This window comes from Astatotilapia calliptera, chromosome 20 (genome assembly GCF_900246225.1).
Source record: "Astatotilapia calliptera chromosome 20, fAstCal1.2, whole genome shotgun sequence".
NCBI classification, from domain to species: Eukaryota; Metazoa; Chordata; class Actinopteri; order Cichliformes; family Cichlidae; genus Astatotilapia; species Astatotilapia calliptera.
The window spans coordinates 8,750,933-8,866,650 of record NC_039321.1 but is presented as its reverse complement, the minus strand read 5'-3'; the positions used below and the strand labels follow the sequence as shown (position 1 = coordinate 8,866,650).

The window sequence follows — 115,718 nt, the reverse complement described above, 5'->3', positions numbered from 1 at the left end:
GACTCCCATCTGTCTATTACTTCAAGTGGAACACTGTGGGCGGTGTTCCAATCACATACATAAAGCTGCAGGAGTGTGGGGCATTTTGTAAGCCAAATATGCATCCCAGCTAATAAACATTTAAGGAAATAAACTCAGCAAAAAACATGTTCAACGGACACTAATGCATGCAAATGGTTAAAAAAAAAAAGGACGTTTTATGTAATGCTAGATCTGAGAAATGGCTTAAACACCGTGTTTTACTCTTTCATTTAGGCATTAATATGTAGCTCCTTCAGATGCAGCAGCACTGCGAGGACGAGCCACGGGTCCACTGCAAACGTGGACTGACTGATACGGTGAGAGCTGCTATCTGTTTCAGCACTCCCAAAACCAGCAGACAATAAGAGGCAGCAGAGGAGGTAATAAGAAGCATGTGCTACCATCTCATCCATCATCTGCTTTCACAGCAACACACACATGCACGCACATTTGTATGTCTTTACACTCCTCACAATCATGCACTTTATGCTCCCCGGTACAACTAATCTGCCTTGGAAGCACATGGAAACGCATGTGCCTGTGCAGGCGCACACACATTTTAGGATACTTATTTGATCCATTGTAATGTGTTTCTGGTGACTATTTTAATGTGTTCTATTATTAGCTGTGGGGGAGGCCACAGGAAAACGTTTAGTGGCAAATTTCTGAATGCACACCAGTGAAGAGCTCTGAGGAAAGTCACCTAATCGAGAAACACTACGAGGGATATCACATAAATAAAGATGTGATTATTCATATGGATCTAATGTACAGCATAGCCATAAATGGATCTGGTGTAGTTTTTTTCCCATCCCACATTAAAACCCAAATCACAATAACTTTGAAGTGGATCTGCAATGGCTTTCCTTATTTCGTGTCATGTACAGTATATACTGCATCACAGCCGGTGTGAGAAGGAATGAGAGGGATAAAGACAAGTCAGGAAAAACAAATGTACTAAGAAAAAAGATCAGTAAATTAAATAAGCAAGTTAGTGTAACATATGTATAAATGAGAGGCAGTGAAAAGAAAAAAGAGCCCTAAGATCGTGGTGCAGCTGAGCTGGTCAGAGTCAGAGTGTGACTGCGGGGAGGAGGGAACTTCTACAGCCAAACTCACTGGGCCCAGGTGTAGCTCATAAGGCTAATTACCCTCCCATTAGCTCCTGCAAGACAAAGCACAGCACAATACAGAACAGACAGACTCAGTACTGTGATCACCTAGGGGTCGTCCAACTGTTCTAAAAGTTGATGCTCATATTAAACTTGGCCAAAGTTTTTAATATTGAGGTCAGCATATGTGAAAATAAACTCACGCTTCAGACTGCCTTAAACGCTGAGTTTTTCGGTTTCTTTTCTACTCTTGGTCTATATGAAGTCAGAGTGGCTGTTCCTAACATGGTAACCTGAGGCGCAAATATTTGGTGGTGAGCACAGTAGGCTGAACCGCTTATTCTTCAAACCTTTTGTTTGTGAAGAGCAACCAATTAGAAAGGAGCTGGCTTTAAAGAAGTGGAGATAAACTTCTCTAGTAAAGTATAGAGCTGGAAATGGAAATCGGTATAATAGATATGTCCAGTTTAACTTTAATGTGGAAGTATTTAATCATTAAATTGTTCTTGTAATCTTTATATGATCTTCTCATTGAGAGCAAGACCTATTCTGCAAAAGAACAGAGTTCAACAGAGGAACCTGAAATAAAATGGCAACATTAGGTCAGTCATAGATGTAAACAAGCCCAAAAACAATTCAGGTGGTCATATTCTTCATGTACTTCTTTCATTTGCTAACCTTAGGGGTCTCCACTAGTGATGTGCGATACCACTGATTTCCTTTCCGATCCAGTAATACTCAGGATATTCATGTATCGCAAACCACGTCTCGGCTGTTTGTGGATGTAAAACACGTCCGCACATAACTCCATTTACGATCAGCCATTGTTGTGAGTGTGCACGCCAAGGGGCTGCGACACATTTATACAGCCATATTTCGCACATGACTATGAAAGGTGGAAGAGGAAGTAGTTCCTTCCAATTGTAGACAATCTGAAGGATATAGGTTATTTCCACTGTGTTCCTGTTAATGATAAACTACAAATTTACCCTAAATTACTAAAATATCGATATTTTAATGCGAGAATCGATTCTAGAACATAAATGACTGGTATCGGAGAAATCGATATTTCAGTATCGATCCGCACATCACTAGTCTCCACGGCAATCTCACTCCATCTTTAGCATCCCCTTCCATCACACCAACCCTATAGAAAGAATTACACTGATCTAATGTCTAAATTCATTCTGTTTACACAATGCAAAGTAATTGTCAGAGTATTTACTCATGTGGTATTAAGAAGTAACAATTCTACAATAGTAGTAGCATGTAGTGCCTTTGTTGCTATTAGGCACAGCACAGGATATATCCATAATATAGTACACATGATTAATGGCACAGTGGTTTTCTCATCTTGAAACACCTTTTTTAAATCTTGAAATTGCAAGCCAGTTGCTTCACAGTAAAAGTATAAAAAGTAAAAACTCTCTTCTTAAAAGATTTGCTCAAAGTTTTCCTTTGTTGGCTCCTTGTTTGAAGAACAATTAAATTTCTACCTTACTGTAAAAGTTCACAGTGTTTAAGATGCCTTTGCTATGCCGGACAGCCATTATCCAAGACGGGGATGTCAAAGTCATTTTACATCGTGGGCCACATACAGCCCACTTCAATCTTATGTGGCCCAGATCAGTGAAACTCCCATTTTTCTCAGTGTGCAGAAATGTAACTACACACTTAATCAATGAGATACTTTAATATAAAAAAAAAAAAGCACAATTTCAATAACAAATCTGTTTTTCTACATAAAGAAATGCTGTAAATTAGAGAAATCTATTAGCACGACTCATTGGGCTTAAACTGTAAGAAGTCAATTTGTAAAATGACAGGACTATCATTTAATTACATTGGTTTAGTATGAATGGCCATTGGGCAGCAAAAGCTATAACACTGAAAATACAATTAAAAGTCCGGAATTTATGTCCTCCTTTCCAAAGTCGTCCAACGAGCCAATTGGGGTCTTCGGCGGGCCAATTCTGTCCCCAGGCTTTATGTTTGATGCCTCTGATCTAAGAAAAATCTTTATTTTATTAAAGATATAATTTTTTTCCCCCTCATTTCTTTCTTTATTTCTAGTAAAATACTTTAGATACATACAAGTTGTACATAAACTGTCAAGAAACTCAACGTACAAGTTTCCTTTTGGAAACGAAAACAGGTAAAAATTAATAATTACAAGGCAAAAAACAAAAATCATGAAATGTCTGCACTGCACTGAAAGTGTGCATGTGCTTGGCATCAGTTTTCACAAGGCTGACAGTCATAGATCCTGTCTTTCTCTCAGAGAAAACACAAATTTGAAATATTTTTTGCTGAATGTTCCAGGAATTAGCCAGATGTCCATCCTTTAATGAGCCAAAGTCACTGCAATAAATGCAATTTACTGATAATGAATGATTGGACCTGTGATGTTACCACCAGCATGAAACAAAACAAAACCCTGTAATCTTAAGAAGCACCCACTGAATCCAAATCCTTGTGTTGACCCGGTGAAGGGGTGTAATGGTGGAAAGCTGTAGAGGCCTCTTTAATGTCTGTCATGCTGACAGCAAGCAGGTGTACAGTGTCCACACTAGTTAGAGCACCAAGCTGATTTAATTTTCTCTATTTACATATTGAAATCAAGAGGCAACAATCACTAATAGCACTGCTGTGTGTAGTTTGTATGGTGAAAGTAAATCCTGAAGCGGTACTTGAATGCTTTCTGAACCAGTGGCAACATGTTTGTGCATCAGAATAGCTGCCAAATTCAATACTCCAGTACTTTTGGTGATTACTCTAGGCAGCGTGGCTAAGTACAAGCTTGAGAGAGCGTTGTATCCTTAGCTACACAAATGCAGACCCAGAGCCTTGCAAAGTAAGCTGCATCTCCTACAAAGACTAATCTGTGACCAAACAGAGGCTTAGAAAATCAGTCAATATCAAATGAAGAGGCTCATTTAAAGAACCATTGTGATAAAATATAAAACTTTTCTTTTAACCTATTTTCACACCAGCCTTTTTTTTTTTAATTTTACAAGCCTTTTTTAAATAAAACTATATCATATACAATCATTTATGCCCAACGTTAAGCCAAGTTGTGCGCATGGATTTTCCCGCTCGATCTCTGTGAGCTCGTTCCTCCTCAGTCTCATCAAAGTGTGCAGACACCTGCCATTTCAAACAGGCCGGGCTCCAAGTTTGACCCACGTTATGCACCAATCGTCCACGGGGCAGAAGTGGACGGGTCATCGGCTTCCTTTATTCCCGATGCAGATGGCTCCTCATTCGTTCAGGGACAAGATGATGTCATCCTCAAGGTCAGAGTTGTCAGAGCTGTCTGTTTGTGTGATAGACAAATACAGATTTAGAAATGGGGAAAGTGAGATTTTGTGCTGAATAGGTCATTGGGTGAAGGATGAAACTGCTAAAACGGCAAAAACAAAGCAGCTTTGGAATAATGTTAAGGAGCTTTAAGTCCACTCTGATTTTTCTTCTGTGCGTCTCAATGTCTGAAATAAACCAAGACAGCATTTTTTTTTTTAAATTCCACTGGGGAGAAAAAAAAAAAAAAAAAAAAAAAAAAAAAAAAGGATGACCAGACAGGCATGAAAACAGAAATTTGACCAAACAGTTGTGCTGCATCATTTACATGACATCAGAGCTGTATTTATTAAAAGATGCTTCTAGGTTACATTCCAATAATTCTCATCTATCTAATAGAGGTGGGAATCACCATACATCCCACGATACGATATTATCACAATACTTAACGCACGATACGATATTATTGCAATTTTTAAAAATATTTTGCGATATTCAGATTCTGTACATAAAGGTAAACTTTATCAATATTTATTTTATCTAATATCAAAGTCTCACACTCAGTCTCTCATTTCAGTCAGTTTTATTGCTGACAAACTGAACGGTTTGTATTACAGTCTAGTCCAGCTTAACTGAATGCAACCATCTGGTACAATTATAGCTATTCTGAACTATGAAATTTATGAAAACTATGCAGCCCATTCAGCAACTGAAGAATTTGAAAGTAAATTAAAACAAAATATAATTTTACATTAAATAAAAAAGTTTTAAACTTAATTAAAATAAAACATGTCTTAAATTAAAATAAGTAAACTGTCATGTTTATTGCTGCCCAAAAAAAAAAAAAAAAAAAAAAAAAAAAGTTAAACCCATTTGGACAGTGAAGGAATGTCAGGATTCTTGCTCAGAAAAAGGATCAACATGCTCTCAAGTCAGAGCATGTTCCAGTCCACAAAAACTTTTTTTGTAACAAAATATCGATTTCTGCTGTCCCTGTATCGATACATTATTAGCAAACAAAATATCACGATACTACACAGTATCGATTTTTTCCCCCACCCCTACTATCTAACCCAGTTGTTTATACAAAGGCACACATTTAGTTTGTTAATGTTATAATTACAAAAATGTGCATGTGAAACTAATCAATATAATGCTGATCATGTGATTGTACTCACAGGCAGGTGTGCTGATTAATGGACAAGCATAATTTATGTGCTTTCTCATATTACACTTTCTAGTGTTTAATACACTTAAAGGCCAATTTGTTACATACACCTACTCAACTGCAAATTAAATGTTCATTTAGACACATTGTCAAGTTATCTTGACAATGTGCCAAAGTTGCCAAATTTGAAACGGAGCATCAGAATGAGGCAAAAAGGTGATTTTAATGGACTTTGAATGTAGCATAGTTGTGGCATGAGTGACTTATTGTAAATATATTTCAGAAATTGTATTTTACTGGTATTTTCCTCACAAAGAGGAAAAATATTCAGCTGCAGTTAACCCTAAAAATCTGGGTGAAAATGCCATGTTGGTGCCAAAGGTCAGAGGACTACTGTGTGCTCAGATAGTAGAGTCAGAATGTGAGCTAAACAACATGAAAACATGGATAATATCCATCCTGACTTCAGTGGTGTAACTGTATGGAGGATATTTTCTTGGGCCCTTTAGTACAGAGTCTTAAACTTCACAGCCTACCTCAGTATTTTTCCTCACGAGCACCAAATGACAAAACAGTTGACTCAAGGTGCTTTATAGTGTTAAGTAAAGGCCCAACAATAACACAGAAATCGTCAACAATCAGACAACACCATATGAGCAAGCACTTGGGGACCATGGGAAGGTAAAATTCCTTTTTAAAATCAGGAAGAAACCTCCAGCTCAAGGAAGGGCAGCCATCTGCTGCCTCTATCTTGGTCCTCTATCTTGGGGACAGTGTACCCATCTTATGATGCCTGCTTCCAGCATGATAACACGCCATGTCTCAAAACTAAAATCATCTTAACTCGATTCTTGAACATGACAATGAATGCATTGTACTCAAATAGCCTCTGCATCCACAAGGTCTCATGCCAAATTAGTGCCTCCCTGATACAGTTTGCAGTCGACAAATGCAACTGCATGATGATGTGTCCACACGGACCAGAATGTTTCCAGTCCATTCCTGAAATTATGTCATGAAGAACTAAGGCAGTACGAGCAAAGTGTACCTAATAAAGTGTCCATGTTCTGTCTATAACTGTCACCTTCACTCTTCAGGAGGAAAAAACAAACAACACCCCTGCTGACCAACAGCTCAGAAAATAGGCTGTACAAACTACCACTCCCCCAATATAACCCAGTCTTTGATAGGTGGCCAAGTTTCAGAACATAGTGGCAGCAGGTAGTTTGGCACACCAACAGATGTCCCTCCTGTTTATAGACTTAATCAATTTAAAATACACTGTAGTTAAAAGAAAAAAGAAAAATGTACTGGCATCACAAATATTTTCTCCATTCATGTTGACTGGAGCAACTGAAATGTTACTATTCAAATGAAAAAACAAAACAAAAAAACTTCATGCTGCTATAGCTGGACGTGTTTTTTTCTGTTTCTATAAGCAGACAGGTTTGGAGTCAATGAAATGAAGAAAATTGCTATAGCCTGAAGAACAAGGTAAACTGTAGACCCTCTGCTCACCATTATCGCCATCCAGATCGACATCATCATTATCAGAGTCATCCTCGTCATTATCGTCGTCATCCTCATCATCATCGTCATCATCGTCGTCGTCATCTGCAGCATCAACATCCTCTTCGAGGAGACGCGCTACTTCTTCATCGGAAGGAGAGAATTCATCGTTACCGTCATCTTCCTCTTCGTCATCTTCATCCTCTCCGCCGTTTTCATTCTCCAGCTCGGCGATGAGGGGATCAGTGTCAACATCGTCGTCTGAATCCTCATCGTCGTCATCATCTTCCTCTTGATCGTCATCCTCCTGCAACACAAACAGAGAAGGTCAGTTGTTAGAAATTTTAGTGTTGCGTAAAGGAACCAAAGAGGTTGCATCCAAAGCAAAACAAACAACAAAAAATAAATAGTACCTGATCCTCCTCGTCTTCCTCCTCTTCCTCTGCCAGTCTCTGCCGACCAACTTCATACAGTCTGCACACTGTGTCAGTGTTGACTGAGTCTTGGTTCTATGGGAGGGGGGGGACAAAACAGCATTTTCATGTATTTTTGGAAAAATGGTCGCAATCATTGTTAAAAATGTAATGAAAAGGAATTTACCTCAATCACGGCTAGGTAGCAGTCTTTTGTATCTGTGCAAAGGTCAAATATATTCCTCTTTACATCAATAGTGGCTGAGAAGAGGGGGGGGAAAAAAAAAAAAAAAACACGTTTAACAAAAGTATTACAGTGGGTTTAAAAATATATACGTTCATCAATATAGAATATAAAAAGTGACAGTGATTATTATTAAATGAATAAAACTATAAGGATCAATTTGAAATTTGAGCTAGTTAAATGTAGGAACCCTCACCAATGGGTTTATAGTCTGTGGCATTGAAAGTCCTGAATGATGAACCAAATGGACTTTTCATCTGCATTTCCATCATGTCGTCTTCATCATCAGCTTGCAGCATTGCTACAAAAAACAAAAGCCACAGGGAGAGATGGAGAGTAAATAAAAGGAACCCAGCAAGCTGGTTAGCTTTGGTTCTGGCTCCTCAGTGGTTGAAACGCTCGCTGTACAGACAAAGCCAGTACTGCACGCCCATGGCTCTTCCTGTGAGGTGGCATGAACCAGCTGGTTCTTTCTGTTGCCAGTCCAACACTGAGCTTTCAGTCCATATGGCTCTGACTGACTCTATGGTATCAAGTAGTTTGCGCGTGAGCATGCACACACACACACACACACACACACACACACACACACACACTCTACACGCTGCAGGCTCTATTCACACCTTTCACCAAATACACACGTGCTCACTTTACCTCACACTTACCAACCTTCTACCTAAACACACCTTTCACACACTTGTACTGACTGTGAAGTGAGTTGCAGGCTTGATGCCAAATGTGCTACATTACCCATCACGCAGTGAATTCTGTATTTACCTCCATAGATGACAGTGCCGCTGTTGTTGAAGACTATTCTGCACTGGTCCAGAGCAGGAACCGTGTGGAGGAGGTGGAAAGTGCGCAGATCCCACTAAAAGTCTCAGTTAAAGACCACGATACACTCAATTGTATAGAAACAAGAACAATAAATAACCATTCCCAAGACAACCCTAACCCTAATGGAATAAATATTTTATGCTCAGCAGTGAAACGATTCCCAATAGCAGTCACAGTAATTATATTTACAGTGAAAGTCCACTGCTGACAACTATTCCTTGACCTGTAATTATGCATTCACTTTATCTCTCCATTGAAATAGTTCATTAAGAAAGGGTAGCATTTTTGGTTTTCCATCAAACTCATCAAAACAAGAATTTTACCAAATAAATATTTAAATATCCTCATCCTTAAAAACATTCCCCTCACTGTTAGAGAACAATAGTGAGAGGTATAAAATGGTCTAAAGATCAAAATGACAAATTTACTGTAAAAGTTTTAAAACTGCAGTTGTACCAACCCAACAATGAAAGGATACAATTTCTGTGTTGATGATGACTTCAAGGCCGTTTGGATGAAACACTCCACTGATGTTCATGTTGAACTTGTCAAACTTGTGGATGGCCTGAGCCGTGCGCACATCCCACAGCACACCGTCATTCAGCACCAGGTCGTCCGTTGGGTTGAAGGTGGCGCAGTTTCTCTTGTAGTTGTTAGCCAGGTCTGGGTTGTTTAGAGTTAGAGTAACCTGACCAGTCTGGATATCATATATCTGGTGAAGAGAAGTAATGAGAATGAACATTTACCCTCTTGCTGGATGCTTTGTTTTTATGCATTATGGAAAACATACGTACACGTGCTACGTGCTCTTTTGTCCCGATGACATGATCTTGTGAAAGCTTGCTGAACTCCACATAATGGTCGCCCAGAAACGAATGCCTAAAGAAATAGAGAGCATGATTAACATTTAAGCGAAAAACAAAGTCAGCAGAGCACTTTAGTCTCATACTGTTGAGAATCTCTGGGTTAATATTGCATTGGTTAAACTATTCGGATGAATAAAGCCACATGCTTGTTTTCCAGAAAGACTACAGCCCAGAGGCCATTATTGTGCATAGTTAAATCACACTCCCTTTGGCGGCTCCTTTGACAGATTAAAGCTGCTATACCACTGGGCAAAGATCACCACATACATAGAAGCAGTATGATCTCGACAGACTTAATCAGAAGTCACGTGGCAGCAGTTTCTAATAATTTCATACTCCAAATATTTCAATTATGCATTTTACTTAATGGAATGTGTTTTATGTGCACTTCAAAGTAGCTGGGTAAATATGACTTCAGAGTTTTGTGAATGCATTGCTTACTTCATGATGAACACCGATTTCATGCCCCACAGTGCAGACAGCGGGTAACTCCAAGAGGCCGACGTTAAGAGCAGAGAACCATCCTAAAAAGACACGACGAGATCCTCTTTCAGACACGTTTTCAAACAATACAGTTCTAGAAAAAGCAATTTTCAACAGCCTTGATGTAAAAAAATTATAACTGCATCCCATTCTCCTTTCTAAAAATTTTATTATTATTTTTTTTAAATACATAATACTTGAAAATGCAAATGCGTTTACTTTCAACACTTAAACACTTGACAGGATGTCTTCTTTAAACATTTAGTCTCACTGTATGAGTGGTAGAGGTTTTGAAGATTTGTCATCACTCTTGTTTAAGGCATCTACACGCTGAGATTTTGTAAGTTTACTGCAAGGCACACTGTCTGACACAGATCTAATCAACCTTGGGTACAACACGAGTATGATGCATGTGGATTGTAAGATGCTGACGCATGGCTGCAATCCCTCAGCAGTTTCTTTCTTTGCTCTGTCCTCCGTGTTGCAGTCACAATAACAGCTGGAGGACACATCATACAAACAAGCCTCCTGCTGACTTTTTTTTAAAGAAACCTAAACATTGTGTTTTGCACGAACATCTTTATTTTTTTTTTAACCTAATTTTGATTCTGAGAAAAATACGATCCACATATGAGGACATTCCCTTTAAATTTTGATAGAACAGTGGCAGTATAACGCAAGTCAGGGGTGGGCAACTCCAGGCCTCGAGGGCCGGTGTCCTGCAGGTTTTAGATCTCACCCTGGGTCAACACACCTGAATTAAATTATTAGTTCATTACCAGGCTTCTGGAAAACTACAAGACATGTTGAGGAGGTAATTTAGCCATTTGAATCAGCTGTGTTGGATCAAGGACACATCTAAAACCTGCAGGACACCGGCCCTCGAGGCCTAGAGTTGCCCACCCCTGTCGTAAGTGGATATCAGGCGCTTGTAGAGCAAAATTTACTATTTTAGTCTAGAAAACCCAAAATGTGATGTCCACATATGTGGACGCCAGGTCCTAGTAGGTTAAACATAATAACATGACACATGTTTCAAGCCCATAATAAATAGCACGCAATTTAATCATAATATGATGATCAGTGTGGATTTTAAATTGTATATATATATTTTTTAATTTATTTACTTGTGGTTCTCTCTACTAACCCGTGATGGCTCCAGGTGAGTGATAGCTGAACTGTGACAGCTGTAGCTGGCTTCCTCCTGGCCTGTAAACACATTGTAGAGTTTGAGCTGCCCCGTACACGTTCCGAGCATCAGGAAACGCTCACGGGCTGAAAAGGCACAACACATGAATCCACTTTCATCCTCGTCTGCCTCCCTGAACACAGAGATGGGACGGAACCTGGACAAAGAAAATATGAGGAATTACATCAGTGGTTGTGAGGGGGCTGACCGATTAACTCGCACTTGAGCCTCAGAAACAGAAAATGAAACAAAGATATTTACCTGCTAAAAATAAGATGCCTGTCAAAGCATCCTCCATCTACACCTCCATATTTTGGATATACGACTCTCCTCGTGTGTCGGGATGTGAAGTTGGTGGGTGCTTGGCGTCTCTGTTTGGGCTCAGGGCACTGATGGGGGGTGAAGAGGGAAAACGGTGGACAGGTTGCGACAGGGTTTTTACAGCGTGCATGCTGTTCCCTCAGGTACTCTGTAATAATGCTGTCTAATGCAGGAGGAGACGGCAGATGCCTGTCAAACTGTTTCTTCATAGCTGGGCTCTGGCTGAAGGCCCCATGGTCAGACTTCTGCCGCAGCACCCGAGGTCTTTTACAACTTACTGTACTGCACCCTGTTTGCCGCTCACGTGAGAAAACAATTCGCCCAATCAGTGGTGAGCCACTGTTACAGTGAGGGACAGATGTTGATGGGAAAGCAGAAGCAGCAGCAGCAGGCATTCCACTGGGCTGTGAAGTTGATGGACGTGTCTGAGGGTGGCTGGATCCTGGAGTGGATGAATGAGAGGGGTTGCTTCCAAGTCTTGATCCAACACCGTTGGCCAGCCGAGGTGTGCGAGGCAGAGTAGCAACAGGAGAGGCAGGAGGGGGAGGGGCAACAGGTGGGTAGGTAGAAGAAGAATGCGAAGAGTGAGACAAACATGCCATCGGGAGATCTGCCTCCTTGGTGAGTGTGGTGGCAGTATCATGCAGGCCTTTGGCCACAAGATGGTTCCTAATAAGCAGCAACAGCTCTTTTTCAGGGAAGGTGATCCTGGACTGAGCAACCACACTGGCCCTTTGCAACCATGCCAGAGACACATCTGTACCAATCAGCAACGGTTTCCCAGAGATTCTTTCGATCAGCTCTGCAGCAAACTTGCAGAACTTGACATGTTCGCTGCGTTTGTCCTGGAGCACAGGCTCCTTCATGAGCTGCTGGATGTGTCCACTGCTGAACAACGGCAGCTTGCTGATGATTTGTCTGACAGAGCTGGAGCGAGACAGACCCACCAGAGCTTTACAGGCCAGAGCTCGGATCTGATCTGCATCTGTAATGGGCATCTTCACTGTCAGCAGGGATAGCAGAACCTAGAGGACAAACACAAAGTGTAAGTTATAAACAAGGGCTGAGGGCATAAGCGAAAGTGTCTTGATCAGGAAAGCTCCGAACTGAGGAGAATAAAACAATGGTGTCTAAGCAGAGGGCATAAGCAGCAGCAGACTAAAACTGTAAATGTTAATGTAGGTTATTCAGTGCTTTAGCTGATCTCGTTATCATAGTGCTTTAGTAAAAGTGCTTTTATTGTCATATTTTATGCTTCCTTACATCCTTCCCCAAACTGGAAATCATTCCTCATTTTCTTTTAAGGATTGTTCAATACCTTAAATGCACAAAGAGAGAAGAAGCTTCTGAAGAGGTTTAAAGGGAATCACATTTACAACTTTATATCTCTTCCTTACATTATACCCTCACTGTAGCGCAGCCATAGACCAGGAGAAGAAACATAATGGAAATCCTACTAAAAAGAGAAAACTACCGTCCCACTATTCTTTGCTGAGGAACACCTCATCCAGCTGGCTTTGCTGAACTTGAATTCTGTCTGTGAAGTCAAGGTGACTTTGACAAAATATGTTTGTACAAAAAAGATGTGCTGCTAGCCGCTAGTGCTTCCCCTCAGCCTCCTAACAGATGCATTTATGGTTTAAATGTGAAAATTGAACATCGCCTCATTTTTGGGTTATCGTGCTGGCAGCCTATCCATGGGTGTAACCCGGATTGATCTATGCTATCTTGCCCTATGGTAGCTGGGATAGGCTCCAGCTCCCCCGCGACACTGAATTGGATAAGTGGAAGAAAACAGATGCAGGTTGTGATTTTATACACCATCATTTACATGAGACGATGCCAAATCCTGGACAACCTCAATAGATTTAGCTGCAAACTTAAGCTAAGTTTACAAGAAAACACCACATCTTTCTTGCAGTCTTTGAATTCAAATGTTACAATATTTAGGTAGTTCTGTCTGTAATGTTTCAGCTGCACTGGTACAGGTTTCAGAAGATCCTTAGTGTGTAAGTCAGTGGAGTACATCAGTATATAAATGTGGGTGGTTGTGGGTTTAAGAAGTTCACCCTTTAAGTGTTACCCATTATAAAAGCTATCAAATAAATCGGTTTCATTTACCACTCCAGCTCCTGTCAGTATATAAGATATACTTTGATCTGCCAGAAGGCCATTTTTGTTAGTGCTTTAAAAAAAAATAAATAAAAAAAAAGCCAATATTATCTTTCTAACATTAAAACCACCCATTTTTTTTGTGTGCTGTGTGTTAATTCTACCTTGATGCCATTGTTCGACTGCACTACATTCCACATCTTAGTGAGCACACTTTCGTTTGCTTTGGTCTGCTGTGGAAGGCGACGACGGGGAGTTCCTGCAATGAACTTGCCAATGCTGGACATGCGTTTATCTGGAGCGCAAACGCAGTTGATGACAACCTGCAGTGCTGACTTCTGAATTTCTGCATCATTCACAAATACCTCTCCTTCCGCGACTGCCAGAACTATACTCATCCCTGAGAGAACAAAACAAAACAAAAAGATGAAATTAAAAACCTTGTAAAGGAATACCTGGAGTTACGCCATATCTCAAAAGGACTGGGCAAAGGTTCCACAAAATAAACAAATAAAAACAGAGCTGCTCCATGTTATTGCATTCAGTGGGTAGTGATAATAAATTTTGATTTTATTGTACAAGAAATTCTCTAATGGCTCTGTGAACAGATGGCCATATAAAAAGCTGTTTGAATGTGTCACCATTTAGTGAATACCACTGATATACAAGTAAAATGAGACTTTTTAATATTAAAAGATAATAATGTAATTGTATTTGATCTTTGATAGATGAATGTCAACTAAAATGGAACAACTTACCAACAGTGGAAACTGTGGATCCTCCCTCATCAAGCACAGCAACAGCCTCGGATAACAGCAGCTGAGTCTTGGGAACAACTGTGAGGATACTCAGGATGTCAAGGGCATAGCGCACAGTGTCACTCCTACAAAGAAAGAACAATAACCATCACTTTGAGTGCACTGATAAAACCTACTGTCTAGAATATGTATGAAAAAATATGTATGAAAGGCATTTTAACAATGACTGCTATGTCAATACCTGCCATAGTAGGTCCTCCAGTCACAGGCAATGGATATAAGCTGCAGGAGGAGCTGAACACATGACAGCTTGTGAAAGACCTCTGCTGGTTCCCAATAGAGTCGCGGTGGACCGTGCTCGATCAGAAACTCCATCATTTCCACAACCTGCTCACGGCTATAGCTGACAGCCTGAAGAATGAGACACCATCACTACAGATTACTTCATCAAAACACATATGCATTACTAAATACAACATAAAATACTTCAAAATGTTTAACAGATAAAAAGTCTTCTGCTTACCTTGTAGTACGGTTGTGAGTGAATGGGGGCACCGCCCTCTGTGCGCTGAAGGGATTGCTTCACCTGCTCCACCTTGATTGCCAAATGGGCCTCAAAGTACCTGCGCAGCGCCATGCAGGTGTGCTTGGCTGTCTGCCTGCTGGAGAAAATCTCATCATCACTCAGCAGCGCCCCCTGATCTTCGGGATTCAGGATCTCCAGTGTGCTAATCTGAAAGCAGTCAGTTCATAGCATAGGAAAGTACACAATTAGGATCTTCTACATTTGAAGAAAGGCAGTCAATGCTGTACCCACATTATGTTATTTTCTATAAATAACACATTTGCTTTTACACATTAAAGCGAGGACTGCTGGTTTGTCTCACCAGATTGACGAGACGTCGGAGGCCGTCCTGCCTGTCGAAAAGCTCCAAGACTGCACGGAAGGAAAAGGAGATGGAGAAGAACATGGTGGCGTGGCAACAGCCAGATGCATGTGAACATTCCAGCAGCCACAGCGTGTAGCCAACTACATCTGACAGGATGGAGTGAGGCAACATGCACACCTTGAGAAGAGATAAAGACATGAACATAAACATGAACTGCTACTAGTATTAAACCTAAGTGTAGCTTCTAATCAAAAAATTATATTTGACTGACGGCACAGAATTATGTCATCTTCTACAGATCACTAACATAGTATCATTATGTTAGTCATCTCATTTCAAATTTTTAACAAGTGACTTCATCTTAGTCCACAAAATAAACCTAAAGCAAAATAAGGATACAATAGCCATTGCTGTATATTACTGTGACTCTCCGTACCCTTTCCATGGCATCCTGGTTATAGGCAAGGTAGTAGAGGCACAGTGACACTCCAGTAGCTGCCATTGAAGGCCTGGGGATTTCCAGCAACTTCTGAACTCCTCCATGAGCAACAAACTCCGCAGCAAACTTCTTGTGCAACAGCAGCGAAGCCAGATACTGTGAGGATGAGAAGAAAACAGGAGACTTTTGAGCACCTTGTTGCGCTTCAGGCACCGTGAAAGGTCGACTACATGAAACTTTGCTTACCTTGAGAGCCTCGAAGGTGAGCTGCACATCATTGGTCTGTTTTAAATCCATGTAATGCATCAGCAACTCCCGAGCTCCCTTCTGCATGAACACTGCCAGCAGCTGCAGGTAGGAGAGAGTGGGACAGAATGTACTTTAAAAATTTGTCAATGCCTGGTCTGCCTGCTAGGTTTTTTTTTTTTTTTTTAATTCTTAGATGAACCTGAAATGTATAAGGTCACACCTAAAAAAAAACAACTAAAAAACAACAACACATTTTTAACATAATCAGAAGAGAAGTTTAAAAAAAAAAAAAATTATGAAAGACTGACATCTGCTGGTAAACATGTGCCAACACACAAACGCAGTCAAACACATGAACTACAAATGATTAAAACTCATATTACAAGGGCTGCATTAAAACAATATTATTTAAAACTTGTATAATCCTCAACAGTCTACAAAGAACACTAGTCTAAAATGCCCGATGTTCACTATCATATTACTCCTTAAATTAAAAAAATTAATTGAATTTGGACATTGAAGTCGTTTAAACTAACAGATTATAAAAATATCAATCCATATCAATTATTCAGCTGATCTTTGCAAGTTTAAGCACTCTATAGGCTGATAAAAGTGGACCAACCTCCTGATATTCCCCCAGAGGTGTGAGATACTGCAGGATTAACCTCTGCTCAATCTCTGGGGTCAAAGGGTACAGATGATAGTTGTTACCAATCACCCAGGGGCTCATCTCAGTCCAGCTGCTGTTGGAAAGCTCACTGAAGTTCCTCTCTGGCTCTGGCAAAGAGAAATTTAGCTTCTGTTTTGAGGTCCTGCCACTTTCCCTCTCAGCTCTTCTTTTTAGGTAACTGCTGCCATCAGACATTCCTTGATTTGCCAAAGATCCCGGAGCAGACATGGGTTTCATCATGGTTTTCACAGCCGAGTTGGCACGGCTGCTGGTCTTGTGAGGGGAGTTAAGACGGAACGAAAGCTCGTTTTCAGGCTCCATAGTTGAGAAGGAAATTTCACCATCTTCCGGCTGTCCCGTCCCCTCCTTTTCGGCTCCATTTTTCCCAGGTGTGAATGGCTTCTCTTCAAAGCCTCCGTCAACCGTCTCCTCATCCAGAGGTAACAAAGGCTCGCTCAGTGTCTTCCTGGGGCTGGGCCGCTTGATATCCCTTTTGTTCTCAGCATCTTTATTCTGAAGCTCACGCAACCGATGCAGCATCAAAGGCACCTGTCAAAAGTAAAGAAGAAAAAGCAAGCTGCTTTACACCACCTACTGGTTCTGATCAAACTGCTGGAAAACATTTTTAAATCACCTGTTGTATTTACTTGTCTCATCATTGCATGCCATTACCCTGTTAATGCAACCTGATACATAAGAGAGTAGAAACCTCCACTGACCAAAACAGAGTTCTCCTCTCTGTAGTTTGCTGCAATGTCTTGATTCTCCATGGCACCTGCCAGCAAGCCTGTGGCATAGATTCTGAGGGGCTGCTCGGCCTCCTGAGCCCACTTAAAGAGTCTTTCAACTATGCCCTCCTAAGAAGAGCAAACACAGGAGTGATGAAGCACATGCAGACACAGAGTACCAAATTTCATCAAAAGGTGGCTCTTATTTTTCTTTGCTCAAATAAGAATGCATGACTTTCAAAAAAAAAAAATTCACATGATTTGTACAGATGTAATTTAACTTTTTAACCTGACCAAGGATCCGCACACCAAGGACGTCACTAGTTTTGTACTTTTTTCCCCCCCCCCATAGTGAATGTGGATTCCCTTTTTAAAATAAAGCTTTAAGGTCTTGTGTTTTGAGAAGCAGTATGACATTTATCTTCATGGGTCAAATAATACAGCGCTGCAGTTAAATTTTAACTTGTAGACTGGACTGTGACACAACAAACAAAACTGACTTCTTTAGACAGTGTTTTTAAAAGTGATGGAGTGCTCTGTCAGTCAGTATCACCGCCTCAAAGAAATGAATCTTACTTTGTGACCAAACAGACCAGAAGTAAAAACTACCTGATGTTTGAAACTCAAAAACATCAAAGCATAGTGAAAGAGACATCGCCATTTGGGCCTTCTTTGATTTTTCAGGTTCTGGTTGCAAATTTGCATTGTGAAATGTTTACAGGGAAGTGGAAGGGCAGCAGTCCGTTATCTGATGCTTACAAGATGATCTATGATGCAACAAGTCATAGATCGAAAGCAGCCAAGCAAATAAACAGAGCAGTTCAAAAGAAGAAAGAGCTTTTGGTTTGTTTTGGAATGGCTTAAATAAGCACGCTGAGAGGAAGTGATATTGCCTGATGAGCGCTGTTCAGTCAACGACAGTTGTTTGTGTGTGTGGTGGTGCAAGTCCCACAAGCAGCTACAGGAAACATCTGAGGGTGGCTGTTACTGCTGAAGGAGGTTTAAAGAGATCTTAATTTCAGTTGCAGCCTGTACTGTTATTTATTGCTCAATTTGTTTAATATACTACAGTCACGGTGTTTCTTAAATTGGGACTTGATGAATTTAATCAAATAAAATCAAATAAACACAATAAAATCAAAAGGAAACCACATCTTTTTGTTGGAGTCAATTTACATACCTTTAAACGCTGAAAACACCTGATTAAGACACACATCTTCAAAACTCCAAAAATGTGTTACAGGCTATAACAATAGTTGAAATATTGTGTCTTCCATTTTCTTCCAACCAGAAAACTTGAAGACTAAATCTCACAGTTATCTCATAATGAAGTCAGGAGTAACATACTTTTTCTTGAAACACCACAGCTGTCTCCAATCCAGGCATGATGTTTTGAAGCAGGCGACAAGCTGCGGCATTAAGGGAAAATTCTCTGCTGGTCATCACGTAGCTGTTCACAAGCTACAAAGGGAAATAAAGATTAATTATCTTCTGAGTGAGCTGCTAAAAATGCCCATTATTTTAAAGGTAACGTTCTCAAATCCATCCAATAATCTTACTGCGTTCATAAAGTCATCATTCTTGAACAGGATCTTGAGGAGGTGCCCTAACATGCATTCTGGATCAGCTCTCCCTAATGGCAAAAAGGAAAATGTGAAAACATAAATTACACTTAAAATCAGCAGTAGACTTGCAATTCTATGGTCGCCGTGTTTGTCATACCAGGATGTCGATCATCAAAAGGGTCAGGATCTGCTTTGTGGTACTCCTCTGTCTCCTTCTCAACAAGCTCTGAGATTCTGAAAATTACAGCGCATGAGCACGTTTAACTCTTTTTAACTAACCCTCAAATCATCCTAATTACACTGCATAAAACAGTCCTTTGTGAGGCCAGCTGCTCTTTCTTTGCCATTTCTATCCGTTACAATGGTTGAGATTTCTATTAAACATGGCCAAAGTTTTAAATAAGAGGTCACCATGTAAGTATTCCCTGTGAGTTCTTTCTGCTCTGGGATTTGTATGATGTCAGTGCAATTGACAATATGATGACCTCATGCACACTGCTCTGGGTGTGTGCAATCCTTACTTCTGAAGAAATAAGCTGGCCTAAAGGGAGGATGCGCTTAAACAGTGAGGGTGGCACAAAGTACCAGTATACAATAAATAAGTATTATTTTGTGTCAATCATTCAAAACTAATTCAGTACAACTACACTTGAACTTTGTTGTTTTTTTTAAGAAAATTACAACTTCATGTGAAAAAAGGAGCTTGAATCAAAAATCTAGATACCAAAAACCAAAAAAGTCTAACCATTTAGCCAAAAGCAACAAATAAACAGTTAAAAAGGATAACATTAAGAATAAAGTGAAAGTATAAGGTTTGTTGAACTAGTAAAAAGCTAGCTCAAAGTAAAAATAAATGACTGCAGCTACATGTGGGATAAACAACAGAAGTCTGAGAATGAAGACTAAATTGAGTAAGTATCAGGAGGTAATGGGAAATTACACACAGTCAGTTCTGCCTCTGCATGCTAGTACAAATGTACACAATTTGCCACACTGACTCTTCAATACCACAATGAGGACTTAAAACCTTATCTGAAGTATTTTGAATTAGAATTTAATTTGAGACATCACAGGTGGTTTCAACAAAGGCCTCTGGGATCATTACAAAGGCTGGGTGCCACCAACATAAACAATATGCAAAGCTTACTTGGTGAGGATGTTGACCAGGTCCTGCGTGTTGCCCTGTTGCTCTCTCTCCCATTGTTCAAGTAGAGAAGTCAGCTCTGCCTTGGAGTCCACACTGGCAGATGCCGATGCCATAGCACAGCCTGTTAGCACAGCACAAAAATGCACTTAACATCATGTCTGGATTAGCCTCTTAAGAAGCCACGTGTCATGCTACTTATGTCAGTTTTAACATTTTTCCGACAGCCCAGAAAAAACACAATTTTAGACTTAAAAAGATACGGAAAGAACCTTCTTTTAATCACCTTGTTATTTTTAAAATTCAAAGCTTCCTCAAATTTTGTGGTACCAGCTTCTCAAATCTGAATATTTGATAGTTTTAACAATTTTCTGTCACAAGAAATAGAAAATGTCTTGTTTTGTTTCACCAGCAGTCAAAAGCAAACAAGTGATAAATACACTTCATTTTGCTCACCAGAAGAAAGAAAAAATAAAGGGCATATATTTCTCCATTTCACAAACTTCATATACACAAAAAACTATTGAATGTACCTAGAATGACAATTGTTGGTGAGAGCCTTGCAGTTTTTCTGAAAACATAATATGACATTGGCTGGAGGTTTTACAAGTCAGTTTTTGCACCAACCAGTTATGACAACTTTTCAACAAAATATAAGTTCAAGGCATAAATTTAAAGCTGGACGTCTCTCTCTCGCTCTCTCTCTTTTTTTTTTTTAAAACAATTCTAATAAGATTGAAAATCAATATTTTTATGACTCTTTATTCTTCTGCACAGTCTGAACTCTCTTATGCAAGCTTTCCTGTAATTTCTTTAATTGCAAGTCTTCAGGAATATTCTCCAGGCTTCTTTAAAGACATTCAAAGCTCATCTTTGGACGCTGGATGTCTTTTGTTTGCTTCTCTATCAAAACTGATCAGGAAGGCTACATACTGCTTCAGTGATATTGAGGTCCAGGCTCTGTGTAAGCCAACCGATGACTGATAGGGAGAAAGAACAAAACAAAACAACAACAGAAAAACCAACACACACAGGAACACTATCCAGGGGCCCGTTCTTTGTACGTCGCTTACTACATCCAAGATCAAATGACACATCCAAGATCAAATCATCGCGCTAACCGTGAGCTCGCTAATCCGGTTCCCCGAACACACCTGCTGTTGACGATTACTACAGCTGGACGCAGGAATGTGACATCACTGGGTGTCGTAAAAGGGGCTACGCATCGATAGTAGAAACATTGATCGGCAACCCGCTGATTGGTCGGCGAAAATGTCGAAGGGGCGTGCTCGGTATTTTCCGGCAGCAGAGCAAGAACTCTTGATTGAGGGATTTCAGGAGTTTCAGAGTTTAATTAAAACGCAAGAGAACACTGCAAAGGCTGCAAAAGCAAGGAGAGAGGGCTGGCAGAAAGTTGCTGACAAATCAAACTCGTAGGTAATTTAATAATAATAATAATAATAATAATAATGGATTGGATTTATATAGCGCTTTCCAAGGCACCCAAAGCGCTTTACGATACCACTATTCATTCACTCCCACATTCACACACTGGTGGAGGCAGCTACGGTTGTAGCCAGGCTGCCATATCGCGCCATCGGCCCCTCTGGCCAACACCAGTAGGCGGTAGGGTAGATCTATCATATGACACTATATTGTCCAATATCATATGGCATTATATTATATTATATTATAATATGTTATATTATATCCCCTTTCACATTAGAGCCACAACAGGACCCACAAGAACATGGGAACAAGTAAAAGTGGAATACAGGAGTATTCTACAGAATGGTAATATTTATCTCTTAGATTGCTTTGCGTCTCTTGGCAAGGTAATACTGGCCTGTAATACTCTGTTAGTTTGTTCATAACAGCAACCAAGAAAAGGGCAGAGGAAAAAAAGACAGGTGGTGGTCCTGCACCCCCTCGTCAACAAGTTGGTTAATAAGTAAATAATACCCTCACGGGAATATCGATATCTCTCTATGAGCACACTGTCGCGCTGAGCTAAAGGATCCTGTCTGTCCCGCAATATACGCTGAATTCTGAGGACTCTCCTTATCAATCTTGCAACTTCCGCAATGGGTTGGTCGCGTATACGGACAGGACATGGCTGCGACAGGCTTCCCAAATCCACCTTCGCTTTTATAGCCGTGGTCTCTCATCTTGATTACACGAAGTAATTTACAATTACTACTCTGAAATATGAATTACATCTGTAATAATCACATACATGTAATAGAATGTTAATAGTACATTTCCCTTTTTTAGGAAATGACCTGTATGTATCTGTGTGAAATCAATAAAAGGATCAGGTGCTGCATTATCTTTAGTTACATTGATAATATTTATTTATGGTGAAACAGTGGAAAAATATCGCTGTTGCTTTCGTATAAATGAAGCGGACATACCTGCGTGGCCGCGATCTAATCCTGTTTACATAAAGTAAACCTGCTCCCGAGCAGTTGCTATGTTGCTATGACAGCAAGTCCCGGATGAGCTTCGGGGAACCGACTGATCCAGGATCACGCGAAATCGTCAACAATCTAATCCGGCTAACCTACTTAGCGAGGTACGAAGAACAGGCCCCAGGTATGCTTTTACTGCATTGTTATGCTGAAAAATGAAGCCACTGCCTCACAGGTGCTTTCCAGATTGCATTGCATAGTGGATCATAATCCGAGTAGTTTTTCTGATTTCATAATACAATTAATTTTGATCTCCAACACCACTGACTGAAATGCAGTCTCAAACCATGACAGAGCCTCCACCGTGTTTTACAGATGACTGTAGACACTCACTGTTGTACCCCTCTCCTGACCTCCTCTATAAATACTGATGATGATTTGAACCTTAAATTTCAAATTTAGGGTGCTTCCCACCTGCAGTGTTTAGTCAATTTAGATCTCACACTGGTTTGTTTGTGCAGTAATTGCACATGGGTGCAGGCCGAAACAAAACCACCTACTCCAAAAGGTCTCAGTGCGGTTCCAGATGAACTCTAGAGTGGTTTGTTTAAAGTGTGAACCTGATCCGATCCTAACTACCAGGTGTATGTTGTAAGTAGAGCTGGGCGATAGAACGATAACGATATGTATCGCGATATAACTTTTTCTCGATAGAAAAATTAAACTAGACCTCGCCGCTCTTGTCCTCTTAAAAAAAAAAAAAAAAAGACAAAGAAAAAAAAGAACAGCCAATCCAAATTACGTAGCGCAGAGCTAAACCAATCACCGCCGCAGCGTTACGTCACGTGACTTGTTACGTACAGCACAAGTGCCAAGCCGCACATGTGTATTTGTTTGGGAAGCAGCCAGCCACCCTACCGCCCGGGTAATTAAGGAAAAGAGTGAGCCGACTAGAGAAATCAACCGAGCGTGACCGAAGGTTACCGAAGAGAAAACAGATGATGGTTCCAATGCCGGAGAGATTGTCGAACGGAAGAGCCATAGAAGTTCCGTAGTGTGAAGGTATTTCGGCTATTTCAAGTCTGACAAAAAACAGAGTAGCGTGCGCTGTAAATTGTGCCGAAAGCAAGTCTGGAAATACAATAAACTGGTGCATGCGCTATGTCCACACGTACCGGTATTTTTGAAAACGCAGATTTTTCTATGCGTTTGTACCTTTCGTCTACACGTAAACGGCGTTTTTGGTCACTGAAAACGAAGATTTTTAAAAACTCCGTTTTTGCATTTATGTGTGGACTAGAAAAACGGAGAAAACGCAGCGTCAAAGGTGTGCGCATTTTTTGACGTCACACTGTGCGCCACGTTATTGTTTCGGTGAAATGAATTTCTACAATACTGTTACTGTTAATTCTACTCTCTGCAGTGTTTAAATGCTTACATATACACACAGTTACTGTCCCTCCACACATACGACTCTGTTCTGCTTCTATGCCCCAGCTTTGTTTACTTTTTCCCACCGAGGCTTCTAGACTTCTGATTGGCCAACATTTCTGCACGGTTAGGAATCTAGCTCCACCTGCTGCTTTGGCATGTTCATAGCAGCGTTTTCCTTCATTTCCCCCTTTATGTGTGGACGGGATTATTTTTTAAAACGAAAACAGAAAATCTCAGTTTTCAAAAATACCCGTGTACGTGTGGACGTAGCCTCAGTCTCTGACTGGAAGCGCTAATTCGTCATTCGGCTTTTGTCAGACTAAAGTAACTGTTAAAACTGTTTGAAAAGCTAAGCTATACAAGGAGAGATTGAGAATTTCCTTTTAGTTCTCACTTTATTTGATATTGACAAACGTTAGTCAATTTTGTCTGTTCTTCTGTAAAACAAACTAAGATTTATTTTTAGAATTAATATTTTGTTTCTAAGTGGAATTGACAATTTAGTCTGTTTTGTTTGTTCTATTTTGAAACTTAAACGCTTTAGCGGCTGCCTTTTCTGTAGTTTGCAATATTTGCCTTTATTTATCTAAAAAAAGTCTCATGTTCCTTAAGTACATCTACCCTGTTGAACTTATTATGGGAAATAAATATTTAAATAAAAACAAGCTGCTGATTATTTCACATTTTACTTGTGAGCAACGGCACATTTAAATCTTACAAATATAGTTATTTGGCTTATATCGTGATAGATATCGTTATCGCCTGAAATGAAAAAAACATATCGTGATATGAAAAAATCTTATATCGCCCAGCTCTAGTTGTAAGTCTGCGTTACAGAACTTCTCGTAGTTATGTATACTTTGTTTTCTGAATGCAGCAAGATACTACAGCTGTGCAATGCTCTGTGGGGGTTAGCAACTAGCCATGAAATGAACGCAAATTCTCCATGTTCTCCAATAGCCCAGAATACAACACCTTCTTCCTGCTTTACTTTTGTTGCCCCTCCCCAGACACATCTGGCCAATGAGCAGCCTGAAAATTCGCATGTGGATTGTTGTGATGCATTTTGGTTTGCTTGCTGTGTGAACCCCCCCCAAAAAAATAAAAATATCAGATAACCAAATCACAGGGAAAGCTACAACTTATCAAGACCAGAAAAAACAACCTATGGTTGTGAAAATGCCCTTCGATTCATAAGACCTGTTGCCACTGATTTTCAGTCCAGTTCTTGTGTATTTTCGCATATCTCAGCCATGTCTTCCCATTTTCCTTAAGCAGAGCTTCTTGAGAGCCACCTTTCTACTCAGACCATTTCTGAAGTATCAGCGAACAGCAGATGCATCGAGCCATCCAGTTTATCCAAGTCTTTGCTTAATCCCCCCCACATTTCTTCAAGGAATGACTTTCAGATATTGTTCGTTTGATGCAAATACTTTTAAACCTCCCACTTCTTTTCTCCTCCAATTGTACTTTTTTGTTGTTGTAATTTTTCTCTCTTAAGGATACGAGATACAAGTTTTCCACTAACAGTCATTTCCTTTTTGGTACAAAAATACTATTTTATGCCTGCCACACTTATCTTTGGTGATCAAAAATTTGACCAAAGACAATGCAACAAATGACAACAGGTTTCCAGTAATAAAGTGGCTAAAGACACAAATTAAAATTGGTTCTTTGTTTAGTAGGGTTTTTTGTTTTGCTTAAATGACTTATAGGTCAGAAGTAGTACAACAAAATTGCAATTTAAGGGATTACGTAGGCAAAATAACATGGTACAAACTTGCGTTGGGGGACCTTAGAGTTTTGGTGCAATTAGGCATTTACCTCATCTGCCCAGTTAATAATTTAGGATCACTGAAAGAATTTATTTATTTGTGCACTTTTTACAGCTTAGCCCACACTCGTGTGCTGCCACTATCCGTAGCTAATAATCGTTTAAAAATAAAAACAACACCACGGCATTATTAAAGGGGAGCATACGAGAACTTCGGTTGGCTTAGTCTGAAGGTTGTTTGGCTCCAGTCGGGAGAACAAAGCACGCTGACTCGCTCCGTTGCTTTTTCACAGCTGAGCGTGCAGCTGCAGCAGTCCTCCAGGGACTGCCGCAACTGTCAAATTTCTGTTTAAGTCAGTGTTTGCTAAAAATATTTTCTGTTCTTTTTGAAACACATTTAAACTCAAATGCTTTCCTTGTTTTCCTACACGCACTTCACCTTAACTGAAACAGACAGCAGCAAACTCACATCTACTGCCTGTTGCGATGTTTGGCTAGCTGTTAAACAAGGAAGCTAATGTACTTAGCACACTAAAGTAGCCACTCTTCTCTTCCAGTACTACAGCTTGCAGTAAGGACGAACTGTCCAGAAATGCAAAACCTGTCATTTTAGATTACGACAACACCTTCCTGCACATGTAACACAGCACTAAGGAAGAAGCTAGACGTGAACCTGGATAGTTAGCTAGCATGCTAACTTTACCTTGTTGTTCCGCTCAGTTCTTGCTCGTTTTTCTCAATTTCACAACGACTCGCATCCACTTGTATTAGTCCAGACTTAAATAGCCGATAACTGCTTATCAATGCATCGATCACTGACTCACAGCCTCAGCTTAATTTGCTTGATTGCAGCTTTGTGTTGGCGGTTTATTATCATTATGGCGAACACGTTCTGCGCGTCATTTTACCAGCGACCGGCGACTAGTAATGACGAAATCAACCACGCAGCAAAACATTACGAAATATTTTTAATCAGAGCTTCATTTTTCAAAACAAATATTACACAATCATACATATTTAAAAAAAAAAAAAAAAAAAAAAAAAAAAAAACATACTTCGGCAACCTGAAATTGATTGTGTTAAAAATATATATTTCTAAATTAACAATGACCCTGCTTTAAGAAATACAAATACACGGTATCATAAATTTGATTTTATTGATAATGGGGGGGAAAAAAATCACTACTATCATGTTGCAAAGAAAATGCAAAAGGATTCAGTTAATATAAACAGTCATATAACATATCATTAGAGTTTACACTGTGAATACATTAAAATTGCATGTAAAACAAAAACATAACAATCGCTATCCCTTACCTTTGACATTACATGCAACACGAAAAATAGACAAGCCTTTTCAGTTCCACTAATATGTGAGATGATACATTCAATGCCTCCTTTAACTCCCTCATTACATCAAACTTTGATAATGTCATCTTTGCCCATATGTCACACAGCTCCCTTTTAAATCACCAAAATAGAACCATAAGTATGTAAATATGATCTCCTTTTTAGTGGTTTAATTAGTAAGAGTAAAAGGCTCTGATATGCCCAGCTATTGTGTTTACATTACAGTGCAGCAACAGGTGGCAGGGTAGTCATCTGCGTCAACTTTGAATTCGTTTCCATAAACAAAGTAGATGTTTGATTTTCCTTTCCAGGTGTATGTGACCTTGGTGATGGGGATCAGCTCTATGATTTGACGCTGCAGACAGAGAAAGAAAATATGAGTAGGGTGCATGCTGCTAAATTATTCTTTAACTAACCAAGTCATTAGATAATAGATAAACAAATGTTTTTTAATATAATATTGACAAAAAATACCTGCTGTAGAATGCGTGATGTCTGCATGTACTTTCCCTGGTGCTCACTGACAAGGCGCTGAGAAGCACTCACCACCGAAGTGTCAGGGAATCCTGAAAGTGGGTATACCTACAAAGGGTGTTCACAGTGAATTTAAGTTAAGCACCGAGTTAATGTGACTATTTAAACTGCACTGACCTATTGTTAAATAGCTCCAGCAGATTTAAAAAAAAAAAAAAAAAAACCCAAACAAACAGAGTTTAATTTTTACATTACGAGAAATGCAAAGGTATACAGTTATAAGCTCTGATAAGTTGATATGAAAACTGCATAGTTAAAGCAGCAGATAAGCAACTAGTCCTACACAATGGTCTCACAGGATGCGTTTGATGTCATTGTGGTCTCCAATGTTTTCCTAGTTGTAACAACCTAATGTACAGTAAATGGTGTTAGATACAACATGGGCTAAAATAATGATATTGTTTTAACATATCATCTCTTCTTGCAACATTAGTGAGAATAATAATGTGATTAAAGATGCTCCAAATATTCAGTCATGTAAAATGTCAGGACAGGACTGCATAGAGACATGTGAATGTTTTCACATGGCTCTATGCAGTCCTGGGAAAAACTAAGTACAGCCCATGATTCAGTATGTTGCAGAGCAACTCTTAGCAGCAATAACTTGAAGTAGTCGTTTTCTGCTATCAGTCTCTCACTTTGTTGCTTTATAATGTTGCTTCAGTTTATTGAATTTTTTTGGTCATTTGTTTATGCACAGCTCTTTTAAAGTCCTGCCACAGCATATTAGTCAGGTTGAGGTCTGGATATTGACTTTAGCTGTCAGATTGCCTCACATGTGACTGTACTATACAGACGCATCAATGACTGCAAGGTGCCCGGGTCCTATTCCTGTAGAAGAAGCCTAAATTATCAACACTCCACCACAGTGCTTAACAGTTGGTATGAAGTGTTTAAGCTGATATGTTGTGTTTGGTTTTCTCAAAAACTGTGTTGTGCATTACAGTCAAACATCTCTCTTTAGTGTCATCTGCCCAAAGCACATTGTTTCAAAAGTTTTGTGGTTTGCTCATATGCAACTCTGCAAACCTAAGCCGTGCTGCTGCTCTTTTTAGAGAAAAGAGGCTTCCTCCTGGCATCTCTTCCAAACAAGCCATACTTATTCGGTCTTATTCAAATTGTTCTGTCACAAACTTTAAAATAAAATTATAATCAACAGAAAATTTTCTGGGTATTTTTTTTCCTTCTTTAGTTACAAATATATAATGATCTATTTTCAATTATTTTCTTGCGGCGTACCAGGTATCACACCAAATATGGATAGTAATATCATCATAGACAGAATACCATGTATTGGGTGTCTCTGAAGAGCTCCTTGCCAGACACCTTGCTAAGGTTTTCCACCCGAAGTCCACTCAACTGTTCCACAACATAGGCATCAGAGTTGTTAGTCCTGGAAGCAAGAGGAAATTCAGTCTTCTATTATAGCAGCTTTACACCGTATATGACTGAGATTCATCTTATTAAGAGACTATTGCGCTGGCTAAGCTAGTTAAGTAATTTTTATCAATGTGCACCATTTCACAGTGAGCTTGATGTAAACCAGGAGCTGTTGTTTTCCATTGCATATGTCACACTGCCTCGATCCTTGCCCATGACAGGAACTGCAACTGTAAAAGAACAACTATCATTTTGCTTCACAAAAAAGCAAAAATTTGATTCATAATACATGACCCTGTTTGACCCTAAAAATAAGAAATCTGTGGTTTATGCTTACTTTTCTCTTCCTCTGCCACTGCAGTGGGTGCACCTATCATTTCCGTGACGATAACAAGATCCATTACACACCCAGCAAACTTTCTGTCAGGAGAAAAAAAGAAAAAGAAAAGGCTTTTAGGAATTTTATCATTTATCCTTTTTTCTCCTGAGGGCCGTGCAAAAATACTTACGTTACCAGCTCCCGCACAGTCTTTGCATGGTTTTCGGCCAATTCCCAAACAATTATGGCAGGGCTGTGAATGCAATGTTTATCGTGAGATAAAAATAAACAAAACATTTTTTTAAAAAGTAAAAGTAGTTATTTTTAACGTGTTTTCCACAGCTTACCTTCACAGATGATGTGTAGGGAACTTTAATAAATTGTTTGTCATCCAAAAAAAATTGGGGGGTTTTAGCAGGAATATCCCAAGGCCCTGGAGGTTGTTGGGCATAGGCATCCACCGTCTGACCTGGTACAAATAAAATGCATCCTAAATAGCTAGCTGACAGCTGAAAGCTAATGGAATTTTGCTCATTGTAACATGCTGATAAGCAGATCTACATCTTTGACTATTGGACTGTTTGTCTGACATGAAATTCATAATGTTACTTCAGACTTAAGAGTAATTCTATTTTTTAACATTAAAAAAGGACACTTATTTAAACAGCATTGTACCTGTGTATGGTTCGTGACTCCACTCTGTAGATCTGGATTCAGTGAAAGTGTCCAGGCGGTACTAAAAAACATAAATGTTTGTATTGGTTATTGTTAATGATTATTCATGCTCTGTAATGTAAAAAAAAAAAAAAAAAAAAAAAAAGAGTTATTTTTGATTGTCATTGTGGCAGGTTTTTCCAAATACAGCCTACTTCATCTTACCCTATATGTATTGAATGCCTCCATGTTAGTGATCACTCCATCCTTTGCTGGTGCAGAACTGTAGCAGCATTTACTCTTTACAAACAGGAGTAAGGCGTCCCGGGCTGTGTTTTCAGATATAGAGGGAATGCTGCCAGTAATAAGGGAAGGTGATATGATATGTCACATTGTCTACCCTTTTAATATGAAGTTTCAGTTGTCTGGGTGCTGAGGCACTGAGATTTTTTTTGCTTCCTAAAATCCGATCATCGAAAATGTTTTGCAATATCATGAGCTAGTATGGTGAAAGAAAGTGGTTTGAGTCTTACTTCCACTGGGGTTGATCCAGTGCAGGCTCAGGCTGCGCTGCTGGGAATGTGGGCATGGGAGGCGGCAGAAATCCACCTTAAAATCAAAACGTTTTTAGATTCATACAATAAAAAAAGACAACAAAAAGACAAGCCTAACGCTAGACCTCAAAGTCTGGCCAGTTGAGTTTTTCTCTGAGTCTGGAACTACGATTAATCATATCTGAAAAACCTGCTGACAACGTCCAGTTTTATTTATAAATATTGATCTGGTATCTTTTATACTGACATTTTCTTGTACTTGCTGAGGGCAACTTTTCAACACCGCAGAAAAATCCGACACCCCCAAGAAGTTACAATCTCAAAATATGCATTTGATTGTATTAACACCTCATATTTTCAGTATACCCAAAGTAGAGCATATAGTGTGTATTTGGGAACCTTGCAAAACTAGGTAAATAATGTAAATATTTGTAAAATCTGTAATTATTGATGCATGTTACCTCATCATCATAATTCTTTTGTTATATGATTGTACGCTGTAACATGATGTAAAGTAAATATTAATTTGAGTACTGCATTCATTGTCTTCTTCCCTTTCAGCCATGGAAAATTGTGTTTTAAGTATAAATATAGCATAGCATACAAGGTGTAACATTTTCAGATTTTTTTTTTGTAATGTGTTTTTATTGAACCATTTGAGCCTCCGCATAGGACATTCATAGTGGCGCAAACAAACTATGTCCGGCATACGATACCTCCCCCAGCGACTGTTCCTTCATATCCAGGCATGTTGTCAAACATGCTGGCTGGAGGAGCGGTGGGGCCAATGGACTCAGCAACGGGTGGGGCAAACATTGCTGAAACAAACCAGAAGAACCAGTTCACTCATAGCCACAGACAGACTTTGAAATTGTATAAAATTTCAATCCTGTATTGACATTTTCACGAATCACAGTCAGACCAAAAAGAAAACCGGGAAAAGAAAGCTGGAAAATAAATACATAAACTCCATCACTCAGTCTACTCTGAAATCTCCGGGCATTGTCCAAATTACACGTCACTGCTTCACAACATCCTATAAAGCTGTTAGGGTGCAATTATGTGACTTACGTTTGTGCAACTCCATGTTCGTATCCATACTGAGTTGTTTTTCCCGCACCAACTACTTCAGACAGGGGTTGATCTCACTTCCTTAAAACTTCCTTAAATCTCGCTAAACATTACACCCCCAGCAGTCTTATGTTACACTACATACGACTTCTCCAGCGACAGACACCTAACCTGTACGCCGCGATGACGTCACTCCCACAGCCGGAAGATGATAACTATTACTTTTATCACAACAATCTGTATCAATGAGTAAGAAAATAACAAGGAGGGTAAAAGATCTTACCAGGCGTCCCCGCAGCTGCTGGTATATAACCGGGATTATTTATTCCATAATCTCTGCCTGGCTGACTGCAAGTAAGGGGAAACGAAAGTTAAGATAATCAGAGTGGGGGGGGCAAAAAAATTAATAAATACAATAAAATGCGAGCTGGGTTAAAGTTTAAAGCAAAGAAATACAGAATAACGCGATCATTACCTCAGAAAAGGCTGTCGCTCCATTCCAAAGCGTTTCACAGCAGCTACGAGAGAAAAGTCACACCGTGCAAAGTCTTCAGATGTGATCTAGAACCATGCACTGTCACTTCATCACAAGACATCAATCATGTGACATAAGACTGATCATTCGCCTTTTATTGCCCCACTCCTGCGTTACGTTCCCAGTTTTTCACAGCTGCCAGCTCTGGTTGCAGCAGTCAAACAGGATTTTTAAAAAAAAAAGATTTCTGGTTTTCTCAAAATAGGAACTGCCGTGTTTTATTGATAGTTTAGAGAAGTACAGAAAAACCCACCCCAGCACATACACACTCCCCCCAAAAGAGAAAGTATCCGCTCAGGAAGTACGCACCAAGTTTTGGGAGCGTGTTACAAATAATGGTGTATTTACAGCTAAAAGCCTCAGAGCACCATCGGAAGGTATCAAAACACTTTACGAATAATAACAACGACCAGAGTCCAAATATGTAGCTAAAACAGTTTTGACAAAGACAATCCGGTTGAGTCAAAAAGCATGTTGCAGTTTTTTTTAGATAGACTACAGCACCCATAATCCTTTGCAATGCTCACGGAAGTCCTTTTTCTTTCCTTCCGCCATCCCCGAAGTCCCTTTTGGATTTACATCGGCGGGTGAGTTGGTACAATCTGAAACAATCCGCTAGATTTTGGGCATTATTCGCCCATCCTGACATGGTTCACGAATCATTGACATTTATTATATATGTACAGGCTACGAGTTATAGTTTTGTCTTGCGAAATGTGCTTAAATTGAGCAAAGTGCTGGTGCTAAAGAGACTTACCGGCTGGCAGCGCCATCGACGTGAAATGGAGTTGTAGTCTTCAGCAAAGGCCTGCTGTACTAAATTTCTCATAGAAATATATTCTGCTCATAAATCTAATACGTGACAGAAAACAAAAGTAGTTGTACGTAATTGTATTTATGTTTAACCTCAAACTCATGTGAAATCCTTACAGTAGAGTAGCATGGCTTGGCTAGCTAGCTAAACATTGAGCCTACCGGAGACGCTAGCTAACGATGGTCTGCACGTTTGCTTTGAGACTCACTTCTCGGAGTAGATGTAGATGTTTTGAGACATAAAGGCTATGCTTGTCTTTTGTTTCAGCTTGTAATTGACAGAATATAGTGCAGCAACGGTGAGGCTTGGCATGTTGAGTTTGTGCTAAACTTGTCTTTTCATGTGGTTTGTCCTCAGTCACCATGGCAGCCCTCAGGCCCCTCACTAAACCCAAGATTGTCAAAAAGAGAACCAAGAAGTTCATCCGCCATCAGTCTGACCGATATGTCAAGATCGCGGTAAGTGTCATGTCATAGATGCCCATCAGTTTTGGACTGTTTACCTGCGGGGACTAACTCATGTCAGTGAGTTATATTACCTACACGTTTATTCACATATCCCTACAGAAAAACTGGCGCAAGCCCAGAGGTATTGACAACAGGGTCCGCAGGAGGTTCAAGGGCCAGATGCTGATGCCCAACATCGGTTATGGTAGCAACAAGAAGACCAAGTTCATGCTGCCAACTGGTTTCAAGAAGTTCCTGGTGCACAATGTCAAGGAGCTTGAAGTCCTTTTGATGAGCAACAAGTAAGTTATGAATGCATATGCATGTAGATTACTGCTGCCGTAGATGTAGAGGACATGGTGCACCAAATGGCTTGTATTGGAATAATGTCATACATAGGTTTTTTCCCCAATGTCTGTGCAAAAGTTTATTATAATTAAAAGTATGCAAACACTATATTAAATTAGACGGCTACAGGGAGACATTAGAGTAATTGTTTTTGTGTAGTTAAAGTATGTTGAAGGATTTTACGGAGTCTTCCTTGTTCAGGTAAAGCCTCTAAGACTGTGACTGTGCATATATGCATGTTGAGATCATGTACCGGTACAGTAAAGAAATAGGTTTAATATAGCAGAAGCCTGTGCATTTTGGTGGTATTTGTCCATAAACACAAGGTGCTGCTTGAGTCAGCGAAACCCCAATAAGTAAAACTTATCATGTTATAGTGCTGATGACTTTTCTGAGATATGTGTGCAAAAGACGATGAGCATTTCATATATTTAAAGTTTGCAGTTGCACTGACTGGTTCAACAGTGAGTGATGTTTCCATTCTCAGTCATCTTGGCATTTTTCTGGTGAAAGTTGCTGCTGGTTTAGTATTACCTCCTAAAGATGTTTTGCTTTTGACAATTTTTGGCCTTCTACCTAAGAAAAATAACAGGGGACTGTAATTTTTAAGCCCCATCTTTACCCTTAGCCTATCTGATCAGTCGCCACTCAAAGACTTTTAAAATGACATTTTTGCCTCCAGTATGTTGAAGTAGCTGCATACTTTTGTCCCATGTCTCAAACCTCAACAAGTGAGACCAAACGCTGGAAGGATTGAGCCACTATATGAGCCCCAAATTTGTTTTTTGTTGTTGTTGTTTTTTGTTTGTTTGTTTGCAGAAGCGAATGGATGTTTGTTTGTTTTGTTTTTTTAGGATATTTAATTTTGTAACTAGGCCATGGCCAGAAAAGACACCACTCATCCCCTGATAATATTTTTTAAAGGTGGTTTTAGTTCATGAGACTAATATAATAACCTAACAGTCTGATAACCAGAAATACAGATGTCATTTAAAAAAAAAAAAGAAAGATCTTGTATGAGGAAGTTGACTGTCAATGTACCTCCACAATAACTGAATTCCCAACATCCTATTAATATATGTTTTGTTGTCAAAGTTTATTTGGTCACTGTTTCAAAGTAGAGTGGAGGGTTCAGTGTTTAGAGGAAAGAAGTTTGTAACACTTAAACACCTACATTGAAATGCTAGGAGTTCTCCCATGGTCAGACACAGCGGGAATTTCACTTCTTATTGTACGTGTACACAGTTTCTGGTTATCAAAAAGATTTTAAACCTATAATAAAGCCACTTAGCTTGTTTTCAGAGACTTGATCTTTTTTGAGATTACTCAGTGTTTCGGCAGTTAGTTTGATTCAGAAGGCATATAATTGATCCCATAGGACAGGTCGTGTTGAGAACCCTAATAGTGCTCAGACTGTTTGCTACGGGAGGATGTGGACCCCAGTTTCTCAGCTGTATTGGACAGACAAACTTTAGGCATATGGTTTGTGGTTCAAGGGAGCAGTTTGATTCTTCTCATTCACGTCTTCTTTTTAAAAATAACTTATTTTTTGAAGCAGGTGTAAGCATAAGTCCACAGAGATGATAGTCTGGTCAGTAAAGATGAGGGTCAGATCAACTGCATAGTTTTCACGTAATTTGTGGCACAACTTTCAGAGGATTGTCTTTGCCAGAACATGGACTGAATCCTGATGCTTGACATTTTGACATCTTGCTAATGTCCATAAAGTTGTGATTGAATTTGTGCTTATTGAAATTGTGACAGACTAAATAAACTCTTTATAATTATTTTATTTGGGATAAATACAAAAATGTCACATGTCAGTTGCTTATATTTCCTTGAAGACACCTTTTCACTAACCGAATGTGATTCTGTGCCTCTGTAGGACTCACTGTGCCGAGATTGCCCACAATGTCTCCTCCAAGAACAGGAAGCTGATTGTGGAGAGGGCAGCTCAGCTGGCAATTAAGGTCACGAACCCCAACGCCAGGCTCAGGAGTGAGGAGAACGAATAAACTGGTTATTCACAATAAAGACTTAAAAATGGAAAATGGCTTCTGGATCTTTTTTTTTTTCCACTTTTGAACTTAATTGGCTGTTTTTAAAAAGACTCGTGTGAATATATGAAACCGATTTAAACCTGGAGTAATACTATAAAGATCAAAATTAGTACCAAGATTTTGGTCATACATTTGGTCAAATGTGCATTTATAAAATAAAAATTGGTTTATTTCTTACATTCAAAGGAGTATCACTCGTGGAAGGAAGAGCTATTTTATTTTTCCCTGGAAATGATAAGAAATGCTTACCCAAGAGAGCTGGTTTCATTTTCCCTGGGCAACATTATTATTATTATTATTATTTTTTTTTTTTTACCAAACCCTGTCGGTGAATGGAATAGAACAAAAGGGGCAAGATACCTGAAGAGAAGCACTGACCTGCACTTTAAACAGAGGAGGGCAGAACTTATGGACAGTTATTACTCTTATTACATTGTGAAATAACCCAAACTGCAGTTACCTGTGGTACCATGTTTGTTTTAAGACCACCTCCTCTTAAAGACATCCTGAATTTATAAACTCGTAAACCATTAAAAATCATAAATATTATGTTTTTGACACAGGGAGATTAGACAGGTGATTCTTGTGTTAAGGTGTCCAAAGATTTAGATGATCTGAATATATGTACAAGTAATCTTATGACCGCAAAGAGCAGACTTTTTCAGACTAATTCAGGCATTTTTTTTTATGCTGAGCATAATGTAAATGAGAACGGATGCCCTTTACATGGTCAACTCTTGCTGTTCAACCTTCTGTTTGTGAGGGATAACCAATCAAATGAGATTCCAGCTGAAGGGAAAGAAGCCAATATGGATTTTTCAGACAGTGGATGAACTCAAGTCCAGTGTAACACAAATAAGGAGTACTTAAAAACCTTCTCTAATACAGATGTAAAAGTGAACCTAATGGTTTGTTTAATAAGGTTTGTTTTTTTACAATTTGATATTATTTAGAACTTGAACAAAAGTCATGTCAGTGTAGTTTAAATGGTACCCTAAACATTTTGTATTGCTATTTAGTTTTATCGTGAGGTGTACTCATAGGCTTTTTGGGATTTCTGTTGCTATATATAAGTAAAAGAAGCACACATAATTTGTTAAACCTGCTACAGCAAGTTCATAACAAGCCTTTCTGTAAAGATTCATATGTGTTGCCTAATCCAAAATTAAGCTTGATGACATTATCTCTGACTAAAAGCTCTCTCAGCCATAAAGGACATTTTTCAAGCCTTCTGTATAGAAAGGAAGCCAACAGTTACCACCTGACTTGTATTGGCTGACTGGTTTTGGACCAGTTAACTTGGAGCTTAGAGTCAGTTTGGCAACGTGGATGAATATGTTCTGATAAAGCCTCGGCTGACACACTCATGTAATTACTTAAGTTGTGTCAATAGAGCAACGACAATGTAATCAAAAGGCATTGCTTGAATTGGCCTGCTCAGATTGTGTACTGCTTGATGATGTTGAGAGCCGGATCCCTGCAGAGAAAGTTTCCATTGCGTTCTGGCAGACAAGCTGTGCCCCACAGCCCTGAGCCCTCTGCCATCTGTTCCCGTAAAACTGACATTGCCAGAGAAGCAAAAACACAACATTTATTTGGCCAGTCAGCTTGTGGCTGTTAGGATGTGGAAGTAAGTTACCAATTATGGTTGGAAAAAACAAGCAGAATCTTGGATCTGAAGCTTTCCTCGTTCCGAAACCAGCACCTGTTTGTGGAGTGTCCTGGAAGACTCACCTTAGAGGACTGGATGTTCTCCAGAGAGAAAGAGAGGAGAACATGAGAACAGCAGGGCAGGCAGACACTGCAACGTCTGAGAGATGGTGAGAGTGTCAGGAAGAGGACAGAATCTATTTTTTCCCTTTCACTGCTCAGAAAATGAACATGTCAGCAAGGGTCACGTTTGGAAAAGGGCGCCTCACTTCCAAACAGCTCTTCTTCGCCTTCCCTCAGACAGATTCCCTGAGGAAAGGCAGCCGGTCTGCAGGAGGAAAGAGAAGGATGTTCTCCTTTTCTCTCAGATGTCGACTGGGTGTCATCAGAGGAAGGACAAAAGGTAAAATCTGACATTTAATATTTAACAAGATACCCAAGACTTCTATGGAGTATCCAGAATTTATCTTGTAATCCCAACAAAATACTTACGCAAGTTTAACTCTGTATATAACCTTCAACACTCTTTAATTCATGTACATTATGCTGCAGGCCTGTCAAACATAAATGTGTGAGCATGCTTGAGACCTGTGAAACTGAACATTCGCTTGAAGAAAATCTTGGATGATGATTCTTAGAGGTGAACAGGAACGCAGGCGTGTGATGTGTGGGACACGCGTTTCCTCTGGCTCCTTTTCTTCACACTGATATGTGCTGGCTGACAAGTGATTTAGTCATTTCGCTCCTCACACTTTCACTTGCAGCTGAAGCTGATAACCATAAGATGGCAGTGTGGTCAGTTTGATCGATGTTGAGGTTAAGCTCCACGGCCTCCTGTCTGGAATATGGTCATGTGAAGTAAATGTAGGCACTTTCGTGAGGGTTTCTCTACGTAAATGGAGATGGATCAGCATCGAACAGCGAAACCAGTCACACACCAATGTCTGTTGAGATCACGAAATATTTTGCACCAGTTTCTTTTCTTTTTTTCAAATATTGAATATCACACATCTTTGTTTTTATGCCAAGGTCACAAAAAAAAAAAAAAAAAGGGCACTCTTATACTAATCAATACCTTGTCAGTAATGCTACAGCAATTATGTTGATTTATCGTCTAGAGCAAATGTAAAAGAGTCCATTTTTATAACATTGCCAGTCGGTTCCCAGAGGTTTTTATCAGTCCAACAGACTGCTCCATCTCCCAATTCTCTTTATTCTGGTGGAAATTAATTAGTCTCGCTCTGAAAGACTACACTCGCTCACACTGTAAATGGGGTATTAAGGACAAAAGTCTCAGAGGAAATCATCTACACCAAAGAGTATTGTGTCCACTGGAACAGCTGACTAATTAGGCTCCACAAAACAGCGGATAGAAACATGGAAATGTTTGTTTGTAATCACTTTACACATGTGGGCAAAAGGCCGCTTTGGAACAAAGGGTCTAATGTTTTTTATGAGCTTCTGAATTTTATGTATTTTGGTTTTATCCCTTTTTTTTAATCTGCCTCTAAAGTGATGACAAAAACGATCTGCACTGGACCAAAAACAGAGGCTGATGAGGTTTCGAGGAGCTGCCAGTGATGCTGAAGGAGGGGTTTGTTTTGATAGTGGTTGCAGCGCAGGTCAGGAAGTGGCAGGCGCCGAGGTTTTTGTGCGTGACAAATGCCCAGACAGGTGCAGTGATGGGCCCTTCGTGTTTGGGTGGAGGGCCCCTGAAGGATTAGCAAAGGGTCCTTTAACCCCTCAGAGGGTGAAACATGAGATGTCAGGCCTCAGAGGAAACAGATTTCACAGTTTCATTAAGCTGCTCAGATTTAACGTGTTCCTATTTTACTGCCGTTTGAATATATTTCACTTATTATCACGATTGCAGTTTGAATGTCGACTGTGCTTGACGACTGCATAATATTTAGAAGCAGCAACAACTGCAAGATGTACAGGCAGCTGTTCTTCACAGGAATTTAACATATGCTTCCTCCAATATGCTGCGTGTGCACGTGTGCGTGCATGAGAGAAAAAGAGAGAAGATAAGAGCACTGTGTAGACACAAGCTCTGTAAAACGGTTTTGTCTCCATGTGAGAAAAACGTGACACTGTCTGACAATGAATGTGCAGGTGGTGTTAATTGTTCCGAGAGTTGAGTGTGTGGGGTGTGCGCAGTTTTGTCGTGTCTAATCTGAACGTGTGTACTCTATGTGTGTGCTGAGAATGTGTTTGACTTGGTGGGAAGTGGATAAAGAGTCTGTCTATGTGTGTGTGGGGGTTGGCAAAGGGGAGGGAGTGACTATCGTGTGTGCCTGCTTCACTGAACCCCTCTGGCAGAGAGGGAGACAGAGAGAGGGGAGAGCAAACGCTGTAGCTCTGTATGAGAGGGCTGTGTGTGAGCTCATGTGAGTGTATGAAGAGGGCATGATAAATCCTCTGGAAAAAAGACGAGCGATTAGTAAGAATAGCGCAAAAAAACGGGACAACAGCGAAATGGCAAGAAAAGGACACGAACCATTTCTCTCCCTGCTTTGGATTTTATAGAAGGAGCACAGCTTGGCAGATAGTAGTTTTAGATGTATGTGAGCATTTAGAATAATCATTTAGGAAGGTAGTGAGGATCAAAATTTGCCCTTTGGAGCTCCAGACCTTCCTGGATAGTGTCAAAATTTAAGGACATGCTGGAGTTGATGCACAGGAATGAAGGAAGAAAGATGTTTTTTCTAAGCAGCTGAGATCTGGTCTCTTGGGTCGCCTACTTTCACCACAGCTCTCTGCCCACTACTAAAGATCAGCAAGGTTACTTCCAGAGGGTGGCTCCGCTGATTTAACTCCAGCCATGCTCTGTGGTCTGAGGAGAGACACCAAGAACAGCATTGGTAAGAGGAACATATTCTGACATTCATAGTCAAAGGGTACAGATTTTGTGTGGCCATAGAAGATTTAAGACAGTCACTTCTGAGAGGTGCCTACGTCCCTGCGGTCTTAAATCTGTTCAGCTTTAATGCAAATGAATTTGATGGTGGAATCATTACAGTGCGTGCAATGCAGCAGTAATAGATTGCGAGAGATTTAAATGTCAGTGGACTCAGCCACCAGCTCTGCATATCATCCTGTCATGTGTAATTAGGGCAGATATAGCAGCATAAACTGGGTCTGGAAGGGCCCAGTTTATAAATAAAGTTTCACCTCTGAAAATAGCAATATGATTTCATTGTCAGTCAGTACCGCCCACATATTTAACCTACATTCTAGGATAGTAAAAAGTGCCCTTAATTGATTCGGAAGTTAATCAACTCCCTAAATATTTATGCAGGAAGAATCTTATTTGTAGTCACCAGGTCTTTCAGATGGAGGAGTAGTCATACCCTTAAAAAGTTTCCTCTAAAGAAACAGAACTGAGAGGATTCATAGTGGTAATCAACACCATCCCAATCTTAATTTTGGCTCTTGATTTGGGTGCTGGTTTTTCAAAGCTGAAGCAGGATGCCTGGAGGATGGCTTGATGGTACAGTAGCATTCAGTCACGTGCGGTGTGTTGGGTCTGTGTAACCCAGAGCCAGTGTTGCCTTTTGACAGCAATGACAGCTGTTGGACCGTCAGGGCCCCCAGGAGTCCGTGTGGTTACGAGGCTTTTGCCTTGCCTAACATGTTTGCGATGTGTCACTCACTTTGTGTGCTTTGTGCCTCAAAGCTACTGGACACAGGACTTGTGCAGGGACGTGAGGTAAATTAATGACAATGTTATGCTTGTGCATATTCTCCAAATCGCCATAACGTGCAAGACGGAGATTTGTCTAGTTAAGCTTTGACTCATGCGGATGTGTCCACGCGAAGGCTGGATTTTCTTCTCGTATCCCGCGGCTGCCTGAAGGTTTCAGGTCAGTAAAGGTATGACAAAGGATCTATGCCTCTCAGCTGTCCGAAGGCTTCAGCTTCAGTTGGACAGATGTGGTGACTCGGTGTGGACAGAGATAAAGCGGTGGGTTTGATGCCCTTCAAGCACTTCAGTCTTTGCAAATCAGTGCAGATAACAAAAAAGACATGTCAGACTAAATGAAATGACATTCTTCATGTCAAACCAATATATTGTCAGTAGATCATTGTCAAACTGATATAATCTGAAGCCTGAAAGCTTACTTACTTCTTTCATTTCTGACCTAGAGCAAATGAGAGGAGATCATACATGAATATTTGATTCTCATAGGCATTCTCATATATGGACATACAGTACATATATGTAGTTCAACTTGATTTCTTTTTTGTCTATTATTATCCTCTGTCTCACTTGCATTTTGTACATTGTCACGTTTCAGTGAGCCCTGAAGTTGGCTACAACTTGAAATCTGCTTTTCTTGTGACTGTTTACATCTGGCACCATTAAAAAGCATGCATAATGAGCTTTTAGCAGCAGGTGTCGTTTGCAGTGTGTTTATGGATTTCGCGAAAACCACGGCTTCATTACATTTAATACTGAGGAAAATGTACATTTATGATGATTCCCCAGCAGAGTACCACGGTTTGCCTTCTCAATGATGTGTAGACAGATTTATGGATGTTTGTTCAGATGAATATTGTAATTATTGTGACACTCTCACACAGTGTAAATCACCCTAAATCTAAAAACATGTATGGCACCTCAGTTCCCTTCAAGAGTTCTGGGGCTGCGCGTTGCCAAAACTATGTACCAATCAAAAATACTTAACTTCACCGTCCAGCGGTTTGAAAAGCTTGTGCAGTTAATGTGTTAGGACTGATTCTTACCAGTGTCTCCACTCTGCAGTACTAACGCAGTCATCATTCCAGACTCTTGCTTGTGAGTACTTCAGTTTGATGCACGTCATATGAAAAGCAGCAACATGCTCTCCTCCACTCATCTCATCCAAGTGTGGACCTGGCACAGCTATTTTTCAAGTTTGTAATGTGATGTTCAATCGCTGTGCTGGACAGCTGAAAAAGCTAATCCGCAATGAACAGGATTAGCGAAATGCCAAGTCAGTTTCCTCATCACTACGACTGCTGACATGGATGCATGGCTGCTTTCAGGTTCAGATGGCTGGGCAGTTGCTCCACTAATCTGAGGACGGTCCAGTGCTGAGTCCCACTGTGGGTTAAGAATAAAAACTACCTTGCTCTGCAGAGCACATTCCCTAGCTTTATCTGACAGCTGCTATAAATGACATGAAATGATGATTTCCTCTCTATGCATGAACAGACCATTAACTGCATGCTGTTCTTTCAGGAAGGCTCCCATGCTGTAGTAGCTGCTTGTTGCAAATGTATCCTTGTGTTAAATTAAAGGTCTTTAAAGGTCCTTGCTGGAGACAGGGGCTAGCTATTTTAATTCCTTGACCCTTTAATATGATTGTTAGGGAAACAAAGTGGTGTGACCTTTCAAGGTCCTGAGTTTGAGGTGACCATTCTAGCTCAGATAGTCCTGACAGAAGTATTTTTGGCTGTAGTGTTTCCCTGCAAAAGCTCCTCAATGACAGAGGGTGAAGTTCAAACCCCTTACTGTGGGCTGCTGTCACGATGTGCATTGGGGCAGTCGTTTTCATTTAGTCTTCTGCTGCAGCATTTCCCTACATATCCTATCACCACACTGTCTCTTCAGATGAAGGACCATACTCAAAGGGAAGCAAAGAGTCCGGGGCAACTGACCAATCACATTCGTCTCGGAGGCGCAGCCTTTCAGGTACAATACACTCAAACCTGATGTTACATCATTTACTTTGTTTGTTGTCTGATTCATGCTACTATGCTCAATTCACCTGAGTCCCCAAGAAGAGGAAGCATCACTCCATGTTTGATTGAGACGCTTGTCTGTAGAGCCGTTTACGTCCTGCGGTTTGCTTGAAGTTGCACTGTTTTGAATGCTTGGATAAGGTAAAATATTTGCTTGTGTTGCAAACCTGTCATTGGTAGTAAAACCACACATTGCAGACTGATTTAAAAGCACAGCACAATGTGGAGCGCAAGACAGAATGAGTTCTCCGTTGACACATAAGCACATATCCATCAATTGTTGACAGGCCAGATAATTTCCAGCTTGTTCTTTATTATGAATTCGATGCATTTCTTTTCTCAATCCTTATGTAGAGTCGTTTGAATAAAACCAGTTTTATTCTCCACATCCTCCTTCTGAACTCTTCACAAAGATTAACTGAGAGATCTGAAGGAACAAGGAGAAGACAGGAGGCTGAGAAAATAAAGTAGGAGGTCTTATGTCAGAGAGCATTTCTGTGAAAGATTCAGGGAAAGAGTCTTTCGTTGCCCCTCAGACAGGGTGATTCTGTCAAGCAGAAGCTAATGCTGACTGCAGATCTGTGCCTGCGTCTGTATCTGTCAGCAGAAGAGTATCGAGGAGTGACCACCGTGGATCTGATGAAAAGGGAAGGCAGCAGCCTTGGCCTCACCATCTCCGGAGGGTCTGATAAGGATGGCAAGCCCAGAGTGTCAAACCTACGGCCAGGTGGGCTAGCTGCCAGGTGAGATCTCTGCTCCGTGATGCATTTAAAACCTGGCAACCACACCAAGCTGCCCGGACTTATTATTCTGCCCCCTGACAACGTGCGCATGTTGCAAAACTGCACCGTCTCACTAACTGCAGGGCTGTAGGCAATGTGTTAGATCAGCTTGACCCAGAGTGACACCCCAACAGGATCAATGGAGCTATGTCCAAGAGCAGATTTAAATTTTATCTCTATTTCTGATCAGTTCATGCTTGATTTTCTGTACTGTGGTGATAACTCAATATAAATGTTTTGTGAGCGTGCTTTTTGTGCTCAAAGATTGTTTAATTAAGATAAAGCTAATTTTCCCCAACATCAGCCATGTGATAAGAAAATTCATTGGAAAACTCACATTTCATGATGATTAAGCAGCATGTGACCACAGTGAAACACACACACACACAGATTTGTGAGAATGACACAGCCCCTCTGAAAATGTCTTGGCCAAATATGCCATCACTCGTCAAATCCAAGGAGGTTTTAAACGCAGACACAGTGCTAATTCTTCCGAGCAGCTTGTTTTCCATCAGCCGAGTTCATGCTTGTGTGGAAGTGCTAGTTAATTTACTTGGTGGAGAGACACACAGGCAGACAGGAGAGCGACAGGCAAAGACATAGTGTGACGAGACTGGACCAGGCGACAGGCCGTTCAGCTCTGCCGGTTGAGACATCTCTCTTACTGCTGTCAGTGCTGATTGTCAGTAGCCTAAAGGTGAGAAGGGCAAGCAGGGCAGAACATCTATTTAATTAATTAGCTCTCTGATGAGCCTCGTGTTGACTCAGAATGTCACATGTCAGACACCATGTACAATCATCTCTGTCAGTGTGTGAAGACGTGAGGCTTTCAGCCAACCTGCTCCAGCATCCACTCTCCTTTTTGCACAGGTGGCTCACTATGTTAGTCGGCTTACTGCTGATGCATGTCGGATCCAATTATCATAACCGTTTCAACAAAAACAGAAAACCAACTATGATTTTTTCTGTGAAGTTTATTTCTCACTTTTATTTGTTTGTTTTTCACAAAGGGATGATGCACTGAAAGCCACTCAGAATGGTAAATGGCCTGTATTTATATAGCGCTTTACTAGTCCCTAAGGACCCCAAAGCGCTTTACATATCCAGTCATCCACCCATTCACACACACATTCACACACTGGTGATGGCAAGCTACATTGTAGCCACAGCCGCCCTGGGGCGCACTGACAGAGGCGAGGCTGCCGGACACTGGCGCCACCGGGCCCTCTGACCACCACCAGTAGGCAACGGGTGAAGTGTCTTGCCCAAGGACACAACGACCGAGACTGTCCAAGCCGTGGCTCGAACCGGCAACCTTCCAATTACAAGGCGAACTCCCAACTCTTGAGCCACAATCGCCCCAAGAACCTTATTTCACCTCGCTGATTACAAATCGCTCAGGGTGAGGGCTGTAGTGAGTTATAAATCCAAAGCAATGAGCTCCCCCCAATATTCTGATAATTCTCATTTTGAAGCTTTCACAGCTTTCTCTTACATTAAACATATTTGTACCTTTCACCTCACGTATTAAGTAACACAGTAATGCAGCCAAAAGCTGATATTGCACATTAGTGGTGCAAATTTTTAAACTTTGGTAACAAACATGGATTGACTCAGAACAGCTGCCTGCTTTGTCCACTTAGTAACTGAATGCCGATCCTAATCGTATGTCTTGTCTATGACTTTCCACAGGAGTGACCAGCTGAATGTAGGAGACTACATCAAGTCAGTGAATGGCATCAATCTGTCAAAGCTTCGTCACGATGAGATTATCAGCCTGCTGAAGAACATTGGGGAGCGAGTTGTGCTGGAAGTGGAGTATGAACTGCCTCCATTTGGTAGGTGGTGTGTCTGATTCACAGTTTTAGCAGATGGAAAGAGTTGTGTGAGATGACAGTATGAAAATGCTTATCATTAATGCAAATTATTTTTATTTTCAAATATTTGGTCTGCAGCCAAAAATCTAAAATGCAAGAACAGGAGAAAAATGTAGTTGCCTTTCAAAAGCATTCTTTATCCTGCTTATTATGAGTAAAACAGAGTATTTAGGTCAACACACAAAAACATGAAGAAGGTTTAAATTCAAAGGCTAGTTTGACAAGTTTTTAAATTCCTGAAAGGAAGGAAATGAATGATAATTGGCAAAAGTAAAGGAGAAAGATCTCTGGACATCCAAATGATGCAGGTCATGATGAGGACACTGCACTGCCAGAGGGCTCAGCCCTCACTTCCACACTCATCTGCACTGTGGCCTTTCTACATGTTTGGATCCAGACATCCTGACATCTTTTTAAAAGCAACCCACCAAATCAGCGCTTACTGAGAAAAAGTATTTCTGAACAGATGTTTAATGCTGATGCACGCGTGAAGCACAGCTGCTCTTAATGAATATTTCTGCTATATTAAAAGAACAGCCGTAACCTAAAACCTATCTGCCAAATCAGGCTCGGTTTGAACTTTCAGGATGAAAATCATCAAATCAATGCTTACTATGTTTCTACGGGAAGCTGACCTGGTCCTCAGGCAGTGCTCTGTTTGCAAACCAGAAGGTCAAACACATAAAGTTATTCACCTATTACCAAGTAATCAACTTTCTAAATTCAACATTTCAGGTTATACTGGAATCAAACTTTTGACAAACCTTTTGTACTGCTAGTATTTATTTAATCATTTTGTCAATTCTGCTTTACTCTTAGTCCAGAACCCCTCAGGAGTCATAACCAAAAGCATCGAGGTGTGTTTACACAAGGAGGGCAACAGTTTTGGTTTTGTCATGAGAGGTGGGTGCCTAGAATGTTTTTCTCTGTTTTTCCAGTCCTTTAATACATATAGTTTTCCATTGATCTGTGTGCTCTGATTTTCTTTTCTTCCTTTCTGATTTGGGTCAGGAGGCTTCCATGAAGACTGGCGCAGATCTCGTCCTCTGGTGGTGACCAGCGTCAGGCCTGGAGGTCCGGCTGATAGGTAAGGATAAGGACACAGATATGGACAAAGATAGATGTCTACTGGAAACAGAGTTTATATCTTTAGGCTATATGCATTACAAGTGTAGCCATTCATGTTTCTTGCCTGCATTTTATGTCTTGAGAATGCATGAGTGAGCTTTTCACATTACTCTACGAATGCATGAATGCATATATCTGTACTGTGTATGTGTCTTTCCTAATAGATGTGTTTTAATAATTTACTATTAAAACATTTGCTGTTCAGGTGGAATTTGATTTTTAGGCCTTAGAATAATGCACCTAAAATAATGTTGAAACGATTTTGTATGTGTGCGGCAGACTTTTTTGTTTCTTCCTCATTACCATATATTCAAGCCACTCTGTGAAACTGTGGCTTTGACACATACAGAGTATGTTATCTTCAAAGCAGAAAGGCCAGCGCTCATCCTGAGGCTAATGTAACATTGCACTTTTTTCCCACATGAAAACTGCGAGCACTAAACACTGGAGTGAACATAATTCACCGTCAAAGACTTAACGGTTGTTTATCTCATTTATCCTTCATCTCACCTGGGAGGAAACATTCATGTGGAACTGCTTAATCATCTACTGTGACTGGTGCACGATTGCTTGTAAAAGCATCTTATGCTGGTTGTTTATGTTTTGTTTTTTGTTCTTTGTTTATCCATCTGTGCTTCTCCAGAGAGGGCACTATTAAGGCTGGAGACCGTGTATTGAGCATAGATGGGATGCCTCTGAGCCGGGAGAGGCACGCTGACGCTTTGACCATGTTAATGCAGAGCGGCCAGGAAGCTCTGTTCCTGATTGAGTATGACGTCTCTGTCATGGGTGAGCACACACAAACACACACACAAGCAGACACACACACACACACACAGGGAATATGTGGAGGCATATAGGGCAGCATTGCTCTGAGGGTAAATCATGTGGCCGTTTGGCTGTGTGGATCTGAGTGACTGTGTTGGAGACGGCCCGAGAGCACACTGGGAAAGGGGACACGATTGTTTCATGAAAATGTGTTTGTCTGTTCCCGAACAATGACTGCTAAAAAAAAAAAAATTTTAAACATGTTGCTTTTTTGTACCATTTTCTTTCTAAATAAAAGTTGGAGCAAAAGGGAGATATTATATTGCATGTCCCCTAATCCTTGGTGATGCTATTTAAGGAGAAAAGATGGGAAGTTTTCAAAGCAGTGTATTGATTATATTGATTGTACTGATAGTATCAGTCTGTCCCAGTTATGTCCCTCTGCTATCCAACAACCCCAGTACCCTTAATAATCTGTTCACCTGCCCAAATGATATCAAATGCTGATATCAAAGCACACACTAAAAGCTGTTATAGCACAATGTTTCCCCCATAAAATAATCATTATTAGTTATTACTTTTTGTCTTTTGTGTGTTTTAAACAAGGTTAATAAGCACTTCTGTGATTTAGTGTTTCTATTGAGTTGGAGTGTTCATAATGACAGCTTACATAAATAAGTTGAAGCAGCAGATATCAGGATATCCTGACAAAAAATCCTGGATTCTACATTTCCCACAATGCACGTCTTTCACTCTTGGTCACATGCCACAGTTAGTAATGGGTTTTAGTTGAGTCACCTTTATTACACCAGGATTATTTTTCTCAGACTTGCAAAAATGGAGCTTGTTCAAAGCCTGCATACAGCCTGTGGTCGTGTTCATACGCTGACTTAAGTGTGTTCCCTCATGATATTGTGTCTTTAAGTGAGTTATGGTTGGACTATAATGCAATAAATGGTACATACCACCATTATTTTTAGAAGTTTGGAATTGCAGTTTTATTTTGTTAAGCTCAGTTTAAAACAATAATGGAGTTAAAAAGGAAAACAAACAACAAAAAAACACCAAACATAAGTCAGCCTGAGGACACAAAAAGAATCCAGCACAACTGATATTCTACCAAACATCCTCTTTGTTGGGTAAAAAGTAGAAAGCTATATCTCTAAGTTCAGTAACACACTGCATGACTACAAACCTAATTATAACCTCAATGTGATCATAGTGACTAATTCTCAAGATTGCACACTCTGAACTGCTCTATGCAAAACAGGGCAGGTCACCAAGGACAGCTGACACATATTCACACATATCCTGTGTGTGGAATCTAAGGATTCAGACCTGCTGGCTCCAGATTCGACCAGCCACAGGATTCACAATTACAAGAAAAATACATTTAGGAAACGAATAAAACACTAAGATCTAGAATACACTGGTTGTGCTTTTTAAAATTCATTAAAGTTCCTTATTTGAAACATTGCTTAACTTTAATTATGAGCAATAAGTGTCACAACATTTGTCCTGCAAAGAAGATGTCACTCAAGATATTTAACTTCTCTGTGTGGTTATCATCAAGACATGTGGAATAGAACTTGCCAAACAATATTAATGTCTAAATGCTTTGTTAACTAACAATAATGTCAATGTAAATTTTATTAATATTATTACAATTGACCTCAGTGTGCTTCCCATATAAGGTAAAAACATTAAAAAATATATGGATCTCTACAATGTCTTAAGGTAAAAAGAACACAATTAAACTTTACAAGGAAAAACAGAAAAAAACGCACAAACAGACACATGGTTATTAACTGTAAGCCTGTGACAACACAAAGATTTTGAGTCTGTTTTTGGATGTAGACACAGTTGTAATTGACCTCAGGTCAGTGGGCAACATGTTCCAGGAACTGGACCACAGCGACTGAAAGCACCCTCAGCACACTTAGATCTAATTCTGGGAACAGTTAAGAGATCTGCACCTGATGACCTGAGAGCTCTAGTTGGGTTATTTACACTGAGCAAGTCAGAGATGTAGTAAAAGGCCAAAGCATTGGGAGCTTTTATGAACTAACAGAAGGACTTTAAAGGGAAGACTGTGTTAAACTGGCATCCGAGGAAGTGACTTCAATACTGGAGTTATATGTTCAAATGCTGCATTTTGGACAAGCAGAAGTTGCCACACTGATGATTTGGATAATCCGGCAAATACAGCACTGCGGTAGTCTAACCTGCTTGATATGGATGCATCCACCAATTTCTCAGAGTCCTGGTGACCTTATTAATATGATTATAAAAACTGAGGGAAAAAATATATTATTTCCAGCTTTTATCCCGTTTATAAACCTCTGCTTTTTAGAGGACAGCCAAAATCCTAGTGACTGAATGACAACAACAAAGAAAATAATGTGTGTATTTATAAAATGAACAAGTATGCCACAGCGACTAACATCTGTAAGACTAAAAAACTAAGCACAGTGAGTTCATCCATTACTGAGTCGGGTTCTTTAGATGCATTCATTAACTTGGTTGATATTTCTCATATCTGTCTATATGAATGGTTTCAGAGGCAGTGCAGCAAGCCTCAGGCCCTCTGCTGGTGGAGATAGTGAAAGGCCCCTCTGCGAGCCTGGGGATCAGCCTCGCCACGGCAGTCTACAGGAACAAACAAGTTATTATTATCGACAAGATAAAAGCAGCCAGTGTGGTGGAAAGGTGAAACTCACTTTTTAAACAAATAATAGTACTGAACAGACAGCTTCCTGATAGAAAACTTCCTCACACCATCCGCCTCTGTCTCACTTCTTTCAGGTGTGGAGCGCTGCATGTAAGTGACATCCTCCTGTCCATAGACGGGACCAGCACAGAGCACTGCTCTCTGATGGAAGCAGCACAGCTACTCGCCAGCACTTCTGACATTGTCAAACTGGAGATTCTTCCAGCAAGCCAGAGCAGACTTCCCATCAGGCCGTATGACACAGGTACATCCTGCAGGTGGCACGAAAAAAGCAGAGGAAGGCTCTTAAAGGTTATGGAGGAAAAGAGGACAGTAGTGACAGAGGAAGCTGTCTCAGATTAAAACAGGAGACAGGTTTTCTATGTCAGGACTGCAACAGGTGATGGACAGTGTTTCTTTTTAACGTATAAGTGCATTAGTTGCTTAGATCTATATCAAACAAGGCCAAAAACTTAGAAGATATTGAATTTTACAAAGAGGAAAATATTGAATCTCGACATCTAAAACAATAAAATCAGAATAAGCTTTTAAAGAAATTTCCAGCTGGCACACTTTAAGTTTCTGTGATCAAAAGAATTTATCACATGATTACTGTGGCTAAAGTCAGGCATGGTTTGCTCTTAGACTTCTAATGACTTTGATTAGAGCCCAGTCAATGAAACCCAGACAGGGAGATAAAGGTCAGCTTTAAGGTAATGTATGAAAATGAAACTTTCTAGGCCGGCAGACACAACTATTAAGTACCAGGAAGACAGGCAACTGATAAAGAAGAGGCAAGAACTTGTTTGGCAAAAGATCGAAAATAATCTTAGCGGCTGGTAAAAAAATCTGTGGTAAAAAGTGGACATGTAGCAACTGTGATGTTTCTAAATACAGTTTGAAGCCTTGAGTTTGGCATTTTGGCCATTGATAAAGTTGTTTTTTAATTTTTTGTTTTTACCTTGACTCTTTGGAAGTGAGCTAAAGATAAAACTAGATAAATGTGTTATATACCAGGTTGTAAATTTTTGCTGTATTTCTGCTGTAAAGCTGGGCTTTTTAAACATAAGAGTCTAAGGTAAGCAACAACAAAAAAGGAGCCAGACCAATGCCAAAACTACTCAAACAGCCACCGAGGCCTGGCTTAAAAAGCAGGCCATTCTCCGTAAGACTTAGTGGATGTGGATGAGTAGTGCATCAGTGCAATGCAATAAAAATGTTCAGTGCACATCAGTGCAAATGATTCACACAGAGAAATCTCAAATAAGCGACCTGTCCCTTAATCACCACAGCACTGTGTGGAAATCCAGTGGATCCAGGATGCAGTCCTCACCATTTGTATTCTGCGTATTCCCGACAGCTCTAAAGAGCCTCACTGCTTCCCTGCTTACTTCCTCCATCCACTCTGAATTAGTCCGTGTGTTTGTGTGTGCATACGGCCACAATCCCTCTGGCTTTGGGTACACACTCTGCCTCTTTGCATACCAACAAGCCTCACACAAATATACACACACACACACACCCTTTCTCTGTCAGAGATCATGTTGTTGCCACGTTCTGCAGGCTTATTTCTGGGTCAGCAGCTGCAGGGACTCCTTAACATGTAGCCATTGGAAGAATCACAAAGCAACAAAAGGGAAATGAGCCACAGTTATTTCACTTCTTTCTCTTCTTTTGCTTGGTCTGGTCTGCAGTGCTTTTCTTATATATATATTTTTTGGTTTCTTCTAATATGTTTTGAAAATATTTAATCGTCTAAACAGAGGAAAGAATTTGGATATTTTACTTTAAAGATACCTATGTCACACTGAAATGATTGAATTGATGAAAATGATTATATATTCTGCTTTATTCTACATATGAGATTATGTATGTATTCCATATCGTAATAAAGTGCAGAGTAAATGTAGCTTATCTTGCCACCACTAATGTTTATCACTACGGCGCAAATACATGTGACATGGATGAATACTGTCAAGGCTGAAATCCTTGAACTGTAATCAATACAGCATCTCAACTCAAATCACAGCAGGCTATCGCTTCCCTATAAATTTACGGGCACATCTTATTAAATTTCAGTTCACTCATTTATCTGGTTTTGAAGGAGGCGTTGTGGTGTTACGATAGCACGCAGCTTTTTCACAGCTTCTTCCCCCTCCAGGATAAGACGCGATTATAAGATGCAATTTGTCTAATCTGCTCTGGGGATTTAAGAAGACTGATACGGCCACTAAGAAATTAGGCGTTAATGTTTCTTTCCACCAGTGTGGAATGAAAGCACCATCTCTTGGAGAGATTCCCCTAGGTGAGCTTAATATAAGACAGCCGAGCCAGAGCTTTTCAGCTCTTTTGATTGAGTCAGATAGAAAGTAGTTTCCTGAAAAGGGCCAGAGGTTTTCCTTCATGTATTGTTCAACCAAATTCTCAGAGTATGGCAACATCTGAAGCGCAACTGTACTCATCCATGTTTCTAGCAAATCCTCATCTATGAGAGCAAGTCGTCAGAGATTAGACGCCTCCAGACGAAGCAGCAAAGATTACTGTCACGTGTAGCATTTTTTTGACACATTTAGCTGAGTTAATCTGTTTAAATAAAGTTAATTATTGAGGTGTGTGTCACACAGCAGGTCATCTGCTTCCCTTTGAATGCCTCATGAACACAGCTTGATTGACTACTCGGTGTTACATAGGCTCTGGCATCAGGGATAAGATGACTTTCAGCGTAAACAACAAGCTTAATTTCTTAACAGAAACACCCAAAAAAAGAGAAAAGAATTACAGCAGACCATATAGACTGACAATCAGATGCAGAGACAGACACTCTACATTTACACCAATCAAGCTTTCAGCTGCACTCAATCAAGGTCAAGCCACATGCTTCCACAGCTAGCGTCACTTCCTTGCCATGTCCAGCAGTAGTCCGATTTCTCTTTTTGCACCTTTGGACTTTTTTGAAAATGAATGTAGAAGAATGATCTTCAACTTGAAATCATCCCTTTGGAAGCTTGCTACTAAGAGTAAGGATTTCATTTTAGATTGTAGATTGCTTCTCATAGAGCGGTGTGTTTCGAACTGATTTTCAGATGCTCAACAAAATACATTAAACCACAGGATTTAATCTAGCGTGCCATGACGAACACATTAAATATCAATTACTCTGCTCTGAATGATCCTTCCAGGCTCTGTGTGGTATGGTATAAATTTAGACATGGGAATGAAAGTGTGATTTCATGGGCAGAATTTTTAAAAATGTGGAAAACGGAGACGCGCCGCTGCTTCATTCATTCTGTCGGTGTGTTTTCCTCCTTGCTGCTTGCAGTAAAAGTGCAGAAAAGCAACCATCATCACTGGGACCAAAGCGGCAACTACTGCCATCCCCCACATGCCAGCCACAGCAAGACATGGAGCAGCCCAAGCCACCCACACAACCAGCAGGACCACTGCAAATGTAAGTTATCACTTGTGACAGCACTGCTGCTGGCAAGACACCACAGCAGGAGCCCTTTCTTCAGCATGATTGTTAAATCTTTTTTCCAAGAGGTTTACCCCAACACTGGTTTCTTTCTTTTGTTGCATGTTCCAATGGTGCTGCTGTGGATGATGAATTTAGAGCTTACTGTACCAGCCTTTTGATACGTGTTTCCTTTCAGCTCTGGTGAGTGGTGGCTTCTCCCCTTCCTCCACAGCCACCTCAGGCTTCAGCAGCCAGGGTAGCAACACGCTACCCTGCCCCATCCTTCCCATCACTCCCACCAGCCCTCGGAGCTCCACCGGCAAGAGGAGGAACAGAAAGAAGGACCACAAGAGCTCATGTATAGCAAACCACCTTCTTTTTCCTCTTTCCCCTCCAAATTAAAGGCTTGGTTCAATTCAAGTATTTTCTTATTTAAAACTGTTTTAATCAGGTTGTGCAGCTTTTTTTGGTTCCAGAAGCGCAAGATATACACCTTACCAATGAATTGGGTACAACTAAGCTAGTAATTTGTTGCAGGACTCTTAGATTACAGGGAGGGGGTTGTTGATTCAGCTCTATGGTCATTTGGGGGCAGCTGCTTGCTGTAAAGTGTCAAAATTAGTGTTTTGTTATTTGAGTGAACTGAGCTTTTAATATGCAAGCCACCTTTTTACTGTTTCACCCTGTTTGTGTGTGTGTGTGTGTGTGTGTGTGTGTGTGTGTGTGTGTGTGAACAGATTTGACTGATTGCTGACGTAAGCATGACTGACATAAACTCTGATTAAGTGACTCATTCCCTTCCCATTCCCATGTCATCTCTGTGGGCGCACGTCTTTTCCCCTTAACCTCCTCCCTGTCTCCCACAATCCCTTTCTTGCACTATTTGTCTGCCTCTGATGTGTCCCCTCCTTCCCTCCCTCTTCCTCCCGCAGTATCTTTGGCATCGAGCTCTGTCGGCCCGGGGGGACAGGTTTTTCATGTGGAAACGAGCGAGGTCATCCTGAGGGGGGATCCACTCACAGGTTTTGGGATCCAGCTGCAGGGAGGTGTCTTTGCCACAGAAACCCTATCCGCTCCCCCGGTCATCCGCTTTATTGAGCCCGACAGCCCAGCTGAGAGGTAACGCAATGAGACGCCTAACAAGTAAACACACATCATGTAGGCAGTCACCTTGAACTGGAGTGCCTTATTGTTAATTATTCACAATGACCTGCCATTTGTGGGGGGAAGAAAGCCTGATATCTAAATGACAAAGAAATCACCCCTAAATTCTCCTATTCAATTTCTATACAGGATGCGTTGAGATTTTATATACTTGCCATCACTGACAGGATCAACAACAACTATGTGAATAGTTGGCAAACACCAAAAGCTGAGGCACAGGTTTCCATGGTCAATCGGCTCCTGTACTTTTGCCCATATAGTGTAATTTACAAGACAGATATTTGAGTTTTGAGCATCTTCTTGGCAAGGTTTGAAGTTACCAACAAGGTCATGTTGGAAGTATTACATGTCAGATTAAGTTTGCACATTTTTGGTTGGTTTGTTGGTTTTTGTGTGAGATGTTTTGGAGATATTGCTGCATGCATTTCGCCCTTCCCTTGAATATAAAGGTAGTAACTGATCATTCCTGTGGTACTCTATCAGCAGCAATGTCTATTTCCAGAAGTCAAACCCACTCAGTGAAAAATCCCATAAATCTCCACTTAAAAAAAGAGGCGTGTGGCCGGCCAAGATTACAGCGCTGCTGAGGGTTCAACCATTAATATTTACATTACATTACAGCTGTGTTCTGTATTGACCAAGACTCTGTGTTGCAGTCTAATTAACACGCAGCTCAGATGTGGCCAACCTGTAGTAGGCCTATCTATTGTTGTTGTGGTGCAAGATTAATGATGGTGTCTGCTGGCGGTGCAGGGCTGCCTCCCCTGGGTGTTGTAACATGATTAGTCCAGCAGCAGTTGGACAGGAGTGACTCAAGTACAGCATCTGACTGTGATGCTGTTGTCTCAACCTCCCCACAAGGTTAATGAGCAGCGGTGGTTAGTGAATTAATATTAGCTGACAGGGCCTCTGCGTTTGAACTCACAATTTAAATGTGTTATATTTTTTTACATTTTTTTTTCTCCTTCATACATTTCTGCGTGCGGAGGTAGTTTTAAAGTTCACAAAAGGGCAGTTTTGTGAATGTGTTCATGTCGAGCCTCGGGCCTGCATTTCATGTTATGGATGGCATTTTAAACATTCACACTATTTGACATGTGGTGTTAAAGTACATGACACAGTGTGGCTCATCAGAGTTTCAAACGTGCCTTGCTTATGTTAAATGGATGCTTCCGATTGCTTTAGATTTTGGTGTGTGTGTGGTGACGTGTTTGGGATTCATTGTTACCTCCACTCAGTGGAGACAACATGGTAAAAATTAGGGGTGCAACAATACTCGTATCGATATTGAACCGTTCGATACAGTGCTTTCGGTTCGGTACGCATATGTATCGAACAATACAAAATTTGTAATTTTATCAACTTTCCTTCTGACGATGCTGCCTGTGTTGAGCGCTCAGTGAATCTGCGTTCGACTACTCCGCCTAGGCTGCACTGTCGAGCGCAGATCCACTGAGAGCTCAACACAGACAGCATCTCAGAAGGAAGAGTGCAGGGCAAGCTAGCAAGACAGAAGTTAAGCTCTCCTTGCAACATGGCAAATTGAACCTCCCCCACCCTCATTCAGATCTGGCGTTTGGAATTATTTTGGTTTTCATGTGACATATGACCCTGAAGGTAAGCGCGTCATGGACTAAAGTAAAACAGTATGTTGGATGTGCCATGCAATGCTCAATTACATGGGTGGGAACTAGTGTGTTAGCGCAGTTAGCTCGTTAACGTGTTGGCCGTCTAGCCCCACGCACAGGGCGATCAGGGGTAGCTGTTAACGGAGATTTGCAGTGTTGTGGCGTTAACGTCATTTCAACGAGATTAACGCTGACAGCACTAGTGGGAACACAACGAATATGACTGCACATTTACCGCGACATCATCCTAGTGCAAAGACAAGTGGAAGCAGACAAAAACAACAAGCATGTATGCTACAAACTTTACCCGAGTCATTTAGACAGCCGTTAGCACATGATTCTCCTTATGGGGACCTGATATGTTTAATATTGTGGCGAGCTCAGACAAGGTGGAGACGGAGGTGTCGTTTGGTCTTGCTTCCCGTGAGCTAGCCAGGGAGCACAGCCGTTTATTGACATCTGCAGAAGAACACTGCCGCTAGCTAACTACTCAGCACAGCAACCGCATAGCAACAACAACAACACACAGGGCGCCCTCTGACCCCGGAAGGACACACCGTCGCAGCGAGAGGGCGTCACCCGTCACTATGGCAACATAAACAAAAGATAACTGTACAAACAGAACCCCGAACAGCCCTGACCCGCTAAGGGGTCAGTCGTCCCCGACGACCCCATTACCCCACACAAAGTCCTGCAAATGTCCAGGTGCCTTCTTTTGGCGCACCGGCCGGTCACGACCGGCGGGGGAAAAGTCACTCGGGTCAGAACATGGGGTGCCACCATCATCCCACTTCTGACACCAATGTGGCGAGCTCAGACAAGGAGGAGACGGAGGTGTCGTTTGGTCTTGCTTCCCGTGAGCTAGCCAGGGAGCACAGCCGTTTATTGACATCTGCAGAAGAACACTGCCGCTAGCTAACTGCTCAGCACAGCAACCGCATAGCAACAACAACAACACACAGGGCGCCCTCTGACCCCGGAAGGACACACCGTCGCAGCGAGAGGGCGTCACCCGTCACTATGGCAACATAAACAAAAGATAACTGTACAAACAGAACCCCGAACAGCCCTGACCCGCTACAATATGCTGCTGGGAATATAGCCCAGAAGAAGCGTATAGTATAGCTTTTATTTGGGAAAGAGCCATTTCTCTGTAATAAACTCTCTTTTTCAAAGATGAGTGATTCCTCAATCAGATACAGGGCTCGCAAAATCGCTAGCCCGACGTCCTGGGGCTAGCGATTTTTTTCAGTCGTGCTACCAAAATCTATCTCTGCCCTGCCCGTCGGGCTTTTGTAGGAAGGAAAAATATATGTCAATGCTTTTGCATTCTTTCGGAAATGTAGCTGGGTAATTATGTCATTGGCATCGGTGAGCCACTGTCAATATGTGACATATTGAAATCGCGTTTGAATTTGCGCTTGTTTTTTTGCTTTCACTTTGCAATCGCACGAACTGTGTGTAGAGAGCGACAGCACTGATCTGTAAGTGATGATAATTTGTGCACCAATTTCTCTGACATCGTCTTATTAATTGTTAGCTTACTATGCAAACATGACAAGTGAAATCTCCCGCAGCAAGCTTAAACATGTGAGAGGTTGATCGCGCAGAGAATCGCTGACAGTTATGTGTGGGTGTGTGTGTAAAAGCAGCAGGATATATATTTTAGTTCTGCTGAGCCAAATAAGACAGGTCAGGGTGAAGAAGTGACAGCCGAAGAAAAGCTTACCACAAAACGGAGAAGTTATGACAAATCAGACTATAAGGCAAAAAGAAAGTGCAACTTTATGGTTTCATGGACAAAAGAATTTCTGTGGCTGCAATATGACGAGCTATATGACTGCGGCTGCACATAAGTGGTCCGCAGGTGCGCATTCGCTGTCAAAAAAAAACAATAAAAAACGCGCACAAGATATGAAGTTGCAACGCGTGTTTGCATACATAAGATTTTCTGGAGGAGGACAGACATTTGTTTAGAACTCTTAAAGATGTCGAAGAAGCTCCTTTAAGCAATTACTTTGGTGTTCCTCCACCTCCAAACAAATGTCAGGAGTCCGAACCACATTCCGTATTCTCGGAAAAGTGGTTGCAGGAGGTGAGCTGGCTTCAAACAAATGATGAACGCACAGAGATGTGGTGCGGAATGTGCCGTGAAAATCCCACTCTAGTGGACAAAAACAGTGCTTTTTATATGGACGCAAACGCGCGTTGCGACCTCTTATCTGGTGCGCGTCTTTTATTTTGACAGCGAATGCGCACATGCGGACCACTTATGTGCACCCGTATAAATAACATGATGTTCTGCCAGGTGTATTGTTGGTTTTCTCTCGATTTCTGAGTCGACAAGCGCCTTTGTTACTGGGACCAGTCATTTTAAGAAAGGCCCCATTAGAACCCATGAGAAATGCAAGAAATACATTATTGCTCAGTCTGCAATATCTTTCCCAGAACAAACACAGATTGCAAATAACATACTAAAAATAAACCTGAAAAATCTGTTTAGAACAGCGTACTATGTTGCAAAGAGTGAACTACCACTGGCAACATTTAGCAGTCTTTGCAAACTTCAAAAAGCAAATGGCCTAGATCTTGGTTCCACTTGTCTCTTACCCGTGACTTCAGTGGAAATTTCAAATTCAGGATCTGACACAGACTGATTCATGTCCTACACAGTTCTTACAAGTTCATAGAAATTTCTGTTCAATTAGAACCAAGTATTTGAGTTGATGATTGTAATTTTTATACAATGTTGTAATTTGTTTTTCAACAATTTTTGATTAATGTTTTATTTCCTTTACAATATTATACATTAATGTATAATATTGTATAGGAAACAAAACATCAATCAAAAAATTGCTCTTTTTTTTATTCTGGCTGCTTAAATTTATTTTGGGCTACCAAAAACTGAAGAGTCCCTGCCCGAAGGGCTACCAGGGATTTTGAAATTTTGAGAGCCCTGAGATATATTTATTTTTTTAATTACTTTTGTTTCAGCAACATTAAATTTAAAAACTGTACTTTTGCCTTAAAATATATATTTATAATTTTAATAAATGACAAATTAAAAAGGCATGAACATTTTTTTGTATCGAAAAAATATCGAACCGTGACACCAAAGTATCGAACCGAACCGTGAATTTTGTGTATCGTTGCACCCCTAGTAAAAATGATACCCGATGAATATAAACTTGAATCAATATCTGTAATAATTTTATAAGACAATAAAACAAAGATTTTAACTTTTATTTATATCTTTTAAGCTGCTTTTTGAAAGAGACCACCAAGTCTACTGATTTCACTCTCAGAGATCCTGCGTCTGGAGGCAAAAACTCTTCTTTACATCTCAACCATATATGCTGCACAGCCAGCATGCTGTGATCACATGACCTCAGGCACCTCCTGGGGATGTATGATTGGTGCTTCTCCATGCAGAGCTCTAAAAGTAAAAACCAGAATATTAAAGTGAACACTGACGTTAAGGGGGATCCGCTGGACCTGAATTAGGAGACTTTGTTATAAACCTGCTGAAATGACACATTTTAAGACAAACAATGATTTGATGAGTGTGACACGATGAAGCTCAACATGGCAACAGATTTGAAGTTATTTAAAAGCAGGAGCAAACCTGAAACTGAATGTGAGCATCCAGAGTGAAGGCTAAGTCAAAGGTTACCCAAAGGTTAGGTTTCACATAGGTTTGGCAGATATGGCAACAGGACCTAGATTGCCCGTGACCTTTGGGACAAATCTGACAGGGCCAGAAACAGACTTGTTTTTCCCTTCACTGAGGTGAAGAAAATTGTCAGCCATGTCTAAGCAACATCTGTAGATTTGTCCTGTTTAAAATAACGTTAGCTCCTGTTTCCCCCTGGTAATAAAAAAGAACATTTAAGATTGTCATAAAGGGAGGATTTATTTCAGGACGGTTGTATTAGTTTGAACTAAAAAGCTGATATTTTGTCATTTGTTCTCAGGTTTCTCTGGTTTTAAAAACAAAACTATCACACTCTTGAGAACACGACAACCTTTTCTTTTTCTTCATTTAAAAAAAAACACATTTTCAAACAGTTATGGGCAGAAAGTGAAATTAAAATCTGTTCTTTTCATATTTGTGTGTTTTGCTGCGTGAAGGTGTGGGCTGCTGCAGGTTGGCGACAGATTGTTGTTCATTAATGGGATCCCAACTGAAGATGGCACTTTGGAGGAAGCTCATCAGCTGCTCAGAGACTCTGCTCTGGCTAACAAGGTCACACTGGAGATTGAGTTCGATGTTGCAGGTATTGCACAGGAACAGTAACTTCATATTGTGAAATCGTATAAGCTTTTCCATTTTCCCTTTTTAACATTGTTCTAAATCTCAATCAGAGTCGGTGGTTCCCAGCAGCGGCACTTTCCATGTTAAACTCCCCAAACGGCGAGGGATGGAGCTGGGCATCACCATCAGTGGTGGGTTTGTTGAATGCGAGACACCCAGAAGGGGGCAGTGTTGCTCAAAATGTTTGCATATTGAAACTCTCCCGTGAATCAATGTTCTGTGATCCATAAAAAGGAGAGAGGGAAAAAAAGGCATCAAGCTCATACCTCATTACCTCTGAATAATACTGGCCTGTACCAACAGTCATCATTACCCTGTCTACTCTAACCATCTTTAAACAAAAAAAGACACAAGCAGGAAGCCGACATTGACAGGGCAACAAAACGAAAAGAAAACTAAGAGACTAAAGTGCTTAGTTAGTTAAACTGGTTTAATCGTCATATCTTGCTGCCTGAAATGTCAAAATGTATTCTGTTTTTAACAGCGAGTAAAAAACCTGGCAAGCCCCTCATCATCTCTGACATCAGAAAAGGAAGCATTGCGCACAGGTATGTGCTGTCATCATGTTGAGCTCATAATGTTGAATGATTTATTAGTCCAGCTTTTTCAGGGCTGGGTCATACTGATTTTTTTTTTTTTTTTTTTTTTTTTTTTTTTTAATAGAAGTCAAACTTCTAAGACTTCTCAACACTTCAGGGTGATCTAGGTTTTCTGGGGTTAGGTGGGATTATTCATTACAAAATTACATTTTGTCTATCCACTATATAACAAAAGCCTAATTGGATTGAGGTATAAAAACTGGATCAGTAGGCCACAGCAACTTCATTTCAAAAGGGCTCAGTGTTGAGTAGGCTGAGGGTGAGGTTACGGTCACCCCCAAGGATCCCACTGAGACATGAAGCTAATAGGATTCTGACAGTGAGTCGGGAGGAGTGGCCGGTCCCAGTTTAACAGTTGTGATCTTCTTGCTCTTGGGTCCTGCAGAACAGGCACTCTGGAGCCCGGAGACCGGCTGCTGGCCATTGACTCGGTGCGTCTGGAGAACTGCACAATGGAAGACGCGATGCATGTCTTGGAACAAGCAGAAGATATGGTCAAACTCCGAATCCAGAAAGATGAGGACAACATTGGTACACGAACCATTTAAAATACATTGCACTGTCGGAGATTAAACCAGATTATCCCATTAGTTGTTTGGTTTGATAGGGGTCCTGGTTTGATGTCAGATATTTGTCAGTTGGTCGCCCTCTAAACCTCTCGGGTGGTTTCATTTAATAATAATAATAATAAAAATAAAAAAAAATTACAAGTGCTCCAGTTTATAAGAAAGTGAACCTGAAGAATAAAGGTCTCGACCCACTGTGTGAACCAGCGCATGACCACAGAGACTAACTGTTACCCTTATCTAGATCAGGAAACTCTTTGGTGCATGCAGGCAACCTCTCAAAGATTTGTGGTCACTTTGAAATGTCATTGCTTTGAAATGAAAAGCAGTTTGTTTCTGTTATCTGTGACAATAATATTGACCACACAGGAAATGACAATGAGTCTTGTCAGCAGTGAAGAGGTGACTCGGTGACGATTATGGCCTTCAAGGCAAGCAAAAAGGATAAAAAGGCAATTTGTCATTCTCCGCCAGTTATCTTAATCTTTTTACTTTATTGGCCAGTGTCAACATTTCTCTCAAACTCATGTTCCACATTTTCATGGATCATTAGTTGTTGCTCATGAAATACTTGATCGGTTTGATGCTAGATTTACAAAAGCAAACAAACATAAAAATGTGGTTTCATTTCATAAACAACAGTTGAGTGACCTCAAACTCTTCTGTGGTGCATTTCTGGAAAAAAGAAGCTCGTGTCTCACATACCCAGAGCCCGTGCTGGCTGACTGGTTCTTACACTGGAAAAGTTCCAGTTCTAATATTGTACGGTTTAATTTTTAATGTGAATACTTCCTATTATCAGTCGTTCTTTTGATAATTTGTTTTAAACAATTTATTGTAAGTCTTCATATCTTGAGTGTACATTATCCTCTGTCCTTGCATGCTGTAGATGAGTTGGAAATGTCAGGCTCCATAATCTACACAGTGGAGTTGAAGAGATATAACGGACCACTGGGCATCACTATTTCTGGCACAGAGGAGCCCTTTGATCCCATCGTCATTTCTGGCCTCACTAAGAAAGGCCTGGCTGAGAGGTGAGTGAAGGGCAGGGCGTGACATGTGGAGCTGCAGGGGGGGTTCAAGGTAGTAGTACAAGAAAATGGTGCTGCATTGACCTTAAGCCAGGTCATCTCTTGAGTTGCCTCTTTCTTCTTTTTTTTTCTTTCCTAATAAATGAGACAGTAAACAATGGCTGGCTAGTTTTTTTTTTTTTTTTCTCCTGTAACAAGACGCCTCTTTGTTTCTGTCTGGGTCAGCATGCTGGCAGCCTGACAGCTTTCCTGGCCATCTCTGTTGGTACTGTCTGGTAGATCTCTGCTTCATCTGCTCTTCTAAATCTGCAGGACTGGAGCCATCCATATAGGGGACCGAGTCCTAGCCATCAATGGTGTCAGCCTGAAAGGAAAGCCACTGAGTGAGGCCATTCATCTCCTGCAGATGGCCGGGGAGTCAGTCACCCTCAAGATCAAGAAACAAGCTGATCGTATATATTTTTTCGTTTGTTTTTCATTGTTAGGGGAAGAGAATGAACCAAATTTTACTTTAATTGTTTTATGGATCTGAGACATTATTCCTAAGTAGATCCTTTTATTTTAAAAAAAAAAATATTCTGGGGCTTTTAAAGTCCCTCTTTGCGTGAAGCAAATTCTTTTCAAATCTTTACAAAACACCTTGTTGTCAAAGGAATTAAGAGATGAGGGACACAAAAGGCAGAAAATAAATGCTTCTGCTGTGGAAGTGTTGCAGTGTTTTACTCAGGTGGTGTGAAAAAGTGCACATCTTGTTTCATGCCAGCTCACTGTCCATTCCCAGAGTCTGACGGCCGACGGCCTTTAGAAAGAGAAGCTGCGTTTTTGAGCGACACAGAGGATGATCTGACAGACTCCCAGAAGACCAGTAAACACTCAGAGCTCTACTCTGCCACTATACCCAGTATAGACTCTGCCATGAGCTCCTGGGATAGCTCGGGGTTTGATGCAGGCTACAGTAGCCAAGGTGAAATCTAATGTTCACGAGCAGTCTTCAGATAAACCACATTCTCCTGCACATCTAATGAGATTTTTCTTTCTTCTCTTCATTTAGGGACATATCTTCACAAAGGATCCGATATACTGCTCAACCCAAATGAGTGGAGGCGCACAAAGCACAGGAGCCAAACCACTTCCAGTTCTGCAGGCCTAGTCCACCACACCTCATTGTATGATGGGAGATTCACAGAGGATGAGTGGGACAAGATACCTGGGTAAGTACAGAGGCCCTGAGGTCCATCCCAGACATTTAGTTTGGTGAATGTCTGAGGGTGGGTGATGCTGGTGCAGTTGAACAGGGACAGCATTAAACACAGTATTGGCAAATAAAATTTAAAAATCAGTATTTTTAACTGGATGAATCTGTCAGGACTGGCTTTGTGTGTGTGCAATGTGTCAGGTTGCAGCTCAAATATCCTTATTCAGTAACATGACAACACCCAAACCCACCTCATCTGTCAAACATGTGCAGTTGTTTTTGCTCTTGTGCTGCGTGGTCACACACCTTGGTGGCTTCTTGTTTCCGACATCTTTGTCAGTTTAGCTTTAAGTGGTTTTCTTAATTCAATAATATGTTGTATAAGCAAACTCTCCTGTGATGTTTCCTTTCCCTGATCGTTAAGGTCACTCACAAAAGTGCATTCTGGATTATTTTGTCATTTTGTGTTGTATGCCTTCATGTTTTTGTGCTTTTTCCAAACTGTCCTTTTCTCTTCTTTCTCAGGTATTCTCTCTCTCATCTGCTTTACTAACTGCCCACAAGCTCTTTGGTGTTTCACATGTGTACATCTTTTTCTGTCACCCCTGTCCGTATACAAAAAAAACAGTTTCCTCAGAAAAACATCCAAAGAGCCCAAGGATCAGCCTTATCTGTCTCGTCACACTTCTTCTTTTTTTTTCTTTTTTCCCCCTGAACTTTTATGTCATGTGCTTTAGATTTCCTGCTTTTTTGGGGGGTGACGTCACTTTGTGAATTTGAAGTCTTTATCTTATTCTAATGGACTCCTGCGGCTTTTGAGCTGTTACAAGAGAAAGATTTTACATTAAACCCTCACTGTGGTCCTGAGAGATTCTCAGAAGGACTCTTCAGCTTTGCAGCCCCAAAAAAAACTGCATTTCCCATGCTGCCTTTGTATGCAGCACCAACATCCAGACTGCAGGACTGCTCTCATGCTTTGGTTCCTGCATTGTCATAGATTTGTCAGCCCCCCTCGTTGCCATGGCACCCTGAACCAGGAAGACAGCTTCTGGTCCCAGGCTCTGCAGGACCTCGAGACCTGCGGCCAGTCAGAGATTCTCAGGGAGCTGGAGGTAGGCCCGCCTGTTATCTCCATCCCCCTTCTGTTTCAGTTTCCTCTCTAGCTTTGTCCTACTTGTGTACTCTCAGACTTGCATTGGCCTAAATGAACATGCCAGATGAAGCATTACGATAACCATCATCGCTATAATCTGTTATTAAATCTGACAAGGCAAGCTGGGCACCTGCTGCCATGCTGACTGCAGAAGGCTTTTGCACAATGCCTTGGCCTCTAATCTATGTGTGTGAATCTAAATAAGTCTTTGTTCCTTTTAAATCATTTATTTTTTAAAACAAATGTTCTAATAATCCCTCTCTTGTCTTTCAGGCATCCATGACGGGTAGCGCTCTTAGTCTGTACCTAGATGAGACAAAAACAAATGAAGACTCAGTGTTTCCCTCTGAAATAAGTCCAATCAAGAGGGAAGGAAGCCATGGAGAAACTATAAACAAAAGCAAACTGAACATGTCAACTGGAGCCGGAGATGTTTCATCCAGGGTCAAAGGCGACAACTCTGAAAATTTGCTCCCTACAGCTCTGGCACTGCACAAGGTGACAAAAAGGGTCATGAAATAATTATTTAATTTGAAGAAAAAAAGTTATTCTTAACGCTGTACAGTAATTACAGGCTGCGCGTGTGTGTGTGTGTGTGTGTGTGTGCGCCTCGTGTCGTTGTCGTCGTTGTTTTCGTCCCAGCCTTTCTTGCCCCATAGAAAGTTTTGACACTTGTTGTTGCCATCATATTAAAAATTTGCTATTTTTTGTGAAATTGTAAAATGTTTAAACATTAGAAATGTTTTGTATCCTCTACTGTGAATAAAATACAGGCTTGTGAGATTTGCAAATCATTGCATTCTGCTTTTATTTGCATTTCACACAGCATCCCAAAATTTGTGGAGTTTGGGTTGTATGTGAGAGATCAGCTACTCTAACTTTGGATATCTCCTCACACGTTCTGGTACATGAGACAATTTTTCACGAAAACCAAAGTTTAAATACAGTATCTCAAAGACTTTGCATTTACAAAATTAATACCTACATTGGTATCTTGCGTGTTATCCGATTTGCAGGTTTTAAACTTGAGCTGTAGTAATAGGCCTGCCAGTGCACGCACACTTGATGAACATGGAACAGCATGTTCTGTAAAAATCGGTGTGTAATGCGTGTTTATCTCTTCTACGTGACTTACCTCGTCGGGACTGGCACATGAGACAAATTCATGTGATGCTTTACCTGAGCATCTGTGAAACTTGTGACTACACGCCCACTGAGAAGTCTGTTTGGCGTCATATGTGCATCGCACCATGACTGGGAGTAATAGAGGGCATCAGTCCTGCAGTGTGGAAATTAACAATATTTTTAGTTGACACAACCTATATGCTATCATGGAAAAATCACCAAGTACAAGCTTAAACCTGCTTTATTTGGTTATGGCTAAAGCTGCCGACCTTGTTTTAGGGAACATGGAAATTGAGAAACAAAGAGCCATGTGGCTGTGGGCATTGTAATTGTTTAGTCTTTACACAGGGAGTGGACACAATAAAAGACACAATGTACAGTCCAGAGCCAGGTCAGCTGTTTAAACTAGTTTCCATTCTTAAGTTATTGTCGGGTGTCCGGTTGCTTAGTTTAGCATTATGTACAAACAGAAAATGATCTCATCTAACTCTTTGAAAGGCAGTGCTTAATGCCAAGTACCAAAATATCTTGCAAAACGTTTTCCAGAGAAGTGATCACCAAGAAACAATAGCTTTTCCGTGTCTCATTCAGACACTCTACTTTGATGTTTCCCTTTTCAAGAAAATGTTTAATGTCAAAGTCGCCTTATGACTCAACCGTCAATGTCAGACCTGAGTTGTTTGGTTGGGGGTGGGGGGGTTGTTACCTCTGCTTCACCTAAAGGCATACAAATATTTCTGTAGTGTTTTATTTTTCTTCACAAAAATCTATAGCTGGAGTACATCTTTCAAAGCCAATGAGGAAAAAGGTTCCAAATGCTGAAGAATGTTTTATCTATGACTGCAATTTGCCCTCTGTTTATAGGTGACTATAAGAAAGGATCGCGAAAGCCGTGACTTTGGTTTCAGTGTGTCAGACGGGCTGCTGGAAAAGGGTGTCTACGTGAATATGATCCGGCCTGATGGCCCAGCTGACCAAGCAGGGTTGAAACCTTTTGACCGCATTCTTCAGGTACTGTTTGCCTTTACAAAAAGGAAAGGGGGGAAAAAAAGTTTCACATGCTGGAAAATGCATTTGTTTTTTTGGGTTTTTTGCAGCAAGTTGGGTGAGAACACTGAGACGTTTCATTTACACTCACCAGCTGCGTTGTTAGATACACCTCGATTATTCAGTCCTGCACCCCACTCTGCAACTTCTCTCTTCCAGTGATGCCCCCAAAACCCTCCATAGTGACCATGTCTGCTTCCAGACCATCAAAAAATAAACCAAAAATCTGCAAATAATGTTTTAAGCATAAAAATTCACAAACGACAAATTCGCAGCAAGGTGAATATGCTTAAGTGAATCACTATCGAATCAAAGCACAGCCCACAGAGGAGTGGCAGCAATTTTTCATTCCAGCTTATTGACTAGCCAAAGACACACAGTCATAATTCATCGGAAAGCAACACTCTTGGGATTAGAAACATGACGTGGCATTACCTTGACCTCCAGTAAGACTGTGAGGAATCCTGAAGTTGTTTTTGATGAGGATATGCTGTTCAAGGCTAATATTTAAAAAAAAAAAAAAAAAAAAAAAAAAAGGAAAAAAAAGCTTGTCTTCATATTAAATTCAGAATTAAACTTATAATCTTTCTCCACGTGCAAGGTCACAAATACTCCCATTTTATCCTAAAGATCTCCTAGTGTTATGTCACAGCAAAACAGTGCTTATAGTTGCTGGGGTATTTAAAAGTAGAATGGGAGGCAGAGCCTTCAGCTTTCAGGCCTCTCTTCTGTGGAACCAGCTTCCAGTTTGGAGTTTGGGAGACAGGGAAACCACTTTACTTTAAGCATTAGGGGTGGATGAGGTCACCCTGAAACCTCCCTCAGTTACACTGCAAAAGACTTAGGCTCCTAAGGGATCCCACTGAGTGTTTCCTCTTTACTCTGTTGCTACTGTTTATACACCACTTTGCATTTCATCATTAGTTGTTTTTATGAAATAATAGCTCTCGTCCACCAAATGACTCTTTCAGGGAAAAGAAGTGTGTACTGAATAGTAAAAGAACTGGTTGTCATTTCCCAGGTGAACCGTGTAAGGACCAGGGACTTGGACTGTTGTCTAACTGTGCCCTTAATTATGGAGGCCGGAGACAGCCTGGAATTGGTCATTAGCAGGAATCCACTGGCAGCAGCAGACGCAGAGCTGCCAAACGACTGTGACGACCCCTCAAACTCACTGTTCTGCTTCCCCAACCACGGGAACAACATAGTTGCCCTCTGACCACAAAGAGAGATTCTAACTCTGCAGTATAGGGGACCTCTCTTGAACACACACACATCACGTGGTTAAGCCCGTCACATTGTACCTCTCAGACACACCTTCACACTCATTTTCAGCACTCAGCGCACATCCACAGACTCAACCACTTTCTTCCCCTGAAAGCATCGCTCTCTGTCTCACAAAGTCACAAGTGCATGTGTTCACAATTGCCAGTTTTAGTCACTGTGTTCACATGATGCAGTTCAGGGGAGGCTCTGGCTTAAGGGCAGACTCCCCCACCCATTCCACCTCCACAGGCAAAGCCACATGCAGGCTTATATAACAGGGGAGTCATAGTGTCTGACGGAGCCAGGATGTCAAATACACAAGCCTCGGTTCTAGAGAGGCTCGAATGCTCATTGCATTCACTGCACAAGTTACCGTTTTCTTTAATAGGTTTTCTCATTCAAGGACCAAAAACCTAGCTCTGTTTTTCATTTACACATTTGCAAATAGAAGCCCCAAATGCAGTATTTCATGTGCATGTAAAACGGTCATACAGAGACACAAAGGTGCGAGTAGGCTCGAGATTCAAGGAATGTTGCACCTATTTGAGTTATTTCACCCATGACTTGGCTCACTGCCCTCGTTTCCAGTCTCTACTCCACACTGCCTGCCCTAGAGATGGGACGGTGCCTCCAAATAGACAAATGCTGTCTGATACTTGTGAGTATCATTAGCCACATTTTAAATTCCCTTATGTTAATGTCACAAATTCATAGAAAGGCACTTAATTCTTAGTTTTTAGTAATTTCATTGCTTCCGAATCACCCTAGATATCATGCTTTATTTATTTTTCTGTTGACAGATTTTCAGTTTCACAACATTTGCATTTTTCTTTTTTATTTGTGGCACCACATTTGCACCATTCCACTTTTAAGAGTTCCTATGTTCACATTTTTCACATTACTGTATGACTTTGCATGTGGCATTGCACCAGAATGACTTGGGCACTGATGCTTCCTCAAGTGAATTACACCTTTTCCAAAAAGGAGGATGAAAAGTGTTTCATTCATCTCACTCAGCTGGCTATCAGGTTATTTTTCTCTGAAGTTCCTACCAATATGTGTAAGCATGTTAAGCATGCATATGACTTGTTCGGTGAGTAAGTCACTCCATAATACGTATTGGAGTGTTATCAGTTTCCTTCAGCAGGATCATGAGCGCTTATCAACATGACACTGTTTTTATAAAAGCCTCTGAAGGAAATGTGACCTGCTGATTAAGCAGACTGCCTGGAAACAAGCATTTGTTTCACTGGGTGTGTTTGGCTCATGTGAACGTGTTTTGAGTTGGTCTGTAGGTTTCTCATAACGGGAAATTGCATCAGAGTCATCTGTGAGGCTGTAACCTCTTAATTTAAATTAAATGTCATATTTTTACAGTGGCCTGTTTTTAAGGTTTTACAGTAATTTATGCGTTGCCCCTTTTATTATAGCGTAAAATGTCATGTATGCAGTGCTTTATTTTTATTGACATGCACATCACATGGTGTCTTGATGTAAGCTGTGATGCTGAATGTGATTTTTTTTTATTATTATTATTATTATTTTTTTTTTATAAAACATCTACATCCTCCCCAAATATGTCAGGTATCATTTCACAAGAACTTGAAAAATGTATTGGATATTTTATTTTTGTTTAATTTATTAAGTAAGAAATGTATTTCTTTTTATGACAATAAAGTTATGAGATTACAGTTGACTGATTTCTGGTTTGTGGTCGTTAATTTGATTGTCCCCGTGTGTTTGCATTAAAGCAATGAGTTACCATGACCTGGTTAACACTTGTACTTCAAGATGATTCAGGTTAATTCCTTGACACAGTGGGGACAACAATAAAATGACTGAGAAAATCCAAGTCTCTCCTGATGTTGCTCTTACTGCTAAATTACAAATATTGGAATGCTAACCATGAGTTCAGATGTTGAACATGGAAAACTTATGTTAGTATTTAATTTATGTAGACGATGCAGTTTCTCAATCCAGAAGCTAACATAGTGTCTGAAACTTGCATTCTTTTTAATAGCTACTAGGGGCTAATAGCAAAAAGAGGGTTTGCATACATGTGACCACTATGTAATGTTAACTTACTGATGTGTATTACTGAGTATTGTTATGGTTGTAGGTTGAATGAAATTGAAGGACTACGTTACAATTTTCAGTTTTTCTGTGAAAACTGAAAATTGTAAAGCAAACCACAAATGGAGCCGGTTTGCCTGAAAAGTTTGCACTGTGCCTCCGTGATTCAGCCAACATGTTTCAAAAGGCGAAGTTCCATTTGCAGTTACGACCCCTAGGCTAGTTAGCAAGTATTTGCAGGTAAACATTAAAACCTTTGCCACAGTTGCCAATTGGTTAGCAACTGGAGGATTTTTGGTGAAGTACCTTCTTTTCAACCAATTTCATCCAACAAGAGCCACCAACTTCCAGGAACCACTACCAGCCAGTCAGGGAATACACGTTTCCCGAGCATCCAGTGGTTGCATCACTTCCAAGATGGTGGACAATTCTTGAGCAATACGAAAGACGTCAAATCAGAGACCTCAAGAGAAGTCCTATAGAAATCCAATGTTTGATTATATCACTTTTTTTTTTTCTTTTTTAAATCTCAAACGTACTCTGTTTAAGAAGAGAGGATTATCTGGAGTATACAAACCACCTGTGATTGACAAGTATCACATGTCGGTTGCACATTCATCTATTTTCTCCTGCTTATCCAATCAAGGTCACAGTAGGACTGGAGTCTATCCCATTTCCCAAGGCAAATGTCCAGGATACACCCTGGACAGTTCGCCAGCCCATTGCAGGGCTATCCTGTGACAGTCACGGCTACACCAATTGTTGAATTGCCAATTAATCTAACAAGCATATCTTAGGACTGTGGGAGGAAGCCGTGGAACACGAAGGGAACCGTGCAGGCTTCACACTGCTAGCCAGGTTCAAACCCAGGACCCCCCTTGCTGTGAGGCAATAGTGTTAAGCACTGGGCCAAACCTGAAAATGTAAAATGAATTCTAGTCATTTCCATTTATGGAGAATTTGACTATGAGCCAATAAACGTGCAAATACTCAGCAACCGCTGGAGTAAGAATCTTTTTGACTTTTTGCAATTAAGTGAGCAAAATTAATACTTTTATTAAGGATATTTTTTACAGTTCATATAAATATGTTACTAAGATTAAGTGCTAAAAAAAATATGCAGCAAATAAAAAAGATTTGTTTTTACTGTTCTGTTGAAATTTAAAAGAAGAGTGAACAGAAAAAGAGGGAAAGAAAAGAAGAAGATGAAATCAATATACAGGGAGGCCTGGGCCCCTACAGTAGTCTTTTGGCATATGGGTTGCCTCTTCAACTCAGTGATTTATACTGGCGCCCTCATGCTATGCCTTTTTCTAAGCGAGTAAACATCCTATTGCTTAAGGTGATTAAATTCAATGTGAAAAATGAGCCTTGCACTTCACTCTTGACTTAAATCGATCTGCAAACATGATTTCACAAAGGGCTCTCCCAGTTCCCTGGAATCCTTTTACACCCCTGCTTCCTCCTGCACTCAGACACTTCTTTAGAGAATCAGTGCTCCAAGGGTTTGAATGATGACACACCAGAGACCTGCCCAAATAAGTCTGCATTTGTGTGTGCGATGTCAGAGCTGTTCCCACCTGCTACTACCAGTGAACAGTAGATTAATGGAGGGACAGACATCCTGAAAAAACTTTAGAACAGAGGTCAATGAGCCATCGCAGGGAGAGGGGAGTCAGGGTGACATTGGTGGCCTTCACCAGAGGGCGTCTAAATAAATATAGATGGCTATTTTAGGAATGGAATCACTATGCATTATGATTTGGGCAAGGAGCAAACCTCGGAACAGAAAATGGTTAAAGTGGGAGGCAGTCCCATGAGCTTATTTTCTGCACACAGGTCAAAAACATTGGTGCAACAACCCAAATTGTCCCCGTTCTGAAAGTTAAGAGCTACAAATGATACCTAGCTCAGTGTCACTCCTGGATTGGATAAGTGGAAGAAAATGAATGGTTGGGCGAACACCTAATAAAGTGTATATAAAGCATAAACTGTGAGATCTAATGATAGAAGTAAGTAGGCATAAACACAAAGAAACTCTCATAGCTTCAGAAATATCAAATACACACAAATCCAAAGAAAAATATGTTTATTTAATCTATATAGAAATGATGCAATGTGCATCTCAAAGGGAAAAACTGTGAGACAAAAATACTTTGGTACATTTAAATTTCCACATTGCAATTTTTTAAAAGGAGAAAGCAGCAGGGTACGGTGGTGTGGCGGCTCCTACACATGCTTCAGGAAAACAATCCTCAAGAAGTTGTACTGAACTATTGCAAGTTGTTTCTTTGTTATGCATTACGTATGATTAGACTACGCCACCGCTTCACTGAATATTGCACCCTGAATGTGCAAATCCGGGCTCACGATAACTGACATGTAGCGAAACACATTGGTGAGCTTTGATTAAAATAATGAATCAGTGATGGTGTTCAGATGATGTGCAGTATAAAATTGATACAAAAAGGCATATGTGATTTACAAACAATTAAAATTCTACAAATAGTCTCTCAAATACAATTGAATTAAAAGCCAGACTCCAGTGGTCGTTCTGCAGAGCGCACCTGCTACTGAAAGCACAACGGAGAGAGCTGTCAGGCGGTTTAGTAAAAACTAACGCTTCTGAGTGATGTTCCCACAGATCCCACTAACAATGAGAAATCTGAATATCTGATGGCAAGTTTCTACTTTCTATTCTGTCATCTGTCAAGAGACAACTACATACCTCATATCAAAGTTTACAATTTCAAAAAGTTAGAAGCTAAAAATATTTCTCCTGAAACATGTTGCAAATGTAGCTGCGATACTCTGCAACAATAAAAACACACTACAATAAAGGTGAAACAACATATAAAGTGCAAAGAGAGGTTTCAATAAATGCACTGGTACTGACTATAGTAGTCACACAGGCAGTGTACAAATACTCTAAAAATGCCACTTCCCTTGTTTCCCCCCCTTTTTTTTTTTATTTCCTACCTGTCGTTTTCTCTTATTTTATCTCAACTGCTTTCAGGATGGATCGTCTTAAAAAGGCATTTCTCACAGTATTTGGCCAAGACCAACTTGTAACTTAAAAGTTGTCAAGCAAGAGATTACTCTATACACTGCATATTGCTGCTTAAAATGTCATGGATATGTTCTCTGAGAGATGTAGGTGACTGGCTTCCGCCGCAAGCGGAGGTACATTCATTTCATTGTGGCATAAAATGACATAAAAATTAGAAGTCAGTACAACAAGACCGTCACAATCACGTGAAACCTTCCACCTTTTTTTGCAGTTAATTACTCATTTAGTTTATTTAACAACATGAAAAGTGAGAATTTACTCTTTTCTTCTATAGCACTGGCAAAAAAAAAAGCAAATTCCTCATCTTTCCGGAATCAACAGAAAGGTAGTAAACATTTAAAATGTTTTATCTCGAAATACTGCCCAAACTGAGATCAGTGCCATCTACAGCAACAACAACTGTAACAACAACAATATCAATATTGTAAAAAATGAAAAAAAAATCACAAGAAAAATAAAATACAATAATAAAACCCTCTTCATAGAAATCAAACCAGACTATCTCTAACGTGAATATACCGGACAACGTAAACCTACTAAAGTTAGCAAATATGATACCACAGAAAGCACATCAATCGTATTCCTCTCACAGAGAGCGCTCACATCATTGTTTCTACAATGGTGTGGGTGGGCTTGATTAAGCCATTGTTCCCATTTGGGTCCAGGGGCTGTGTCAGCTCACTGCCCTTCAAGTTGTATTCTTTCGGGCGGGAGCTCACGCCTGACTTCGCTGGGGCTGCCACTGCTTTGATCCTCTAAAGGGAAGAAGATGAGACATTAAAATAATGATCGTCAGAAACTGGGGTGGTTTAGGGCTTGAAATGACAGTTATCAAGAAAATAAACAAGGGCGGTTGATTAAGGGCAGTTTATGTGATTATTAATTATTGTGTACTTTCTTTTTAAGTAAAATGCTGAAACAAATGAACCAAAAATACATGCAAATTGCTGACTGGACTTTTCTGCTTTTGCAAAGAGCCGGGAAGTCTGTTTCCTCTTGACTTTGGATTGATTTCCCTCATTTAAATCTCTGCAGGAAAGCTCCCGTTAAAAGCTCACCTCAATCAGAGGTCCCTCAGACTGCAAGATCTTGATGACCATCACCATTGGGATGCAGATCATGGAGGACAGAGCCAAAATCCAGCCCAGACCGATGGCCCAGTCAGGGTACTCATACACCTTGTTATAGGTCAATGGCTTGTACTTCACCAGTGAGAAGACAAAACAGCCCTACAGGGAGCAAACACACACACACACACACACACACACACACACACACACACACACACACACACACACACACACACACACACGCACACTGCATTTAGCACAAGCTGCGCCCCTTACATGTGACCTTCAGCAATCAACATTTGTCACGCCAGTTCCTCCAACACAGTGAAGTGCCACTGATCTCTCACCATGCAGAGGACAGGAGTGATTATGGACCAGCTCCATTTCATCCACGGGTTTGGTCTGTAGCCAATCATATCTTCAACTGCATCATAGAAGTTATCGACTCCTGTTCAACACAAAACAGAATAAACAATAAGCCGAGTCTATTTGTTTCTGCAAAGTTTGCTAAAATGGTGAATAGTGCACATTAGATACCAGCGACTCTATAATCTACACGTGTTGTTGTTTCCAATGATAGAATGACCTTGGACTGCATTGGAGTTTCACTGGGTCATGGCTATCTAGTATCAATAATCTTAGCTCTGTCTTTTACATCTTAAAAGACCATTAATGGTCTTTACTGGCTGGCTATAGATTGCTGTGTGTTTAGTGCAACTGTGCTGTAGTCCACTGGTTTGTGCAAGACATTAGCTGTTGATGTGAATATTAATTCTGTTTATTCTGTTTTTACTCTTTTCCTCTTTTTTGCTGATGAATAGACAAATAACTACTATAACAGCATCAGTTCAGCACAAAAGCCCCCAGCTTCACAAATTAAATGTTGTCCGGGAACTACTTTTCTGGACCACAGAGCCTCCACCAATAAAAGGGGTGCCATTAAAGCACATGGGCATTAGCAGGGAAGGTGCAGCTTTACTTCCATTCCATTTAAGGTTTTTCTCTTCTGGCTAAATGTCGCTTTGTTAATATTGGTAGGGTACAATCTGGTGGGAGGCAACTCTCAGTGGCCAATGACAATCTAGCAGGGGACTAACTCCATCCTCACCTCCCCTCAACCTCAAAGCAAGCCCACAGTTAAAGTTATTTACTCCTGACGTCTGAAAACCTCACAAGGCCACCTTTGTTTTACACCCCAGAGATCATTAAGACCTCTTTTACGAAACTTTTTGATGGACACAACAGAAACCTATCACATCTAGAGTCACTTCCACTTACCATAAACCCAGGCTACAGCAATGCATTCAAAGAACGCAACCCACAAAAGGCACACACCACTGGCTGCATAGTAGTCAAAGAGCTGGAACACATACATGCCACCCTGGAAAAAGAGGAGACGGAAAGCTGCATTAATTATCTGTGTGTACATGTGTGTGTGTGGTGAAAAAACGGACCCCACAGAGATAGAAGGGGGTATTAAATAAGGGTGGGCGAGGGTGCTGAAAGCAGGACACAAGAATCCTGGCACCCTACCCGTAGAGTTCAACAGGTGCTAAGACGTCATTGAAGCACGGTTAAATGCTGAATGGAAAACAGCATTCCAAATTGTTCCATTCTGACATACCGGATGTGTGTGTGGTACTGTGCTAGGAAGCCATATTTGGCTATGACAATACAGCAGCAGAGAGGCATGTAGAAAATGTGCGGGGTTATCGCTGTTGTTCATCTGTTCCTTTTCCTTATCTTAACAGGACAGCCATCAGAAGTATGTGCGCTAGTGACTGCTGATGGACTTACTTTTGTCACCATGGCGAGTCCCAGGAGATAGCTCATGAAACACATCACAGCTATGAAGATCTCTCGCCGATAACCTTTCCTCAGGACGGCTGGATACAGATCCACAATAGAGGTGATCTGACCTTCCACTTCAACAAACTGTGGGGACAAAAGCAAAAAAAGTTCTCAGAGAATTTAAAAAACATTTAAAAATGTGCATATCTTTCTGCGTGTGCGCAGCTCTCGTTTTGCCTCCACAAACGAGTGATTAGAGAATGAGGGCCGTCTTTGTTGGGCAGTAATGAGAATTTAAACAAGGCTCCTCTCTGCAACACTGGTTTGTTGCTACCAAGACACAAGAGCAACAAAACAGTGAATCACTGTCTCTGTCTGCTTGTCTGTGTAACACTCTCGCTCCCCTGTGTCTCCTCATTGCCTCATAAGCAACAATATGTTTCAAGAAAACTATGAATTTCCTCACAGAGAACACGCTCCTTTGTTGCACAATAACAAAGAAAAAAACCCTTACACAACTGTGGCATGTATGTGTGAGCGAGGTTAACAATATATAGCATTCAGGAGTACAAATGTGCATATAATTTACGGCCAAATAAATGCACCCACACACACTGGCATTAGTTCTCTCATGGAAATAGCAGCACTTGCATGAGCTTTTACATGTACTCAAATTTAGAGTGCTGGCCTGATCTTGCAGCTGACTGAGATGAGGAGCTTGCCATGTGCAGGACTCAGTTAGCACAAGAGTAGAATTACACTTGAAGGCAGGAAATGTGATATAGCTGGAGAATCCCTTGGGAGTACACTTGTGTTTTGTCTACTTAGATTATCTTGTCTTAATCAGAGCTCTGCCTCGTATGAAAGCTAGGCTGCTTGCGTACAAACTATTATCCTTACTTTTATTAACTAAATGTTTGGACATCCACCAACTTCCACAAAGGAACTGTGATCCTTAAGGAATCAAATGTGGTAGTAAAATGCCTTTGTTTAAACCGGTTTCTTGTCTGTCAGTCATCTGATAACTTAGAGAGGTTAGAAACAGAAAGGAGAGACACTAAATGTGTTTTACGTATTCGGTCAATGAACTCACAGACTCTTGGAGGTGTCCGTCTCAAATTAACGGGCACAAGACCAAACAACTGTTCTGAGGATAGCTTTACACTACAGCAAAAACACTGACCTGGCTGTCAAGGCCCAGAAGCAGCAGCATGATGAAGAAGAGAATGGCCCACAGGGTTGGCAGTGGCATCATGGATACAGCTTTAGGGTAGGCAATGAAGGCCAAGCCGGGACCTGGAAGGAGAACAGAGAGGGGATGGGGAGAAGGGAGAGAGGACAGAATTAACATTTCTATCTAATTTTGGCTTGGCCGATACAGTGTGAGGGAATGGTAAAATAAAGTAGCAAAGAGCAAAGGAAATACTGCGTTATGGCCAACAAGACATGGAATAGCTCTAACTGTGTGAAATGGTTCCTTTTTTTTTGCTGGCCATATATTAAAACCATCTTTAGATTGGTTTTTAATCTAATTTATCCTCTGTAGCACAAGCAACAAAAATCAACAAAAATACATACTTATGTATACAATGTAAGTATACATACTTCACACGTAACATATTACATAACTGCCGACTGTTACTCAGTGTATATTGCCTTTCTTACTGTACAAATCACAGCTGCCTGACAGAATATTTACAGCTCATTCATTCTGAACATGAGTTTATCAGGATGCATTTCGATAAGCACTCAATATCTGTGACATGCTGGTTTATTATCACTGCATCAAGGTGTGCAGTGATAATAAACTTAATTTAAACAAAGCAGACATGGATTTTAGCAAAGCAATGAACCAGTTCAGTGAGATATTATAAGAGCATCAGAAAGAGACTCCATCAATTGAACAGCTGAGAAAAATGTAGGTCAAAATATTTGAAAAAACATATACATATAGATATATAGATATATTTTGGTTTCCATATATGATGGAAGCAGCATAGAATTAGTGTTCATTTGATTACTTTATTATATTCCAGATAGCAAAACTTCTAACTTAAACTGAGCAGAGAAAGCATGCTTAAAGAAGACACCTCCCCTTCAAAGTCAACATAAGAAATAGAGGAAGACAGATCCAGAACCAGTGGCGTCCATCTCAGGAGATCCACAGCTTGTTAGCAGAACTGGGCTTACAACATACAGTTACATACATACAGTAAAGGGCCAGTCTTCTTAGCAATGGTCCAAAAGATAAAGTTACTGAATGGCATGAGGAGGATGACTGTGGGACAGACTGGTGCCACTGAACAGCTGTAGTAATGATGACGGCACAGTGCAGGAGCTCTTTAACGCCGCAGTTCATTGTGTAGCTAAAACACACAGCATCTCACCAATGCCATGAAATCTGTCCTTAGAAAACGTGGATCACACTTTGTAGAAATAAACCTGTTTCTTTGAGGCTTTTGTTCAAGGAGTGCGCAGTTGCCGATACCTCTACGTTGCTAGATTTCGAGACTTACATAAGCTACTTCTTTTAAATTGAATTCAATTTTCAATTTTTCCAATTGTCTTTTTTTTTTCTTTTCTTTTCTTTTTTTTCCGGGCAGCAGCACCCACCATCACTGCTGCCATCACCTTGGACCCTCGTACCTGACTCTGCCACATCGGCAATGTCCACCCCTTGTTCTTGTGCCATGAAGCCCAGGACGGAAAATATTGCGAAGCCAGACACAAAACTGGTACCGCTGTTGAGGCCTCCCAGCAGCAAACAGTCCCTATGTCACACATATGTCATGGAGGTTGTTAATGAACACAGGTGGAACCGAAGTTCCCATTTTCTTTTCACGCAACCGAGTTGCTGTCACTACTAGACTCCCACTCGCCCTAGTGGAAACACAGCTCACCTGTAGCAGTTGTATTTGTACTTGTTGTAGCTCCCCAGTGACGTCATGGCGCCCAGGCAAATGGCATAGGAGAAGAAAATCTGGGTTCCTGCATCAATCCACACCTGAGAAGTAGGATGTGATTGCTGATTTTTCAAGATTTCAAAAGATTGCCTTAACTCTACAATCACTGATACATGCTTAGGGGTAGTAAAAATAAGGTTAAGTACTCCATCATCATCATCCTATCATCTTGTTCTATTATATCCAAAACACAGAAAGCTGTGACCAGTAAAATTCAAACAATGAACTGAAAATTGCTCGAAAGCTAAAAATCGTGACCATGTTGTTTGACTTGGAGAAGGAGCATGTGCATGATGTGAAGGTGCAGTAAAGCCATAAACAGCAGCAGTGGAATATCTTAGTTTAGCAAAAAGTCTGGGAACAAAAGGAAACAGACGGCCTCTGACTCTTTCCAAAGGTAATAAAATCCACCAGCAAAATCCAGAGATCACTTCGTCTTTTTAAAAATATATGGTCAGAGTCATGCCTGTAATGTAAGCATATTCACTTGCTATTGCAACTGTATCCTATTAAACTGCTTCATTGCTGCCTTGTTTAATCTTTTGGTTTAATGGACTAAAGTTATATTCTCTTGATTTGTGAGCTATGCAGGTGCTGTTTGGGATCTTTATGTGTGAACGGCTTCCTTTATATAATTTTATATGGCCCAGAGACTATTGTAGGAAGCTTTAACAGATCAAATAAAAAAGGTTTTCATTCTTACCTCTGGATCTTGTAGGCGGGTTACGTTAGGGTAAAGGTAAAATTTGATCCCTTCTCTGGCTCCAGGAAGCGTCACCCCACGCACCAGCAGTACAATCAGCATGACAAATGGGAAAGTTGCTGTTATATACACCACCTAGACCGGACAAAGGATTTATTAGCTAAAAACAATGAACAACATTTACATGGTTATGACTCATCACTGTTGAGATATAGTGCGATAAACGCTTCTTCATTTTTTAAGTTTCATTTCCACTCATATTTGTCCAGCTCCAGCTCAAAGGAAACATTGTTCTTATTGGGTGATAACAATTTCCCCCAACGAATAGCTGAGTGGAGGGCCTAGATACACTTCTTCTATAAGAAAAGTCATGCATGACACAGTATAACGTGGCATTCGTGCAATCTGCATACAATAAATCCTGAATTGTTAGCTGATTAAAGGTTAAATCATTTTAAGACAAATTTGTCACAAAAATAGGGAAATACGCACACCTCCAGTTCCTAATAGAGTTATCCATTTTCAAAGACTTTCAAAGCCTTTTGCCTCTAACCCATTTTCGGGTCTGCTAACAGAAACAAAGACAGGACTAAGGAGCGCCAGTCAAGTGTTTACAGCAGACAGTGTGTCTAGCCAAGGACTGACTTCCAGGACAACGTGGAGGCCTGTGTCTCTTAATCATCTTTATTAACCTTGTTTCCAAGCATGTGGGCTTTCTCTGAGCAGCAGTGTTTTGTCACTGACTTGTTAGGGAAAAACTAAAAAACTGCATCCAAGCAACCCAAAAAGTACAGGGTGTGTTGATGAGTCACACTCACTTTCCCTGTGGACTTGACTCCCTTCCAGATGCAGAAAAAGCAGATGACCCACACTGCCAGGAGACACAGTGCTAAGTCCCACTTCAGGGGCCCTATGTCTTCAATTCCAGTGGAGATGCTTAGGACGTTGCGTCTGCAGAGAAAACGTATGTAAGTGCCTAACTAACAATTCACAAATTGCCATTAGATCCAAACATATTACAAAGCAAATGTGCATGAAAAAAAAACAACTTTTCTTCAATTTAATTTCACAGTTACGGTCTAACTTTGAGGATGAACTAGCATAATGCAGTGCAAACCAAGTTTATATTAAACTAGTGGAGAACTAGTGCTTTCTAAAAGTAAACACTCCCCTTGCAAGAATGTTGCTGTTCAAACACATTTACACAAGCAAGATAAAGAAGCACTGTTACTTTGGTATACTGAAGAGTGGATATGTGTGTGTGTGTGTGTGTGTGTGTGTGTGTGTGTGTGTGTGTGTGTGTGTGTGTGTGTGTGTGTGTGTGTGTGTGTGCCACTCACTCCCAGAACTCGGTGACGGGGGAGGTAAAGTTGGTAGCATTGGCTGCCAGCCAAAGGGTCTTGTTCTTGCGCACTGTGTCCTCTACACAGTGCTCTGTGTTCCAAGGCTGCTTGCATTTTGCCCAGGGGAGCTCGGGCTGAAAGCACTGAAACAGGTAGTAGAGTCCCCAGGCCAAGATCACAATGTAGTAGATGTTTAGTAGAGACACGATCACGATAGAGGCATAGCCAATACCTGGAGACACAATAAGAGGGCGGGCAGATTTGAATTTTAAGGTAAAACTTTCTTTTAACATTCGAATCAGGCTTTGTGTCGGCTTCGTTTAAAGCTGCAGTAACAGATTTGTGACCACTTGTGGGCAGAAAAATTGCTGTGAACACAACATTGACAAAACACGTGATTCAGTTCTCCTTTTTTGTTCAGCTGCTCACCTACCCTATCGGTTTTTTGTTTTTATTACTGCCTATTGTGGGAGCTCAGTCAGAGTGAACCAAAACAGGAAATTAAAACAATGCAAAGTATACAAAACGGCACACATAATTTACTGCAGAGATGGGTTAAAATTCCATGCGTGTTCATCAAAACAAGCTGATGGGAAATTAGTCATGTGAGCCTCTGTTTATTTCAAAATATCGATAATTGCCACTTTAAAAGAACATGAAAATATTGTGAAGTTACAGCAGCGACACGGAGTGTGGTCAAAGGTGAACAAGAAGACTTTATTCGAACTCGAACACAGAGGAACACAGCCCAGGCTTCACTTGACTATCTACTGTTATAATGTCCTTAGTGTTTTTAAGTTATTTTTAGATGACTTTGCTGGGAACCTGGACACAAACACCCCGGTACTCTTCCATTGCTTTGGAGTATTTTTAAACTTATCATCTCTTTCACTCCCACCTCCCCCTTCCTACATTCCAAATGCAAACTGATAGACGACGCACGCGGTCCACATGAGTAAAGTCGCATATTCCCTGTGCGATAAAAACACATTAAGGTATACTGAACAGCACAGAGAGCTGTGATTGGTCAATTCCACAGCAAACTGGGGACTTTCTCTATAACAGCAGGTGGGCAGACATCAGCTTCGGCATTCTTTGGATAACAGGGACCGTTGACAGCTGCTGGAGATCCGGGAGCCATGCAGTTTCCTCTTGCGTGATGTCCCACGTGTGAACATGAGTAAGAGTGTCAAAGCAGCTGCCACGGGTGTGGTGCGTCAGTGCTTGTCTACAGCTGTCATTCAAATGTAAAGGGATGCATATAAGCGGTCCGGCAAGAGCTCAAGTAAAGAAATCAGGTGACAAAAGAGCAACTGAGGCAGTGCTGTCCCGCAGTACTCACAGTTTTGATTATATCTCATAATCCAAAACAAAACAAGCTGGCACGCTGCAGCTCCATGGCAACAAAATGATCAGAGTCTCATGCAGCAGGTTTGCACGAGACTCTGATCATTGCTAGGCAACTTTTCCCCCCTCACAGTCTGTTTCTATGGCAACCAAGAACTCATCAGTCGATTTCAGCAGGCGCATTTTGGGGGAGAGACGCGACACTTATTAAGAACAGACATCTATGAGAGAAAACTTGCTGTCCTCTCCCACCCAGCAAAGAACCATTTATGTGCTAGATACTAAACAAATAAGCTATTCGTGTTGTTGTGCTGAAGCACGCACAAAGCGGAAGTTCACAGCAGTTCCAGCTGTTTGGTGGCTGGCACATGTGCTCCTGCTTGTAGGAAAAATTTAGGTAAGTGTGTGTGTTGTTCTTTTTTTCTTTGCTTTCTGTATGAATAATATAAGCTTGCATTATGTTCAAGAGTTAGAATAAGCTGGGGACATGTGATCTTGTCTGCATGAGGACTGAGCATTGTGCATGTGTAGTAGAGCTATAACTGGGTTTTTAATGTTTTCTTTTTTAAAAAGAGGGGGAAATAAACCTAATATATAAACATGGGTATCCTCCAGCCGAAGCTCCAAACCTCGATATTCAGGAATTTTAATTCTTAGCTTCTGCATTTCTGCATTCTTTGTGATGTAACCTTCACAACACAAAGCAGACTAATGGGGTAAGACTGGTCTAATTGTACTGGCAGAGAGAAGAGGACAACTCGGCAGAACACGCTGTCCAAAAGATGAATACTGGACTGACACAGGAGGAAAATGAGGGCAGAAACCTCGCTCAGACAAATGAGGCTTTTACTCAGTGTTAAATATTAAACGAACAAGGTGGGGAACATTTGTGCAGAGGTTTTATCCTTCTTTCTGTGGGTGAGAAGTTTGTGTTTGTGTGTTTGAACTGACCAGTGAAGATGGGGCAGAGCTTAGCCCAGCAGGTGATCCCTCCCTCAGAGGTGTACTGGCCCAGTGCGACTTCCAGGAAAAACACCGGCAGACCACCCCCGAAAAGGAAGATGAAGTAAGGGATAAGAAATGCACCTGAGGGAATTCAAGCACGATTGAGTTCAGATATTTTGTGACCTTAATCTTGATCTTTTTTTTTATTCTATCTGTTGTGCATCTATTACGTACCGCCACCATTTTTATAACAAAGGTAAGGGAAGCGCCAGACGTTTCCTAATCCGACAAAGCCTCCGGCCACGGACAGGACAAAGTCGAGCTTACTGGCCCACTTCTCCCTCTGAGGAGCTTTGCCTTCTGCCTCATCCTCAGGTCTCGTACCTGGGCTCTTTCCTGGTGAAGGTTTCAGAGTGTCCTTGTGAAAGTCCTTCAGACATTGAAGCTTCTCTTTTTGTGCCATGCTGCAGGCAAAGAAAAAAAAGACACAGTGATACAAACAAAAGGAGAGAGGTGAGCGGGAGACGCATTAGGGAGATAATGCTATCTCCTGACTGTGTTTCGGGTTGCTTTGCGAGCGCATAATATACACGACAATGCTGCTAATCTTGCTAATCTGAGCAACTCATGCCTGGAGGTCATTCAGACTATAGAAATGGTTGGTGAGCAGATTTGCCTTTGACAAGAGAGCAGATCCAGTATGGAATACGTTTTAGGCAAGAAGAGTCAAAATGCAAATTCTACAATTTTACCAAGAGACATCAAAACATCAGCGCTACAGATTGCAACAGAATACACTGGTGCAATCACACAGTGAAGAAACCCACTGTCCTTCTTACTCTGTCGCAATAACCCACAGATGAAGAAAATCATTTGGTTTTAAACACATGCTGTAAACCACAGTTAAATTACACTGTTGTAATTCAGATGAGTGTTTTTTTACAATGCAATGAAAGACTTTATGAACCCGAGTTAACCTGAAGGATCTCTGTTTTTTTTTTTTTACCACATCAGTAGCGACTCAGTTCAACAGGATCCAAATTTAGAGAGGACGATATCCTTGTACATTCCCCGTAGTGCTGGCTACTCTCAAGAAGCTACAACAGCCTAAGTTAACTCGAGTGTTTACAGTGTAAACCATCTTTCCACGAAAGAAAGGATTTGTTAATACGGGTCGAGGTATCCTATTGCGCTGCATGAGCCAAAAAGAAAAAAGCAACCCTAATAGGGTAGGAATAACCGTGTAACGCATGGCAAAGCTGAATATAATTTAAGTTCCCGGCCAGCGGGTGTTTTAGAAAGAACAAAGGAGCCATAATGACAAAGCCATAATTAATTAATAAGATATGAGATTGAATCTGATGCTACTGAGAATGAGTTGGCACAGAAAAATCAGATACTTCCTCTTAACAAAGATCAGGTGATGAAAAGCATGTGCAGAAACTAACTAATCTAAGTTCAGTTCCTCCTGACACCTAGTCAAGAGAACTTTTTTATAGAGACAGTTAAAAAAAAAGAGGCAATTGAATTTACAATCACACTTTCATCTCTCAGGAAATGGACTTTAACCAACAACAACATTGGGGAAAAGATTCTCTGAGAGCTCTCACATGTCTCCTCACTAAATTGGTGCACACTGTGAGCCATCTTATTCTGAGTTTTCTCTCTTCCTGTTATGCATGACAAGTTCACTTGAATTGCTTGCCATTCTCAGGCTTGCTTACATAACTGGATCAGTTCTGTTTCTCATCCTGTTTCTCTCTCGCTCTCTCTTTATCCCTTTTACTCCCCTCCTTTTACTCTCGTCCACTCAGCGTAAGCTTTCACTTGCCTGCCTCGTGTTAGGAAGCTATAGATTTAAGCGAACAGTCCTTTGGGCTGGCCCCAGATATAGCTCACAAAAAAATCCCTAAGCCTTTAAGAACGAAAATAGTGGACTTGTTGAGAATCCTCAGTGATGAATGTAAAATTACTGCCTTTCTTCTTCATGTCAATTTGCATCACAAAAACAACAACAACAACAACAACAAAGCCTATTCGCAGTTCTTTCACACTGTATTTAATCTGACAAAGCTGTGACTTCACACACACAAGCTGTACCCGGTAAAATCAAATCTCCCCTCAGAAAAACAATACAAAAAACTTACATTTCCTTCATGGCTGCGACTATGTATAGTGTTCCTCTCTCTCAGCTGTCACCATTCCTCTGTACTGAATGTCTTTATGCTGCCAGGGTCAGAAGAAGTGAAGCTGACAGCAGAGCCCGCCCCTTGGCTAAAGACAATTAAACCCAAAGTAGAGATTGGACACAGCTTTCCTCTGACAGACAACTCAGGTACCAACGTGGGAGACTGTAAATTTCCACTTACAAGTCTCTGCCCACAAACATACAAACTGCCAAGTGGTGGGGGGTGAGTGTGTGTCACACAAGCAATGCATACACATACTATTTATTCATGTTGTAGACACAGAGGACATTTCAGAGGAAGCGACTGAGAGTCCTTGACTGGTTTATGATCTGCTACAAAGTGACCAACTGAATGAAGCATTGAGAGGTTGTTTGTTTATTTGTTTGTTTGTTTGTTTTAGACACTTAAACAGAACTGAAAAATGAATTTCACTTCCACAACCGCACTTCCTTTTAAGAGAGATCTTCAGGTGAAAACTAATTTAATTTAAGACCATGTCGAGATGTCCTCTGTCCTTTCATGACACGTGGCGTTTTATCTGGGAAATGTAAACAAGTACAGTATCAACTAATAACAATGCCAAATAAGGTAATGTGTCTCCTCTGCTTGTTAATGGTCTATTGGGATGCAGTTCATTGCTTCAGTGGCTCACAATGGCTGGCATGGAAAAGTCTGTTTAAACTCCACTGGAGGATTTACACAGTTAAATGAGGGACATGAACCGGCTGGTGACAAGCTGCTGGTTAAATACATCTTTGGCACCTCTTGGATTCATTATCCATACAGTATGTTCCTCAGTGTCATGCTCTATATACTATTTGGGTTATGCCAAGTTAGGTCACACAATTTGGCTAATAATTACGCATCCTGCCATTCCCACCAGCAGTTACATCATCAATAATCACTTTGACCTGATTTTAATGACAACCATACACGCCCATGTCATAACACTACCTCCACCATGTTTGACAGATGATGTGGCATACTTCTTATCATGAGCTCTTTCTCTCCGTCTCCATACTTTTCTCTTCCCATCATTCTGGTTAATACTTCAAGTTAATACTTGTAAATTCAACACTCTGAATCAGCTTCAGATATGTCTGCTTCATCTGAAATAAAAAGGAAACACGCCTCACCTGGAAATTTAACTGCTTGTCAGTCAACTGTCCAATTAGCTTTAGCCTCTGAAAATGGGACTAAGCAATGAAAAATGGGTGTAATTCCTAAAATGTTAATGCATTTTAACTCCTAAATTAAACATCCAAGCCTGTATTTCAATCACATATTGACTGCTCGTCTTAAAATCCTCTGAGGCCATACTCTAAAAATGGTGTCTCTGTCTAACAAATTATGAACTTAACTATAACAATGTCAAACTGGATGGGTAATGCAAATCGTGAATATACTTTGTTCTTTCACCTACTACTTCTTTTTTCCCTTTAAGAATTGCGTTTTTGTTTTTCTTACAGGCTTTCACATCTTGTCTTCTGCAATTTGGCTAAAGTGTCGGGTTTAAAACTGATGCTCACTTTGAGATGATCAGGTCTGTGTGCAGTCTGAACAACACATGTAAATTCACTTATATAGTACATGTTATTAAGCTTTAATTCAATGTTCTTTGCATAAATAAACAACCGAATATGCATGCTGTTGGACTGTGGGAAGGAATATGGAGGAACTGGAGGGAAGCTATGCAGGTGCAGGGACAAAATGCAAATGCTACACATAAAGGATCCAACTGGTGAGAAGCTTCAAAGCCAGACCTTTTTGAAACGGGAGTTCTAACAACCACACCACTGCACCATCAGCAATAAAGGAATAAAAATGTAAAACATATCACATATATGACACAAGTGGACTTGATGTTCATTAGATTGACCACACAGCAGCCTTTTATTAAAAAAAAAAAAAAAAAAGTAAAGAAACAGAAGCTGTTGTGATGGGTATCTAATCAGAAGGCAGTTTAGAAAGGAGGATCACAGTAACTGAAGGTCCCCTTGCCAAAGTTGGATGGGGTACAGTTTAAAGACCTTTCATTTTGAAGGGGATTCTGTGTTGTATCAGCAGTCAGCTAATATATTAAAATGTTTGTGTTTTGTGTTGTTGTATTTGAAATGAAGAATTGCAGTAATCCAGGAAAACACTAACCATCAAAGAAAATCAAACAGCATCGCCTCCTAATTTAGCGAAGAATCCCAATTTATTTTCAGGTTTACAAGGAGTTTCACAGTAATATATGAAACTACTACACATGTCACAAGTTCACAAACAAAAACACTTTTTTAAGTCAGCCTTCAAGAAACCTTGTGAGCACCTCACACCCTCCGAAGGGCCAATTCGGGGACTTTATTTTCAGCACCAATGCCAAAAGAGGTACAGCGACCCCTGAGGTTTCATCTGCTGAGAGGGCGGACTGGTGTTACAAAAGGACACACGCCAATCAATCATACACTGGCTGAGGCGGAGACAGAAGAAGTAGGTTAAGTATGTGTCACTAATATATAAGCTAGTAAACGTCTTAGTTCATCACACCTACTTCAGCATTCACTCAGCTAATGATTTGTGGCTGAGGAAAGCGAAGGTGCACCTTCACATTTTCCTCATCCTCATCACATATCACTGTGAACGCACCGCCCCTGAACGCACCACAGCAGCTCAGCAAATACGACCAAACTGAAACTGGAAACGCTGTCTTATCAGACACGATGAACAGGCAAAAGAGGGTTCAAAGACCAGAACTTCGCTCCTTTCCCTCCCTTTTTTTCAGTATATGACCAAAACATGCCCTAATTTAGTCACGTCGTTTGTATGGCAGGGCTGAAACAGTGTTGCTTCTCTGTAACGGATAAGCGCACAGCATCATGTGAAAGCAAAAGGGGAAATGTTTTCAGCTTTTTATGAGCGAATAAAAAGGATCAGCAAGCTTACTTTCCGCATCAGAACACTAAATATTAAACAAACAACAACTTACATTTGGATTAATTAGGGTTTCTCCTATCACACATTTTCTCCTATTAAAACATAGTCTATTAACCTCATGCACTCAATGATATATTAAGAATATATGTAGGATTACCCGTCCTCTTACTTTTACTAAGCAGCCTGTTGTTCCTTGTTTGGTAGCCTGTGTTTAACGACGAGTCATACAGTGTAATCTACTTTTTTTCTCCCCCCAAGATCGCTGATTCAATGAGCGTGTGTGCGTTTAATATCAGTTTGAGTGGAAAATCACTAGCTTCTCCATGCAACTCTTAAAGTGGCAGTCTCCCTGCATCCGCCCTTTTACCTGATTCTCTTGACAGCTTCTGACTGACAGACCGATAACGACCGGCAAACGTTATAAACCATCATGCGGCATTGATCAGGGATTTGCAAAAGTGCAGACGATGAACATTTATAGGGCTAAATTTAATTTAACGTGACAGTGAAAAGCACCATAGGAAATAAACCAGAATTACGCAAGTGAATTCGGTATGACTTAATGGCTTTATTGGTGGTTTATAAATGATTGACTATGTGCAGTATCGATCAATTATTACCCAATACTGACATACAAGTGGAAAATTACAGCGGGAAGCTATCTATCATTTCTAGTAATGTTGATGTTATGGCAATCAATTAATAAACTGTTGCTTTCTGATAAGGTGGTTCACCTCTCATTAAAACCTAGAGTGGTTCCCAGGGGATGAATATCCTACTATCTCGTTGTCTAGCACCACCATAAGGCTCATATTTTCTAGTCAAATGGTGTAAAATTAGATTTGATTTTTCACAGGATGAAGACATTTTGAACAGGTGATATAAGCAAAAGCACAGGAGTAGCCTAATGTCATTAACAATGACTGTGCTCCTTGTAGGTATATAAGTAAACCGTGGCATTGTGCCATGAGACCAATCGAAGGACCCTTAACCAACCACACCTGTTGGAAAGAAGCCATTTTTACCCATTTTGAATGTCTGGCCTATGTATATGGGTGTGATTGCAACTGCTAAAATCCATTCAGTGGGTTATTCAGTCATTAAAATTGGGTGAGCTGTTAATTATTTACTGATATACTTTTACTATACTATACTTTGATATACTGTAAAAACATGTTTACATTAAGTAATTTGATGTTTCTGTCACGTTTTTATCTTGTAGAACTACATTAAAGATTAGAAAATGTTCAGTGTCCTACTTTAGTTAATTTGTCTGAATTACAATATTACCAGCAACTAATTAAATGTTAATATTGTAGCGGGTCAGGGCTGTTCGGGGTTCTGTTTGTACAGTTATGTTTTGTGTATGTTGCCATGGTGACGAGTGACGCTCTCTCGCTGCAACAGTGTGTCCTTCCTGGGTCAGAGGGCGCCCTGTGTATTGTTGTTGTTGTTGCCGCGCTGAGCAGTTAGCTAGCGGCAGTGTGTTCTTCTGAAAATGTTAATAAACGGCTGTGCTCCCTGGCTAGCTCACGGGAAGCAAGACCAAACGATACCTCCGTCTCCTCCTTGTCTGAGCTCGCCACATTGGTGTCAGAAGTGGGATAGCTCACCCTCGCCGTAATGGAGAGAGACATTCAGAGGCTGGAGCAAGCTGTCGAGGAGAACATTCCCCGCTTGGGAAACTGGCGATTGAAGAGAGAGGATGTGAGCGGCCATGTAAGTCCGACGGGTCCCGATGGCGCGAGCGCACCGCGGCGGCGGCCCATCGCGACAGATGCTAGGGCAATGCTTCATGGGCTACCTCTGTCGACCCACACGCCGAGCCCCCAGCCGCGAGCAGTTATGCCTACCACGCCAGTTAAGGTACCAAAATACAACGGGCTAACCCCGCTAGAGTCCTACCTCTCACAAGTGCGGCTGGCCGCCAGACATAGTGGCTGGAGCGAAGAGGAGACTGCTACACACCTAGCACTAGCATTAGAGGGAGATGCACTGCAGATACTCCTTGACCTAGCCCCGGCAGAGCAGCATGAGCTCCAGGCCCTCACTGCGGCACTCGAGAGGCAATTCGGGCAGCGGCACTCCACTGATCAGAGCAGAGAGCAGCTAACCAACCGGAGCCATCGACCGGGGGAGAGCCTGGGCACCTTTGCAGCAGACGTGTTGCTGTATGCTCGTCGTGGCTACCCGGAGTTTCCAGCAGCAGCCCGTAAGGAGCTTAGCCTGCGTGCTTTTCTGCAAGGACTTTTCCCAGAGCGACTACGCTAACACGTCCGCCTGGCCATGCCTCAGACCCTCCGTGAGGCGCTCCTTGAGGCTGAAAGGGCCGAGCCGGTGCTCACCTCGCGACCTAACCAGCAGGTGCCCCCCCCCAAACTACCCCCAAATCAGAGCCGCAGACTGCGACGGGGAGGGGGAGGTCGCCGAGATGTCCCAGCTGCGTCCTCGCCGACCGACCAACCGCTGCTACCGGTGCGATGAGCCTGGCCACGTGGCGCGTGACTGCCCAGCACCAGCCCCGAAGACCAGAACTACGCAGCCTCAGGGAAACGAGGAGGAAGCGGTGTAGCAAGGGGACCACCGCTCCAGCTTCCTGCCCCCCTCCAAGGACGATGCACAGTGGTGGGCCGAGTTGGGCACCTCAAGGGACTCTACCTGAGCTGCTGTGTTGAGGACCAGCCATGCCAGGCCCTGGTGGACACAGGGTCTACCATTTCCCTGATACGACCTGGCGTGCTCCCTGGAACATCCGGGCCACTGGTGAAGGGTTGGTTGCCCACAGACACCCAGCTGATGACAGTGACGGGGGAGAAAACTGTTATGCGGGGGAAGAAACCGTTGCGGATCCAAGTGAAGGATCTAGAGCTGGTGCACGACTTCTGGCTCGCCGACATTCAAGACCAGTGCATCATTGGCCTGGATCTGCTGAGCCGCTGGGGGGCCTGCGTCGACACCGCGAAGCTGGCTATCACTCTTGGCGCAGAGACTTTTGCTCTCCAGCGCAGCCAAAAGCAGGGAACGGGGACCAGACGAGACAGGTGTCGGGCAGCTGCCGCTCAGCAGATTTCGGATGCCGGTGGCTCCGGGTCATCTCCACTCGCCTCAGCCTCAGCCTCAGCCTCTCAGCCTGACAAACCCTCCTTCGACTGAGACCATCGAGGCTGTTGATGACCTTTGGCAGCGCAGCAGCGTAGGTCTCAACGTCGACCAGCGCCAGCGGTTGAGGTGCCTCCTGGACGAGAATGTGGACATTGACATTGAGAATGCCGCCAGTGACAAAGACTGTAGGCAGACGAGTCTGGTCCAGCACACCTTGACACCGGCTCTGCTCGGCCCATCCGTTTGCGCCCACACCGGCTGCCCCTCTCGAAACGGCAGGTAGCGGAAGAGAAGATCCGTGAGATGGCTGCGGCTGGGGTGATCGAGCCGTCCAATAGCCCATGGGCGGCACCCGTGGTTCTGGTGGGGAAGAAGGATGGCAGCCCGAGGTTCTGCGTGGTCTTTCGCCGTCTCAATGCAGTCACCAAGAAGGACTCATACCCGCTGCCGCGGATTGACGAGGCCCTAGATTACGTTACCGGCTCCAGTTGGTTCAGCTCCCTCGACCTACGCAGCGGTTACTGGCAGGTGGAGTTAGCCCCTGACGCAAGGTCTAAGACTGCATTCACCATTGGACAGGGGCTGTGGCAGTTCAGGGTCATGCCATTTGGGCTCTGCAATGCGCCAGCGATGTTTGAGAGGCTGATGGAGAGGGTGCTTGTGGATATCCCTCGTAGCCGCTGCGTTGTGTACCTGGATGACCTGTTGGTGCACGGTGGCGACTTCGACAGTGCACTATCTCACCCGCGAAATGCCGGCTGTTGGCGAGAGAGACCACGTTCTTGGGCCATGTGATCAGCGCTCGAGGTGTCGCCACTGACCCTGCAAAAGTGGCTGCGGTCCGGGACTGGCTGACTCCCTCGAACGTCCAAGAACTGCAGAGCTTCCTGGGCCTAGCATCCTACTACCGTCGGTTCATCAAAGGGTTCGCGACAATGGCCAGCCCCCTCCAACGCCTGACTGACAAGGGACAGCTGTTTGGCTGGGGGGATGCCTGTGCAGCGGCTTTTGCACAGCTGAAGGAGGCCCTCACCAGAGCCCCAGTCCTGGCCTTCCCCGACACCCGGCAACCTTTCATTGTGGACACTGATGCTAGCAGGCTCCTCCTGTCACAGGCCTGCGACAGGAGAAGCGGGCCCAGGAGGTGCTGGGGGTGGCTACTGCTCAGGCCACAGCCGGCGGAGGGGGGTGGCTCCCATTGACAACGCAGCAGCTGAAGCGGGAGCAGGAGGCCGACGTGACGTGAGCTGGTCCACGGTTCGGTGGGGGCAGGACACTATGGGAACGCCAAAACTCTCCGCCGCCTCAGGGGACGGTTCTACTGGCCTGGCTGTCGATGGGATGTGGAACTTCATGTGCACTGCTGTGACACCTGTACGGTACAGAAGGGCCCAACTCAACGCTCCACTGCCCCCCTTCAGCAGCACCTGGTGGGGGCCCCAATGGAAAGAGTGGGAGTGGACGTCCTAGGGCCTTTCCCCGTCACAGAGTCAGGGAACCAGTATGTGTTGGTGGCTATGGACTATTTCACGAAGTGGCCAGAGGCCTACGCGGTGCCGGACCAGAGCGCAACGACGACGGCCGAGAACCTGGTGGAGGAGATGTTCACCCGTTTTGGGGTCCCGGCTGAGCTCCACAGTGACCAGGGGCGTAACTTCAAATCGAAGGTCTTTGGGGAGATCTGCCGGCGACTGGGGGTGGGAAAGACGAGAACCACACCGCACCACCCACAAAGCGATGGCTTGGTTGAGCGCTTCAACCGCACGCTGGCCACCCAGCTCGCCATTCTCACCAGCCGCCACCAGCGGGATTGGGACCGACATCTGCCCCTGGTCCTTTGGTCGTATCGGACTGCGGTGCAGGAGTCCAGCCAGTGCACACCTGCCGCTCTGATATTTGGACGGGAGCTCCAGACGCCTGTGGATCTGGTGTTCGGGTCCCCCCCTGAGCTGGAGATTGATGGTGGGCCAGAGATGGACTACTACAGGAGGCTGAGGAAGCGGCTGCAGGTGGTTCATGACTACACCCGCCAGGCCCAGGCCAGCGCCGGAGTACGACAGAAAAGAGCCTACGACACCAAGTGCCGAGGGGGGGTTTTCATGCCTGGCGAGAGAGGAGTGTCCCCCAAACTCTGCAGTCACTGGCAAGGGCTGGCGGAGGTCATGGAGCGGCTAACAGACGTGGTGTACCGTATCCGCATGCCGGGCCCGGAGCGCATGGTGGTGTTGCACCGGGACAGGCTCTCACCGTATCGACCGCTTGCTCCGGCAGATGCCGGGGCAGGGGACATCGGGGTTCTGTTTGTACAGTTATGTTTTGTGTATGTTGCCATGGTGACGGGTGACGCCCTCTCGCTGCGACGGTGTGTCCTTCCGGGGTCAGAGGGCGCCCTGTGTGTTGTTGTTGTTGTTGTTGTTGCCGCGCTGAGCAGTTAGCTAGCGGCAGTGTGTTCTTCTGCAAATGTTAATAAACGACTGTGCTCCCTGGCTAGCTCACGGGAAGCAAGACCAAACGATACCTCTGTCTCCTCCTTGTCTGAGCTCGCCAAAGTATGCTAACAAGCTAAGCTAATATGAGTAACACTGTAAGTACACCTGACTAGGGATGGGTACCGGTGTCCGGTGCCATGATGGCACCGGTTCTGACATAAACGGTAGTAACCAGACCGAAAAGCAGCGCACATTTCGGTGCTTTTTTTTCCCTGACCTGTGATACACTTTTAGCCAATCATTTTACGTTTCCAAGGATAGTAGGCGGGTCCAGGTACGTACGTTCTTTTAGAGCAGAGCTACAGATCAAAAATGCCCAAGGCGAAGCAGTCAAAAGTCTGGCTGTACTTCACAGCAAAATATGCAAACTCAGCAGCCTGCAACAAGTGCTTTAAGCTGATACTGTGATACTGTCAAAGGAGGTAACACCTCGAATCCGATGAAACACCTGGCGACGCATAGCGGTCTTTTTTTAAAAGCCGAGAAACGCGCCGTATTTGATAGCTTGCTGCGAGACCTCACACCGAGCTCATCCACTGTGGGTGTGGTGGCTGTTATCGGACCCGGATTTAGCAACATCCCCCAAAAACCCGAAGAGGAGAGTCCTGGCCCCTAGCCCTGCCAGTGTAGCAGAAATGATGACGGATGATGATGGCAGCAGCAGCCGTTCTTCTCTGCGTGAGTAGCTTAATGTCGTTCGTGTGTAATTTACGTTGAGTAGGCTAACCACGTTATTACTGTCATGGTCCTGGGCCATGTGGGCCCAGTATTCTTAGTTTTCATGTATTTTTGTATTTTGTTCTTTATTTAGGCCATGCTTCCTGGGTTGATCTGTTACGTTGTTCCTTATGTGTTTTCCCTTCGTGACTCTCACCCCCTGTGTGCCCCTCTGTGTATTTATGAGCCCTCGTCTCTCTTTGTGTTTTATTCTATGTTTTCCCCAGCCCGTTATGTCTGCGTTCTCCCCGTGCTCTCTCCCCTCCTGTTTGAACCTCTGTGTACTTCCTGTTTTACTTTGCCCATCTCCCATCAGTGTTACGTTCACTCCTGCCGTGTCTTGTTATGATTATCAGTGTCACCTGTGTTCCCCGTGTGCATCCACTTCCCCTGATCATCCCTCATGTTGTGTGTGTTCCTCCCTGTGTTTCTAGGCGAGCTTTGTATTTAGTTTTCCCAGTTTAGTTTCGTATTTCCTACGTTCTGCCTCTCCAGCATTAAAGCTGTAATTTTTGAGTTCATCCCCGTGTCTGTGAGTTTTGCATTTTGGGTCCTCCTCCTGCCTGCCACACAGCGATCCATGACAATTACATTAATGCATGTAAGGTGAACTAGCAAACATCATCATAGCTACATGCAGCTGTCTTCTTGTTTGATGGCAGATACTCCCTTCACCCTGGACAAAAAGGCTAAAATGACCAAAGAAAAAGAGGGAAGCAGCTAAACATGAGAGGTTTTTGGACAAAGTTTGTGTTCTTTCCATTGTTTAAGCACTGCTTCCAGCCAAGAGTGATACCATATATGCCCCATAGCTGCAGAAAAGGCTAACATTGTTGTCTTTTTACAAAAAACCAGCTGAACATGAGAGGTTTTTGGACCAATTTTGTGTTCTCCATTCTTTAAGCACCGGTTTGAGCACCGTTTGAGCACCGGCACCGTTTCAAAAGTACCGATTTGGCACCGGTATTGGATAAAACCTAAACGATACCCATCCCTACACCTGACACTTTATCAGTATTTTCAGCTAGCATCAAAGTCTCAAAGATCGCTGCTAGGATGGCTGTCTGAAGTTGTCCCAGATGTCACGGCCACAAACTACAGACCAATCCATTGAGCCAGCCATTTTCCTCCATCTATTGACCGATAACTTCTTCTTCTTTCAGCAGCTCCCTTTAGAGGTCGCCATAATCATCTCCTTACTGCGGTCAGGGGCCTGGTCTGTGACCCAGCATTTTAAGTTAATATTGTATTTTTGTTTTTCTTATGTTAGATTGCATTCATCTTAAGTTGTGTTATTTAGTTAGGGTTTAGCTGAGTGATTTATTCTAGTATATGTTTCATCCATGTCTCCATGTTTATGAGTCTTTTCCTGTCTTCTGTGTAAGTCTGTCTTCTCCTCTATGTTTAGCATTTAGTTATGCCTGTGCTTTCGCTCCCTTATCTGTTCCCATGCGTCTCTGCTTGTGTTCTGTCTCCCCAGTCTGCTGTGTGTGCATGACTGCATGTTCTATTGTCAAGCTTATGTTGTAATGTCTGCGTTCCATTATGTTTCCTGTTTTATTTTGAAAGTCTTGTTTCCATGTTAGGTGTGTTTAGTTTGGCTTCCCCTGTGGCATCCCGTTCATTTGTGTCAGCTGTGTTTCCCCAGGTTTTTCCACTTCCCTCATTACCCTTCTGTGTATTTAAGTCCACCGTCTTCCTCTGTTCAGCATCAAGTTATAGCTGGTCATAGTGTTTTTCCTCACTACTGCTCAGGTTCATGTTCAGTTTTCATGTTGTCTTGCATAATTGTTTGCATAGTTAGTTTAGTTCTATCCTAGTTTAGGTTTTGCCCTTGTTTTTCTGTTTTTGCTATTCAGCCAAATAAGCGGCTCACTTTTTGTTAAACTTCAGTTTTTCTCTCCCGTGTCTGCATTTGGGTTCGCTCCACTAACACACCAGCCATCCCGGCCGTAACAGGTGCATCCCTATCTGTCACGCTAACTCTCTGCACATCCTCCTTCACTACATCCATGAATCTTCACTGAGATTTCCTCTTTTCTTCTTGTCTGATGCCTCAATCTTCAACATCCTTTGTCTAATTTAGCCACTATCCAGTGCATACCTCCACTTCTCTGGGCTTTGAAACATGATTGATGCAATATTTCAGGCCTGATCCCTGAAGTGAAGCAGCTAAGGTTAGGTCAATTCTTTGGCATGTAGCTCACTGCACTGTAGTTTTGTCTTAATCTGGAGCATCAAACAGATGGCACGGCCACGTGTTTGTATGTCATGCATTGACGGTAGGGACACATGCACTGTCTCTCTGAGACGGTGCCCACTGAACAGAACCACAGTGTGTATGCTGGAAGGTTATCTGTGAATCTATGGCATCAGTGTCAAAACACATTTTTAACGGAGCACATGGATTAGATGAAGTTTATATACAGGGTTTGAAAAACAGGAAGTGAAAGTTGACTCATGGTTTCATTTACCAAAATATGATTAGTTTTTAACCTGGAATGAACCCAAGAAATTCATTGTGCAATTTAATAATAATAATAAAAATGCTCTCAAATCAAATCAGATGAAAAACAGATTATTCGGTTCCCTATTTTTACTCTGTGCATGCATTTCCTTGCATGTTTCATTATTTGCCTTGGAAGCAACATCTCGTGACTCTCTTGTGGCCTAAAGCAAAGCGTCCTTTAAAGCCTTCCTGTGCCTCTGGGTTTCAGTGAAGGTTTCACTCTGCAGAGAACAAAAGCTCTGTCAGTGGGACAGACTGACTTCTGATGCCTGAGGATAGAATAGCAAGGAAACCGGAAAGGGACCGGGGTGAAAAACACACACGTTTGGCTGCTCACTGTTTGTAACAAAAACCAACCCTGAATCTAAATTAGCCAAACACACACAGAGGAGGGGGGAGCTTTATCTAACTTCCAGACATGGAATGACAAAAAAATATATTTTAAAGTTGAAATAAGTTATAAGAAAAAAAACTTGCAACCCTAGTGAATCAGTGAGATTTATTCTTTTAATGTTTGTATTTTAATGTCAGTGTTTCTCTTTGAGCTGAAAGGAGCTAAATTTCTGCTTAGTCTTCCGTTTTGAAACCTAAAAGCTGATCATTTATACGGATTATTATAAATGATTATATATTTGATTTGAATGTCTTTCAACTTTTAGCTACCATGCTAGTTTAAAAACTTAGTGTTTATAGCTCATTTGCTTTTACTTGTCAGTGTGCATTGCCTTAAACTTGGAGGTCCTTAGAAATCATTTAGCCATTATGTGCTTTTTATACTTGTGTCTCAGAGCCAAGAGCTGAACAGACCTAAAAACAATTAAACTATAAAGACTGGTTGCAGGCAGTTCCTCCTCTTGATAGCATCATAATGTGGAATGATGTCCCTGGGCTTGTTGTCACTCTTAGCAGTCACGAGGAAAATGCTTGAAAACTAAAAATAAATGTTGGGATCCAGGCTCACACCAGTGTATGCAGCACAGACAGATGAGTGACTTTAACTCTGAATAAATTAATAGATGTGAAAATTCTGGTTTATCAATAATAATCTGATGCTGAATAAGTAACAAAGGCACACAAACCTGAAACCTAAATTTAAGAGATTGGGGTTTGATGGTTGTTCTTTTTTTAATATTAGAAGCAAAAAAAGAGGAAATGCAAACTATAAGAGAAAAAAGGATGTTGCACATTCTCTGTTTTACTGTTTTCATCTGCATGAAAAAAAAGGTTTTTGAGTTGCATCAGCGCTTCATATACATCTGTGGAAACTCTTTGTTTTAACCAAACAAAGCAGAACTAGCATGAACCTCTCCTCTTCGCAGGTTACACTTCATAACTCGACGCGTTTGTCAGGTTCGAAGCGTATATTCGCAGATATTCCACCTGTGTGTTTACATTTGAAGAGTTCAGGGCCAAAGGTTGTTGTCCTCGACGGATTTAGCCCGTCTTTCGTTAGAGGTCTGTCTAAGGGCAAAACAGTCACATGGTGACAGTGTAATCCCGTCTCACATGCAGAGACTGTATCACTCTGCAGAGATGGCTGTGTTAGCTGCTGGCAACCTTGTGACTCACCTCAGGATGAACATGATGTTGTACTGTACACAAACAAGTAAATGTAGAAATAATGGAGCATAAAGTGAACACATATCTGACCAATAGCACATCGGACAGATCCGACCGCGAAGAACGACCTTTACTGCAGTTTAGATTTGTTTCTGTGATTAGCAGATTGCCGGATATATTTACTCAGCGTTCTCAGAGAGCTCCCTGTCTTCGACAAAGCTGACTAATACGACCACTGCTCGCTGTCTGTCCCCAAACTGCTAATGCTTAAAGGGAGCATGTAAGGCTTAATCCCATATTACCGTGGCTATGTTAAGTGTAAGCATCTGACTGTAACACTTCTAAGCAGAGCCTCCACGCAGGGCACGGAGATAAACAGAATTCCTATTTGATAAGCTCAAGCTGCAATCGGTCTTTATGAAAGTTTATAAGAGTTCTTATTGCCTGGTGTTTGAATTTGACACAACAGTGGAAATGTGGGGGAAATGAGTGTCTGCTGAAACCCTCTCATATCAAGGCAATCCAATAAAGAGATCTTCCAGGCGGGAACCTGTCGTTCAGTTAAGTGTGTTTAGGCCTGATGATGCCATTTCTTACACAATGGCTGGCTGGGACTACACTACGCCGGCGAAAGTCCCAAGTCTTTCTAACAATATGTAAGCACAGGCTTTTTCTGTTGCCAAACAAGGACTGTAACTACAGTGCAAGGAAGAAAATTGTGCAAATTTTATATTGTGTGCGTCAGAAGCACCTGCATCTTTTTAAATGCTTATTTCTCCAGAAAATTATAAAAGTGGGATGTAAGCTACAGCAAAGACATGAAAGAGACAAAGCCTTTCAGGTCAGTCACTGGATAAGTATGGGCTTACCACTCTCCCCCTCTCTGTCTCTCACTAAGGTGGTAATCTCCAACTAATAGCAAATTAGGATATTGGCAGTGACAGCAGCTGTGAGTTATGTCTGACACCTGCAAGGACATGTCAATACTCAGAGACAAGGTCACAAATGTGCAGGTCTGTCAGTCACAGAACATGGTTACAGATGATACCTTTAACATCATGGTTAAACTTGATGTTATAATGATGGAATCATGTAAAATATCACAGAAATACAAGACGTGGTAAAGATAGAGGTATAAAAGATCCTTTACTGGAACAAAAAACAAACAAACAGCTTTTCTCTTGTATTCTCCCTTACTGTTATTCTTTTATTATTTCATTGTGCCTTTCTTTTTTCTTGTTTAAATGACTGACAAAACCATACAAAATGATCTCTGCAAACGCTACATCTATTTTGAGGCAAATATATTTAATTTAATTTAATTTAATACTTTATGATTGTTCTCCACCACAGCTGAACGATGTGACAGCTGCTGTCGATATTCAGCAGCTTGTGATTTTATTTGTTGTCCATCCCTTCATGACAATCATGTACACATTTTCCGGTGGCTACTTTCAACAGCATAGTGCATGATGTCAGAAAGCTCAAATCATCCCAATCTGGTTTCTTGAACATCACAGTGAGGAACAGGTGATAAAGTATATATCATGGATGTGCAACCAACAAATCTGCACCAACTGTGTGGTGCTGTCATGTAAATATGGACGAGAATCTCTGAGGAACGTTTCCAGCACCTTGCAGAATCTAAGCCTTCAAAGACAATTCTGAAAACAAAAGGCAGTCCAACATCAAAACTAGAAAGCCATATCTAATAAAGTAGCTGGTGGGTATAAATCCCCACTATATTGTATATATTTGTTCAGATCAATTATGCTTTTGCAAACTTTGAATAAAGGACTTATTATAGCTGTTTTTTTGTTAAACTTAAGTGAAATATATTTCTGCAAAGTAACTACATATCAAATACATATGACAGAGTAATACATATTATATTTACCACTGAAAAGTAATAAAATAGAGAATAATAAAGTAATAAAGTAAAGAAGGAGTGGCCTACTTTACACACACACATCTTATTTGCTCATCTTATCGGCCACCTGCAACCTCTTCCATCTGCTCCACTATATAAATTAATCCAAACATGTTAGCTACATGTGCAGCAGGAGAACACCGAGAGGAGCTTGTTGGAAAGGCGGGCAGACAGATGGTGTGAATGACACAACTCTGCATGTTCTGTACACGTCATCCATGTAGCACCTGAAGTGGCATTTGATAATGAAACAGCGAAACCAAGTTGGGAGATAATGCCAAAATAAAATGTGGCGGTCTCTTGAGATTTTTGGTGCATGGTTAAGCTGATGTGCTTTAAACCATAACTATACTCTGCCTGGTTCTCACCAACTTGTTATTGATTGATTAACACCCGCCTCTAGCCAATACCTTGTACTGATGTTGTGCAAAGGCCAGAAAGTGCAGCCATTTCTCCCTTTGCCTCGTTGATTTCTGCCTTTCCAGATGGCTCCAGTTGTCACACTGAAGTCTCGATGAGTCACAAGGTGGCATGACTACAGAGCTGAGAGATTTCATCCCCTCATCCTCCCTTCAAGGTTTTTTTTAAAGGTTTGTACTGGACACATGACAGATATATGAGTCATAACTTGGATATGGAAAAAAAAACAATAAAAACAATAACTGTTTTGGTACAGGTCAGTGTGCTCCGTAAAGGAGGAGTAGCCATTTGATGTGCTAGCATTCCAGTGCGGTGAAGTGGATTTGAAATGGAAATTATTATTAAAATTGCAGTTAGAAGTGTTTGATGCATGCCATATCAAAACATGTTACAGAGAAACTTCCTAATGTCACATTGACATTTGATTTTTTATTTATTTTTTTTTTACCTCTGGTGCTGCTAATGAGCTGCATAGAGGTGCATATTGTGCACCACCATTAGACTCCTGAATCAGAAAACCCGATTCATGCTAGGTGTGAATGAGATCCACTGATAGTAAAGTCCATTTGCAAACTACTCCAAATGATACTGTGACAAAGGGCAAAGGGAGAATCTGATAAATTGCTCAACAGGCTACAAAGAATGTTTTTGCTGCTGCGCTTACCACAACATTTGGGTGCGGCTCAAGTTAGCTGAAAAAAGCTAAGGGTTGTGTAATCCCTGAGAAACCCTAATCAGCACCAAGTCAGATAGCTGTGAGTTATCCATCTGTTACTGGCCGTAAAGGTGACTTCCTCAACCAAAGTAATGCCCGATTTCAAAACTTCAAAGGTAACCTCCATGGTTAAACTACAGTAACAATCAGGGGATTGCCAAAGTCATTAGGATTCATTCTCCATACATAGGGCTCTGCGGGCTTGTCCGCTGGCTAATTTTTTAATGAAATGAGTGAAAAGTAAGTGAAAACTTTCCACTACTGGTTTCTCTGAAAGAAAAGTTCTTCAATCTCACCGCATCAAAGAACAATTCACTGAATAGCCGTTTAATTATTTTGATAAAAACCAAAATGTTGAAGATTTTTATTTACACCTGGGTCAGCAGATACCCAGCAACTTAACCCACCTTGATATCCCTCCAGTCAAAAGTCAGATTTAGCTAGTACCAGGAAGTCTCAATCAGAGTTCACGGTTTTCAGGCACTGGCTTGTTGAGGTTTGCTGACTGAGGAGATAAATGAACATGTGAACGTGTGAAGTTCCAGTGCTGAACAGTCTTCAGGGAAAGTGAGGATAGTTCTTTGAACATATATATATTCTTGTTGGGCCCTGAGTACACATCCATTGTTTGACATTGTAGGATTGTACTGAATGTATTTTTCCATTCAAGACTAAGAACAAGTTGCTTAGGAACAACACGTAAACCTTTACAAAGGGAGCTGCTGGCTTAATATCTGCTTGTATTGTGTATTCTAGTCTTTTTCAGCAAACTAAGCCTTTAAGATACTGGCTGGAAGCCAAGGGCTTTGTTTTCTAAAGGATGCCCCTTAGCCTTTGGTGTGAACGGCACTTTAATGTGTCCTAACACGTCTTCAGTAAGTTGACGCAGAGTTTTGTCTTCAGTTCTTGGAAAAGAAGCTTAATGCCCCCACCGGGATGTGAATTGTAAACTATAGAACAAGTACAGTAACTGACATACACACATATCTAAATCACAGCTAGCACAGTCATGTCTAAGTTGTTTACAGCCCTTCTTGGCACTGTTGAGAACTCGTGATAATGAAGCCATTTGGAAAAACAGTAAAACAGTGCCATTAAGAAAAGGTTCCCATGAGTTTGAAGACCCCGATGAAGGAATTATTTGTTTCCCACAAATAAAAGGGTCGGTGAAACATCAATTCTGTGGTGAAACTCACAGCAACGGACCCAGTTTAGTGGTAATCTTGAGAAATGGCGCCATCACCAGGTGCCTTAGGTGTCTTAAATTGCTCCTCTAATCAAACAAATGTACAATGACATTTTTTGTTAATGAACGAATGAAACAAGTGGAAAGGAAAGAGTGTGTTTCCCTCTTTTATTTAAGGCTGGATCTAAAACCCAGCAAACCTCTTCTTAGCAGTAATACTATCTATCCCATGTTATTATAGAGTAAAAAAATGTTTTGTCTTATTTTTTTTCTAAGGAAAAGAAGAATACATCAGGTCACATTCACCCCAACAGCTCTGTGAGGCTGTCCTGCAAAGCAATGCTGAAATAGACTCGAATGTAACTTGCTTGGCCAAATAAGTCACCACCCAGATTTAACTAAGCAAATCTAAATCATGACAGCAGCACAGTGGTGTTGTGGTTGCCTCATAGCAAGAAGATCCTAGGTTCAAATTTCTGTCTGTAGTTTGCATGTCCTCGCCCTGTCCGCATTGGTTCTCTCAGTGAGCTGCAGCATCCTCCCAGAGTCCAAAGGCATCCATGGTGATAGGTTAACTGGTCATTCTAAACTGAATGTGAGTGTGAATGGTTAGCCCTGCTGTAAGCTGGTGGCCTGCTATAGCTGTGCCCCGCCTTCCATCCTTTCACAGCTGGGATAGGCTCCAGCTCTCCACCACGACCCCGTACTGGATAAATGGAAGAAAACGGATGGGTGGGAATATTATCGAATGTTCTCTGTATTAGCTTAAAACTGTGTGATTTATTCGGTGCTGAGTGGAGCTGGCAGGAATGGCACTGGATAAAATTTAGAAGCAGATGAAAGGTCAGAGAACTCAAATTTAGTGGTTGCTGCTCACCTACTAAACAACAAATTTAATTTGAAATCCATCCTGTTGGTTATTGATAATCTCCAGACCACAAAAAAGGGAAAAAAATCACAATGTGTTGAAGAAACTGAAGAAAACACTACTCTTGCGTGCAATATTGTTTTATTGGTAAAATTCAGAGCAGTTATTTTCTGGTACACACACTAGGCGACAGATTTCTCATTTTAGGTTAAAATAAAGTGCATTACTGTGTTAGAAGGGGTAAGTATTCATGCTGGAGAAATGTCACTGTTCAAACAGCGAGGCAAACTACAGCAGCGTAATACAACTAAATATGTTAATATTTAGGTGCGTCTGCACATTAAATATGGCATAAAGCAATATTTTACGTAACACCAAACAAAGGGATCAGAAGAAGATTCAATTATCTTCTGGATAAAGCGAACATAAACTTTTTTTTGCCAATATTTCTCGAGTGTGAAAGTATCAATTTAACCAGCTGCCTTTTTTAAAACGTAAAAATTATATTTAATGAAGTTCAGTAAACTTGTTTATCATTTTTTTTAAACATTCAAATTCTTGCACACGACTTCCATCTAAATTAAACACACATGTTCGCAGTGCAAAGACATTTTGTAGTCTGTTGTAAATATATTACACATGATCTCTTCAGAACCCATTTTGCAAAATATGTTTTGTCACAGTTGGTATGTCTCTCAAAGAAACGTTAAACAGCCACAACGAACAGCTCTCTGTACATCTGCACCAAACATAACCAGCTCTTTTCAAATATATATTCTATGCAATATGCTGAAAATAAAATAAAAACTGCAAACATACAAATGCATGTGTTTTTTTTCACTTTTGTTTTACTAGACGTGCTTGTTACCTCCTTGCAAAGTATCCACCATTAAAAAAAAAGCCCTCAACTTTCACTGAAGCTGCATCACAAACCTGCAGACCTCTCAGCAGTCAATATTAATCCTCGCCAGCAGCTCCTCCAAGGCTTCCAGTTTCTGGTTAGCCTCCTCGATTGCACTGTACGTCTGCACGTTGCTGGCGATGTGGTAGCGGATGTCGTCCACCAAGGGGACCGAGTCCGTCTCTTGGCGCTTCTCTAAAGACGCGGCGTCCTCCTTGACCATCTCGGCAAACTCTGCTTGCTCCACCAGCTGTGATGGGACGAATGCAAGAGGTAGACAGTTGTGAATTCTTCCTAATGGAGAACTCGGGGGATGCTGACACACTTTTAAGGAAAAATAAGCTCTGTAGTTCTGAAACAGCAACAAAAATATTATAAAATGGTCTCAGAGATCAAAACATCATTAATGATTGGCATTTGGGCATTTTCGACTAGTTGTTAACACAAACATCTAATTAGCCAATCAAACTCCAACAACTCAATGCATTTAGGTACCTATAATCTGGGAAATAATTATTTGATCCCCAGCTGAATTTGTAAGTTTGACTAGAATATAATATGAGCATGAACAATAGCACAGATACAATGAAGAACTACGACCCACTGACAATGGGACACCATCACTGCCACGCACCCGCTCGATGATCTTGGCCATGAACTCTGTGCACTGATCTTCTAGCCGAGAGAGACGGAAGAGCTTGGCCGTCTTCCACATGTGCAGAACGTTTTCCTCGCATATCGTCTTAGCCAGCGTCTTTCCACACAGGCGCTTAAGCCCCGGCAGCAGATACATGTCAGCCACACACAGCACATCAAACACGTTTTCCGTCATTAGCTGGACATGCAGAGAAACCAGCAGGGAGAATATTATTATCACGAGAATTCAAAACAGCAATCCTCCCTCTGGATGCCTTGTACATATAAATCAATATCTTTAGTGACACTTATTTAAGTGTCAAAACTTACGATTAAGGTACAGGGGAGGTTGTCAAACGAGTTAAGAAATTTCAAGATGACAGTGTGAGATCACTGGTGAGCATTTTTTCAGAATTTGTCTGCTTCTGAGACAAAATGTGCCGTCACTTGTGGATTTTAATGCTCTAATTCCAAATATGACAATTAAAATAGCTAATTAGTGCCCAGTTCCGTGTCTCCTATTTTAATCATAAATTCTAAGCTTATAGCAGCTTTATGTAATAATAAAAAAACTGGCCCAGATGTGTGGAAATGAGCTGTTGTGACACAGAGAAAGTCTAACTAATCAACCCAGATCTCTTTTGCCTAGGATATTACAACATGTAAATATATCTGCTTTATTACTTGGCTGCATGTCTGTTTATGGATGCCTCCACAAAAAAACCACAGTGAATTATTTAACAACGGAGGGCACCAGCAGAGGAAATGCAAATGCTGTATGCATTTCACTGATACAAGTTCTGTGAATTACGTGTCTTTCAACAGCATACTGGAAGAAAATGTGAAAAATGCTACTAATAGGACTTTTTTACATTAGAGATCTTCTTTTAGCTGCTCCCTCTAGGGGTCACCACAGCAGATGATCTGCCTCTATTTCACACCAACCTTCATCTACCTCCTCCACGGTCTTCATCTTTGTCTCCTGATTGGCAGCTCTATTGTCAACATCCTTTTTTGCCCACGAGGCAATTATGATTTTATGAATTGTAGTTCACATCAGGCCAAATTAATCAAAAATTTAATTTAAGAAGATGAAAGTAAAAATTAGGACCTACCCCTATTTTAACCAAAATTGTACTCATTTCTGGTTTCAATAAAGATTTTTTTTAGTTTTGGAGTCAAAAACTAGAGCCAACCAACAGTTTTACGCATCACATTCAGTTTCACCGACCCAAAAATCTGTCTAGTTTGACAATATTTATTTCATAAGCACTTTCGCCGTAAGCCTCTGTATCCACTATGGCTCTGATGTTGCCATATCAATACAGGAAAGCTTCTCTTACAATATGATGAGAAATCCTCACCAGGATCACAATTGTTCAGGTATTTAACAATTAAGCTTTGCTACACAGGTTTGTCTGTGTTTATAATCGATGTTTGTTTTCAAAGATCCTTTTTTTCCTAAATAAAAAAGTGCGGAATGATTTATTAGGGATGCAAACATCACAGAAAGAAAAAATGTGCACAAACCTCAGTGTCATCTGTGTAGATGTAATACATGATGTGGATAAAGATTTCATGTGAGATGTTGTGTAAAGTAATCACTGGGGTGCTGGGCTGAGACTGGAGCTGCTCTCCCTCACTGAAGTGGTCCTCCAGGAGGGCTTTAAAATAATCACTACGTCCACAGAAAAATGCCTGGAGAGAGACGCACAACTGCACTTCAGTCATTCACATTCATGTTTATGCTGCGGTGGTGTGGGAGTCTGCACTGTAACTGAGAAGACACTGTGAGGATTTTCTCATCCGTACCTTATGGCACAAGAAATCGTAACCATCGACTCTGAAGCAGATGTCAGGATAAGTAGGGAAGCGGTCGACTCTGTTAAAGGGAAGCTCACCAAATCCAACCTAAAGAGAATCAACAGGAATGAATGCGGTGTTCAGCTAAAATACTTATTTTACTGCCATGATGTCCTCACCCTTAATTCAGTGGGCAGCGCACAGTCTGCTAACTGAGCCATCTCATCCTGAAGTTGACAGCTGTGAGGCTCGAGGGTGAGAACTTTGACACAGATTCCCGGTTTATTGGACACTTTGATATGAGGACAGAAAGAAAACAAGACAAGATGGAAAACTCATCATTAGTGGGCGAAAAAAACAACAGCTCTAGGCTACGTCCACACTAGCCCGGATAGATTTGAAAATGGCGCTTTCGTCTGAAAACGCTCCGCATCCACACTATCATTATCAGTCGTTTTCACAGAGTTGCGCGTCCACATTGAAACGGCTGGAAACGCTTGCGTTCCAGTCCTGCGCATGCGTGAAACGCAAGAAGATTCGACCCTGCCTCATTTCTGTCTGCCGTTTATTTACTTTCCAGCTCTTTGAAACGTCCCAGCTAAATGTTGAGGAAAAGCACAGAGTTTTTTAAATGGACTAACGATGAGGTGGAGTTGTTGCTGCGAATAACACAAAGGTACAAATTTGCAAAAGCGAGTGAAGTAAAGAATCTGAAGAAAAGCTATCTGGAGCATGTACAAACTGATGTTAATGGTAAATGGCCTGTATTTGTATAGCACTTTCAGTCATCACATTCAGTCATCCACCCATTCACACACACATTCACACACTGGTGATGGCAAGCTACATTGTAGCCACAGCCGGACACTGGCGCCACCGGGCCCTCTGACCACCACCAGTAGGCAACGGGTGAAGTGTCTTGCCCAAGGACACAACGACCGAGACTGTCCGAGCCGGGGCTCGAACCGGCAACCTTCCGATTACAAGACGAACTGCCAACTCTTGAGCCACGATCGCCCATAATCTTTAATAGGGCTGTCAAAATTGAGAGCAAACAAAACAACTGCTGTATAATACAATCTGCTATCTTAGTTTAATAGGTCACATGATTGCATCACATGACTAAAATGTGTCATCGTTTTCGAAAAGGTTTCGGGTTCGCTGTCCACAGTGCGATGCAAAAACGGCGTTTTCAAATGTATCCGCTTTGGAGAGCGTTTTCAAAATGCTGCGTTTTCCTTGACCGAAAAAGCCGTCTCAATGTGGACAAAAGGCCCGAATGGAGAGAAAAAGATGCGTTTTCAAATGAAAACGTATTAGTGTGGACATGGTCCTAGATAAAAACATATGGGATTAAAAGGTGGTCTGGTATTTTGAGGCTAAGTGGAAAAACTGCATTACATCAGGAATATGCAATCTTGAGCCACTCCTTTTTTATATATTTTTCTAACGAAAGCAGAAATAGGTCCAGAGATTTATTGAAGCATGTGCAAACATGCAATGGAAATACAGTATTTAAGGCGAACAGAGCTGGAACGAGCTTAAAAGTCAACATTTAGTATGACTACCTTCAACAGCATGAAGTCTCTTAGGCAGCTTTCTTGTAATCGCTTTGTCTTCAGGAATAGTTCTCCAGGCTTCTTGAAAGACAAAGCTGTTCTTTGGATGCTTCTGCCTTTTGTTCAGTTCTCTGTCAAGATGATCCCACACTGCTTTAATAATGTTCTGGTCCGGGCTCTGGGAGAGCTCCACTGTGTTTTATCATCCAGGTATGCTTTTACTACGCTGGCAGAGTTTTTTGGGCTCATTGTCATGATCCCAAAAAAACTGAGAAAGACTTTAAGAAAGCCTGAAGAACTATTGCTTAAAACCTCTTTAAAAATTACAATAAAAGAGAAATGAGAGGTGTCTTAAGACTGGCTTAAAGTTGTACGTGCATTACTCAAGTAAATATAAATCAAGAGTTCTGCCTTACCAAATTCATACACTTGTTTGCATTTATTCTCCAGCTCTTCTATGAGATCTGCCATTTTGCACTGTTTAGCCAGTCGTCTACTGTCCTCCACAAGACTTATATCAATATCCATCCGTCCTGAAACAGAGATAAAGAAACAACATTTTCTTACTAAGATTTTTGCATGTTATAAAAATATTACATTAAATACAATCCAACTATCATCCAAGCATGCTTTCTACAACATTTCATTAAAGAGTAGCGTGTGCAATTTCTTCTTAAAGATCAAATTATTTTACCATTATTTATTTATATCCCAAAAGCAGATTCGATAACTCACCACTTCATGCATAATGCACCTTCTATGTGTATGGACGTGTGCAGGTATATGTATACAGATGTATGTACATGTGTGTGTGCGTGTACATGTCTATAATTATAGATATCTGTTACTTACATAGGAATAGTAGTGGTAGAATAGTTAAATTTATGTCCTGCATATTTCCACAACCATAGCCATAATCACATACTGTGTATGCTACCGTTGTATATAGTGTATTATCGTACTTATTTTATATTCGTTTGTATTTTATTTGTATCTTTTGCATTTTCCTTCTTTCCTTCCTGCCCAACAACACCGGTTTCTCCTGTACGATACATGGAAGATCAGCTGGTATATTTTTCACCCACCTGTGTAGAAATATTGTAGAATTGCTCCAAAGGCAGCAGGATTGATCTGAAATCAAAACAGCCTTTATCCATACAGTATAACTAAAAATTGTGAATTACACATGGTGATATAACAGGACACTAATGAAAACATATAGACTTACCAAAGGGTGCTTGAGGTTGATCAAGTTCTTCCCTTTCCATTTGGTCTCAAACATTTCCGTGAAGTACTCTGAGCGAGCACTGAGAACACATCGGTGTGCTAGAAACGTTTGTCCGTGAACCAGGAATTTGACGTCACTATACTGACCCTGCTCTAGCAACCTAAAGAAAAAACCCAGAAATGTCTGGATTAGACAAACGTACTATAACATCCTGTTATTGCTCTTATTTTCTTGTTTCTTTTCAACATAAAAATCATGACCCTTACATGTGCAGAAAGTAGTTGAAATCATCCCGCTGCATGGCGCGGATGCTTACACACTTGTAGTCTTTGAGCAGGCGTCGAACAGAGTCGCTCAGGGAGCCATACATGCATCTCTCGCCATCAAACGTGTTGGCTTCACACTTGGCACCTAAAAAAAAACAAATGAATAAATGAAATCAAAAATTTCAAAGCCTAGAATGATACAACAGAATATGTCAGAGCAGTTCTAAAGCACAGCACATCAGTTTAATACTGTGTTATTTGATTATAACTGATTGTAACTTACCACTAGCCAACAGGTACTGGACCAGCTCCTCGTGACCACAGAGACAAGCATAATACCTGAAGCACACAAGTGTTTATATTAAAAGCAGTTATGATTATGATGCGGCGTTGATGGGAGAATTACATCAGCTGCCTATACTGTACTTACAATGGAGTGCTGTCCCATTTATCTTTTACATTGAGGTCAACATCTCTTTGTTCAACAAGGTATCTAGGCAAAGAGCAGAGAGGTTACAGTGATGCGCTTCGATAAACACAGACACGACTCACCATACAAAACGCCAAGATTTAAATAAAAATAAACAGATACATACGTCACACAGGATGAGGAGGGTATATACAAATGATTTTATTTTATAGAATTATTGAATTCTGTTTGATTAATTAATCCCCTTATTCATTCTAATCAATTTGAAAAAGCAGCTTCTCAGCATGAGATTGAACCGCTTTCATGACTATGACATCATTCTTTTACAAAATCATTTGCATTCATTTATTACAGTACTAATAAGTAAAACTTGGAGGCATGCAGTTCTGATGGCTTGGATAATTAGGCTGGCTCATATTTGACTCTGGCATACTTTGGTATACAGAGTATTTTATGTTCGACTTGATGATTGCATTGTTGCAAGAAGCCCAGGTCCTGTGGCTGCAAAACAAATCCAAATCATCACCCCTTTATCCCAGTGCTTGACAACTAGTATGAGGTGTTTGTTGTTTTTGATTTTCTGCTGTACATTATGGTCTAAATATGGTCATCTGTCTAAAGTACATGGCTCTAGAAGTCTTATTGATTGTGCAATGTTTGTTTCTGTAAGCACTACACAGTCTGAACCTATGATAAATTTGCTGGACATTCTGTTAACACACGTGAATGCTCCAGACCAGCAAACTGCTAAAACCTCTAAAATCTTCATAGAGCTCCTCACACTTGCTGGTGATCAAATTATCAAGTGCACTCAATTACTAGTGCCAGCCTGGTTGCTATTTGGCCTCTTAATTCCTATGGAAACACAGGACTGCAATGAATCCCATGAAAACTTTCTAGTACACATGACTGTACAGACACGCCCCCTTTATTGGACTCTGCAACAATTGGTTTATGTATACATTGTAACCACTGATGATTCCTTCGATCAGCTAAGCATAGTTTTGCTGTCCTGTCAAGCTCTTTCCTCGTAATTCTCGGGGTAACTCTGTCCTATAGCAGGAGACTAGATATCCGGTTGAGCATCCGACACTGATACCTAGTGCGATCATTACGTCTGGACACCGAGGAGCTGACCTACACAATTAGCTACAGTTACAAACTGGCTCATCTTGGCTCCTGTTAGCAACACTGCCTTCTGTGGTTAACTCGCGTTTATTTGCATAAAACCGAAGTTAAACTGCAAGACTGCATTGTAGAAAAAGCTAGCCCAATCTATGCTAGAACTCTCACCGGCAAACACAGTAAAGTAAAATAAGTTATCATCGAGCACACAAGCCATAATAAGCTCAGCAGAGCTGATGGTTACCTGACTCTACAAATGTCGCCCTTTCTGCAACTACTAAACAAATCGTACACATCCATAATCGCCGCGGTGTTTTCGGTCCTCTGTAATGCATTGAGACGGCCTGTCTACCGGACAGGTGAGTGATGGTTTGCTGTAGCTTCAGAGTTTTGCTCGGTGAACGCTGAGAAAGTTGTCACCGTTGTTTTTTGTTGACAAGCTGTGCGGGGTCCTCGGTGTTTTGGTCGAAGAGGTCCAGCAGTCACGTGACATCAGCGTACACTTCACAAACGTAAGGGAATAACTGCAAAAACGGCAGCTATATGCTATTCTTTATCCGCACTACTAAATCCTTTTTTTTTTTACTTGTGAGCCACATGAATAGAAATCTTTTAAAAGTTTTACAATGAGCTGATAATTCTAACCGCAGAGGCATAACTTGAACAAGTAGCAACCCGTGCTCAATATATAAAAGCTGAATTTCCGAGCTTACGCCGTTAACTTGAACGGTACACGTCATGCCGTCACGTCGTTCGTTTATGTGTGATTTGAACAAGTGGTAAAAATGCAATTAAATAGCGCCTTTCGCTCTTGTTAAAGTACATTCTTTTCATCGGATTAAGCAGCTGTCAGAAGATGTTTCATTCCGCTATTTGACCAAAGAACTACGAGACAAACCTTGCCCTATTTTCTTGCTCTTAACTAGGCCAAGCCAAGGCATACAAGGCCACAGTGCTGTGTCATGCAGTTCAGTAACAGACAGAGGCAATACGTGCATTACACCCATATTTACTTATTTTGTATTGTACTGTATGTCACAATATTTATTCAGAATCCTAAAAAGAAAAAAAAAGCTTAACTTGGTTAAGCTTGGTTATTTGGGAGGAGAAAAAACACAATAAACACACTTTAACAGAAAAGTGTGTGTGTGTGTGTGTGTGTGTGTGTGTGTGTGTGTGTGTGTGTGTGTGTGTGTGTGTGTGTGTGTGGTAGATTGATGGTTCTGAGTTACTTTCTCACTAGAGAATGCAAATTACTGTAAAGTTGTTTACTTTTAACAACATTGGACAAATGCGCTTTGCAAAGCCTGATAAGAAAGCTGGCTAACTGTGCAAGTGAACAGACTCAACCCTATCTTTAAGACAGGAGAATCTGAAGGATTATAATCAAATATCCTGAAGATAAATATGAAAACTGCATTCAAAATTACTCTCTATGCAAATTGAATGGAAAGTCAGCAAATACAATCAGGTTATCTGTTTTAAGATTGTGTGCTGAGGCTTATCAAACAATAAAACTGTAAAATTGTTCATAGTCAGAAAAAAAATATCTAAGAATAAAGTTGCCTCTTTTCTTTCTAATCATCAGGGAAACACGAAGACATTACACGCTACTGCAAAACTTTAACGCTCCTACTGTTCACACACAGATTTCTGAGGGATTTTCCAGGAATGGCAATGCTTTTTCAGAGAATCGATTTCGGATCAGAAATCGCTGATTTCCTACTCGCTGATCTCTAATCTGGAACATAATCTGCTCTGGAGCAGGTTATGTTACTATGGCAATTTACAGAGATAACAAGTGAACCGCCTTCACACTAACCCACACAAACCCAGGGTTAACCCTGAGGTTACCTGGAAAAGACTAAATCCAGTTCTGTAATACAGTGTGTGGTCCGTGTAACCAGTTTGTTTTTGATCACAGATCAAAAGGTTGTTGAGATATTAACTCAACTCCAATTTTAATTTGCTGTGACAAAACTTAGAAACACTAAGACCCAGTTTATAGATCATGTGCACCAGTTTTGGTAAAGATTGTTGCTCAGACAGTTCAAATTAATTTCAAACATCACAGTTGGTCCAGCTATAGACCAGTCTGTAAATACAAGTTAAGCTTTATTAGGTAAAATAAACAAAAAACAAAAGCTCTATGACTCATAGCTGAACTCGGGCTTTGGACCAAAAGATTCTAAGTGTTAGTAAAATCAGTTCATTATTGCTGTTATTTATATACAATAAGAAAAGTGAAAATGTCCCAAAGCCCCATCCTTTTAAACTTGGATGTAAGATTTCATGACCTTTTATCACCCCAAATGTATAGAGTAGTTACAAAATCTTTAAAGCAGATGTATGTGAGAAACCACTGAATTCATGACACATTCGGTTCAAAAATGAAAACTGAATTCAAAAATGACACTCCCAAATTCCTTCATAGAGGCTACACTGCACTAAAACATCAAAAGAAGAATAACATCTAATCACAACAAATGAGAGGCGTAATTTTAAATTCCAACTGCAATTTGCAAATTACCTTTGGCCTGTATTGCACTGAGAATGTTTCGTCACACAGATATGACTGATTCTGATACATGCAACAATGCAAATATTGGGTCAGGCGAGTATATGTCACTATTCTTTATTATATCCACTCTTTTTCACAATGCTAAATGACATTTAAGGGTCAAAAACACCAAGAGAGCCAGTGATTCAGTTGTTTTCATTCTTCCTGCAAACATACCTTCTCTATTGAATAGAAGTGTTGACGGGAGGCAGGCAGGTGCACACGCCATGCCTTTTACGCAGCCATGCCTTTGTGATTCATGCAAAACGCAGTTTGCATGAAGGGAGTACGTTGGTAGTTTGCTCCAAAATCCCGGATTGCTTTTCAGTGTACTGGTAAAACTTTGAATTATTTTACACACCCTAAGTAGCGAACAGTCCAAAACACTTCCTGTTCTTTCATTAAGGAGCA

The 115,718-nt window shown here is 41.3% G+C and overlaps 6 protein-coding genes and 1 long non-coding RNA gene across 15 annotated transcripts; 3 read left to right on the top strand and 4 right to left on the bottom strand.

The window, feature by feature from the left end:
• Positions 1-3,169: 3,169 nt before the first annotated feature.
• On the bottom strand, positions 3,170-26,561 carry dcaf1 (ddb1 and cul4 associated factor 1). The gene is made up of 25 exons (XM_026153987.1): positions 26,341-26,561; positions 20,022-20,142; positions 19,032-19,108; positions 18,869-18,942; positions 18,657-18,770; positions 17,301-17,438; positions 16,534-17,130; positions 15,909-16,010; positions 15,660-15,818; positions 15,221-15,400; positions 14,857-15,066; positions 14,575-14,744; positions 14,334-14,458; positions 13,740-13,975; positions 11,404-12,488; positions 11,101-11,299; positions 9,912-9,994; positions 9,399-9,483; positions 9,083-9,316; positions 8,545-8,638; positions 7,964-8,068; positions 7,711-7,784; positions 7,524-7,619; positions 7,120-7,417; positions 3,170-4,449 (listed from the first exon to the last, which is right to left on the bottom strand). Exons 2-25 carry the CDS (start codon positions 20,132-20,134, stop codon positions 4,394-4,396), a joined length of 4,704 nt encoding a protein of 1,567 aa, XP_026009772.1. The 5' UTR covers positions 20,135-20,142; positions 26,341-26,561; the 3' UTR covers positions 3,170-4,393.
• A 137-nt stretch (positions 26,562-26,698) lies between these two features.
• ssuh2rs1 (ssu-2 homolog, related sequence 1) lies at positions 26,699-32,467 on the bottom strand. Of its 2 annotated transcripts, XM_026153294.1 has the most exons (13): positions 31,975-32,467; positions 31,783-31,847; positions 31,145-31,246; positions 30,408-30,483; positions 30,100-30,229; positions 29,896-29,956; positions 29,568-29,689; positions 29,411-29,473; positions 29,239-29,321; positions 29,039-29,131; positions 28,809-28,914; positions 27,462-27,569; positions 26,700-27,342 (listed from the first exon to the last, which is right to left on the bottom strand). In XM_026153294.1, exons 1-13 carry the CDS (start codon positions 31,995-31,997, stop codon positions 27,202-27,204), a joined length of 1,173 nt encoding a protein of 390 aa, XP_026009079.1. In that variant the 5' UTR covers positions 31,998-32,467; the 3' UTR covers positions 26,700-27,201. The 2 variants fall into 2 exon arrangements, with proteins under 2 accessions (XP_026009080.1, XP_026009079.1); XM_026153295.1 differs by lacking the exons at positions 31,783-31,847; positions 31,975-32,467 and adding an exon at positions 31,500-31,720 and having other exon boundaries at positions 26,699-27,342.
• Positions 32,468-32,556: 89 nt separating this feature from the next.
• rpl32 (ribosomal protein L32) lies at positions 32,557-35,693 on the top strand. The gene is made up of 4 exons (XM_026153296.1): positions 32,557-32,621; positions 33,206-33,306; positions 33,415-33,596; positions 35,528-35,693. Exons 2-4 carry the CDS (start codon positions 33,211-33,213, stop codon positions 35,655-35,657), a joined length of 408 nt encoding a protein of 135 aa, XP_026009081.1. The 5' UTR covers positions 32,557-32,621; positions 33,206-33,210; the 3' UTR covers positions 35,658-35,693.
• Positions 35,694-37,297: 1,604 nt separating this feature from the next.
• On the top strand, positions 37,298-70,586 carry LOC113012877 (glutamate receptor-interacting protein 2-like). Of its 7 annotated transcripts, none has more exons than XM_026153289.1 (24): positions 37,301-37,755; positions 42,952-43,032; positions 43,687-43,825; positions 45,557-45,702; positions 46,561-46,644; positions 46,753-46,828; positions 47,513-47,658; positions 50,199-50,346; positions 50,443-50,612; positions 53,667-53,795; positions 54,034-54,159; positions 54,734-54,920; positions 60,725-60,870; positions 60,959-61,039; positions 61,393-61,456; positions 61,893-62,038; positions 62,963-63,107; positions 63,417-63,556; positions 63,886-64,068; positions 64,156-64,315; positions 65,297-65,411; positions 65,726-65,950; positions 67,442-67,588; positions 68,646-70,586. In XM_026153289.1, exons 1-24 carry the CDS (start codon positions 37,578-37,580, stop codon positions 68,841-68,843), a joined length of 3,360 nt encoding a protein of 1,119 aa, XP_026009074.1. In that variant the 5' UTR covers positions 37,301-37,577; the 3' UTR covers positions 68,844-70,586. The 7 variants fall into 7 exon arrangements, with proteins under 7 accessions (XP_026009078.1, XP_026009074.1, XP_026009077.1 ...); XM_026153288.1 differs by having other exon boundaries at positions 37,302-37,755; positions 43,690-43,825; positions 53,998-54,159; XM_026153287.1 differs by having other exon boundaries at positions 37,302-37,755; positions 53,998-54,159.
• Positions 70,587-73,035: 2,449 nt separating this feature from the next.
• LOC113013034 (sodium- and chloride-dependent taurine transporter-like) lies at positions 73,036-89,595 on the bottom strand. Of its 2 annotated transcripts, none has more exons than XM_026153590.1 (14): positions 89,473-89,595; positions 84,430-84,659; positions 84,202-84,336; positions 81,901-82,135; positions 81,379-81,511; positions 80,561-80,695; positions 79,795-79,898; positions 79,541-79,665; positions 78,078-78,190; positions 76,901-77,038; positions 76,382-76,484; positions 75,451-75,551; positions 75,092-75,262; positions 73,036-74,788 (listed from the first exon to the last, which is right to left on the bottom strand). In XM_026153590.1, the coding sequence occupies exons 2-14, from the start codon at positions 84,656-84,658 to the stop codon at positions 74,633-74,635; spliced, it is 1,878 nt and encodes a 625-aa protein (XP_026009375.1). In that variant the 5' UTR covers position 84,659; positions 89,473-89,595; the 3' UTR covers positions 73,036-74,632. The 2 variants fall into 2 exon arrangements, with proteins under 2 accessions (XP_026009375.1, XP_026009374.1); XM_026153589.1 differs by lacking the exon at positions 89,473-89,595 and adding an exon at positions 86,343-86,453.
• LOC113013035 (uncharacterized) lies at positions 82,142-84,131 on the top strand. Its single transcript, XR_003270784.1, has 2 exons — positions 82,142-83,647; positions 83,994-84,131. It is a non-coding gene; the product is annotated as an uncharacterized LOC113013035 (long non-coding RNA).
• Positions 89,596-104,923: 15,328 nt separating the features above from the next.
• On the bottom strand, positions 104,924-113,261 carry abtb1 (ankyrin repeat and BTB (POZ) domain containing 1). Its single transcript, XM_026154619.1, has 12 exons — positions 112,992-113,261; positions 111,623-111,685; positions 111,476-111,531; positions 111,193-111,337; positions 110,927-111,086; positions 110,784-110,829; positions 110,115-110,231; positions 108,319-108,431; positions 108,149-108,247; positions 107,867-108,034; positions 106,335-106,535; positions 104,924-105,950 (listed from the first exon to the last, which is right to left on the bottom strand). Exons 1-12 carry the CDS (start codon positions 113,045-113,047, stop codon positions 105,744-105,746), a joined length of 1,431 nt encoding a protein of 476 aa, XP_026010404.1. The 5' UTR covers positions 113,048-113,261; the 3' UTR covers positions 104,924-105,743.
• Between the last annotated feature and the right edge of the window lie 2,457 nt (positions 113,262-115,718).

Excerpts from the sequence above, each read along its gene's own strand:
- dcaf1 (XM_026153987.1), bottom strand. The coding sequence starts at position 20,134 with ATGGCATCGGCATCTGCCAGTGTGGACTCCAAGGCAGAGCTGACTTCT. Across the intron at positions 18,943-19,031 it reads TTTTGATGATCGACATCCTG|GGAGAGCTGATCCAGAATGC; the intron begins GTATGACAAACA and ends TTTTGCCATTAG. Across the intron at positions 9,484-9,911 it reads AAATCGGTGTTCATCATGAA|GCATTCGTTTCTGGGCGACC; the intron begins GTAAGCAATGCA and ends CTATTTCTTTAG.
- ssuh2rs1 (XM_026153294.1), bottom strand. The coding sequence starts at position 31,997 with ATGGAGCGACAGCCTTTTCTGAG. Across the intron at positions 30,230-30,407 it reads CTGGATCAACCCCAGTGGAA|CATTCCCTCTATATCTGAAA; the intron begins GTAAGACTCAAA and ends TATTACTGGCAG. Across the intron at positions 28,915-29,038 it reads ATCAAGCTCACTGTGAAATG|GACTAACAACTCTGATGCCT; the intron begins GTGCACATTGAT and ends TCTTGCTTCCAG.
- rpl32 (XM_026153296.1), top strand. The coding sequence starts at position 33,211 with ATGGCAGCCCTCAGGCCCCTCACTAAACCCAAGATTGTCAAAAAGAGA. Across the intron at positions 33,307-33,414 it reads ACCGATATGTCAAGATCGCG|AAAAACTGGCGCAAGCCCAG; the intron begins GTAAGTGTCATG and ends ATATCCCTACAG. Across the intron at positions 33,597-35,527 it reads GTCCTTTTGATGAGCAACAA|GACTCACTGTGCCGAGATTG; the intron begins GTAAGTTATGAA and ends GTGCCTCTGTAG.
- LOC113012877 (XM_026153287.1), top strand. The coding sequence starts at position 37,578 with ATGAACATGTCAGCAAGGGTCACGTTTGGAAAAGGGCGCCTCACTTCC. Across the intron at positions 65,951-67,441 it reads CAGCTCTGGCACTGCACAAG|GTGACTATAAGAAAGGATCG; the intron begins GTGACAAAAAGG and ends CTCTGTTTATAG. Across the intron at positions 67,589-68,645 it reads CTTTTGACCGCATTCTTCAG|GTGAACCGTGTAAGGACCAG; the intron begins GTACTGTTTGCC and ends GTCATTTCCCAG.
- LOC113013034 (XM_026153589.1), bottom strand. Across the intron at positions 82,136-84,201 it reads GCTCTGCCCCATCTTCACTG|GTATTGGCTATGCCTCTATC; the intron begins GTCAGTTCAAAC and ends TTGTGTCTCCAG. Across the intron at positions 80,696-81,378 it reads GAGTCAAGTCCACAGGGAAA|GTGGTGTATATAACAGCAAC; the intron begins GTGAGTGTGACT and ends TGTCCGGTCTAG.
- abtb1 (XM_026154619.1), bottom strand. The coding sequence starts at position 113,047 with ATGGATGTGTACGATTTGTTTAGTAGTTGCAGAAAGGGCGACATTTGT. Across the intron at positions 111,087-111,192 it reads TTCAACTACTTTCTGCACAT|GTTGCTAGAGCAGGGTCAGT; the intron begins GTAAGGGTCATG and ends TTTTTTCTTTAG. Across the intron at positions 106,536-107,866 it reads TCTACACAGATGACACTGAG|CTAATGACGGAAAACGTGTT; the intron begins GTTTGTGCACAT and ends CTGCATGTCCAG.